This window comes from Pholis gunnellus (assembly GCF_910591455.1).
Source record: "Pholis gunnellus genome assembly, chromosome: 3".
NCBI classification, from domain to species: domain Eukaryota; kingdom Metazoa; phylum Chordata; class Actinopteri; order Perciformes; family Pholidae; genus Pholis; species Pholis gunnellus.
Window position 1 is genome coordinate 21,349,337 of NC_136529.1, and position 144,179 is coordinate 21,493,515.

General features: G+C 43.6%; 1 protein-coding gene across 2 annotated transcripts; it reads left to right on the forward strand.

Annotated features, from left to right (window-relative positions):
• Positions 1-15,190: 15,190 nt before the first annotated feature.
• Positions 15,191-109,563, forward strand: tafa1b (TAFA chemokine like family member 1b; the record flags this gene model as incomplete). 2 transcript variants are annotated; one of them, XM_079183834.1, is made up of 4 exons in its annotated part: positions 15,191-15,314; positions 96,391-96,531; positions 105,963-106,087; positions 109,534-109,563. In XM_079183834.1, 4 exons carry the CDS (start codon positions 15,191-15,193, stop codon positions 109,561-109,563), a joined length of 420 nt encoding a protein of 139 aa, XP_079039960.1. The 2 variants fall into 2 exon arrangements, with proteins under 2 accessions (XP_079039960.1, XP_079039961.1); XM_079183835.1 differs by lacking the exon at positions 109,534-109,563 and adding an exon at positions 108,218-108,244.
• Between the last annotated feature and the right edge of the window lie 34,616 nt (positions 109,564-144,179).

Here is a 144,179-nt window from a genome sequence, read left to right on the forward strand (position 1 = left end):
ACACGCGCCGTGCCTCCTCTATCATTATTCTGCTCTGGGTATGCCAGCTGGAGAATGAGTCACAGAGTAGAACTTCAAACCAACCAAAACAATAACGCATATTGTAAAGTGGAACTGGAATTGATGTAGTTGCCAAATATCCCTCCTCTTCTTTTTTTTAACATGAAGCATATGTCTGGATCCAGCGCCGCCGCTTAGTGACTCACAATTTTGTAAGCAGGGCATTGGATTTCACTCATAAATGTTTTAGAATCCAGCAATATTTATGATCATCCACTTTTATGGCTAATCTATAGCAGAACCATTAGGCATGCATTAGTGAGTGAAGTATATTTGACCTAATCCTGGTCCTCATTGAGAAGTCAATAGCCTGCATTAAGCCTGCCTAAATAAAAACTATGGCCTGGCACTGTCTTTGAACCAGTCACTTGAGTACCACTCTCAAGACCCTCTCCCTCCAACTCCTCCTAATTGGGACATCCGTCACTCGAACATGATCCCTCTGTGATTATTTTAAACCTCAGGGACACGGGGAGAGGCAGGAGAGGGGGAACGAGAGACAGTCGGAGAGAGAGAGAGAGAGAGAGAGAGAGAGAGAGAGAGAGAGACAAGGAAGAGAGTTAAAAACAGACAGACACATTAGGAACAGATGTATTGCTACGTGTACAGTAAAAAGGAAAAGTCACTTTGCCCCTATGGCCAGTCCCCTCCAAAGTAGTCCCCAGGGTACCATGTAATTACCTCTCCTTCAAATGACCTCGGATGTTTATGAGTTTGAATATTATTTGAGCTTCAGCTGCATTCTTAAAATGCTCTGAATGGGCTTATCAAATGTGTGCTTTGATAATTACATCAAAGCAAGGAGCAAATGTATAAAGAAATAGATTAGTGGCGCCATGGCAGCTTCTATGAAAACGGACTAATAGGCAATTTGGCGTCCAACTGAGACGCCGCTCCGTAGGTACAGACTAAAATATGAATTTAACTGTTGTCAAATGTCACAGTGTTCCTCTTTTGCTACTTAGTTACTGAGTCACGCACAACCGGCGAGTATAACAAAAGGTCCATCAAAAAAAAAGGTTGAAATCTTTTCTACTAACTCCTGATGTTCACTCTTGAGATGAACCGAGAAGTCTGTCGGCGTGGTTCCACCTACTCCGCTTTGACAGCCGGCTGGTACAAACTAAGGCTGTGCTGCAGTGCCGTAGCTTTGGGCGTGTGTGCTGTGTTTTTGAGATAAATGGCGACATGTGGAAGACTCTCCGCAGCGCACTCCACCTCCTTTGTCACCTAGTCAAACTCCCAGGCTCCTCCGGATCAGCTGTCTGGCTGAGGTGAGCGGAGACAAGAGGGGTGGGGCGGCTGTCAGGAACTGTTCCCGGCAGCCCTCGGCCACTGCGGCTTATCACACCCCCAAGTGTGTTGTATCTCCGCTGCTCTCATCACGCCCAGGGATCTACTGAGAAGTACAAAGAGAAACCTTCTGCAAAACGATTGCCTCAGCTCAACCGAGATCTTTCACGTGGCCGTGTCCCAAGAAAGTGCTCCAGATAGGTTTCAGTTATGGCAACACTGTCAAGGCAGGCTAATGAGAAGAGACGCGACAAACTGATTAACATGCAAAGGACCTTTGCATTCCCCCCCCCCCCCCCCCCCCCCACAGTGCTTTTAAGTGATTTGAGAAGTTACATGTCTGCAATTTGAATCCAATTTCTAAACATATTGACCCATGAAAATCACAAGCAAATGGGATCAGCCGCACCCAGGTTAAGTGAGCGATCTTGGCGGCGGGTATGGACTCCACGGCTCACAAATAGCGAACGGATGGCTGCACGAGTCCCTCTTTCTCTCCCTCTTCTTCCTCAATAACTCAGCCCTGGCATGAATATAAATGGAGACCGCCGAAGAGCAGGGACCGGGTGCCGGTGAATGGCTTTCTGCTCGGCCTCCGACAGCAGCGCTCCCCTAATGGGTTCAGCCTGACTGGATTCAATCATGTCCCCTGATACCCTCTGAAGAGGATGCAAATTGTCAATCAGACCGCTCTCTCCCTCCCCGCATGCTGCCACATCTTTTGCCGCTGTCTTCACCTCGTTCCCTGTGATCATCTCGCCATCATTCACCTCGCTCTTACTTCCCATTTCCTCTCCTTACATCCTTTTATATATTAGCCCCACCTCCCGCTTCCCTGTCAGACCCGTCTCGATCCGTTCGGAAGATATCGACATGAACTTCGTCCAGGTTGAATAAAATAACGAGCGCAGAGAAGGTCGTGTGCATGCTAAATTCATCAAGTCATAGTAAAGCGAGCTATTAAGAAAACATGGACTTGTCCTGGATGCATTTTTGAGTGTTTGTGCTGCACGCAGAGTCTGGCATTTCAGATAATAAAGCATCCTCCCTCTCTAATAATAATGAGATAAACTGAATATTTTACATGTGCATTTCTATTATTTCCATTCAAGTAGCAGGAGAAGCAGGTACACTGGCTCAATAAACAACGGACAGCGCAGTCAAAATGAAAGGATGAGGATAATTATGTTTTTGTTTAATCCAACCATTTTTAGGGAAACGGCAACAGCTAGGAGGAGATGACATGTTTTGATTTGTAAAGGTTAATGTATTTATTGGATTGCCTCATAATGCAATCATATTTAATTAGCTTCATGTAAAAGCAATCAGACTGGGAAAGCTCTTGCTGAGGGGCAGAAACAATGAGGAGAAAATTAAACATATTTCCACACCGGGTGAAAACTTAATCTGCCCTGTGGGGTACAGGTGCACCCAGCCTCCCTTCCAAATAGAGGGACTTCGTCATGAGGCTCATTAGTTTTTTGCCACACGGTACTCAGGACAGAAGACACAATGAATATGCATGCTGGGCCGTCTTAGACAAATACCATGAGACTGAAACTCTGTTGGATTCCAGCTACCTTTGTTTCCAACAAGTCATCACTCTGTACCGAAAGGGTTTTCTGATCTGACGGTGGTTAAGGTTGCGATAAGTTCAGGCAATTTAAGCTATTTGGATGAGGTTGCTGAAAGATCATGGCCTCCTCCCTGAAGGTGTGTTCTGGCAAAAAGCGAAAAAACAGATTTTAGGTATGACACAATTGCATATAAAAGTCGGTGAAGCGAGACGGGTAGGAGCGAACACACTGCAAATTCACTCCAGGCGGCGCAAAACTGAGGTGAAACATGTTCATGCTAATTGGACGCGCTTCGCTTTTGGTGTGAAGAAGTTGAGGTGATCGCGAGGCATTCTTTTTCTACTCCATTTTTAGGAGCAAACGTGGGGCAAATTCGGGAGTCGATAAGAGATGAGATCAAGGCGAGACCTGTGCACTCGAGGAGCAGTTTATTTTAAGAAGAAAACAATGTTTGTACACTTGTTCATCCTTTCTTTTAAAACCCTCTTTGTGAGCGTGTGCATGTGCGTGTGCGCACGCTGGTGTAACGTTTGGCTCTAGCTAAATGCTACCTCACATGGTGGAGATATGTGCCCGTGTGTGGTTCTTGTCTTGACTAAATATTAACAGGAATGTTTCCGTGTCGGTTTCGAGATCCCGAGAGATGTGTGCTCGTTTGCGAGTGTGTGTGTTAGATATAGTGATACTACCATACATTAACAAACAGATGCCAGATGATAAACACAGACTGCAGAATAAAATATAAATATAAAACTCATGTCCACGCTGCGTGACAACTGAATTTATCCTGTGGGTTACTGGTGCGCTCAGATTCCTTATGATTTTCAAAGAGTTCTTCACAAGCCTACAGCGCTACATAATACAGAAGACACAAGACACAAAGCTTTACCTCATGACATGCAGGGGTGTTTTCTGTCCTTTGGCAAACACTACTCAGCACTCTTTCTACCAGTTCACAGCTCACACTGTCAGAAACATTCACTGCTCCCCCCCCCCCCCCCCCCCCCCGCCATCTACAACAAAGTTGAAAAAGAACAAGATGGTGCTGCTATGATCGATGACGAGGGCGATGCGCTGCAATTAGCTGTGATGAATTGCAAGACTCTTTAGATGCTCTGTAAATAATTGATTTTAAAAAAAGAAACATCAGATGTAGGCATTCCAAAACTACAAGCATCAGTGTCGGGAGGGGTGATGTATGGAAACCCAGGTAAGAGCCCATTTCCCTCCCATTCCACCGGGAGCGGAGAGAGGCCGCAGTAAATAACCAATACATCGCTAGAGGGGAGAAAGGGAGCGAGTGTGGAGAGGAGGGGGTAAAAAAATAAATAAATCGCCTGTAGTCTCCCCACCTTTCTTTCTCTCTCTCTGCTTCCCACCTACGCTACTTCATGCATTCATTTTTGCCTACACCCCCCCCCGCACCGCATCGCCCCTCTGTATGTCTCAATCTTCTTTGCTTTCTTGCCCTCTCAATCCTGCTCCTTTCATTCCTGCGTGCCTGGCGGACGATTGCTGAAAGGAAGGTGGAATTGGATGCCTCCTTCACAGAGCTTTCCTTTGAGACTTGCAGGAGATTTTGTTTTGCTGGAGTGAGTTGTTACAGCTCACTGGCTCGCCGTCATCCAAAACATCCACTGTCTGTCACGGCCAGCTGGGGCCCTTAAGAGTTCAAAACATTCAGGACAACAACCCTGCTCCTATCACAGCAAAATGCACTTGTGATGGAACACACAATGATTCATCTATCACACACGATGCTAGAGATGTTTTTTCATTCATGATTTATATTTCCTGTTGGGATTTGAAAGGATGAGAGAACATGTTGCATGCTCTTCTGGTCCTGTCCTGGATTCAATTGCACTTGTTATCATCTAGATTTGGTGAGTCACTAACAGATGTGTGCTCTATAAGGCTGAGTCATCCCTCGCACCTCTCAATGAAGAGCTATAAGTCCCTCTCCAACTCCAGTAAATCGTATTGGAAAATGTAATCCTTTGTGGGTGGAACTCTCAGTTGTTTGGCATTCGGCTGAATTTTTCCTCAGGGCTTCGCCACCACATCTGACAAATCATGACTGTCAGCAAAGGGAAAATGCTGAACACCCTTGTCTCATGGCTGACGTAGAAGGTCACTTCAGTTCCTCCATATTACCGTGACCCGCTGAGCCACCGGTGCATATGGCGGCTGGTGGCTGACAACTCCCCGTCTCTCCACAGCAAAGGAACAGAGGGTTTAATCCCTTCCCACAGGTTGAACCCATCTCCTCTCTTATCTACCCTCTCTTTCTGCTTCTCTTTGAGTGATGGACAGGCGGCTTGAGCCGTTATGGAAGGCTGCCAGACAGGTCAAAGGTGAGCAAGCGGAATAATCCCTTCATGAAACCCTCCTCCCCCACTGAAGTAAAGCTGGTGTGAGGAAGGTCAGCGTGTAGAATCGGTCCCTCCTCAGCATCGGCCAAAGATTGTACTGCTCTATTCACTCTCTTACCTTGAGAAGCATACCGCTGGCTTATCGCCCCGGAATTGGCTGTGCAGCATGAATGCAGCAGAAGAGAGAAGCCATATGAATGTTTGAATGGGGATAGAGAGTGAATGCCTTACCTGTTCCACCTTATCTGCCTCCAGCTTCTCTCTATCCTCCATCTCTAACTCTCTCTCTTACTTTTACCTTCATCTATTCCGCCGCACATTCTATAACTGTTTGTGCAGGGAATTGAATCCGTCTTTTAAGATGACCTGAGTGAAGAGTGAGTCTGGCTCAAAGGGATCATGCCCTTTTGTACAGGTCACCCTGGGATCAAACCTGTTCTACTGCACTGCTTCCAGATGTATGCAGTAAGAGTCGGTTGAGAAAACATCCCAGTGACTGTAAACTCATCACCTGTCATGTCTGTTTTTCTTTCGCTTCTCCAATTCCAAATGCAGGTCCCAATAAAAATGGCAGACAGAAATAAAGACACAGGGAGTCATTCCCTCACTCACTACTCCCTACTTACTATCCAGGGAGTTCTATGTAGAGAACGCAATTGCTGTTGCACAATTAAAATGTGGAAGATTAATGTAATTCAGTAGAACATCCATAATAAATACAGACATGCATTTTTTGTGATAATATTGGAAGCTTTGTTGTTGAGTTGCCTCTTCGCGAAATGCTCTGAATGAATTTATGTTCCCGCTGGTCAGCAGTGATGCAGCGTATATGTGTCAAGGTCTTTTATTCTAGGTACAGGTAAGCATAGGTAAAGCAGTATGGCTTACCGTTGTGAATGTGGGGACAGTAAGTGTTGTTTCCTATTTAAATAAATACAAAGTGCTTTGTGGCTGTTTGCGTTGTGATGCGCTGCTCTGCTACTCACAGAAATATTATTCTTTGTCTGAATCGCGCGTACATTATTGACCAATGTACACTACTTTTCACAATGCATTGTGGGATACATGGAGTTCACGATATAGGATGTAAAAATGATCTACACTAAAAAAATAGCCAACTCACTAAATAGTCAACAATGTAATGTGTAGTGAGTGTTTTCAAACACAGGCACAGTGACAAATTGTGTTGCTTTAAAGCTGCACTGATCATTATTCTTATAACAATAATGGAATGTCTGTCGGTCTGTCTGAGTGTCCTTTGCATAGCTTGAGAACCGTTCATCCACTTTACTTCACACTTGGTGGGTATGTTGCTGGGGACCCAATGGAGTGCTGTGTCAAATTTGGTGTAATTTGGAGATGGGACTCTTCATTAGTAATGAATAAAACGAAACAAACAGGCCGCGGCTCATTGACTGCAGTTGACTTTTGCTGCTGGATGCCGTACATAGTCATGTTACAATCAAACTCTTCTTCACTTCCCTTGAGTCAACAAGCGTTGAGGGCGTTGCCGCCAAGCAAATCAGCTCACTCCAAACCAATGGGTCCTGCACTAGTATTAACAATGTAATGAATTACTATGTATAAAAGGGCAACTTTAAGTGATAGAGCCACAGATAATCAGCACACAACTTTGTAGATCCCCTCGGCTCTACAAAGGTTTAGGTAATTGCTAAATAAGAAAGCTTGAATGTTCACTTTCACGCCTCTCATCAGCATCATTTCCAGACACAGCGGGCCACTGAATTCATTGGAAAAGCTCTGGTAAACCCACTGTATACCTGACCAGCACCACACATCAGACAGACAGTGTACAGTATATGGCAACAACGTACAGAGAATTCTCCAAAGAGGCTCACAGACTCAGCGTCCAACTGAAATTGACAGGTGTCATTCGGAAGAAGCCTTGAGTAGTTACATATGTGATACTTTTCCAATTTGAAAAATGAAAAGCATCAGGTGTAGTTTTTATTTTTTGTCACGTTGTTCTCATCAGCGTTACTCTCTTTATCACCGTTTTTCTCTCTCAGTGAGTCCCCTGTCTCATCAGTTTAATAGTAGTGTATTGAGCAAAGCATTTCCACAGGTGGTCTCCCTGGGCCAGAACCCAACCCCACTGTCCCCGGTCCAATTACAGTAAGAAGGAGAACATTTTTATTGGTCTGTGAGGGGAAATTTCCATGGCAGCCATCATCTCCAGCAGTAGAGTCGTCTAGCGCTCAATTACTCCTCCATCCTGAACTGACAAGGGAGAGGAAACGTCCCCCGCTGAGACCCGGTGAGTCCCAGCGCATTACCAGTACAGAATTTCTGACCTACTTCAAACACAAAAAAAGCCACAACTTATTTTCACTGCCACCTAGAGTATATAATTGAATATGTGACGAGTAATATTTTGTTGGATTTTTGGGAGAGAGACACCAACAACTCTTTTATAACGTCATTTTCCATACAAAACATTTTACATTTAAAGAAATTCCAATACCAATTGAGTGCAAAGAGGCTAGAATAATTAAATGATGTAAAAGGTCAAAGCCAATTTAGTAACAATAATTTATATAATCTGTAAAGCACTTTATACAATGACATAGGCCTACAATGTGCTTTATGTTCAAACACACAAAATGAATGAGTTCAAACCAGACTGGAATTCTTTTGTTTGCAAATGATTTGGTTGTGTTTTGTCCCTGTAGTCCTGGTTCCTCACAGTATGTTCCTCAACACATTCTCACTCCCAACTTGTAAAATACCGCTGCGAACTATGATGCTCTAGGTACTCCTCTAGCATCAGATTTGGACGTGTCAGGGACGGTGTGTCGGTTTTCACACGTTACATGCATAACACATGCGTGTCTTTTCAAAATAAACCTCTGTGTTCCCAGGAAACATACACTTTCTGCTCCTAACATGCATACAGTCTCTTTTCAAAATAAACTTCCAACGTAGATTTACTTAGTTGTTACTGTTATTTACGCAACAAAACTACATGGTAAGGCTGAGGCTACAGAACTACTTGATTAGTCTTAGGAAAAGTTTGTGGTTTGGGTTTCCGAGCCAAATTAGAGCCGATCGCTGCGCACCGCCGCAGAGACTGACCCGTTGAGTTTTAAGAGATGCTCGGTTCATTATGAAACTGTGGTTGTACAAAATAGACTTTTGCGGGCCGCCACAGTTAGGTAATTTATGGGAAACACAGATTGACATCACTGAGGCCTGAAGCATTCATACTGTTGGAATTTCCAAAACAGGGGTTCATGTTTAAGCTGACACTTAAACAGCTGATCACAGAGCTAGAAACGAAAAAAAAGAAGAGTCAAGAGACAAGAGCACCCATGGTAAAAAATAGTCCTTACCTTGTTGAGAGGCAGGCTCATGGTTGGCAGCGGGAAGGCTGTCAGGACAAGCAAACAAATCGAAAGGGCTATAACAAGCAAGCAGGTCATAACAACAGGCAGAGGCAAAACATGACTACGGCTCCAATGCCAAGACAACATACAGAATCTGTCAGACTAGGACCACACACACACACACACACACACACACACACACACACACTAATGGGATGATAAGACGCAGCTGTGTAGAAGTGATTTACCACAGACGCACACATAGTTTGCCAAAACATCGAACCCAACCTCATCCTTAAGACTTTATGGAGTGGTGTAATGTCACGATACTTCTACTTTTGCTTCTGATTATAAACATCAACACCAGTGAAATAAAAATGGCCCAATTAAAGAAGAGTGAAGTGTGTCAGTGACTAACCGACTTGAATTTGCCTCTTGATGAAAATGAGAAAGTAATTAGGAAGGCGACAGCAAAAAATCATTTAGATTTATGGCTATGAAATAACAATTTCCGTCTGTGTTTTCCTCATAGAGTTCGCACTGACATGTAGTATTCTCTCAGGATCTGCTGACAGTAGGCTGAAGGTAAAGCCTAAAAGGTTTCTGTGTGGAGAACTGTACATCCACTAACCCTACCTCTCACACTTAACATTACAAATCGACAATATCCTCAAAGCCGGGTCCCCTCAGTAATGAACACCTGTGAGCAAAAGCAGGAAAAAGAATGCTCTGATAAATGTGAAATAAATTATTTCTACATATCAGGCTCCTTAGTTTCATTAATCATCGTCTTCTCTTTACCATCCACCACTGAGCAAGAGTTGCCGCTGCATACTTCATCCAAATGAATTTTCTCTCCCTGCCTTAATCTTTCTCTCTTTCTCACTATTTCCACCCCCCCCCCCCCCCCCCCCCTCCCCACCTCCCCTTTCTGCCTCCCTGTGTCACTCTACCTTCTTTCTCTGATAGAATGTTTTATGCAGCGAGTGTCTATGGAGAGTAGGTTTACTAACACAACAATTCCCCTCATCAGATGAAGAAATGCTTGGTTCACTCCAGTGAGAAACGTTGAGACATATGTCGGAATAATAGTGGACAAGGGCTCATTTTTTAAAAGGAAAGCAGAGAGCAGCTGGGGGAGTGGATTTTAAATGGTATTTTGGTACTGCTAGCAGGTGCATATTGATGCTCGTTGGCCACACTGGAAGGAAGAATTGTATTAGCCAGAGGGAGAAAGGGAAAGAAAGAGAACGATAGAATGGGAAAGAAAGACGGAGAGCGAAAAAGCGATATTGGCAAACCCTGCTGTTTAACAGGGCTGCCCAGATCCAAACACAGAGTTGGCCAGTGATTGGTCGGTCGTGGTTATGTCTTGGCATGGGCCGCAGCGACAGCTGTTTGGAAATGATGGAAGCCCCTGAGAAGGGAGACAGGAAAGAGCGGGACCACAAACAACAATCCAGAATTACTGTGAAATTGTGTTGTCCCAATCCATCCTCCCAACACAGCTCACACTGTGTCAGAATGAAAAACAGGAGACCTCAACAAATCAACAAACGGACAAAATTAAGATACAAATGGGAGACTTGTGTTGGTGCTGCACGTTGCTGAAAGGAACAATTAGTAATTGGATGCCTTCAATTGTAAGTTCTCCTCCGAGGCATTTGTGCGAGGCCTGTTTCATTTCAAACCTTCATCTCAGTCCAATGGGACAGATCTTAGAGACATTAAGCTCTGAAGACAAAATGAAATTCAAGCGTGAATGTATTAATGCTCCTTACAAAAGGAAACATCAACAACTATGCACAAACACAAATAACCCTATTTGTTGGTAATCAAGGCATTCTGTGCCAATATAGCTTGACAGCGTTGACGCACTAATCAATGCGGTAATTACTCTGCAGTTCCCGCTTAATGTGAATCTGGTCACTTAACGTGTGGCGTGCTTTAACCCAACAGACATCCAGATGGCAGCTTCGCTATTCGAAACAGCATTCGCAATAGATTATTACAGAACTATGTGAGCACAAAGGACGCAGTCCAAAGGCAAAGACAAATCAACACATGGTTTAAAAGGGGAATAACAACCGCTCTTATTCGTAAACCATGTTTTCTACATCTCCTCCTCCGTCGTCACTGTGTTTCTCTACATTCAGCCTCTTTCTCCCCCGCAGATTGTAACTCTGTGGGTCCGTGCACATCTGGCTGTCAAATCCTATGGCGCATAAAGAACGAGCACAGGTGATAGCATCAGCAGCATGTGGCGTCTGCACAGTGACACAGCAATTAAGGGCTTATTAACCATCTCAAAAACTCTGCCTACTGTAGATAACTGCATGCCAGCAACCAGGAAGCTGATAATGTTGCACTGTGGCTCTCTGAGTCGCACGTGGACGATACACAAACCACAGCATGCAACGAAATCAGGGCGCAGCTACAGCTCTGAGACAAAGTTTTCACAGATATTCATCATCAGGTTCATCTGTCTGTACTCCCCCACAGCACCAACACTATCCTCACTGTCTGCCAGCTTATTGAGCCCCTCAGCTGTGTATTGCCATGAGTAGCATAAGGTTCATTTTCTGTGAAATGTCAGACTGTGAGTGAGTCAGCCGTGGCAGGTGCGTGGGATTGGCATATACTGTAAATCTCTGGTTAACAGTATAATGACTTAAAGAGGAGCTCCTCTAAATGGAAGGTAATGTGTTGGAGGAAAACATACTCCACACAGGCAAAGACCGGTCGCTTTCACCTGCCTGCATGGCTCAGGCACGGTGGAAACACACACTGGCGTACACCCACACAGAAGACAATGAAACACACACACGTGCGTGCACCCACACGAGAAGACAATGGATGCCGCTCGGGTTCAGTTTGCGAGCATGTGACGGAAAGATGCTCACATGCTCCATCAGGCTGTCGCTGCCAATGCAACTTTGTTTTCGGTGATGGGGAAAGCATCCAAAAGAAGGGCAGGCTGCAAAAAAAAAAGATGAAAAATCCTTGCTCATCACCACAACAACAGGTAAGAAGAGCCAGCTCGTAATAGTTAATATGGTGATCGTGGCGCTCTGATGAGGCACTCTGCCTTCTATTAAAAGTGCTGCGCTTGGAGCATGTTTCACTCTCAGCACTCAAACGCTGGCGGGCGATGTCTAAAAGAGGCACATTCAGTCACCCTCCCTGCACACTCTCTCCAACTCGCACACATACATGCGCAGATGGATACGCTCAGACACATTCACAAGCGAGCTGAAGGCTATACTCGCGTGTCTCCTGACGTTGTGGGGTAAAATAAAAGGCTGGGATGTAAAGAGGGGTGGGTTAATAAAGCATTCTTCAATTGCTGATGAAGTCTTGATGCAGAAGTGGGCAGTCTTGCTTTAAGACATGTGATCTGACTCTCTCTCTCTCTCTCTCTCTCTCTCTCTCTCTCTCTCTCTCTCTCTCTCTCTCTTTCTAGCTGGGCTACATTGTAATACACACACACACGCTCACTCACACACTCGCTCTGCCTCCCTGACACAGACTCTCTACTTAGTGCGTTGGAGAGAGGACTGAGGCTCACACTATCAGCACAGCTTCTCAATGGGGGGAGGCAGCCAAGAGCGGACAGAGCAGTCATTCCACTGGAGCCTTCCACTGCACGCGTGAGAAGGAGCTGACAAGTGAAAGGAGGTAAATTAGCCCCCTGTCATCACAACAAAAGGAGTTTCTACAGACGCAGAAGAGACACGGACTGGAGGAAGGAGAGGACAGGAGATTTTGCGCGCATGTGGCCGATACAGCAGTGACCTGATCAGCCTCCCATCGCCTCAAATCCTGGGCAGTTTGTGACACAGACCCCCGGGTGTTTTTTGCTGTTGGTGACTGTGTTGCCAAGGATTTCAAAAGGAACTGAGCAGCGGGGGTCTACAGGAGAGAATACTGAGAGAGAGAGAGAGAGTTAGGGGGGGTGGGGTGGAGAAACAGAATATTTGCCCCTTTTGCGCCGCTGTTCCGCTTCTCTGGTGCTGGAATTTCAGGAGGGAATCCCTGGCTTCACAATATGGATGGATTTAAGACAGAGGAGTGAGTCTGCTGGGCAGGCAGGCAGTGATTCTGACTGAGCTCCTTTCCTTCTGAACATACTGCTCAGGTAAGGGTGTGGGACTTTCGAGGAATACCTCCGGTGTTTTGGGGCCGGGGCGGGTGGGGTGGGGTTGCTGAAAACTATCTTAGAGAGACAGAGAAATGTGTCCGAGTTGAGTGAGGATGATACGACTTGATTGGGAGACTGTGTGCGTCTAGAAAAACAGGAAAAACAGCTTTCACCACAAAACACCCTGTATGTCATTAAACAGCGTTGTGTTTGACGTTTCACAAGGTTTAAATCTATTTGAAACAAACGCCGTGGCAACACTGAAACGTGCTGAAAGACATACTATGGGTGCATTGCATTTTATAGGCTCGCAAAAAAAAAAGTTCAGCTATAAGATGGCAACCATGAGTAATGTTGTGACACCTCGATCATCCTGAGTGGTCGCCTCCTGCTGCATGACGATCAGACACATGCGTTTCTGGGAGTCAGCACTGAAGTTGTGAGTGAAGTGTGAGCTGCAAGAGACAAAAACAGGTCTAATTTTATTAAATCAATGTTTCACGCAGGTGCATCCGTGGGTTGGCGCCTGCAGGTGTGTGTCTGCTGTTTGTACTCCTTGACCGCATTCTCTATCTCGCGCTGGGTTTAACACATGCATACAGAGGAGCTGTCCTCCCTTGGTTTTTTTTGTTGTTCTTTTTACGCGACACTACTAAATTGCGAGCAAAGGAAAACAAGACGGCTGTTTATTTAAACGCTCTCGTGCTCTGTGGAAACGAGGCTGCAGCAGCGATTAGAGAAGAGTCGGGTTCTGTTTTCTCCACAGCTGCTTTCTCTCCCTCTGAAGTTGCTTTAAAATGATGCCCATGCTTGTTCCTTGTTCCTTGTCATTTAAAGTCTGAAAGTCGCTGCTGGTAAGAACCACGTTTTTATTTTCAGCAAGAATGCCTTCCGATAACCGGGGGTGAAGCTCGGAGTCTCTATGCGATATGCAGCTAACCATGCAGCCGCAACGACGCTTATGAATATGAAGCCAGCTCGGTGAACAGAAATACTGTGTGGTTAAAAAAAAAAAAGAAGAAGAGGAAAATACTTCCATGGGAGCTGTTCACATTTCCACAAAACCGCGGATTATGGTGGATTTAGGGCAGGGGTGGGGATTTACAATGTGCTGTTCATAATTATATGCTTAATTTTCACGAAATATTAAGCAGTCTCAATGACACTGAGGGCACAGAGCGTTTTAGTAGCCTAATGGCTTTAATCTCTGATGCACATCAAAACACAAAGTGGTCTAGTTGGAGCAAAGCAAGCAAGCAAGCGTGTGGCTTTGGTGCTTTTGTGGAAACAACGTAGCGGATCAGGCCCGCTTTCATTCTTCAGACATTTGAAACACGTCTGTCTATACAGAGTCCTTATTGAAATGTGAAATTTCCATGGTTTGAAGTTCATATTGAAGAGACTCCCTGGGGCTCAGAGTCTGCTTTATATTCTCCCGTGTATTGAGATATGGCAGAATCAAGCATTAAAGGAGTGTCAGATTCACACTGTCACATTAGAGCATCTGATTCACTCAGAAAGTCACCACCTCAGTGAAAAAGGACACATACAGCCAGTGCCTGTGATATCTCGGTGATACAGCGAGTGACTTGGGTGAAATATAGTCAAATCAAGACTGACTGATCAGTCCAGGGATTACTCAACACACAAAGCCACATTTTGGTTTCTACGAGGTGGAATGACGCTTTTCAATTTCCCACTGCGGGGTTCTAAATGGAGATGAGCGCATGTATACCAGCATTCAACACCTGGAAAGGAGGAGAGCCTCGTTATTCAATGAGGGCTAAGGCGTGTCTCCATATGCTGGACCTCACCAGCCATCAGGCAGTCGCTGAACATGTCTGCATAAGGGGCTGTTTGTGCTTGGAAATGCAATCTTTTATGAACCTTAAGGATATTTAAGGCTTTAATGTTGCTCTTGCTGTTGTTGTTGCTGTTAATGGAACTGTATTGTTAAAGGAGTGACATAGATCATTATACACCTATTATAGTCTGACAAAAGCTCTTTCCCTTCTTCTGCATTTCATCATATATCTTTTGTGTGGTATACTGACAGATATTGACAAGATTAACTTACTTTTTTTCCGCAGGTTTTCTTTAATTTTTTGTAAAGCCTCTGCCTTCTCTTTTTCTTTTCATTTATAGTGTTATTGTAAGAAAACACCTTTGCACATCCCTTTAAATAAATCTTACCAGTATTGATATTTGTTTAAACATAACAAACAGGTTGTATCAGAAGATTTATCAGCATACTATATTGTTTCTTTTGTTTGGCACATTAAAGTAAACATGATGTGTGTGTGCCTTGTAAATATGCATGTATGGAGACACGCTGTAATACCGTTTTTTTTCCTGTTGTTTCTCTCCCGCCGTGTGCCGCCATGCAGACTCGGCCTCACCATGTCCTGGTTGTTGGCCATGTGGATTAGCCTCGGCTTGCTGCTGTTGTGCCAGGCCACACTCTACCAGACCATCCAGCAGCACCATGTGGCCCGGCCCGGTCGCACCGACATTCTCACCCTGGGTACGTGCACCTCTTTGTCAGATTTCGGCTTCAGAGCACAGCGCTACAGTGCGAGACGTTGCCCTCTCGATGGGACAGCGTTTCTCCGCTTTGGCTGTTTTAAAAGCAAAGAGACTGCTGCAGTATGTCAGAAGGATTTGCCACCGTACTGTACTGTATCATGAGGATTCACCCCCATGATTCTCCACTAAGTGTGCTTGTAATTGCATGTTACATACATGTATTTAGTCACACTCTACCGATCGACTCGTACACACTTGATCCATTTAAGGAAGAAATATGTAGATTGTCAAGACTTGGGTTGTGAGGCTGAGCTGCACATTTCTGTTTTAATCTGAACGTGGAAACCCTCTAAGACAAAGAGCATCTTCAGACATGCTCAGACAGTTTGTCGGTAGGGAGGTGATTTGTGTTGGCAGCGAAGAATTCTCGACTACTACACCCTGAATCTTGCAGGCAGACTGTTACGAGTAGGACAAGCTATGAGCAAAAATCCCTATTACTGTGCTGGTAGTCAGGGGAGCTTTGATCACTGTGGCTTAGATGGAAATGACAATTATGTTTCCCTCTCTTGCACTAGAAGCGTTTGGCAATTAAGCCTGACGCCTTCTGCACCGTAGGGGCAAAATCGGAGGGTAGACGCCAAGGCGGATCTAATTCTCTTATTATGGAAAAGCTTACCAGCATTGCTTATGGTGTTGGAGTGTTACGGAGAAGGCAAAGGTTTTCTTGAGCAAAGCATAGGCTTTCTTTAAGCTTCTAACAATGAGTGTGACTCCCAAGCTGAACCGTCGTTCAGAGTGGGGATCTCTCCAGAAGCCAAGCGGCTGTTAAACATTGATGCTATCTTCTGCTTGCATCCCTTTTGTGTGTGTGTGTGTGTGTGTGTGTGTCGCATTGACAAGCAAAAAAGACTGTAATTTTGAAGCACAGCAAGAGAAAAAAAAAACTGTGTTGAACATTGGTGACTTTAAGCAGCATGTCGGAGAATTGGCTTACTTTTGCTTCGGAACCGCTGACACAGTAAAATCCCGGCTATGATAGATAGAAAGTTCTCAAAGTATCCCGGTTCCGATAATTGGAACAAGAGGGTGAGGGATGAGCGACAGAGAGCTCCCGATGAATTTTTAAAGGCTGGCTTCCAGTTTTTCAGTTGTTTTTTTGGACTGGTTGGCAAGTCGAGCTTGGTGCCAAAGATGTACAAGGAAGTGCAAGGTTCAGTAAGTGTCTTTTGAATAATGCAGAGTTCCCAAAGGGAAAGAGAGGGGGGAAAAAATAAGACCCACCACCCCCGACGCAGATCTAGGAGAGTCATCCAGGCCAAAGATAGTTATGGCTGAGGGTTCTCTGGAAGGAGTCCTATCAGACAAATCAACTCACACACGTTCAACTCACAACGGTCATACACATGCTCACACCATTTTCTCACTGGAGCCGTTATGGTGCGTTGTTTTCATGGGCCCTCCGGGGATGCTGGAGCTGTGTTCAGGACACATCATGTCTGAGAAGATGCACGCTGCAGATGGTTGATAAACACACACACTGTTGATTTGATCTTTCAAAGTCTCAGATTTCCTTTACGTTGTTAGCCAACAATAATGTCCCCAAGATCTAATCAAAAGACAGATGTAATAAAGTATACCAGCATTCCAGCTGAAGGGCCTTTCATACATGCGCACTGAACCCAGGGGCGAGCGCAGCGCAAATTCTGTGTGCTGCACCAATCAGATTGAACTTTGGGCCCACGCTTTGCTCGACGTAACGAAATGCCGTCGCGGCACCGTGCAAGCAATTGGAAATAACGGTTTTCAGAGCGCAGTGGCACCGTTGCCGGTTTCCGTGTGAAAGGCCCCGTGAGACAGAAGGTCTGTTAAAGGTGTTATTTTAAGACGAGTACTCTCCAGAAAACTTATAAAACGATACAAACTGTGATGGATGACAGCCATAATTGGTGCTGGCAATCAAAAGCTGAGGATATGTTAACATATTTTACTGTCCTAATCAGCAGGCTTCCCAGGGATAATGGTCTATCACAACTGGGCGCTCGAAGAGAACACTGTTTATTTTTTTCTCTCTCTCTCTCTCTCTGCTGCTCAGTAACTGTACAATTCACAGTATATCATGTTTTTTTTAAGAGGATTAAGTTGACATCAATCTTACTCAGCCGTGGAGTGGCGTTAACCGATCTAACCAGAACTGCTCTCTCAGAATTGAAATGCTATGATGAATATTTGAATTAGAATTGATTTTATAATTTGAGAAGCTCTCTGGTTTCATTGAGGCCAGAACCCTCAGATATAAATAGATATGGCTATGTAGGACGTAGCGGGGGAAAAAAGAAAAGAAATCTTGGCTTTCATGCTTTGCTGTTTTTTCGTAATCAAATAATGTTTCTGTGTTTCTAAAGGATGATGAAAAGATGTGTGATATACTCTCTGACATACAGAAAATCAAGTTGTAAAATGGTTTTATTAATGAAGCATGAGAAATACAAGATTCAAAATGTCTGTGCAGATAAACAGATTAATAGAAATAGCGTTTTATCTTAGATTCGCACATGCCTTCCATTTGCTGAGATTATTGATTCATTATCTTTTTTATTGCTTGATGACAAGATAGGCAAAGCTGTTTTTCTGCTTTGCAACTGCATTGTCTTCTGAGCAGTCTTCATCCAAGTTTTTAAGTGAAATAGGGGGGTCGGTATTCTTTGTAAGAAAACATATATTTTTGCTGAAATTGGCATGAAGCCCTGCTGACAGTCTGAGCGACTGAGTGGTACCAATACTCACCAACCATCCCACATAGACGGAGATACACAGAGAAGGGGCTGTGCTGATATCTGAGGAGGAGGTGAAGGTCATGTTGAGCTAGTTACAGATGTAATCCTCCAGCATGTTTGACAAATCTGCTCAAATCGGCCTTCTGCAACAGTGAGCTGGCGGTGCATACCAAAAAAAAGGAGAAAAAAAAGCGACTGCTGAGTTATAGTTTCAAGATCGCATTTATTTATTTTTTGCAAACGTTTCCGTGACAAATCGCCATAGTCACCGCCGAGGCGGAGATTGAGTAACGAGTTGCCTGACTGCTTCGTCACCTGCCGAGGAAGCACCGCCTCTCTCCTTCCCATGAGCCTCGGCGTCACACAGCCTCCCCTGCGTCCTGCTGGTGCGGCTGAAGATTGATGGCGGCCTGATTCCGGGCAGCCAATTCTGGTCTCTCAAGAAATAATCCACTACATTGACAGATGAGCTGAATGTGACATTACACACACACACACACACACACACACACACACACACACACACACACACACACACACACACAATCACACACACACACACACACACACAAGCCCGGTTCTGCACTCTCTCCACCTGCCAACACAGCGAGCAGAAGTGCTCACTGCCAAGACTGCCGCTGCACAAACCAGGCCACTGTTGACAGCACATTGTATTGGACTCCATCACCAGTCAGTGAAAGTGTAACCGATTTACATTGTCAGTGCATTGCCGAAGTTGCTGTAGATTTGGTGTTGAAATTGAAAGCGCTCCCTAATGTGTTGACTATACTCAGTGTAGCACAGTGTTGACACACTCAGCAGGTACTGTATTTTGTCTACCCTTGCTCAGCTGCATATAGCCATGTTTATAATGTATCAATACCCTGGAGGGGCAGTCTGAATATAACAACACTTTAGCTGCTGCTTTGTTTCATTATGACTCTGACAGGGTAGTTTAAGAGAGTCTCAGATCTAATGGAAGAACATGATTTCTGTTGCAGGTGCAGCTGTAAAACTAACACTCTCTAAACTCCACTCTCTAACGTTACTCTTTGATAGCAGTCTGTTGCTGACGTTTTGTTTGACCTTTTCTTTTTGGCAGCCATGATGACAAGGCAGTACAGTGTATATGTGCACTATAATCACAGAACTGTACTTCGCATACTCTTAAATCCCTTATTAAGTAAAGCATTCACTGTTCATTTAAACATATATATATATATCATAATCAAATAAACAAAGGCTGAAATTAAATGATTCAACTGTGAGTGGCAGCCACTGGTTTTTGCATGTACATGGAGAGTCATGGAAAAGGCTAAGAGCGAGCGCAGCGGCAGTGCTGCTGCTATATTTTCAGCCACTGATTTGAAATGACTTGTGTAATTTCATCCCAAATGATAAGAAGGGATTTTAATGAGCTCATTGTTCAATGTGCCATAATGCTCCCTCGTTGTAAAAGAAATAAACGCTTTGAGGAGGAAGAAAACTAGTATTGTAATTACTTTGATTAGCCAAGATGCATCATACGGTCAAACGAGAGCTCATCAGCGAGGATGTGTTTGGTAATGAAATGCATCTTCCACTTTATAAGGAAAACAACCTGTCGAAATACTGTAGTCCTCAACTTCAGCTTTATGTGTCTATTTATTTAGATTTTTGAACTTCAGATCTAAGGGTCAAGGTTCTTTAGAAACAGGAAAATCTGCCAAGATACAGGGTGTTGAAATAAACATTGAGCCTGATTTAGGTTGGCTGTCTTTCGGTAAATGAGGATGAGGTAGAAATCTGGATGCCATACATACACACAGTATAAATTGATTTCTTTCCCCTTATTTCCATTGCCGAACGGATGGCTGCTTCAGAAGATTGGTGATTTTTCTGGCAGTGTTTGGGAATGTGAAGAAATTAGCTTCCCGGGCTCACAAACTGAATGCACACAGCGTTTTCAACTCGGAACTCATTTCCATACAGTTCTCCGACTCCTCATAACAAATAGCTCAGCGTTGAAACGCAAAAGTGAACATGCACATCTTTTTACGCAGTCATCTTCAAAGTGCTAATCTCGCTGCTTCGCCTCTTCTGTGGAGGTGTAAGAGCTTTAATGAACGACACATCCATCCATACTACACTGTGGAACAGCTATAGGCTTTCTGTGTTTTTGTTTTGCCATTAAATCAGCTTTATTTACACCCCCATTACACTGTGGAGACTAATTACTGTGAGAATTGATGGTAAAAGAAAATGTAATTAAATTACAGTCACTTGAATGGATGATGACTTAATCAGTTTTGTTTTAACACATCCGAATCATTACAGTCCAGGATTGTGGAATAGCCTTTTATGTGGTTGCACTAGGCGTGTTTTCATCTTTGCTATTTCCTTTGATTAAATATTCACTTGTGTGTATATATCATGTAAAACACCTCTTTAAGAGCCTTATCAAACTACTGTGTGATTGAAATCAAAAATTCTATACGACAGAGATTTAATTAGAAACATTAATTTCTTGAACATGGACATCTGCAAATCCTGCAAACAAAGGAAGTAAAATCCTATAATCTATCTCCACATGGGATTATAATTGCTTTGAAAACTGTGGGTTTAGGTAGAGAGCCATGTGATCTCACTTTCTATCACACAGCGTGCCCTTCGAGGTAATGAAAGCAACCTTTCTGAAAAACTCGGCAATAACTGCCTGATCATTCAGGTGCCGAACAGCTCTTTCTCCTTTCTCCGTGCCTGCCCCCCCCCAGCCCAACCCTCCATCGTCTTGCCCCCTCCCCCCCAGCCTCTCCCTCCCTCCATCTCCTCCACTCTATCGGCCCCTCAGACGATTTGTCATGGATCAGATGAGACAATTTGTCATGGATTAGTGCACTTAAATGTCTGTGTGATAGTGGAAGCAGTCACTGGAAAAGCTTAGGAATCCTATTACATTGCGTTTTATGGCCGGCAAAAGGGGAGGTAGGAGTGGAGGTTGAATTCGCACTTTCTATGGCCTGCGTGCCGTTTCCTGACTTTTTCCTCCACACATAATCAGATATTCACTTAGAGGTGAGCTCCATTGATGTGTCCTGAACTGGGAAAGTAGAACAGAAGTTAAATATTCCTTCCTGAGTCACCAATTGCTCAATATCTTGCCATTTAATTGACTGTTCGCTAAACCCCGCTAAGCCTGTCAAGCCTTCCGTTCTCGCACAGCACATAAGCAGTTTACGGTGATAACAGCGATGAATCACTCAAAATTCCTGGTGACTTTTGAAGCTATGGGTTCTTTATTTCAAACAGAAGTGAACAAAAGTAGGCTAAATATCTAACTATGTTGGATTTTGTCAGCTGAATTGTCGCTAGCTAATTCGATCTAGCTAGTAAGCTAATGCTAAAGAACCAGAGCTGGTTAAAACTCTATCCTAAGCTGACTGTGTCCAGATGATTAAAACAAGAACCCTCTTAAGGGTTTATACATATGCTGTTGTTACTCTTAACACTGATATACTAGCAGTTCACCATAGATACGCCCCTAGCCTTTGGAAAGCAATGCTAGGTTACTGATTAGCTAGTAAGCCAGGTATGCTAACATTTGCAGCTCACATCAGAGCTCACAAACGCACAATTAAATCAATTCCTTATTAGTTTGCTCTTCGCACTGTCCAAACTGTTTGGATACAGAGTATGCCTCTCATTAGAGGCTCATGCACACAGCCTCTCCATGTGGAGAAATATGCCTCGGCAGGCCTGTCCTGCCTTGTGACGGTTGCTAAGCTGTGAGGTTTAGCGAACCGTGAATAAGGCAAGCGGCCTGAAAAATGAAGTCAATGTGGAAGTGCCACAAACAGTTCCTCAAATGGCCACTTGTTGTGGCCAACTACTCCACAAAGTGCCTTAAAAAAAGTAAAACTATTGTTATATATTTCATTAAACATCACAGAGCCCGAGCAAATAGAATGCAGTAATCATTCACAGAATAACTAGTATTTGTCAAGTATACAGGGATACGAAGAAGCTGTTTTTTCTGTGCTCTCACATAAACATCATATCCAGATTATGATCATAACCGGGATAATCCTAATGAACGCGTTATTGATATCCATGTAAACAGTCACTGTTTCATATTCTGTCTTGGCAAACACATTGCGTTTCGCATGTGGCAACATTGTATCAATATCATTAGTATTTATTTACTCAGTGGCCTTATTCATCTCAAGCCTTTTACTGCGTGTGCTCTGGTGCATTGTCTGCCTCCTCGAGTGAAATTTGATTGTAGCAGATTAGATCCTATTCTTCTCTAATGTGAGCTAATTGTATCAGACAGAGCGCACAGGTGCTGTTTAACACAGGTGGCTCGTTCTCCCAAATATTTACAATAAAAGGAAGAACAGGAAAATAGACGAACCATCAAGCCATCTGTCTAGCAATACCTTGTGACACACGTCAAAAGTACAAAAGTACACATGGAGGACTAATTAAAACAGAATGAAAATAGACTACCTGTGTGTCACAGGTAGTCTATTTTCATTCTGTTTTAATTAGTCCTCCATGTGTACTTTTGTTTCGTCTGATTTTTTTTTTCATTCCAGCCTCGTGCTTCGCATCTATTTAATTCATACTAAACAAAGCAGCAGAAAGTTACTGCATCATACATTATTACGTATCTTTATTCATACAATATCTTATGCAGCTTCTCTATCACCTCTAGGCCCCTCTAGCAGCGTCTCACTTAAGTGGAATGGCTTGCTCATGTTAATGGAGCAAAGAGACACACTGCCAGGTAATTGAGATGCAGCAGAGCTACTTTGTGGCATCATTTAGAACCACTGCAGGGGACAAATGTTACTCATTGAGTGTTTTGTTTGCAGAGGACTCACTTTGCTCCAGCAACTCATTTACCCAGTGGCAGTCAAATTAGGTTGTCTTAACCATACTCCTAATTTACTTTCTAAATCACTTCACTTTGCTGCGTTGCACGCTTTTCTTTAATCAAGAACACTTCCATGTATATTTTATAAATAAAACTCATTACTTTTATCACAGCGTTTTTAGTGTGCGTATTTTAGTTACAATTGAGGAAACATGAACAAACTCGCTGGTTATTAGAGTGCCATGTTTTTCTCTTCGCCGACTTCACTTCTGACGTGTTGATACGGATAAATTATTGATTCTGAATTTGAGCTCATGACTCTCTAGATTGATCAAATGCTTGTTCATTGACATTTTAGTCTCTGAAATATGTATGATTAAATATTTCTTCTTCACAGCTGCTGTAATAAATATCTAAATATGAATAGTGGATCTCGTGACTGCTTGTATGTGAATGGGGTTACTCAGTGACAAACCGACAGACAATTATCACTCGACATTGGAAGTTTATCAGGTGAACAGATACATGACTCCAAATGAAGGCTAATCTGCTGGATGTAAATAGTCCCAACAATTACCCCATGTCAACTTATGATATGGTCAAGTTATTAAATGTCAGTGTTGTGTTTACAGCCCGGTTTTTGCAAAATCCCTTCATGCAGGTTTGAAGTTTACATCTTTTACTTTCCACCATCATGTCAACCCTCTAAACTTCCACCCACCTTGCTTACATGCGCTCCCAAAATGTGGGTAAACCACTTCATCTTTGCACCGTCTGTGTTTTTAGAATAGTTTTCACATGCATAATAACATGATATTTGAGCAGCATATTTTCAATTTGTTGCCAAGGTGACTTGCCTTCTCAGTCTGGCCCAGTGAATCATTCATTCCAGCCCTGACAGGGGACAAAAATGGATTATGGGGTTTGGAATTATAGAAACAGAAATCCTCTTGCTTGAATATGTCCCCACTTGTCAAACGAATGATTGAAAGCCCGTCTAAATTTTCCAACCGGGGGTGCTCTGTCAGCATTAGCTGAGGTCTATTTGTCTTGTCTGATGTGTCTGGATGAATCTATGCGGCTGCTGTGCCGAGGCACCACCGTATTGTCTTATCACAGCTTTATCTGACAGCAGACGCTCTAATAATGGAACTCAGGTTGAGATGTCACAGTTAACTGCTCATCACTGCTATACGTGAGATGGACACGACCCAAAACCTGAATAAATGGACAGGATATCTTATTCTAATCTGCATTAGCCACCATGTTGTGGTTTCCACACTATTGTGTATCTTGTATTGGATGTGCCAGTCACTTGTACTGTAAAAGGCGAGAACGGTGACAGACTGGTGGGAATGTAGGAAGACAATTAGAAGCCACTGTCCCTGCGATGTATCTTCATTTGCAACAGTATCTTCAGCTCATGTCAGGTTCACTGAACATGGCTCAATGCCTTCATACCTTCCTGCTCGGCGCCTGTTGGCCGGGACAGTGCGAGAATGAAGGATGAGGTGGCACTTGCATGTGTCTGCCTGTAGCTTAGCCTAATGACCCAGAGGAGCTCTCTCTTTCTCTCACTCACCCACACTCCGTCTCTCTCTTCACTTTCATGCTCTTTGTCCTCGTCGTTGTCTGAGCGCCACGTCTGCCCATTAGCTCCGCAGCTCATCTGCCTCAAGTCTTATCCCAATCTTATTTTTTTTACTCCCAAACTCCTCTAGCTGCCTCTGTGGACTTGCCAAAGAAAGACACGTTTAACTTCAATTATTATCTTGGGAAACTGAGCAAAGTTGGCAGTGTGTGTTTGCAAGGAAACATAATTCAGAACCTCAGGCAGCCAAACAAGCTATGTAGGGATTTTTCTTCTCACGTCCCAGAGGTTCAAGTGAGCTTTTCCAACAAAAGGACCTTTTGACCTGCTCTCTGTACGTTTTTTGAGTTGAGTTTAAATGAGGATTAATGCCTGCACTAAGGAACTTGTTCAACCTTTCCCCTGAAGGCATCAGCCGAAGTATGAGGATGGCATACGTGTGTACAAAATAGGAGTGTAATTGGTACTGCGCTGATAGGGCTGAATACCTTTCCACATGCCGCCTTTGATCTTAAAATCTTTTCCTCTTCCTCGTGGATTTAAGCCCTCTCCAAGGCATAAACTGCGAGGCAAACTAGCATGCTAAATAAAGAGTGGAACTGTACTGATCCCTCACCTCATCTTTTATCATAATATCTTTTTTCTCTCTGTCCTTGTGGAGTTGAATTCGCTTCAAGGCCTGTGAGCTTAAGCTCCTTCATGGAATACCAACAAAAGAACATCAGTTCTTATAATCTTACCGCTGAGCTTTGACATTTGTAGGATATCCCAGCTAAGTCAGGGTGCAAAAAATTATTTTATCCCTGGCATCCACAAAGGGGAAGCATGGGGAGCTGCAATAGCATGTCCTGTCCCAACATTGGGCCTAAAACTGTGCAGGTTAATGCATATATTCTTTGCCACAACAAATGTTAAAGCAGTCAAATCAATGCAGTGGACATTCATGTTTCATGCTGTAAAATGTGTTACCTAGACGAGCTAAATGCTGCTTTGCGACACTGTTCTTGTTCCTAGTGACGACGTACGTTCCTGTGAGTGTGTGTGTGTGTCTGTGTGTGTATGTGTATAGGTGTGTGTGTGTGTGTGTGTGTGTGTGTGTGTGACTTGGTGTAAGCGTGTAATGAAAATGTCTGCTCAGAGCTGAGCCAGTCTGCTCCGCTCTCGTCAGGATCAAGGGCTTTAGTTTTGCTCTCAGCAGATGCAAAGAAGCACAGTAAGGGTGTGATGTTTCGCTGAAGAGAGAAGAAGTACCTCTGGCTCACTTACTGTATATTAGCTTTTCGTATTACATTCCACCTCTTCCCCTGTTTTGCTGAGTGCAAGTAGAACAGTGCTCACATCTCGACACGGCTCCCCCCCTCTTCTCTTAGGTGCAATCAAAGCGCAAGCCTTTGATTTAACCATGAATAAAATACAGAAATGTTTTGTGATACATTCAGTGGAATGAGCAGCACCTCTGTCTAGTTTAAATTGACATAATTTCTCTCTTCCTCTCTTTTTTACAGAATTCATGTCAGACAGTCAGCTGGTAGAAAGAGAAGCTGGCTCTGTCTCAGTCACAGACACTAGTGTTATCTATTCACTATCTTAGCCACTTTTGTCACATTTCCACACCTGCATCACATGTCCGATCGTAGGTTGGATATGCTCGTATGCTGTTGGCGTGATAATAATTGTCTATACATGACAGAGCATCACTTTAACATGAAACATGGCCTTTGCAGGAGTTGCTGCTTCTCCCAGTTTGTTGGATTACGGAGGCGGTGCGCGCTTCCTGTCAGGGCAGTCACACCACACCGGGCCTCGGTGCAGCGGCATGTTGCTGTAGTGATGTTATTGCAGTTTTGGATGATTCACATGAGAGGGCAGGCAGGCAGACAGCATCACTTTTCTTTTTTGCCTCGGCTCTTCAGTAAATGAGAAATATCACCCACAGCTGCAGCCGGGGTGACAACGACAACTTGTTCCACTGGTGTAATGTAGTTGGAGGTATACACAGGAGGGTAGAGCAATAAGAAGGGTGGACGATTAGGAATGCTTTAGGAGGGCAGAGTGGTGAAGAAGGTGGAAACCCCTGAACAAGGCTCATTAAGGTATTTATATGAAGAAATGATCTGTTTCTGGCGGCCTGCTCTCTGCTGTGACATTGTGACATCCAACCTACCAAAACGTGTGTCGTGTATGTGCATATTGCTGCTTGTGTGTCACAACATTATATCTTGGGTTGAGATGTGCAAATAGAAAAGGTTGAGTTCCACTCAAGCACCCACTGAGGTGCAATAGTGTAATAGATTGCGCCTTAGCCTTTTGATAACTGATTCCAGTCCACAAAATACTGTCAGACATCCTTACTTTTGTTGACTTTTCCGCCAGTAGTATAGCAGCATCACTTCTGTTTGTGTCTATTACCGAAATAACGTTGCGGTGAATGCCGCATTCTTATTGAACGCCGTGCCATTTATTTGCTTATCTTAAGTTGCTTTTACAGGACAAACTTTACAATGTCAAATAAATCTAAAAATGAACTGCTGTTCTGGCTCACAAAGACGCGTCAAATAAAGATAAAGGGATGTGGGAATAAAGTTTATGGCAGCATGTTAGAGAAGGGTTATTGCTTGTGGAGGCCGGGTCCTACTATGAGAGACTGAAAACACACAATCACCAAAGATGTCAGCAATCACTGTTTGGTGTATAGTTAGGCCAGGATATAGTTTTGTCTCGACCAGTTTTGTCTTGATCATTTTGTTCCTTATGTGACTTACTTACTCACAATAGTAACAAGTTTGACATTGTTATAAAAGCGTAATTTTCTTCAAGCTTCAAGTCATTAAATGCTACAGTGGGTTCGGGTCTGGTTAAAACTAAATCTATTCGTTTTAAATTTGATCAAAAATCGACCTGAAATATTATCTGGTACAATTTGGTCGGCTGATGCATAAACTGATAAGAAATCACATTAAAAACAAACAAACAACCAAATCAAATTAAGGGTTTGTATTTCATCAGAATTGTTTAATTGTTTCAATCGTTTTTCAAGCAAAACTGCTTCTGATGGTTCCAGTTTCTCAAGTGTGAGGATTTGGTGCTTTTTCTTTGTCATATATGATCGTAAACTGATTATCTTTGGGTTTTGGACTGATGGTCTGATAAATCAGCAAATTTGAAGATGTCACCTTGGGCTCTGGGGACTTTATGAGAATAGTGTTCACTGACATTTTAAATCAATAAAATCAGGAAAATAATCAGCAGATTAATTAATAATGAAAGTAATTATTGGTTGGAGACCACTGCTTTAGCCGTTGTAAGTCTAAAGAATTTCAATCAAAACACATTATCCAAGCATATGACACACTAACCTACTGAGCAAGACGTTTAATTATGTCTTTGTTCCTAAATGGTGGGAATCATTCCCTCAGTATCACCGCCGGAATAAGATGAAGACGACTGGAATTAACTTGAGTACCACTTCAGCGCTGAATCAATGAGGGGAGATTCTGTGGGAGATAAAAGTTGTGCCTATAACAGCTGTTATCCATCACTAGCACTGGAGATGAATGGACCTCTTTTAGCCAGAGGAGCGGTCTGCTAATGTTAGTAATATTGGTGATATTGGAAGGTGAATACGAGCCCCTCGTAAAGGTCTTACAGGCTCTTGTGAACGCGCCATGTCATCCTGAGGTGAATTGGATGAGGAGCGAGTACAGATCTCCTAAGTCTCCTTCTAGGAGTCACGGCTCTCTCTGCAAGGACACTTGTAATAGGTGTCTTACACATGGGACCGCAGCCATAAAACAGCCTCATATTCCTTTTCATTGCATAGTCTTAAATGAGGAATGTGGCTCTCATACTGTACACGTGAAGGATACAAATCACCACCAGAGGCATAAACTTTAGGGTTAACATTGATGTATAACGTTTCAAAAACATATAATGAATTGCTAATCTTGCCAATCTCTTCTTGTTAGCCAGGCAGAATGCCTGTGCCCATGCTTTGTGTGAATAAAGACAATTAGATCCATGTTTTCTGTGGATGTGATCCTGTTCGAGCCTTGCTGCTGTTTGAACAGTGAGAGAATTCGGCTGATCAATCTTAAGTCTCCTGTCCAAGGACTAGACTGCCATCGATCATCATCCACACATTAAATCTCCTTCCCAGCAAGTTGCCATCTCTTAACATTTTCATCCGAAAATTTGCATGTCTGGGTGGGTGGGTGCGTGGGAGGGCCTAATGTGTATACACAAGAATGAGAAAGGATGTGTCAATCTGAGCGAGCCAATCAGCTGATCCATTTGATCAGGGACATGCAGTAACAGTGGTCCAGGAGCGGCTAAGAGAGGCCGTTATTGGGTCTTCATGAGCAGGCACTACTTCCAGCCTGCCAGGCAATAACAACTTTAACCTTTTTTAAAGCTTGCCTTCTTTTCCCCTACTGCTCCACTGATTTGTTGGCAGATGAGCCCATCTCAGAGCTCACAGTGTGAATATTCATCAGTGTTTCCATGTGGACATGCCTGCGTATCTGTCTGCACTTCATAGGTAATGAATGCTATTTCACCTTTATAATATCCTGCACTCTATGAAACCAAAATCAACGATAAATTAAAAAGGACGTTAGTCTATGTGGAAACCTGATGTAAGTTATGGCTCTGTGCCACAACATATATCGTCACAGCGGCTCTGTGAAGCTGCGCTCAGGCACAGCGGTGCTTTGAGCTAAACGTTAGCATCAGAATGCTAACATGCTCACAATGAGTTGCTAACATTCTATAAATGTGTGTAGGCTTCCAAATGTAAATGTCATTCCATTAAATATTTCACTATAAGCAAAAATGTCAACCTTATGGTTGCGCTAGATGCAAAGTTAAAGGATGACTTAAAGTGTTCATCTTCTGCAGACCATGAATGTCTGTACAGATTTGAACGGTAATCCATCCGATATTTTTTGAGATATTTCTGCCCTGACCGAAGTGGTGGATGGACAGACAGACTGACTGTGCCATCCCTAAAGTCACGCTAAAAAGTATTAAAAGTGCACACATAATAGCTGTGATCGGTTGATCACTGCAAGGATGATGACCAGTGTATAATATTGCAAAACTTCTCTGTGACTGCATTTGCGATTTCTGGAGAGTAGCTCCATGTCGGCCGGATATTATTTACCTGCTCAAAAACCTGGTTTTATGCTTTATTGTGCTGAAAAGAATAAACTGTTCTCAGGTGATAATGGAGTTGTTTGGCATGGGCGTGGTTTGGTTTGGTTTGTTTTTTTCCATTGAATTTGTCGACAATAATAAAAATAAAACGCCAGCCTATGCTTTCAATGTGGGAATCTACTACTGTAATATATGTGATACAATAGGGAGCTTGTGCTTGATTCCCAACCTATTTATATGATTGGTAAACACTTTTAAATAGAACAATTCATTTTCCTGTAAAAGTGAGATACTAGTGTTGTTGGTATTGGCTTAACGGGAATGGCTTTGTGCGCTGTCAAAACATATTTAATTTTACTTCAACACAGAACGTATGCTAAGTACACAAAGTATTAATTTTCCTTGAACACACATTTAATAGGAGATGAAAGGCATCACAGTAAGCACAGTGTGTTAAACTGGACTATGAACGCTGTGATTGTCTCCCCTTCTTTTGCTCCCTGTTTCTTGTCAGAGACATTTTCGCGATCACATTCGGCCCTTATCTCGTCACACTTGCAAATCCATTTTTAAAAGGTTAGACATTAATGGCAAGAATCCCCTCCTTCCTCCTCCTCCTCCTCCTCCTCCTCCTCCTCCTCCTCCTCCTCCTCCTCCTCCTCCTCCTCCTCCTCCTCCTCTCCCTCCCACTTCTCAGATACGAGATTACACATTTCACCCTGAGCAACAGACAGAAACTAATCCCCGGTCCATGAGAGATATTAGGCCTATGCCCGCCGTGTGGCTGACAGCTCTGCTGGGCCAAGTTTTGATATTGGGCATTTAACAGGCCACTGTAAAATAAAATCCAGCTCCAGTTATAGGCGCTAAGCCACACACATGCGCAAGCACACACACTCCCACATATTTGCTTTTGCACCGACCGTGTGCTTAAATGAAGACAGAAAAATACAAAACACATGTTTGCACTTCCACACACACACAGACCCGAAGCAGATGTTTCATCCTAGTGTGGATACAAAACTATGCAGCGTGATTCTGGAGTAGAGCAAATGTTAAATAGCAGGACAAGCATTGGGCCTATCAGGGTAAGTGTGATAAGTATCACATTAAGTGCCCAATGGCTTCCACTTTCTCTCTGAATCAGTGGATGATGAGTGGAGGAATGAATATTTAATGCCTCGGGTAGAGTGCTCCAGACACTTTCTGGGTGATTGCATCAAACTCAGTTTGCAGTAGGTTTGACAGTATCAAACCAATCTCTTGACTCGCCTTTTACAGCAATTGTCTTATTTAAAAAAAATAAAAATCCTTAGTGCTGCCCTCATTTGACATTCATCACAGTTTATTTTGGTTTGCGCACACATGTCTGCATATATTTACCCGCAGTACGTATAGTATTCACTCTTTACTCTTCGTTATTGAAGTGAGAGGCATGGTGTCACGCTTTCGTTTGGGCTTCGTTGAAACAAACGCTTAAGTGCTGGCTATTAATGGCGCTACAATCACACGAGTAAAGGAAAGGGTCTGTAAGGAAATGTTACCAGTGAACCAGAGCACAACTATTAAAGCAGGAAGTCATTCTAGTTGTCTTTAATTAAGACCTATTCATCAGACTGTGGGCAGTTTTCCCATTAGCTGCATACACTAATAATGACAGCAGTGGCCAACAGTGTTTACATATGAGTAACTAGTGCTCTGTTTCTGTTAAATGAGAGACGGACCGGACTGCAGTTTTAGGAGCCAGGGGGAGTTTTACTCAGTATTCATCATGCATGTCCATTAGCATCTAACGCTTTAAAAGGGTATCCCACATTTCAGATCTGAAGTGTAACATCAAGACCTCAGCCACCACGTAATGTAGATAAGTCTGAACCAAAATGTCTGTGGTTTAAATAAATCAATGCAGGGTGTTAAAACATAGCACGTCTTCACGTTGGCTCAGGACACGAGCAGTTGCATGTGGATGTGTGGTTGTTGTGGTAAACCACCCAGCAGGGAGTGGCGTACACATTTTTCAGCAATGTTTTTCGTTTGAGAAGAAAATGAGGCTTGTTGAAGTAACTCAGGTCTCAAAACAGAAACAGAATAAACCGTGAAATGGAAGCAAGCACCTATTTGTTCCTCTCACTATCTATTCCTTATTGTACGTTGTGCTAAAACTTGCATTTCCAAAGCAGCCACGCTGTTCCTCATTCCTGACCTTCGATTAAAAGCTGTTCACTAGATGTACAAGAACATAATACAGTCCAGCGACATGACTCGTGTTTTGTCGTCTGCGGACGTGTCTCTTTGAGACCCTGTCATTCAGTATCACATTGATGAGATTAAAGTGTCTCATGTCTCTTCAAAGTACAGCACGCTCCCTGCTCAGCCCTGTGTGCAGCATATAGATGCCAGTTGATAAATAGCCAATTTCCTATTGTGGCCCTGTTGTAAATACAGCCATGAGCTCTGGACCACGTTAATTAGTTAGCCTACTGTAACCCGAGCCAAAGCCGAGCCGACACTATTCACCGAGTTGAAAAAGCCTGTAGGGAGTGGGGGCTGTCCGCTTGTGTGCTTAGACCCTCCATTCACACCAGTTGGCTGGTCTAAATCCAATTCATCAGCCCTTAATGGACTGCTCAAATTGTCTCTCTAGGATCTTAACTCGAGGAGTGGACAGACAAGGCAGGAATGGAGTGGGCGTATATGGCGCATAATGTTGTGCACAGCATACAGGCAAGGGCTGCAGAAATAGTCATTAAAGTGTAACAACTTCAAAGTTTTTGTACCTATAAATTCATGATTGTTTTCTTTCTTTTTTTTTGTTCTAAAAGAACCGATTTCCAGGCAATCTCAGAGAAGAATTATTGGCTTAAAATTCATTCAAACATTCACTCTGGAGAAAGTCTTTCATTCACACTGCGCAGCAAAGCTAAACGTAACAGCAGCAAAACCCCTTGAAGCAAATCTGTGGTATCAGGCTGTATAAATAAAATTGACAATAAGCGTTAATTCCCAACCTGAGATTTTTTTGTCTCCATTGTGCTGCACATTTGGACCCCTGCAATTGTCTCGCGCTCCATTTCAATCGCAGTTTGGAAGAGCGGAACGAATATGTGCGTCACGGCGGTTTGTGTGGCTGAATGTCACTGCTCCCATTTCCAGTGAACATGCACCTGCAACTAAAATTACAGTTGGGCGCGTTTCAGTAGCAATGAGCATCTGTTTGCAGAGCAATGCTCAGTGGCCGGTGGATTCCGCTGTGAGCGGTGCGGTGGAGATCTGAGCGCTATCCTTTTCTCCTCAAACCCATTTGCTCCCTCCATTTCCCTGCATTTGAACATGATCACACAGCTCACAGGGCTCAGCAGCAGCAGCAGCAGCAGCAGCAACAACACTAGCAAATTGTCACTCATTTACTCGGGGGCAGCAACACTTACCGGGCACTCTGTCCAACTCCAACAGGCCTTTGATCCCTTTTGTGAATGGCACGGGTTGATGTATGGGTGTATGAGGTCGTGGAAGGCAACCGCTTTGTTTATGTTTTTTTTCTTTTTTCAATCCTTTGCACATATTTATCAGTATGCTACAAACGTGCATAAAGTGCTGAGCAACAACAGTGGGAGAAATAAAAAAACACATACAAGGGGTCTGTCCTTCCTCCTAAGGTGCTTCAGCCCTCTCTTCATCCAGAGCAAGTCCTCTACACATTGTGTCGACCTTTTTATTTCTGCTGATATTCCGTATCATATCAACGTGAAAGCCCAATGTACTACAAACCAGCAAATGTGTTGTATTTCTCAGAAAGAGTCCAGGATTCTCCTGTAAAGGTGCGTGATATCAGAGCGTTCAAACAGGAGCCTTTACTGTCGTAGCTCCATTGCAAACACACCTTTAACTCATTTGCCCCCACAGAGTTTCTCAGCTTGGTTTGTCTGCCCTCTCTCCATCTGTCAAATTACCACCCTCCTGACTTGTTTCACTACAATTGATTACTTAGTACAATTTGGGAAGAAGAGAAACACAGGTGGTACACTGTCTCTCTTTATCTCTTTTACTCCCCTCTCTGTGTTTTAAATGGAAAAGGAGAGTGGGAGAGAATGAACCTACCTGCACCAAAATGACTCATCAGTCCTATTTTTCCAAGGTTGGTAACACCCCGAACGATGTTGGCGCGCAAACAGTCCCCCCAAGCCACTGCTGCTACAACATCACCGGTCATCAGCAAAAACATGCCGCAAAATCCAGGCGACACCTGTCAACACATGAGCTCAGCAAGGAAGCTTTTTTTCTTTGTTGAGAAAACCTCTCAGCTAATATTGGAAAATGTGAAGTTGAACTTTTCGGACGATCTATTATTTTGACCCTATCATTAGCCCTCATCACAATTGTATGGTGGTGTGAACTTCTTCCAGCTGCTGCGTTATGAGAATCAGTCTCGGGTAAGTGAGTTTTTATTTATTTATTATTGTCTTAAAGTGGTGGAGCTTTCCCTTCTTTCCCTTCTTTGAATGAGGGACTCACCTCTCCTCTTCTCTGCACTCTTGCATGGGGGCACTTCTGACCTTACTACACGCTCTGCTTGGTAGGAACACTTAAAAAGACTTCTCTCCATCCATCGCTCTCTCTCTCCCACACCTCCGCTCTCCCCGGCCCCCTGGCATAACGGAGGGGATCCACTCCTCATGATTTTTTTATGTCGCCCACATCTTGGGACTCCGTTGCCGAGGTGAGCAGTGTTTCGTGTGAGCGGTGTTTCTCAGACTCTACATCTTGTTCTAATCAGGATATCTTCTCCCCACTGGGGTGTGATGAGAGAAGCGCACCCTGTCCTTTTAACTTTTACTCTGTCACCTTTTGTCTTGCACTTCTTTCCCTGAGGTGTGAGCATGTTATTTAAGTCTCACCTGTGAGAGGACTGGTAAAGGGTAGAGAAGGTGTACGGTGTGAAAAGAGGGAGAGGTTTCGACTCGGGGCTCAGTTACGTCATGCAGAGTGGAGGGTAAGGCCGGGGATGATGCACAGTGATCCGGCTTTACGGAAGTATAAATCTTCTTTTCAACCCTGCGAATTAATTTGTCACTCCATTACCAACACTGAAGCAGACTTTGACACCCGTGAACAAAGGCATAGAGATGAATGCTGAAGTAAAAGATGTGTGAGATTTGAGTTCATGTTCCCACTCTGTTGCTATAACACCTCATATAGAGGTGCAAGGCTGTTGTCATATTAGCTCTGCGCCCAGCAATTCAGAGGCAAACTTCGTTCCAAGTCATATCATAAGGAATGGTGTCGCAGTTAAAACTTCGTCTCCTCTTTACTGCAGTACTAGCTGAGACTTTTAGGGGATAATATTGTCATTTTAGGGATCAAAGTGGAAATTTGTGTACAGTGCATTCTATCAGAGGCTTTTTACCTCTCCGGGTCTCGGGGCGCTCCGGCGTGGGTTGGATCAAAAGCGCCCATCAGATCAGAGGGATGCCAGAGCAGGCCTGAACCCGCACCGCAAAGGTCACGGTTCGCTCCATTATTCATCAGGCTCCCATGCTAAAGCCGGGGAGTGTTAAGAAAGAAAAGAGAAGAAGTGAGAGAGAGAGAGAAAGATCGAGAGATTGATTTAGAGAGGCACCCCTCTCTCTATACCTGTCCTCCCACAGAGACCCCTGCCAAAAGTCCTCTTTAGTTATTCCAAAAGCCCCAGCTCTCCTGTGGATAAGGAACAAAGGATGGAGGGGAAATGACTGAGGGAGAGCATTAGAAAGAGAGAAAGAGAGAGAGAGAGCGAGAGTGAGAGAGAGAGAGAGAGAGAGAGGCAGAAGAGGGAGAGCGCCTCCCTCTTGTGTGGCCTGACCGGCTACCTCAAACACCCCTGCTCTTGATTTAGCCATCTCTCCTTTCTCTCCCACCACCACCCCTCTGAGGTCGGGGGGGGGCCTAAAACAGAAAGACTTCCCTTCATCTTCTCAAATATGACACCCACAATGCCACCTTGATGTCCGCGGCTCCAGAGTTGCCAGGAACAGAGGAAATATTCATTTGGTAGGCTCCCCTGAGATTACCGGCACCACCGGCAGCAGCAGCACCCAAAAATCACCTCGTCATCTGGCCCCTTTCTCAACCTGACAAATGTCCTCTAAAGGATGGAGAAAAAAAAGCTGAGAACACAAACCCCGAGCTGAGGTGAAAGAAAAACACACTCACACTTTCCCTGTGAAATCTAAATAAGTCTGGGGCCCTTGTTGTACATTCTGTTCGGCTACTCTATTCCCCGCGGAGCAAATATATGCTGTAGCAGTTCGGGGTTGTTTTATTCCATCCCTTTATGCGGTGGCATGGGCTTAGCATTGGCCGTCAGCAAAGCTCTCTCTAAACAGTGACCCGCACTGTGCAGCCCCTTAAGAAATCCCACCGTCCTCTCTACCCGGGGGGGGGGGGGAATGTTTTAGGAAAAGAAGCACAAGACGTGAGATCTAAAACTGAACACGTATCACTTTCCTATCTCCCCTATCCCGCCAACACACACCCATTCACCTCCGCAGAACAATGGGAGGATTCTGTGATCCCCTGTTGTGCAAAAAAAAAAAAAAAACTCCCCCACTCAACTTTTTTTTTTCTTTTTTTTTTAATAGCAGCATACAGTATCAGCAGAATTACTTCGGCTGGGCTCCGAAGCTGCGGCAGCCTTTGCTAGAGTGTGTCAAGCCCAGAGGGGTTTATGGCTTTGATCTAACGCACAATACACAGTGTGTGAGCTGGAAACGTGTGCGCACATCCACACGCAAATGAACGCGCGGCTCACCCGCAAAATGCTCGAACAAACACACACACACACACTGGCATTCGCGCGCACGCACACACACACACACACGCACACACACACACACACACACACACACACACACACACACACACACACACAGCCACATCCCCTTTGATATAGTTCCAGGCTTTTAGTGGGTGATTAGGAGAGGCGACCCAGCTAAGGTCTAGAGTGATAGAAGGAAGCAGGAGCCTGCTGCTCTTTAGTTAGAGGAAACCAATACTCTGTCTGTAGATAGAGGAGTAATTATGCCCAAGGGTTGAGGGGAGAACATTTTGGAGTACAAGCCAATGAGGGGAGGAGGATTAGGGTGAGGGCGAGGAAGACTGTGGTGGGGGGTTGATTTAAGATTTCCCACTGTGTCACCCCTACAGACAGCAATTAAAATTCCTCCAGAGGGATTTGAGTGTGTATTTAATGTGTGTGTATGACAGAGGCTAAGCGTATGTGATTTTACATTATGGTGCAGGGTGCGGTTGTGTATGAATCCATCCAGTGCTGCATAAATGCAGTAGAGGCTGCCACTGCTGCGCACGCACAGATGTGTGTGAGAGTGCACAGCACGCCTGTTTACTGAATCCACTCCAACAGTTGTTGGTGGTCTAAGGGTTATGAAATATTAATGCGCCCTCTCTCTTAATGATTCATAAATTGTATTCCGATACTCGCCATTCTGCTGTTCCTCGCTACTTCCCACTCCCTATAATTGGACCATTGGCTTGGTTAAAAGACGAAAAAGTGTGGAGTGTGGAGCATGAGATGGAAATCCAGTTTTCCTCCACCCTCATGTATTTCAGCATGCCACATGCAAGTGCTGAGGGATCATAATGTCAGTAAATAGTATTCATGAACAAATACTCTCCCAGCGAATGTGTTTTTAGCATTCACACCAGCACTGAACCGAGCTGTGTATTTGGCCGGTAAAAGTGTTGCAGACTGCCAGTGACACCTTACAAAATATCAGCTCCAGCACAGAGGGGGGAGAAAAAAAAGAGTGAATGCTTTATTTACTGGAATAAACCCTCCATTATCAGGAGAAAGTTCTGATATTGTTTTTCTCTCTCTCCTCACATTTAGATGTGGCGAGGTCTCACTCTAATGTGTGCTAATCTAAAAGAAACACATTCACATTACGTTTGCTTTATTTATTTATTACCCGGCATCGATCGGAGCCACAGAATCACCGCTCAGGACCAAATGAAAAGAGAATAAGCCTCTCACTCTCCAGCTTCTTTATCTGCTGTTTCTCTCCGTCCCCCAGCCCTCACCTTGCTCTCTTTGTGATTCAATAACACTTTATAAGATGGCAACATTAATATTTGGACAGGAGGAAATCTCCAGTGGGATGAGATTGGCTGCTTCCGATGCTCTTTCTCACCACCTTACTCGGTCTTTAACTCTGTCATACACACACCTGAACACACACACACACACACACACAGGCTCATCTGCAAGACCAGCTGGGTGTCTGCTCACAATAATGGTGAAGCAATAAACCACAGAGCTCTACTTATTTGCCTGTCTCGGTGTAACTCATTGAGCTGATTGGCTTGAGATGGTGACATGTCTACACTCAGTGAGAGCATATATTTGTGCTTTACACAAGCTTTAACCTAATCTCCCTTATTACACACACACACACACACACATGTAATTAGGGATAAGCTGCTAAGGCTTTTGTAGCAGGTGGGTTGCCATTCTCTCAAAAGTGAAGGAATCAAACAAACATAAATTCAGGCTGAAAGGACAGACGACTGTACCACGTGTGAGTTTGGTCACGCACACCTTCGTTCAAGGGTTCATCAGGAATCATCAGCGCTGCTGTAATTCTCTCCTATATCGCTCTCATGGATAGCACTGAGTGTTGCTGATCATCAAGCACTTACACACTAGAGTGATCCTATGATATAGAGTACACTTCAGAACGGGGTTGCAAGTAATTGCTATTTTAAGAAGGAGCGAGCAACTAAAACAATCAGCACAAAGATTTAGCAAGAAGCAGACATTAAACCAGGACCGAGTGGCTCCTCATTCACGGCGCAAGCCCTACTGACTAGATAATACTGCAAAGGTCAGTTCCTCTGAGAATCTATAGAAACGACCGGCCCCGGATGTCTTTGCTAGTGACAGGAGCCTCTTTTCTTTCCTCCGCCTGAACCCACACTGACCAATGACCAATGAAGACTGGTCCTGGATCCTTAAATCCTGCCAGTGCTGTTGCGCAGGCAGAGAGACAAAATGACAAAGTCAGAGGCAAGGTGGGAAAAAAGCGAAGAAAGAACAGAAAAGAAGGGAGCTGCACGGTTGCTGATTCACTCCCTTTTTCCCTCCGTGTGCTGCTGCAGATGTTTTCCTTGGGATAGCGTGGAGCTACGTGCGTAAGAGGCCACTGTGGCAATGTGTGACGTACGAACGTGATAGTATTTGCTGTAGGGTAAGTCGAAAAATAGATAAACAGCAAGGCAATATTGGCATGTGGATCGGGCATTTCCACACGTGACGTCTTTCATCACACTGAACACGTGTCGTTGCCTCCCACTTGCTCAGTGTTTTGATGATAATGTCACCCACGCACAAGCGAGATAAGTTAGCGTGACTGCCAAGGAAAAGGCAGGAGTGTCCACTGTCGGCGGGATTTAGCATAAGACGCAATTATTCTCTCGGTGCATTTACCACACAGCGGAATAGGGTAGTTAAGATTCTCTCCGGGTCGGTGGACACAAGCATGCGTTCACGAAGCCATCTACTTCATTGTCACAGTATTGTCTTTTTTTTTATTCATTTCATTGAAATTATTTTTAATGAGGCGAACAGAACAGAGTCTGGCAACAAGAGAAAATAGATAGCTAGGAGCAAGAGCTTTTTTTTTTGTCGTTGGGACAAAAGTAAAGGTTGGCCGGCCACCAGCGTGATGCAACGCGCTGACATCTTCATCATCCGTCCTTACGTAAGCTGTTCCTCAGTACAGTAGGTACAGTGCTCTTATTTCATTGAGACTCACCACACTCTCACTTTACTTCACAACTCTCATAATTTTCTTCCATTTTTTTTTTTTCTTCTTACACTGCCGCACAGAGAAACACACCCGCGTCGGCGCAATCAAGCGCACAACACACAAGTCATTAACTGCCCCCACATTTCCTCTCAAAAGGAGACACAATACGTTCTGAGGCATGCAACCATCTCCCTTTCTATTCCGTCTAAGTGATCGTATTCAAGCCAGCAGCGAACACCCCCGTTCATCGTTCCACCCACTCTGGGCTTGGGGAGGGGGAGAGATGATATGATGGGTGGGGATATGACTCTCAAGGCACCCCCAGGCCCTTCCACATCTGGAGCCTGCCACTACCGCTCTGTTCCAGCAGGCTCGTGAGCCGCAGCAATGACCACCACAGGCCAGCCTTCATCCCGTGTCCCTGTCGCTGCCATCTCCTCTGGGTGGGTGGGTTGGTTCGGGAGTTTCTGGGGTGGTGCACCTCTGCCAGCACGACACGGATGTCGTCCATGTTGTTGTATGTGTTGAATCCAATAATGTTCAGTTCATTTATGTGCCAGGGTAGACTGCCAACAAAGGGCATCGGCTGAGCATTGTCTGTTTATTCACTCGCTTCGGGGGTGTTCCAGCACAAGCTACGGCACAGACTGTAAATGCCTTCCCCACAGGTCGCGTCGCCGCCGCCGCCTCCGCCTCCCACCTGCACCCACGTCAATGTGTCATATTTATAGTGTGCGTTGCACAGCATAACAGCAAGTGGTAGCTTTTGATTAGGTTGATGTCTCACGGTAATGCAATTTGGTGCCATGTGTAAAGAGGGAATCGAAAAAGACCAGTCTTCCAAGAATGTTGGAAGATAGCATGTTTAAGATAGCAGAGGACAGGGGGAGGGGGGGGGGGGGCAGGAGTGGGAGGGAGAGGCCAGGAGCAGAGAGGAGTGGAAACCTAATAGTGAGGGATGGTTCCGTGACGCGGCCCTACAGAGAGAGAGATAGCCCTCCATCTCACTTATCTCCTGTTTGCTCAATTTCCTCTGTGTACGACAGTGCACCTGGGGTCCGGCTGTAGCTTCCCAACGCTCCTCAGTGGCAGCACCCGCAAGATAATAGCCAATCCTGCTCTCCCCACTCCCAAATCATACGGGGCCAAAAGACCTTGTGCTTTGTTTAAGATTTCCAATGAACAAACCCATGTTGTGTGCGGCAAGCCATTACAAAAGCAGACAGACTTATATCAGAGTCTCTTTTTTCGCTCCGCTAACAGCACAAAGAGCAAAAAAATAAAAGAAACCTCTTTGGTCTCAGACAGGTCATGTCAGCTAAAAGGGGCTATTTGGCTATTGTGTGCCACTGGATGATTACTACATGGATGATAAAAAAGTATTCCACTATGATTACCTTCAAGTCAATAACCCACAGAGTCACCTCAAATCACAGCATTACTTAGAGTATGATTGGCTGTTAATGGGCGCGGATTGTGTGAGGGGACACGACGTGCCGATTAGAGCGATGGCAAAGCACTCTGTGTACAAAGTTACAGAGCTGCCACTAATGCTCTGATGTCTGCTACCATTATCCTCCTACCTTGTCTTTGTGTTTTATTGAAAGAGTCAGGTGCAATTATCGGACGGCTCACGTGGCTGTGTCACTCAGTCCCCCTGTCTCCCAGACACCTAACTTCTCCATTGACTTGGATGATATACCTGCCAATATCAAAACACATCAGCTACCTTTTATGAAAGGTACTCACATTTCCCTCAAATTGATGGGACTTCATGAGGCCTCTAAGTTTGCAAAAGACCTAAAAAATAGCTGGTAATTGGATATTTCTTTGGCAGCATTTACGCATATCCAGAAACCGTTGTGAACAACACACAGGCATGAATTCAGAATTTCCTTTCATGTTCAGCAGCCAGTTTTCATCTGAATTTGAATCAAAACCGCTGGTAGATGTAAAACACTGATGTCCATTTTGCCATTTGGTCGCCCTGTGGAGAACCAGGCTGATACGTTGGGTGGACATTTCTGTTTCCGTATTTTACGGTGTGCGGTAGAGTCTCGGCCTCACTGCAACAGAGATAGGCCAAACAAATGTAGCATAAGGTAACATCCCAAGGGTACACTCTTTCTGGTCAAAGCGGGAAAGAACCGCGGTTGAATCGTTAGGAAATCCAAACCCTCAAAAACCCAAGCGCAAATCAATGAGCAAAGCTGCCCGTGAGGAGCGCGCAAACCAAACAGGGCTTCGACTTCCAGATTGTCGCCCTATCAACATTTCATGTTGATGTGACGGGTTCAGCGGCACGCTGGGAAAACCACTTGGGCCCTGTCCATCATGGCGGAGACACACGAGCTGCTAAGGCCGCTTACAAGATGAAGACGCATATGTTACCTACACACACACACACACACACACACCCTGGCACCCAAGCACTCGGCCCCATATACAGTCACGCTCCTTCAGGCACATTATGAGCAACAGAGCTATCAGCGCTTGAAAGCTGCAAATCCATTTGATATGAGAAATCCGAACAGAACAACAGAACAATCAGCAACACCCTGATACGCGGCTCCTCTTTCACCGCTACAATACTTCAACCCCTCCCATTCGCCCCTCAGTCTGCAATAAGCCTCGCTCTGAAGGAATCCAATCGTAATATGTAGCATACTAGTGAGCTTTTAATGTCTCCTGTTCCTGCACTCTAAAATGCCAAATCATTGCTAACCTACTTAACCCGGCACCTCCGGAAAGGGTGAGAGATTACAGAAGCCTTGTATCCCTCTAGTAAAAACCACACTTGCCAGGGAGAAGGATCGGGCGGGGTGGTTCTTTTCTTAACAGGCCACTCTTTAACTAAGGCTCTTAAATGATAGATTAAACAGGGAGACTGTTGGTGGTACAGAGGGGCTGGTGGGGAGATCCAAGACATCCGTGAGTGAAATCCGAAATTCGAGACACGTGACGAGGGAGAGGGAGGGAGACAGCAGCAGGAGTGGGAAATGCAGACTGCTAGAGTCTCAAAACAGTCAAGTCATTCAACGCACAAGTTCTAAATAATGCAGGTGTAGAAGGCACAACCCCCTCACAATGTTAACTAAGACACTTTTCTACATGTGGCCCTTTTTACTAATCAATTACCACTTATGGGATGAACCGACAAGCCAGGTTGGGTATAATTGGAGGCAGTTTAAGCCTTTTTATAGTCTTCCGTGGTTTATGGTGTCGGTGGATTTAGTTCTTTAAAAGTAAGGCCTTAGTTTCAGAGTCGTCCCTGGAGAGCTCCCATTAAAGAGCAAGCGAGAGGAGGTAGTAAGTAAGACACAATCGAACCAGGGATCATAAAGAAACAGATGTTGCTAGGCTGCCTGTTTACACCACTAGTCTTAACTGCTGGGAGATTAAAACCCCCCCACACTGCTATGCTCACAATCGCTCACATTCGCGTGACTCAGACTTGAATTGTGTCAACAATGTCAAGAGAAAGTCAAGACACCCTCGCTCGTTAATGGAATGTCTGGCGCCATTAAAAAATGCAGCAACGTATCATTGAACGTGTTCGTGTTTCCTGCCATTGCTCAGACTCAGCAGCACAGACTCAGCTCAGAGATGCTGCAGTCACTAGTCTAGTCTTTTACGACAGCCAGGAGGTGTAAGTTAACTTGTCCTGTCGAAAACAGCCACTTAACATTGATGTGTGCCGGCTGACATATTTGCTAGTTCATTAATTTGCGAAGAGGACATGCTGTGCTCTCTCTGTAGTGCGATGCTGCTATAATTATGCTAAATGTTGTACGTTTCTGCATATTGATGCTTGCGTCCTTTGGAACATTTCAGTACGGTACTCTGGCTGCAAACACTTCTCCCAACCCCCTCAAGCTTGCCCTCATTCGGTCGGCGATAGTCTGTTTGTCTGCACCTCCCAGCTCATTAAACCTGCCAGTCTTTTGCCTCACAATTTATTTAAAGCATGCACAAACACACACATAATGACTCCTCCACATGTAATTATATCAGATTATTGACGCATTACAGCCTCTTTATCATATGTAATCTATATCCATAAGTGTCCTACTGTCTTTGCTTCTGGCATGGTGTTACAGACAATTAAAAATAATTGGCAAAGTTCCATAAAGACCTTCTCCAGAGTAGCCGGATGATTGCTTCTTGAGATACATATCCCTTTTAACAATCATACACTACGCCTGTAATGTCACAAATTATTAGTCCAGTAGTCACACTGGCAAGCCTCAAACTCACAAATGCACAACTAACTCGTCATTACCCAGAGAGGATACTGTGAATTCTCTGATTCCATTATGTTGAGGGGAGTCCTGTCAGAGATAAGAGAAGCACTTGTGTTATTTGCGTCTCATGACATGGGCGAATTGTATGAGTGAGATATGATTGGAGAGACCGGAGTGTGTAGTCTATAAATGTTTCAGAACAACTGCAACTGGTATTGATCAAATATTTTCGTATGTCAGATCAAAGTCTGCACTGGATCGGAGTTGAAACATGAATCATATTACTTCTCACGGGCCACATTTTCAACATCAACACTATAAACCAACGACATCTAAACTTAACTTGTATATAAAAGTATCAACATGTCACCTTTTATACGTCCTCAAAAAAAGGTGTAAATATACCCTGACTTTGCTCTGCTTGCTTTGTGTCGTCGAGCTCAGTTAAAAATAATACTTTGGCAAACAAGTGTGTTAATCCCTACTATGGTTTTTAAAAAAGGACATGTGTGCCTCAGAGGGCAGACTGCAGCTCTTGTGATAGTTAAAAACTGAAATCTATTAGACAGCCAGGCCTTGGAAGTGCAATTAGGCAGCTACCTGGCAAAATTCTCTCTGATGCCAAAGTTTTCAAAGCCCACCTTGCTTCAAAGCAAAGGACCCCTGAAGAAAGGAATCAATTAATTCATTATTTATTATTTACTGACTATACACAATCTTTTTTAAGCACCTAATGCAAGCTCGGCTCCTCAGAGAAAAAACAGTGGCTGGTTTTAGCCCACCATTTCTGCATCCAGTCTTCCTCTCCATTGTTGTTTGCTGCTCGCTGCACTCTTTAAGACAGTGACGGTACAAACATGTGTGCTGACGATATGACTTATTCATAAGAATATGGATGGAAAGCATACAAGAGGTGGTAACAAATGGCAGCTCTGACTCACCTTTGGATGAGGGCCTTGGTCGACACCAGGTGATGCAAACGTAGTGCGACGCAGCAGCACCATTGGCTAATGAGAGGTAAACAGAGCGTCCCATTCAGACTCTCGTTGGCCAGACTGTAAGCTAAATATTGCCACTCACTCTCTGCCACACAAGTATGTGTTATTTCATAAAGAAGGCGTTCTCATTTCAGCGGGACATGCAGTGTAACACACCACAGCTTGGCAACAAATTAGGTTTTACCGTCTTAATATTCCTAAACTTACTGTCACTACTTTCTATGTGCAAATAATGAGGTTGTTTCATGTGATTATTGAGGTGTCAACGTGGTAAATGTGTTTTTGTTTAGAGTCTGGAAATATTAGATGTTCTACTGGCCATCTTACATGGTTGTGCTTTTGGAAGGTAACATAATAGAATATAACAAAATGGGAAATAACAAGACAAGTGTAAACCTCAAAACGAAGCAGCAGCAGAGCACCGAGCCGGTCGGTGTCTATCGAGGTGAAGCGGGCTTCGCCTTCTGACTTTGCAATGAGTCAAGTCAAGTGAGGTCTTCACTCAATCGGGCCTTTCTCCGCACGCATTTCTAAGTCTGTTTGAAGATTCAGCTGATGTAAGTCGCAGCGAGCAAATATGTCCAAGATTAAAGTTACGCGCGCACATCGCTCAGCTTTCACCGATCACCTCACGTTCAGACAAGATACGGATACACAGGAGATTAGCACGTATGACGTCAGTGGGGATCTCCTTTCCCAAAGGATTAATGACTTCACAAAAGATTTAACTTTGGTCGTCAAATAAAATTCTTTATCGAGTCTTTTATCTAAGAATGATGTCAGCAGAACACCTTTGAGCCACAGAAGCGAGCCCGGACGTATTGTTCTGATAACTGAAGCCGACTTGTAACATTTAATCTAGTTTGAAAGGCCAGCTTACATTGTGTACATGTTCCCAATAACACATTCGTAATGTGATTCATCAAACGTTAACCTCTTCAACATGGTGGGTTTGTCTATTTTAAATAATATAAGGTGATGTGGAAATGGCAGTAAAAATGGTTCGGGAACGTTAATGGATTTTTAAAAAAAGAGTGCCCAGAAAAAGAAAATAATAATTGTGAGACACTGCTACAGAGAGTATCAACATGCCTTCACAAACGAATGTTCTAAAGCCAGCTGGATTTGACAAGATTGCTATCAGCTCTCGCTGTGGAAGAGCCGCAGCAGCAGACACTGAGGAGTAAATCATTCTGGCGCAGACGATCCACAGATGATAGATTAAGTGTTCAACATCTCAGGGAGAGTGCTGTTATTGTAAATAATGACCCTATCAACCTCCCGCGTTATGCACAAAACCTGTTCTTCAAACATTACAGCACGACGGATGTTGTTGCTCAACATCGGCCGCGCTGTCACACAAGCAAAGCTTCCTCTGACAGCAGCGCCCTCATTGCCCAACGCTTTATTAGCTGGCATCGTTGGTCTGCCATCTGATTCCGGCAGCTATTGAGCCATGAATATTTTTCAGAAGAGCTTCAGAAGGGCTTGAGCAAACGGGGCCCCCGTTACCCCCAAAGGAAGTCCTCGCCCGATGAATTGCCAAGCTAGAAACAGAGCAAGGTCCAAAGAAACACGTTAAATACAAAACACGTGAGATTAACAATGTATTCATTTGACCCTGTCCTTCAAATTGCCATTGCTCCATCATGAGTTGTTAAGGAAGTGTGTGTTATAATAGTCGCCCTTAGATACTGAGAACCATGCAATGGTAAGCAGTGCTGCAGATTCTATGCACAAAGGTTGAGGGTTGCCATGGAGACAGATATCTGGACTACCTAAGTTATGATTTATAAAAACACCCTCAGGTGTGTAGCCGAGATACTTGATGCTCCCAAGAGGGAGAAACTCACAAAGCGTCTGGTCAGCCAGGAATGGACTGTGAATCCGTCAGGAACATAATGGCGTTTTTTTTAAGAGTCGACCTTTGAGACGGGCGATGGAAACGAAGGCGACGTCCTTACGGTTGTCGAACTACGCAACTTGCCACGTCGGTCGTTTATATTCCGCTAACCTGGCAGAAAGTTATACCAACAGTGGAAAGTAAGAGCCAGTGGATAATAACGGGAGCAAAATCATTCACGACTTGTTTTGGAGTATTGACTCGGGGGGGCTGTAACCCAAGTGAACTGGAATCATTACGGCCTCCTGGACCCGGCCCCGCGGAAATAAAGCTCCGTGCTCGGAGCTGAGGAAATGGCGGGTCAGGGGGCCAAATGGTGGCTGGGGAATGGGTCAGTGATTACAGTAAGAGGCCCGGTCGCTCATCGATCCCTCGGCTCAGGCTAGAGCGGGTGAACGAGTGGAGCTCTCACAGACACTCAGAGACAAAAAAAAATGGAGCTGATGCAAGGAAAGGGGAAGAGATGGGGGGGGGGGGGGGGGGGGGGGCCAAGGAGAGGCCAGGGACACTGAGAAGCAGAGGCACGCACTATGAAGTCTTTCCAAATGGGAAGAGGAAGGGCCGTGTCAGCGAGTGGAGTTTGCAGACAACACGAAATGTGTGAAGTGAACCTGAACTGAGCACCCCTGGAGAAATGCGCTGTTCTTGGTCTAGTGGTAGACTACCAAAAAAGATTCAGTCCATTCAACTTTATTCTTGGAGCATTTGTGTACAGACAAACTCAAAATATAAGCTCTACCTTGACGCTACTTTTGAGCGCGGCAAAACTTTAATTACTTTCAAACGTGGCGGTGATTATCTCGCTTGCAACCATTTCTTATTGAGAATCACAGACTAATTTAGCCCAGTAATCACAGTGAGTAGGGCTTATTGAAAAGCTAATTGCCTATTAGGCTCAACTTGTTGCCTTGAATTTTCCTAGCCCGGTTATGAGGCTGAGGACTAAAGGGCTTGAGGAAAATACGAGGCGATGCTTTCAAACTTCAGAGAGAAGCTGTCAAGCTGTAATGGAAAATGTCAAGTTCTGCAATGATGGTCTTACACAACCGGAGCAACAGAAAATATTTATAAAGTTCGAGTCACTCCATCATGCTCTGCCCGTGCTTACACTAACACATCACCATTGCATAATATGAATTTGAACTTAAATATATGGTGATATATGCTGACGGCTGAGAAGAAACTGTTGTATTTTAGTTATTCTTTGCTTTCAAAGGCCTTTCTCCTATTGGCTCATTCGGCAAGACAAACAGGTTGTTTACCATCTATACGCACTAGAACAAAATAAGTACAGTTCAACTCAGACACACACGCATACACACACACACACACAAAGTGGATGCTCTCGTCAAATTGTCCGTCCACTCCCCCAGCACAGCCCCACTTCTTCTCTGCACTATTATTTTCCCATCCGAGCCCTCTTCATCACAGTCCCCATGCAGCCCTCACAGTCGTTTTACCCCCACTGAGTTAATCAGAGGTGGAGGCTCCAGCCGTATGCCTGCAGAGTATACACTACTCTCTGCCTAAACACACAGATGCCGCACAAACACACACACATACATACGCTGCACCTGTACTCGTGCAGGTTGCAATCAGGCTGCTTGGCTCTTTGTGAGTAGAAGAGAGGGCTGCATCGGGCAAAGCGATGGGAGACTATGTTGCATTGATAATGGCTATCAGCAGCACACTCAGCCCACTCAGGCCTCGGCTCCCGGCCCCCCACATCCCCACTGTCGGACACGTATTATACCCCCCGACCACATCCATCATAAAAATGCAAATTGATGTATTTTGTGCCTCATACACCTCCTTTTTTTTTTTCATTTGACACCCTGAGATATCTGTTTGATTCGGTGCCAGGTAAAGACAAGGAAGCGATTCCTGAAATTGCAGATTACCATGCCTGTCGAAAGCTGGTGTTTAAAAACAGCCACTACCAATGTTTCATCCCGGTGCTCAAAGAAAGCAACACGAGTTTGAGCCAGAGCCACCCCCAACCGAATGCTCGTGGGTATGCTAAATATAGAAACCATTTTCCATATTTCTTTTCATCAACACTGGGGCCAATGCCCAGCATATCATTTTCTCATCATGTAAATTGGCAGAAAACGGTATCATTTGCGTTGTTCATCTATTTGGCAGAGACAGACTGTTCACTATGTTGAGCAATGTCACAAAACTAACTGGTGGTTTCTGCTTGTTTATTTGACTTCAATATATTGCACTGTGGTGGAAATGGAAATATATAAAAGACTGAAGGAAGTTTGATCTGCTGATGCATATTTATGAACGTCATGGGGCAATGACATGTGTAAGAGAATACCGCTTCTTGAGTCAAAATTATAAATGGAAATAATTTGTACTGCTGGGTAAAAACTGTCTTTTTGATGAAAATATGAACAGAAATGCAAAAGATCCAACTTGAACACTTATTATAAACCAGTCTGCTGCCCCTCGTTGTGTCTGGACGGGGGATACTCGAACTTGTGTAAATAATTCATGCTTCAGCTTCAACAATGAATCCAAAATACTTATATATTCATTTTAGGGAAAAATAAAGACAAACTCCAACCAAACTGCCCGAGGCAGTAAAAAGTGTTTGCATTGTCTGGCTGCTGATGGGAAAATATAAATAAATAAATAAAAACATATAAATAAAGAAGTAGCTGATGAAAATAGTGCAATAGGGATGAAAATACAACAAAAGGAGGAGAGTGTGTGTAGGAAGGATCTGACAGGTCGAGGAGCCATAGTTTCCCAATGTGTTGCAGGACATTTGTAAGAAAATGCATGGAAAAAATATATTTTTTGTATGACATCATATGAAGCATAATATGAGGATATTTCGAGTGACAGCACTAAAGAATCTCTGTTTCGGTGCTCAATTAAAGCTGCTATGAGTCAATGCTGTGCAGGGCACAGCGTGGTTACCAGTCCTCGTTTTCATTCAATACAAAGTTTAGCTTTGTTGATATTGAACATGCAGCTGTGGAAGAAGTATTGAGAACGCTTTCCAATAGTATGACATTATTTTTTACTACACAAATGAAACTCCACTAACTGATGTCTGTGATGCATTGTAAATCAGATTTTGTCCCCAAAGCTAAATGTCTGGCAACTTGCTGCTAGTTTATTCACAGAAGGACCAAGATGTTTATATGATGATTAGTTATGTCTTTAGTTTGTTGATAGGCTGAAGCAGCAGGATGTGGTGAATATTAGATTTAATAACTGTGAATATGTATATCAGGTGTGTCGTAAGTCAATGACATATTTCAGCACTGTCATCAAGAGGTAAATGTCTTCTTGATTCCCTTTCAACATGAAATCTTAAATCATAAGTAAGCATGGACGTCACTTCTTTGAACCGATTATTGTATTGATTTCAGATATTTCACTACTTTTTCAGTAGCGTACCCTACGCAGCATCTTTTTAATATCTAAAGATGTTAACATCATACGCAGTAAAAGCCCTTTGACCAAGAACTCAATTTGATTCTGACTCACGTCTTGGACTATATTGCTATTCACCACTGCAGAACAGACTTTTTTTATTTTTTTATATATATATAAATGCATGTCTCAAAAAAATGTTGGATCAAAATCTTAAGTTGGATTTCTTTTTCCCCTGTAAGTACTTTTTTTTTTTTTGACATGGGTAAAGTTGGCACAAACATCCAGACTTTCAGTGCTAGAGATTCCAGCGCAGAAAAGAACTGTGTGCTCAAGGGGGAGAAGAAATGTCTCCAAGCATATTTTTGCGAGTTGAATGATAAAACGATGCACACAGGAAACGATATAGTTGAATAGCGAGCCGGAATTAGGCTTAGATTCAACCAAAGTTGTGTTTTTCTTCCTGCGGTGAGTCCTCGCCGCTCGTCTGACACTTAATCCACAGTGATAGGTGTGTCTTTGAACATATTTCCACGCCTGACAAAGACTTGTGGGTATTGTTTTGCTACGCGACCATAAAGGAGCGCGGCCCTTCCTTCTGCCATGTCTTCACTCTTAATTACATGTAATCGCTCATCTCGTTTCTAAAAGCATCTATTCACAGCACCACAGCTTGACACAGACAACAACAGAGATGATGCTCTTACTGCAGGGATGGAGGAGAGAGAGGGAAGAGGAGGAGCAGGAGGAGCGTGTGTGTGTGTGTGTGTGTGTGTGCGGTATGTCAAGTCAAATTGTTTTTACATTTCATCTCGTTGGCTCCTTATCTATTCAACTGTTTATCTGCATCTCTACTGGGGTATGTGCAGGCTCCTGGCGTGTGTCTCCGTGCGTGTTTGTGTGCAGCTATACCGCCAAAGTAAGGAGGCAGGCAGCTCGCTGTGGCAAGGGCTGTAGGGGGAATGTTCAAACCCCAGTCAGCGGGGGGGGAGGGGTGGGTCTATGTGTGAGATACAGATGTTAGAAAGTGCTCCACTGTTTTGCTATTGTTATCACTGCTCTTCGGCTACAAGAGGAGCAGTCTTGGGTTTTGACTTGACAAGGGAGAAACAGAATGATAAATTGTCCCACCAGCTTTAATCCAACCAACCCGCCCCCACGCTTTACCACCGCACCGCCCTGCCGTATAGACATTAAAAAAAAACAAAAAAAAACATAAAAAACAAGAGATTACAAAGTTATACACAGACAGCTACACAATGAGCAGAGGAGATAGGAGTCCCCACCCTCTTGTCTCACCAGCTGCCACACAGAAAAACAGGGCATCCATTAATAAGGCAAAAAGCGAGGGTAACAACAGTTTTCTTTTTTGTTAAATGAGTGACTTCAGGGGGCTGGATGGGCACCGACAGTTAGAGACAAAGAAATGTAAGCACTGTTGTGTTTATATTGCTAGTAACGTACATGGGTCGTGATGAAATTGAGACATTCGGGGTGTGCAGAGTGGAGCGCCGTGGGTAAAATAATCATGCATTCAGAGATCCATGCTCCTGATGATAATGATTTTTACAACGCTTATTTTCCACGAGTGTGTATGCTAATTAGCCCGAAGAACAAAGAAGTCATCTCTCTGATCTCTCCCGCTGAATGCTGACGATGGGCAGTTTTTTTCCTGCAGAGGTAATTAGGCGAAAGACCAGCATGTGAGTTGCTCAACGAAGTAACATGTATTCTCCGGGTTTTTTTTCAAAAGAAAGGCAAAGCTAGACACAACACAAATTAAGGTTTCAGAAGCTTCTTTGGCAGACGCATCGCCGTTGGAACCGTTTGCGTGGCTTGACACTACATAAAGGAGGATAACAAAACAACAATGTTTGACAGTAAAAATAGCGGAGAGCAGAAGTCCTCGCGGCTAATTAAAGACCCGGTACACAACGAGAACAGTTAGGTGCTAGTCTGAAGGTGGGGATGTCTACGCACTAATTAATCCGCAGAGACCATCAACATGGCCGTGGCCATGAACATTGCTAATGAATCTATGCATTTTTAGGGAAGTTGACATTAGCATATGAAAAAAAAAAGCTCTTATTGTGTTGTCATACTTTGAGTGAAAAATAGAGGTCCACGTGCCATTAACCCTCTCATGTTGAACAGTGCACGCCGCGATCCTAACCACCGTCCTCCCACACACGTGGATGCATAACCGTCGACCTTCTACCTCCCCACAGGAAAAGTAAAATATCTAAATCCCTCCACCCTGAGCTACAGGAGCACTCCGGCTGATGTGCAACATTAATTTCTCATGATGTCAGTCAGCTTCCATCAGCGTTAAACTTTAGTGTACCCACAAGATGACCGTAGACATGCAGACACCGGAGGGCTATGTGAGACGATGACTGTCCCCTGTGCTCCGGTCGTGGCATTCCCCCAACCCACTCTGAGCTGCTGTCGCAAACAATTAATAAATAAAAGACCAAAAAAAAATGGTGAAACTTATACATTTTAATATCTTCTGCCTGGGTGCTTTCCCCTAGCTATGTGGTCATGTGTCCCAGAATGCATTCACTGGCTTTCCAATTACAGTCGAGAGCAAAACAGGAGATGGGAACAAAAAGTGTGTATTAGTGACACACACTGCCTGGGTGTGTGTGAGGGTGAATGAGTTGGTGTAGGTGTGTGTCTGGGCTGCGTGGTTGGTTCTATAAAGGGTTCTTTCGCTGGTGAGCATGTGCAGCATTTGGATACAGTATTATATAAAACTGTAATGTAAAGCCTTATGTAAATCCTAACAGTGATAGAAGAATATGCTCTTCTTTTAAGACATGATCATCTTACAACATATCGCATGAACAAATGAGAAAGATGGTTGTAAAAAACGTACATTTTGTCTCTGCCCAGGAGGTTTTTTGGTGTAAAGTTAATCAGGTTTCTGTGAGCGCATCGGGGCTTTTTCCCGCTGCTTCTCACTGTGTGCAAGACACTATACGTCTGAATATTCAACAGATGTTCAGTGAGTGCGATGAAGCAAGCTGCCATTATGTGGTGAGAGCGCGGTACATTTTTTTATTTTATTTTTTTCCCGGGCGCAGATTAAAGAGATTAACGGCGACACAGTTTGACCGTGAACCATGTAGGTAGCCGAAAGCTCCCGCAGGAACGGAGCAGAACGGCGTTAATTGGCGGCGATGTGGTAGATGGAACTTAAGATGCTGGCTAAGCGGCTTCCTCCCCTCGCAGTGTTCAGCATTTGTGGGCGGAGCCGTGTTTCCTTCAATCACGCATCACCTCTCCGTGACATATAACTTCCACAGCCCGGCTAGCTTTACATTATGTATTGTGAGCCAAGTGGTCTTATGCAGGCTTGTTGCCACTAAAAGAACAGCCAGCGCCTCTCTTACTGAAAGGATTTCTTTTCTTTTTGTCTCACTTTGCCCTTTTTGCATTTCTATGAATAGGAAGAGGCTTTTAATGTAGCACATGTTGGCGCTACGCAAAAAAAGACCTTGACTTTTCTACTTTATCATTGGTTCAACTAATCCAATTGGCCATGGCTAGACAGGAGCAGAAACACGTCTCTGTGTTATCTTGCAGCACTTTGAGCTCTGAACTTCAATGATTTTTTTCTTTTTGGGGTTGTGTGAGGTAGTGCGCTTTCATCTACCACACTGATAGTATTAGTTTATTAAGAGCCTTGGATAATCCTTAAAAAAACATTCACATATGTCCTGTCCCCCCAAAAAATGGGTATAAAAAAAAAGAAAGAAGTAAAAAATTGCTATTTTTCACAGTCGGAATACCATAAATGAGCAATTCATAGTGGGGAAAGAAAAACTCTGTTTATTTCAGGCTGCTGTCAAAGAAAGCCTTTGCTGTGGCACAGAGGAAAAGAATCTCACCTCACACAGTTTCAATGAATGACTCAGTAAAACGTGGTTCACCACAAGCTGAATAAATATTCAGTCAGCGTGCACTCCCCATAGGGATCTATGTGGACTATCAATATGATGGATTAGTCTTTGCCTACTGGAGAAAAAGAAATAATTACTCAAAGCAATAATTACACCAGCCCCGTGCTGAACGCCCAGTCAGTAGATTTCTTTGTCTAAGTGCTGCAGTGAATAACTTGAAGGACAAGCAAAGATCAACACACTTCAAAGGTTATCTGTGCAGATAGTATTTTTCTGCCTCTTTTTATTTAGCAACACAAGACAGCCCGATGCAGCTTAATTCAATATGATAATTTATCATCTTTAATGGAATCGTATAGTGATTAAATCATATATCGTCATACACAATCTAAATTGATAATAACAAGGGCACACTAACTCAAATTTATCCCCAAATTAGTCTGATAACTGTATGTGTGTGCATGTATCAGTGTACTGTCAGTGTAAAGCTGGAAATACTACATTTTTCTCCATAATTTCGCTTGAAACTGTTTGTCTTATCTAATTAAATGAGAAAAATGCTTTTTATTTGTCAAGTATTTAATTCACACAGGAGTAAAGAAAAATAGGTATGTGGTTATTTCATGAAGACTATTTATTTATTGAATATATGTCATTATCGAGATATGAAAAGACTTATATCGTGATAGAAGATTTTGGCCAGATCGCCCAGCCTTAACTGATTCCACCTAAAACATCGGTTTTCAGCTCCAAGCGAATCCCAAGACGACTCAGAGTCACACTCAGCCTATAGCTTCTGGTTCCTCCATCTCCTTGTTGAAATGGATGGTGTTTTCTTGCCTGGGCATGGCCGAATGTTACGAGCAGAGATCATCCATCCAGCAATTGCAGCTGGATCTTTATGGCAACACTTGATTTGATCAAAAAGTGAGTGATTTCTAAATCATTCCAACCTCTTGCGGTACATTCCTCCAATGAACTGTCGTGCATATCAACCTCACATGTGTTTTTATACACAAACACACACTCAGCTTTCTGTACGTTCAAATGACTGAAGTCAACAAACAACAACGGCAGATTGAGCCGTTAAATAAACCCTTTAATGGTAGAGAAAGTGGTTTGATTATGACTTTCCATCTGGGGTTGTGGTGCTATGGACCTCTGTATGAGACTGTGTTTTCATACAAGTTCATCATATGGTGGAGATAAGCCTGTAGCTAGTGATTGAAACAAGCAAAGCTCCAGTAATTAATTCATCACTGAGTGACAGTTAAGCTGTGGGGCAGAAGGCCGCCTGTTGTTGATAAACAGATAGGACTTAATTTAAGTAGAAGTCCAGGGCATGTGCGCTTATCTTTGTGTGTTTCTCTGTCTGCTAGTTGTGTTGTTCATTGTGGCAGACGGGCGTGTGTGTTTGTACATAATGCAGCCGCTGCAGCTGCCACCTCTAGCTACGCTTTTATTTGGGTCTTGGAATCTTCTTAAAGTTGTTCCGTAGCGACTAGATCCATCAAGCAGGAAAGAACCACAGAGGAGCAGAGGTCAATTGAGAGCGCCGTGCACATCAGAGGGAAACAATGGTTGCTGAATTATTGAGTCCTTCCTGTCCCATCAGCCATTTGTCCCAGGCTTAATGGGTTTCTTCTCTAAAAGCCAGTGTGAGAGAGAAGGGAAGGGAGTTTACGTCACTCTTTTTTTCTGAGGTAAAAAAGAAAAAGGAAAAAAAAAACACAAACAAACTGGGCTTTCCTTTAAGACGGGAGCCTTCTGCCTCTGCTTGTTCAAAAATGCTGCATTCAAAATAAACTCTTTCACTTTCTCTTTGCTTCAAACGGACTGCGTTACTTATTCACAGAGTCAGAGCCTGAACTGGTTTGAAACATTGAGATCACACCACCGCGGTGCATGAGGGATGGGGGAAAGGAGGGAGAGGGCAGTATTTGTAATACGCGCTCACATACACACAGATAGGTATTGGAAAAAGAGGCATTGACTGACCAGCTGTCTGCAGCTGTCTGCCAGCTTCTTCGATTAATCCACACTTCCCCTGGCTGCTTAGCTTTAACTCCCATCATGCTGCCTTCAGTCAATATGAGCTCAGCGCACACAAACACACACACACACACACACCTTTCACACCTTTCAGGAGCATGTGCGCTGCTGTGGGTTTTATTGGGTGGGCCGCCATCCAGCCATGAGTTCAGGAATCTGGTCTGTCAGCTGGCAGTCAGGACTCGGCAGGTGTCTCCTCAGCACAAAAGCGAAGTCAAGGGCCAATAAACAACCACAGCAGGAGAACCCAGGGACAAGTCAATAGCGAGGCCGTGTGTTCCCCCGTCACCAGCAGCAAGATCGTCCTTAATCACGTGAAAACTCGCCTGCTCATCCTCGCTCACGGCGGCACATTCGCAACGCACCTCCGCCTCAGCGACATGGAAGTGACATGCCGTGGGCTGCAAGTGTCTTCTTTGGAAGCCGCGGCATCAGTCGGTATATGCTCCCCATCCAAAAAACTGCAGCTGTTGTCCCCTTAGTGTCTGTTTGGGCGTGATTGCTGTCAGGTCATTCAAATCAACACATAGAAACAGCAGCCCTTTTATATTTTCCTACGCCCCCCCTCCCCAGTATTAGCTGTTCATCTAGTTCGCTGAACCGGTAATATTTTATCTGGTTTCATGCAATGTTCTCAAATGGAAAGTGAGCGTTTACGCCGTGCGGGTTGAATGTCGACTTGCAACATCTGCAATTCTTCCGTGGCTGGAAAATGAGTGGAAGAGATGCATGCAAATATGTTGGGGAGTCAGTTGGCTGGATGAAGTTTGTTTGACTGAGCTTTGAGTGACTCACAGTAAACTCGGATGCACTCGGGCATGTGGTTACTATGCTGATGTTGTTGAAAATAACTCTGCACGTTAACTCTGCTCTCTTGTGGAATATCAAGGTCGGTTAGACCCGTAGGAGAATGAACCGAGCACCTATGAGGGCAAGATACCAAATAAATCATACAGTCACAATAGCTTTAAAAAGGGCATTGGAATTGTTACATAACCTCTATTATAGTCGTCGTGCAATTAGGAGGCCAAGGAAGGTTTAGTGTGGTTAGAAATGCACAGTGAGAATCAGGGTGTAAAATGTGGATCCAGCTTACAGGGCTACTGACTGATGTCTACTCCATTTTTCATGGTCTATTTTTACAGAACCTCAAAGACCTGATTTGTTTAATAAAATAAACATTGCATGAATTCATTATGCTCGCTCTTAACTTAATAGCCAGGATATAACGGCACAATACAATTAGCCTCTTCCTCCGGTCGTTGTTGCACCTTGGAAAAATAATTTTACAGCTCTTATTAAGCTCATCTCGCTCCCCACAGCTCTTATATCTCCCACATTAGTTCGTTTTTACAGTGGCTGGAAATGTTCTTCCCCTGCCCTCTTTATTCCCTCTCAAGAGGCGCATATTTTGGTACGGTACGAATGTACACAAACACCCTCAGACTTGAAAGACGCGCGCTGTCAGCAGCAATCAGCAGACAAGAGGACGTTAACCAAGCATAGATGGCTCCCCTGTAGAGTCCAGTGAAAAGATCTCGCTGTCGCTGATTGGTGTTACCTCAACCTCCTCAGCAGCTAGCAGTCGGCAGTCACACCCAACACAGTGACTGTTAATGTATTTACAGAATTACTGAGAATTACATAGGCGTATGTTTTTAGAATATAAATTGAAGCAACAGCGTGTGCCGCCTTGTGTTTTGATCATTTTGATTGATTCTCCTACGCCAATAACATTGTCTTGAGAATGGAATGAAAAAAAGGCTGAATTAAACCACGTGTAATTACTAATGATAAGTTTTGCAAGAGGAAGATTACAAATGTTCTCGGGTATCAAAAGACTTGGGCCCGTACAGCGTTGTAGATTACAATGCGCCTCACAAGTTTTATCCAAATACCATATTATAGCAACGATTGCATATTTGCTGATATCAAGTCTGCCACGATACGATTTGATTTGTTTCAAGGGCCTGCGATGGATATGAGATGGTATCATTTGCCCATTTAACACAATCAGATACATCTATATAGTATTCACAACAAGCAACTAAAATATGATTTGACTTTTCTATTTAGTGGTCTTTGTAGGAAGGAGTTGGGCTTGGACTGCAATTGGTGACGAAGAAAGCCCATGGGAATTTCAAAATAAAGGCGTATCTTAAAGATGGTGATACGTATCGATGTTTTTGCGTCGACAGAATTGGATCGTTGATCACGATATCGATATATCGATCCAGATCCAGCCCTACCTGGTACTAGCAACGATGCAGGGTGTTCTACACTGCTAGGGACATAATGCTAGCACATTTCTTCTCCTTACTTCAGAACACATTTAAGTGGTGGACATATAGCGTCCCATTGGTCAAATCTGTAGTGAGTCTACCAGAAGAATATCGCAAATTAGTAACATAATCCACTTCATTTACACTTCAGTACCCCTTGAATGAAAACACAGTTTTGATTCCACAGCTTTAGTCAAGAGTAGATTAGAGTTATGTAAAACACATTCCTTTCATTCATCTGAAGCAGGCCATATCATATTGAGAGAATATATCAATTAAATCTGTAGTCTTGCAGTGCAGCGCATCAAATACACATGTAGGAGTCTTTTTCCCAGATGAGTGTTATCACAAGCTGCTGTAATTATGTTCTCAATTCTATTAATGGATGAAATGACGTCTGCTTTTGGGAACAATCCTAAAACAGTTTTGAATATAAATAGATTTTTCGAATTAAATAAAAGTGGTATAAAAAAGACGTGCCGAAAACATAAAGATCTGTGTTTCCACTGCACATGTAAAATAATATATTCCAAATGAAAAGTGCTGGAAAAAACTGGCCCATGGTTTGACCTGACATAAGTTAGTCTACGTCAGGGGTCAACGGTCAGGTCCAACCCTGGGCCACCACTGGCTGCTGTAGTAAATTATACCTTCATTTCCTTATCCTAATTTTCATGGCACATTCTTCCTATTTTGCAGTAAACTTTATTTAAGTATATACAAAATAAAAAGCTGCTTACTCACTCCTCTCTGCTTTTTTTTTTCTGGTCGATGAGACAGAGACCTTAATCAAGACAGTCTGCTTAACTCCCACTCATGTTTCATATCTCAGTTCAGTGAACATCAGCACACCGTGCGCTGGAGTAAGAGACTAAAAATAATGCTCCCTTTTCTATCCATTGAATGGAAAATCCATTTTGAATCAAGAATGCTAAATCAAATCCTGACACCAAGAAAGAGAATCATATTGTGAGATTCTCAAAGATTTCTGTCCCTACTGATTAACCAACGTCCCGATTACCTGAACTCTCAAAGCAAAGAGACTTACTTGTGACTTGCTATACTGCTAAATATTGTATAGTTATTGTTAAAGGCTTGTGCTCAGCTCACTCAGTGGGCCGATGAACATTTAACGTATAGTTGCGTTTTGTATTTAATACTAGAAATATAGCTGAACGTCTATTTTTCAACCTCCAGAAAACGGATATTTTACCGTTCAGTTTTAAGCAATGGGCAACTTGTAACATTGGAATTTTCTTTACTGTAATGCTTCATAATTTCATTGTAACAGAATACATTTTACCCACCTTGTTATATTTAATAAATAATCACCACTACTGTCCAATATTATTCATCATTTTAGTCTCTGCGTCAGAGTCTGACACCCCCTGATTAAATTCTCCCCTTAAACATTAGGACCGCTTGTTAAAAACTGCTAGCTTTGCACATACCACCACAGAGAGCTTTAGTTTCTGGATTTAAAGCTATGCAGAATATATATATATATATATATATATATATTTCATATGCAATATGGAATATTTATGGGTAAGAAAACGCTTTATGGATATGAGCCAAGAACTGAGATAAGAAGATGGTTCTTCTTAGGACAGAGAGGGAACATCCCCGGTGTGAGAAATGTTACACACACCATTTAACTGAGAAATTGTGTTTCCTTTTCAACACATCTCCGCAGCCATTAGCCCCCGCTTGCAAGAAGTTCTGGTAGTCTGGCAGTACAGCCACATGGCTAACAGCCTTTATCACGACTCGGGATCCACCAGGGCCCGAACAATTACAAAAGCCTGTGTTCTTGTGAATATGTGTCACATTAAATTTGCTCTGACAGGAAGGAAGGAGGGAAGGAGGGAAGTGAGGACAGAAATGCTGCAGGGATTAATGTTGAGCTCGGAAGCCCATTTCTTCAAGGCATTAGCTGCCTGGTGGAGCGCTGAGGGCCTGACAGGGAACTATGACACGGCGCGTTGAGCCATTTGGGAGTGTTACAACTGAGCACACATACACACGCACACACGTTTTATCTTGAAAGCCAAGTGTGTGTGAGTGTAGGCTGCCACACAGATCGCACACCCAACACTTGAGAGAACAGGTACAGTAGCTCCGAAGTACTCTGCTGTGTGTCCATAGACGGGGCCGTTTCCAGTGGCAATAGGATGTAGGACGCACTTTCAAAAGTGTAATGTTTTTAATCTGAATAAATGTGTGGCAAGTTCATAACCATTATAGAGTACGCAATTTGAATAAATGGGAGAGGACACATTGTCAAACTCAACCCCGAGCCGGCAAACATAGACGAAAAATAGGTTGATAAATGATGCAGAGACGCATACATAGACCCGCACCCGTCTGTGTTGTATGCAAATAAGTTTAGCCTACAGGTTTGGTCTATTTGAAGGGACGTAGCTCTAAAAAAACAGTCCAGAGGATTTCAGATTGGTGTTTTAACGCTGTGACCTTTGAGTGAGTCGAACACATGCAGACAGCGGCGTGGAGCCTGATGAATAGCTCGGGTCTTTTCCCAGCTGGGAGAGCAGATGCTGAGAGGAGAAACAGAACATGTTTTTCCTATCCTCCTGCACTCTCTTTTTCTCCCTGCTTCTAATCTTATATTAGAGATGAGGGGAAGGGACGGGTGGTTGAGTGGAGGGGTATCGGGGGGGGGGGAGAGCTCAGGAGATGACACACTATTAACTCTCCTGGCGTTAATCTTAATGCCTCATGCTAGACGACTATACACAATCCATTTTAATGCAATTAGCTCTTGCCAGGAAGGATGAGTTATTCAATGGGAGCATAATTGCATCCTCAAGTTTTTACACTGGTTCATTCCAGGGATGTGATTACTTTCATACGTGGTTTAGCACACGGCGCCACTGACACGTACGTTATGTACACACTCCGAAGCCACTCATGCAGACATACGCAGTCGTATGAAATTAGGTTGACGCGCAATACACCACGCAATTTTACCTGATTATTCTAAGTAGAAAAGTAGAATTGGCCCGCATCAGGTTCCATCAGCGTTGGCGTTCACATAGAATTCCCAAGCAGCGGGGCCCAGACGCACTGGGTCTGGAGATTGATGGGCTGGCTGCGGATGTGTCACCCTGAGGGGGGACAACTGTGTCTTCCTGCCGCTGTCCTACAAAGCTAGCTGCTTTGTATTAAAATCAGGATGACACAAGCTCCAAACATAACCCTTTGATATTCCAGAGGAAGATAAAGTAGGATGCACAAAACACGTGCTGGCAATTCGTCTTCTTACAACGCTATGTCTTCAACACGTTCCCCTACTCCCCACCCGGCCCTGCTTCAGTTGTCTGTATGTCTGCATAAAAGTTTGTCACAGTTCATTGATTCGGCTTTTGTTTATGATATCTAGACACACCAAAGACAAAGTTGCTTTTTTTTTTTCCAGAGTTGATTCCTCTCTCCCTTGAGGATAATGGACTTTGAAAACATGAGGACGTTGCAAGATGATGACACCTAGTTGAGAGCTATTGCAAGGATCCAAAGCACAAAGATTTTATTTTCTCAAGACTTGATAAATTGTCTTGCTGCTCATGGTGAATAGCTTAAGCACTAAGTCCCAGTTCGCTTTCCCTCATATTGTAGTATATTACACAGACGGCAAAGACGGAGGGCTTACAGCATTGTCCCTGTGAGGCCAGTGCTTAACCACTGATGTCTGAGTAAATAAAGGTTCTGTGTAACGGGGAGGAGAGGGACAGGGGGGGGGGGGGGACGCAGACGACATAAGCCCAATGAGCTGCCGCAAGGGAGAGTGTTCCTCTGCTCTAAGTCTATTAATAATGGAGATGAAAGGGAACTAGGCCTTGAAATGATGTGGAGTGGCCCTGGGCAAGCCCATGGGCCTCTGTCAGAGCCAGGGGGGAAGCAGGCCCTCTGTCCACCTACAACTCCAGTCCCATGCCTCCAGTTAAACTTGGCAAGACAGCAATGCTCTGCCATTTGCAATGAGGGGGTGATCAATTGTTATGCAACTGTTTCACTTCTCCTACCACACAGTTTTGGAAAGAGACCAGAATACCTCACTGCCATTTTAAAAAGCTTAATGCATTTTTTTTATTTTTTTTGGCATCCAGGAACCACATTTGTCCTAAAATGTTAACAATTATGCATGAGGTAATTAAATCTTGATACTAGCACTTAAGAAAAATGTTGTTGAAGTTACTCAGACAGCCTTGAAATGGTCATTTCTCTCTCAGATTCTGGAAAAAGGATGTTTGCACTCAAACCCCAATTCTCTGACATGTGGCTGTCAGAAGGTCGGGCCCTCGGTGCTCCTGGGCTGAGACGTGTGACCTTCACGGTGCCTCCCTCACATGCCCCCCTTTTGCGTTCAGCGGCAGCAGCAGCAGCACGTCCAGATGCATCGACCCCTGCTCTGTGTAGCAAAATCGCTGACAAGCCGCTTTTTCAGGCAAACTCAACGCATTGCGCGGTGTTGCTTGAGACCCTTAAGAAAGGCTTAGAGGACCCAACCCCTGCAGCAAACGTGACCTTGACTGCAGCAAAGCTCTCTGGATATACAGATAGATGTCAGAGTTGTCGCGGCAGAACTGCGGCCGGAGGTCACCTATGATGGGGTACGCACACCAAATCCCTGAAGCATGTGAGGCACGGTATGAATGACACCTGCACACCTTTACAGGTAGCTGGATCTGTCATCCCACACGCAGACTTGACCCCTCTCCTGCCGTGAAACCACACACACATTTCATCTGGGTGAGCTTTAATGTCTCGGCAATGGAGCATTGGGTGTCTGCTGTTGGGTTCGGACTACAACCCTCAACGGACCACACATACAGTATATTTTTTGGTGTTAATCCCACACTCCAGTAAGCCAATGCCAGTCATTATACCGACCTGCTCTCACAGCCTTGCTTCTTGTTTCTCCACTTACTGCCAGGATTATTTCGATGTGTTTCACCTCTAAGCTGAATGGATGCCGTGCGAGCGCATGCACACGCAGGAAGTGCGAGACTGATATGGGTCTGAGCACAGAAACGTCTTTCCTGCCTATTATTTCTTCGGCTGCCGCAGCATTTCACACTGAAAATTGGCACGGAGGTCCGGCGCGAGGAGAAACATTTCCTTGTCTGCTAGTGTGATTCTACATAATAACCCTCACCGTAACCCACTTCACTAGAGAAAAAGTGACGCCCAGCCAGAGCTAGTTTGTCTATTATCGTGCTCTCACCATGCTCGGGCACGTCTCGTGATGCAGACATCCCGCCAACTCATTTATAAATGATCTAAGAGTATGATACAGCCTTAGGAAAAAAACTGGAAAACGTGTAACTGTCCGAGTGAATTTCACTGACATGGTGCTTTATATAGAGCAGACTTCAGAGCAGAGGGAGCGAGAGAGTGAATTCCGTTTGGTGTTGAACTTCACTGTTGTACCTTTAGGCTACAGTCTTGGACACACGTCCCACTGTGACATTCATTTCCTTGACTTGGTGCTGCAGTATTTACCATTCTATTCCAGCTCACTGTGTAAAACACACCTTTTTCCAGTTAATGTCTCCGTCGCTAAGCGTCCGACACACAAAGCATTTTCTGAAGAGCATTGTTGGGAGCTAACTTTCCCCATTTCCCCGTTAAATCTTTCATTCTAGTAGCTGTGTTAATTTACAGCAGCACGTGTCTGCATAATGATGACGATGTAAGCGCCAGCCCTCTCTGGAGGAACGATCGAGAAGTGGAACGCTCCACTTGTGTTTATCTCTGCATTTCCCAGGGAGGCATGTGGGGACTGTGACAGTGGCATCTCTTGTAAAACTGCTAACCCAGAGCTCCAGCTTTGGCAATAGTATAAATAAACAAGCCGATACACACATTAGCAGATCGACAGTACCAGAATAGAATAGAATGACAAAACGATGAGCATGGGAGACAATGCAAGCTCCGAGTCTCTGATTGAAAATATTTCGATGCACCAATGCTGGTTCCAAATACTTTTTTACGTAATCATTACAAGGAACTAGCATTACTGCTTTTTAATGTTTTAAACTCTTCATCTTCTATCCATCTCAACAACTCTCCAGTTCTTAAATCTTTTACGATTGAGTTCTCAATCCTGAACTCTACATGGGAACCTGCTCTCTTGAGATAATCTCTGGTGAACACTTTCAATTTGTCAATGGCACAATTAGTTCTCGCATCCTCTCAATTAGAGCTAAGTGATAACTGGTCCCTTCCGTCTATCCTGCAAACACGCAGTTGTCCAGCCCCTCCTTAAAACAACGGCGCACAGTGACTGTAATGAAATCGTCAGAAACCACAACCGGCCAATATGCTCTGTTGTCTGGACCGCAGTGACAGGAAATAAAACCTGAAGGTCCAGCGGCTGCAGTGCTATTGACCACCTATCAGAAGCAGCAGTTTGGACCTGCGAATAAGACTTAATACTAATGATCGACTTGATCTTTGTTCTGTGTGTGCCATGCAATGCTCTCATATAATTCTATGACGACAAAAACAGCTCCCTTTACCTTTACAAATGTTGATGTTTCGGACGTTTTTGTGCCCAAGCCTGACCTTGTCAGATCATAAAAACGATTTATTTTTCATCTATGTTTTTGTCGGAGTAGAACGACTCGACCATGAAATTATCTACATAGGCATGTTTCAGTGCATGCGTGTCAGCAAAGAAGAGGGAACATGCCCTAACAGCAAAGCCCATTTGAGCCATTTACAAGTAATCAACCATCCGTAAAACAAGCATTTACAAAAGCACAGCACAGGTCGTAATTAAGGTCATTCTAAATTTGAAAAACCTCTCCGCAACCTGTAAGCTCTGAGTCTCAATCATGCTGTCCTGTGTTCATTTTTGACAACGCAATGCACCCCAGGGTAAAGACAAGCACATTAACCTTGCCCATCCTCCTGCAGCATCTGCTGCAGGGCACGCTCTATCAAGGCTGCCCTTCCACCAGGAGGAGTGACAGGTCCTCGGTCGCACCTCTGCCTCAACACTCGGTGCTGAAGACGGTTAGGTGTGGGCCACGGTGAACCACAGTGGGTTCTCTGTCATGGTGCTGCTAGCTGCCAGACCACCAGCTGACGGGGCCGGAGCTGACAGTTGGATTAGGCATGAGAGAGAGCCGCCAGCACTCTTTTGGAACGAGGACCACAAGCCTCACGGCAATTACTCAGCAGGTCTGATTCTGTGTCAAATGAAACCCACCTACAACATCTAACTACAGTGTTAAGAGTTACTTTAAATACCCAAGGTGACTGCAAGGTGGTACCCCACTGCCTACTGTTGTCTGCAGGGTAATGAGCTAGCGTGATTGATCAGAGGCTGTCAAGGGACATCAGCCGGAGTCCGGCCAGTAATGCTCACAAGTCAGCGTGGGACCACCGTCAGAGGGCAGCTGTGCTCGGACACAAGCTGCAGGGATGTCCTGCACCACACCGCTCGCTACATCAGACCTCCAGAGCAAGAGGATTGAAGAAATCCCACATACTGTTTGTCTTTCTTGTTTAAGGGCCGGCTGTGCTGTGTTCATAAACGTATGTGTTGGTGTCTATGTTGTGGCAGACGGCAGTGTGTTGTGGTGTTGTGTTTTCCATTTTCCTGAGTAACCATATGACGTGGTAATTGCATGGAGCCACAGATAATAATAGCTGTGGAGAATGTTAAGAGGACAAACACATTTTTCGTTGTTTTCTTTTTGTGCCGTTTAGTCTTTTTTTTTTCCCCTGTTGTTTTCACACTTTTATTGTGAGCGTGTGTCTCTCAGGAGCCTGTGTTTATAGGCACAGTAAGATTACCTTTAAACGGACTGCCAGTCTCTCTTGGTAGGAGATAGAATTGCCATTATTCAGGCCCTGGCTTCCTACCAGCCTGCCTGGTCAACCATCCCCAGCCGAGTGACAATGGTTCTGGGGCAGCAGCAGAGGAGGCGAATATGACAAGGAGCAGGCGGCTGTGAATATGGATGGAGGTGCTGCTGGGGCAGTGTAGGTGGTGTGGTAGAAGAGGAGGAGGGAAACCAGAGAAGCTGCAGATCCAGGGACCACAGCCCACCTGTCAGCGAGGTGGCAGAGCGGACAGACGGCCTCTGTGCTGAGCGCTCCTCGCTTAAGAGCCCGGTAAAGCTTAAATACCAGGAAACATCCAAAAATGTTACTGTTGAGTGACTGCTCAGCTCAGGATGACACAACCGATACGCAACTTGGCCCAATGGTGCAGCACAGTGAAGTGTAACTAATACAAGAGATTATAAATATATGTGGCCTCCATCTGTTCTCAAGACAGTGGTTGCCTTTTGTCAGGATTCTGTGATAAAAAAAAAATTACTGATCCGTCGTTTACAGTTACTGCTATGGCCCATTGTAATAATTCATATTCCTTTTGAAAATTGATAAACCCCGTCCTTGGATCCAGTCACATTGATGAAAAAGATTAATGGCCGATGATGTAGGCTTTAACAATGACAGCTGAATTACAATTCATGTCTCACCGGCCCTGTTTCGTTTGCAATCTTTGTGGATATTGTGGGAAACTCGTTGTGGCTGTTATTAAAGCGTTGTCTGTGTTGGGCAAATTGAGGATATATCTGAGATCTGCAGTTGATCTGAGCTCCCAAGAATCCAACTGGAAACCCTGCAATTATTGCCACAGTGATGTACACCCTTTGAGGGAAACTCGGTGACTGGGCTCAACTCACAAGGAATTGATACTGTGTAGTGTGTGTGTGTGTGTGTGTGTGTGGGTGTGTGTGTGTGTGTGTGTGTGTGTGTGTGTGCGTGTGTGTGGGTGTGAGTGCATCCATGGGTTCATAGAACGGTGTCTTTGCTTTTTTATTTTTTTATATATATGACGCTTTTCTTTTTCAAAGTTAATTGAATCCGTTGACCCGTTGATCCGTTGAAAATACTTTTCTTTTTTCCATTCAGGAACAAAAACATTACTTTTACTTCAAGCAAAGAGCAAAAACAGACAAACTCAAAGCAATATAACAACATTTACTACCAAGTGGCATTTAGCCTTCAGAAGTTAGTAAAATAAGGTATCAATTCGTATCAATATCATTTTTTCATTTATTTTGTATTATACACCAAGTTATCCTACTTTCTAATCCTATACTGTGTGGCACAAAAAAACAAATCTCCACCGGTAACTGTGTGTGCTACAGGTAGGAACATTTCTACGGGAACATTGTGTTTCTCTGAATTATTCTCCACTTCGCTACCATCGATCAGCACCTCTGTGTGACGGCAGGAAATCACATCGTATTACTAGCCCTTCGCTAATGTCATTAGCGGATATTGTTCTGAGGCGAAGTGTGGACTTGCCCAATGTGATTACGCCCTATGATGAATTTGCCCTGTTGTTTGGAGACCGTTAACTGACTAGAAAGATTGACCTGAACCAGGAGCCTTCTGGGCATTTATTGATGTTCCCCGAGTGTTATTCCTTTAATGACTGCACTCTGATCATTGCCAGCTTCATGGCTTGAGGGAAGCCAAGTTGAGTTAGCAAAGTTAGACTAAATGGAGTTTTAGCAGTTCATGGTCACAGAGCAGGGTTAGCGTGCACACGCGTGGTTTGGCAGCGTGTTTATCCCCTGGACTGCTGTGTTTCGGTGACTGTTTGCGACGACTGTGTAAGGGCTTTCAGATAGGTAAAGGAGAGCCAAACGCCTGGAGGGCTCAGTTTCTGTACATCTGAGGATGTTTGGCCTCTCCTGGGGTGAGGCCTGGCAGTTTTAGCTAAAGCAGCCTGGTCATGGTACTCCATGAGTCCTCTCGGTTTATTTTCAGCAGCCTCCAGAGGGCAGAGGTCAGAGGGTTGGGAATTACCCAACCCAAATAGTTTCACAGACTTTTTGCCAGCAACTGCATTTTGTCCTTACCTCTTTCTACAGTATATATCTTCCAGTATAGAACGTGTTTGTGTATGTGTGTACATGTGTGTGTACACACACAAACACTTGCAATAGCCTATGCCCTACATAGGTTATATGTCTGTCATTCAGTGGGTTATCTGTGCACTCAAGCAATCCCAAGAGTCAGACCCTTACCTGTTAAATTGACTCCTCCTGGCTATTTTGGCAGAGAGCTGGGGAATGGGAGGAAACATACAGCAGAACCATAACAACCCTGCCGAACAGAAGATGGGTAGCAAGTGTATCACGCAATCCCCTGCTCACCTGAGTATAGTCTGCACAGCCAAGGACGGAGCAACAACATGGCAAAATGAAAGGTTTAACTGGGAAGAAAAAACATGATGCTATTCAGTTACCTATTTGTTGCAAGTCGTACCCACTCTCCCCTCATTTTCTGTTATTTGGCTTCTGTCGTCTCCCCAATACAGTAAAGGCATAAAATACCCAGAAAAACGCTTCTGCGCTACAGTAACATTAAATGTTCCTGTCGCCGGTTTTGTCAGGCTTTGAAGGGAGACACAGGGAGCTGCTTAAAGCTATTGTTGTGTTTTTACCGACAACTGCAGTCCACTGGTATTTGAGAGCCAGAGACGAACTGTTCCGTCTTCCGTGTTCTTCAGATAATCCAATCCTTGTGCCATATGCGCTCACACGGTGCGTGATAGAGGCCTCAAATTAATTGTCGTCAAAAGCGAGAGCGACACCATCGCGGTGATAAAGCGCCTATTTTTCAGGGTGCGACAGCTGCGCCTCGAGATAAAAATAATCACATTTTTTTAACAATGCATCACACATCGCATGTCATGTGACCAATCACTGCTCGCAAAAAAACGTTTATTTTTTTCCATAAAAATCAGTCTACAGTTCATTTATGGTTAATCATCAAGTTCATAATTGTAGTGCAAGGCTACCCAGAGCTGTCCCCATGGACTAGTTTGATTGCTTCACCCGTTCCGCCCCCGCGACGTCACAACATCCGGTTGAAAAGTCACTAAAAGTGACACCGATAAATAGAGTAGTAAACTGTGAGGGATATACGGTGCCGGTTTTTTGTTTACTCAGTGAGGCTCAGTGCTAAGTTACCACAACTTCATCATCATAGCCATCGCAGTGCAAACACTTTACACAAAAGGATGAAAGCTTGTGTTTGTTTGTGACGGCACCTAACACTGCAGTTTCAGTTTGTATAACACTATCAAAACAGAATCTATCTTGTAAAATGAATGCTTGGATGACTCACAGCTTCAGTTATATGGTGTGTTTATTTATGTTTAATATTGTCAGATGAGAATTTGTATGAATTGATTTTTTCATCTACGCATTAAACTCAAGTTTTATCCATTCAGTTCGATGATGCAAACTGGAAAAACTGAGAAATGCTGCCAGTGATTTATTGCCTAAAATATACAAATGATCTCTTTACTGCCATACATATTTGTGCATTACACAAACTCTATAAACAGTGTGCGTGGTTGATAACAGCCCTCATGTATCAAGCCTTTGCAGTCTATATACTCCTTTGTGTGAGAACATTGCTCACATGCTCACGAGAGTGCGTCCAGCCCATTGGTTGCATGTAAGCCGGCCTATCATTGTCCGTGTGGTGGTGCTGACCTCCGAACCCTCCACCCGCAAGCGCGCGCACCCTGTACATGACCCACGTTGCCCACCAGCAGGGAAGGGAGGAGGCTCATCGTGCTGCATGTTGATTTGAAAACAGCCTCTCGGCGACTGCCCACACAGAACAATAAGCACCTGCCTACAAGTACACGCACACATTTCAGATGGCACATTGTTCTGGTGAACTGGGGAAAGGAACTGTACATTCGTGCTTCAAACTTTGTTATTGTTAGGCTTTATATTATAGGCATCATGTAGTGTTGTGTAAGCAATACCAGTGAACAACCAACTGCATTGGTGAGCTGTGGTGACGGCCTGCAGCCTTTAGATTAAGACTTGAGCCCAACAAGAGGGCGGAATGAGAGGATTGAATGCAAACCATCAAAGCGCATGGGGATCATTATTTATCGCTTGGATTTTGTGCATAATGAGCATTAGTGAACACTGTCCGACTCAATACACAGGCTTTTGTTGCAAAAATCATCAAGTGTGACATGTGTTGTTAATTCGGGAACATATTACACAAACAACGAATGCATGTATGCCTAATGATGTCATTTGATTACGCTGTATCACAGATGCTGTCATTTAACTTGCATCACATGTTCCGTAAAATCTACATGTTGGAGTTACATGCGGAGTGTTTTTGCATTTTGCTCTGTCGCTTTCAATTGTTGCACACACAGCGGGAACATTATGGCTATTCTAACAATGTCGGGATGGAGAAATCCATGAATACTTAATAAGTGTCGGGTAAAAAAAAAAACCAAAAAAGAGAAAACGATGTAATGGTGATGTAAGCCACTGAAAGACATTAATCAGTACAGTTAAATCTGAACCTTGTTTTCTGCTTTCATTCACCTCTTGCATGCTTTATCAGTCCTCTTTGTGCTTCAATGGTGTCTGTTCATACAACATGGCGAGAGTGTGGTTTAATGTGTGCTTGTCTGTGTTTGTGTCAGGAATACTTAAGTAAATGAATGCAGACAGTTTGCTCATTCGATATGATGGTCCAGGACGAGGGCATTTGGTATTCACGTTGAACGTCTGCAGCCTTTCAACTGTGTGAATAAAAACGCCGTAGATCCCTCGCACAGCAGCCCTGAGCTCTGCCATACGTTCGCATACTAGGATCTGAGCCTTAGTGGGGCTGACAATATCACTTCATGACTAACTGTACGCACAGTGGCAATCCTTTGATCCCCATCCCTTTGAGTTTTGGATGTGAGATGCACACACAGAGACAATGGGAGGCGTTTGGCCCCCACCACGGGGGACGCTGATGTACCGAAAAAGAAGTGGTTGAAAGTAACTATTTCCATTTTCTGCTGCTTTTTAGTTCTACTCCACTACAGGTCATATTGCACTTTTTTACTGCACTGCATGTATTGGATCACTTTAGTTGTCGTTTTGCAGATTTAGATTTGTAATAGAGAATGTACCAAACAAATATATGATCGTGTATTATCGTGTAAGAAAGGAGTTATTAGTGGGGGGAGAAATTCCCAAGCTACGCAGCAGTATGTAAAATAGTTTAAATTAGTCCAACTTTACCAGCTGCAACATGAAAGTCATGTACTCATGAATACATCAATGAATATATTCCAATACAATAATATATATTTTTGAATTCTGCATAATGAGCACTTTTACCTTTGGTACTTTGTGGTTGCATCAACAAGGTTAACTTTAATCTAATCAGAGTTCAGCAAAACTAGGTTTAAAACGAGTAAATCCAGATTTAGAATTTAGCAGAGCTCAGTTGCACAACGTAAAACTATACTTTGCTCAGTAAATCCATGTTTTATCAATATGATGTTTGCTTAGCCAAATTGAAATAAATAAATGTTCATGCTGTCAGAACCTAATAAGTAGGCTATAAAAAAAGGCAGACACCTTTCAGATGGTCTGCATTCCTTAATTAAACCCACATTGTTAGCTATACATCTAGTTTAAGAGTCAGCCAGAGAAGGTCCGATCTCTCTCCCTGTGACAAAAACTAGCTGGACGAATTAATGGAGCAATATGGCCAAATAATAGAAGATAAAAAAGGACAACAAAACCTTTTTTTCCCCTGAAGAAAAAAAAAAGACTGTTGGTCTAATCTTCCTTTCCAGCCCTATAACAGATTCCTTGCTGAACGGGCATCTTGAGAGAAATTCATCAGCAGCGTCATAAAACTGAATGAGGTTGAGTCTGTCCCTTAAGTTTCTTGAAGGCACTTGATGATTTTGCTCATTCCATCTTAAAGCAGCCATTGTAATAGTTAAACCTCCTCAAGTGTACATTTTGAGTTGTACAGTTTACATTTAAATTGGAGTTTAAAGTTTTGAAAGTTTAGATAAAAAACTAAAATGATACTGAAAAGAGAGGTTTACATTGAATCAGTATTCATTTTAAGCAAGTTGCTTAAAGTTTGGTGCACCATGATATAAATGGGGTTAAAAAATGAATAGCTGTTAGTATACGACCCATCCTAAGTGTATTTCGATGCTTTGAATGCAGGACTTTTACTCGCAACAGAGTATTTCCACACTGTGGTATTTCTACTTTTCCTTCAGCAAAAGATCTGAGTACTTTTTTTCCATCACTGCTCTGCAATTAGCGCTGGAAGCATTTAGTGATTCATGCAACATTTGACACATTTCTCTCTCTCTCTCTCTCTCTCTCTCTCTCTCTCTCTCTCTCTCTCTCTCTCTCTCTCTCTGTCTCTCTCTCTCTCTCTCTCTCTCTCTCTCTCTTGCCCCCTTTCTTTCAATCAGTCTCTGTGTATGCGCATGTCTCTTACAGGCAGATGAGAATGAGACTCCTCCATCCTGTTCAACTCCATTAAGCAGCTAGTGTGCCTCAGTTCACCACAAATCATAATCTGCTCATGGTGAGAGGAAGTATTCAGCATGAATGGGACTTGACACCAGAGAGTCACTTTGAGTGTGAGGGAGTGTGTGTGTGTGTGTGTGTGTGTGTAAGTGAGAGAGAAAGAGAGAGTCAAACTAAATTATTTGCATGTCACTCCTAACACACTTCATACCTACACCAGTGTACCAAACATGTATCACTATCTCGCTGCTGATGTGACATTTCTACGGATGACTGCTTTTTCAATCTCCTCCACTCCTGACTCCTTACTCCTAGTGGGCCGGGGCTTACTTCTCACCTCAGCATGAGATTGTGTGTGTGTGTGTGTGTGTGTGTGTGTGTGTGTGTGTGTGTGTGTGTGGGGGGGGGGGGGGGGTCATATAAAGACCTCCTCCTGTGCAGACCTCGCAATGGGATACAGGAGGACTTGTCAGCCACCACTGCAGCACATGTTATATTGATAAATCTCACCCGAATTCAGATATGACAGGCCGGCGTGTCACTGCAGCAAAACACTATTCCCCACATCTCCCAAGTCAGCAAGACGGATCTATTGCTGTGCCGCTTTAGTCAAAGGTGTTCATGTTATTTCTCTGTTTTTGGGAAGCTTGCCGCAGAATTTCTGATGCTGGTAACAAGAATTGAGCGTGACTGGCGGAAAGGGTAGAAATACACAGAAGAAAGAGAAATTCAGAAGCTAAAAGAATTGACAATATTGTCACTGCCTGTTTGCTCTGTCTCGCTGTCTTGCCCTCTTTCCCCGCTCTCTAAGGCCATTATTAGCGTGCGTGAGTCTTCCGTTTCCCAGTGCTCTTGGGGGAGGCTCTCACCGGTCCGGTTCATATTTAGTCTCCTGAATGAAACATTCATAGCTCAGGTATGTGGTCTTAAAAACAACGAGTGCCGCTGCTTTCAGAAAGGCCTGCATCAATCACACGCCTGAAGAAGCCAAGCATGAGATAAAACAAGCGACCTTGTCAATGCGGTCGGTTGGGGCTCAAGTCGGGGGGTAGCCGCGGGGGTCACAGTTACACGGGTTCCGCAGTGGGATCCACAGGAACTATCAACATCATTTGAATATTTCCAGGACCACCCATGTCTCAGCGGGATTATTATTTTTGCCTTTCAGCTGGTTTATCTCTTAAATACACAGCCAATACAGTAGTGCAGCCTCATGTTAGCTCTGCCTGGTTTATTTTCAGACTTCAGCTTCCCTCGGTTGTGTAGCCCACCTCTCAGCCCCCACTATTTTTCAGAAACACATTAGTGGTGAATTATGCGTATGCATCATGTAATTATTAAAGAAATGCCCAGAGAGAAGGCTCCCCCAAGAGACGCAACTGTTGTTATTGTTGTTATTATTATCATCGTCAGTGCTATCAGCTTGTCTGCAGAATAAATAGCCCGGCTCTGAATTGTAGGACAACTGCTGATTAATCAAGTACAAACAAGGCCTTAGAATGTCTGCCTCAAGAACGAGCACAAACAGTTCCTCTGCTCAGTAACTCCGTCTTTCTCGTACCACATCGCGCCTTCTCTGCACCGTCCTCTGCAGGGCTGTTGAATCTCTAATTAAACCACGAACATGAGTAAAAAGGAAGCACCCTGGGATGCTGTGACCACCCGGCGATAAACCTCAATGGAGAACTAACAAGAACCCACCCACCCACCCCCTTCTCCATTTTCTTCCCTGCTTCTATCACTTGGTAGTACAACCTTTTGCTTATTAAATAGTGCACTTCAGTTTGCAGTCCAACTGACCCTGTCAGACCGCCTACCTCTTTAAATTTCACCCCCCTGCGTGTTTCCTTGCATGAGTAGACAAACACAGGAAAAACACAGTTTGGGTGTTTTAGTGTGCGTAGAATCCTCAGGGGCTACATGCAGCTATCGACGCTTCCAGTAAGAGGTGAGCAGTAGCCTACAACTCCCCGCATGCCTTTCCTCTCATCATTGCTCCCTTTCTTTCAGTTTACAAATATCAGAGACAGCTGCCATACAATTTAGCATGCGATCCAGGTGCTGTTTGTTTGTCTCAAGGCTCCTTCGTGCAATGTGAGGTCACAGAAATACGTGAAATCACCGCAACTTCTTAATTGCAAGGAGGCGGCACGTAATGCCTTAAAATTACTTTCCGCCACCACGGACACAATTTAGGTAAGGCCAACAAGAAAGAAAAGATCACGGCCGTTTAATATGTCAACATTTTCGGTTTCACTCTGGACGCGAACAGCGGTGTCCCGATCAGTCATGTTTTTGTCTGTCTACTCCAATCTGCTCCCTACACAGACTTTGATTAAAACGTATTTCTGTTGAACGTGGAAATGTGTGTGTCCGCCACGTCAAAGCATCCCAATTGACTTTCCTTTTCTATTTCTGTGAGATCAGGCTGCCCTGGGAGAAGGCACAGCCTCACGGTCTCCTCGGCCAAAGAAGAGGGGGAACAGGTGAAAACAGGAAAAGGAAATTAGTAACAGTGTGCTCAGTCACACACACACACGCATTGGCAATAGCCGTTTCCCAGAAGAACACACACATTCTGCAAATTGTTTTGGCTTAAAAACACAAAACACAATTTTGAACGGGGGTTATATCGTACATACTTGAAAGTGTTTGGTAAAGTGCCAGCTGGTGTATCCAGCAGAGCTCGTCTTCCAATAAATATGTGTTCCAAATGAGAGCTGGTGCACAGCTTCAATCAGAACCGAGGGTGAGGACGATGTATTAATAGTGTTGGCAGATAGAAAAATTCACTGATATGTGCTTTGGATATTTTTCCAAGTCCGTCTTCGTGCCAAATGTACTATATGTTGAAGTTGTTATTGGTTATCATGCATCCTGTATCCGAAAATCCTTGCTAGGGGCATATTTACGGCGTAGTTGCGCAAGGAAGGGGTCACTCCATGACCAGTGCGGAGGAGGAATGATTACAGCAACCAGAACGTTTTCAACGCACATATTTCAACAGGAGAGAATTGTATTCAGACTTTAAAATATCCAAACCTGTCTTTTAAGGCTGATGAATAACAAAGGGAGTGCCATGTGTTTTTTTTCCTCCCAACAGCATCATTAATATGCATGTTTGAATACATACTGCATATGTCATGAATAAATACACCCACCCTGTGTTGGTCGGCTATTTTCAGAGCCTGAATATACAAAATCTTAGTCAGCATCGTTGACCGTTGCTATTTTCCTGTTTCCGCGCAGGCTGCCTTCATGATGCAGGCGGATGTCACCTTAGAAAGCACGTAGGTGTACAAGCGTAGGTGTTTTTGAAAGAGGAGAGAGAGAGAGAGAGAGAGAGAGAGAGAGAGAGAGAGAGAGAGAGAGAGAGAGAGAGAGAGAGAGAGAGAGAGAGAGAGATGCACACTGGGTCCAGCTGTGACAAAAGTGAGTCAGCCAATGGAAACAGGGTTGGTTGCTGCCTTCCTACCTCCTCATCCTAACTCTGTGGGGATTTAGTTATTGTGTACTTTCTCTGTTGTTTGGCAGGTAGTCTTGCCTGATAAATGAGCAGCATTTGAATAGAACAAACAGCAGAGGAAATTGCATTCAACAGTAAAAAAAAGAAAAAAAGAAGAAAGTTTCCTCGTCCTTTTCTTCTGTCCTTCCTCACTCATTTCCCTTTTTTTTTGTTGCTTCTCCTTCTTTGTTGGTAACAGCTGAGCAGCATAATTGCCAGTGTATGTTTATGCTACTAGAACTGGAAAAACAGTGTAGGGGGGCATCGTTATGTCTGGCAAAATGGAAATGTTGAGAACTGGCACTCGCATACTGTACCTCTTCTCAGTAGCAGAAAGCTGTAGAGGGCCCAGTCCCCACCGATGCCAGAAACAGGCTCATTTTCTCATTGAAATAAAGCAAAAAAAGAACCTTTCAACCTGCATCCGCTCCTCTATGCTGAGAACAAGGGAAGCTTTCAGTTGAAGTGAAGTATTCTGGCAAAGGAGCGAGCGAGAGAGAAACAGACAGGGAGGAAGAGGGAAAGTGAACGAGGCAGTGAGGTTGGTTTCGGGAGCCATTTCATCACTCATTGTGTTGTGAGACTGTCCCACTGTTTGGCTCAGTGATGCCAACTGCTCGCAGGAAAGCCTCCCGCTGAGTGCTGTCTATTGGCTGCCACTCTGAGAAGATTTGAGGCAACATAAAATGGGCAATTTTGCATAATGCTAATTCTATGCCACAGGAGACATTTTATAAACTTCTCGGCGCTATATTGAAGTCAAAACCCTCGTGAAAAACGACCACATTCGGCCTCTGGACATTAACGTTTCTGCTAACGTGGTCCAGCGCCTAATCTGAGCTACAGTTACAGGCACATCGTCAAACTGAGCGTTTCAATTCCAGCCACTTTATTTCACTTCAATTAAAACACGGGACAACTGCAGGTGACCTCCCGTGGTGAAACTGTGTCGTGGCCCTGTTTCTTTTAAACTGTGTTGCCATTCCCGGCTCCACCTTTGGTTTTCTTTCGCTCACGACTCAAGTTTTCTGAAGGGAGGAGTAACATATGACTTAGTCTCGCTTAAAAACAGGTATTAGTGTTTCTCTAAAAAGCGTGCTTGTGTTCGAACAAGCATTTGTCTGCAACTGTGTGTATGTGTGTGTGTGTGTGTGCTAATTGCCGCGGTTAAAGACAGATTTCTCTGCAGCCAGGAGCTCATCCCTTCAAAATGACCCCCAAGTCAGAACTAAAAAGGGTCACCCAACAAGAGACCTTCATTATACCACAGCCCAATGTGTTTCAAAAAAATAAAAACCCATTTTTGAAAAGGTTAAAGGGGCCCCGTCCGCCCGTCTGCGAGTCGTCCTTTTCCAAGGTGAGCTCCCCAGCGCCATCATAATTGAAAATTAAGTATTTGCGGCGGTATAATTAAATGGTGACTTTTGAACTCAAACGAGACCTCAGACGCATATTAAGAGATTAGGGGGTTCGGATCTCTTCACACACACATGCTCATACACATCCATGACAGCTTTTAATTATCACCATGCCTAAGTCGTTAAAGCACAGTCTCCTACCTCACCTTTCGATTTCTGCAGCCCATAAATTAATGGAAGATCTCATTTATTTTTAATTAATTATCAGATCGCACCATAAAGGTGCTGGTAATGTCAAAGTAGATGGCTTAGACGGCCCTTCGCGGCCTAATTTGGAGGGAATTAGCCCTGAAACTTTGAGTTTAGGGGTGAGGTGGAATCAAAAGCGATATCTATTTAAAACTCTCTTTTTGGTGTTAAAACTACACCACGGATTTTTTCTCAAGCTTGTATCTTGTTGACATGAGTAGAACAGGTAATAAGGGTCCCTGCTTCGCAGCTTAATTGAAACAGAGTAGTCAGAGTAAGGCTTCTGCGCCTTCTTTTGAAAGTGCTCACCGAGTAATATTATTTTCATTTACTGACCACTTGTTTCCCTAATGTCTCAGTTGCAATTACCTCACTCTGCAGATAACTGTGAAATACTATTATTACTTTCACTATTATAGAATCCTAATGACTCATAAATTAAAGTGGAGGATATTTTGATATGTGGATCAGAGAGAAAAATGCAGAGAGCGTTCTCCCATTTCAACAAATGGAATCATCGATGGAGTTTGGTTCATCTTTTAGTGATGTTCATATAAATATGATTAACGATTATGGATGTAGCCGTTTTTATTATCCATTAGTCTGATAGGTCTCACTTAAATTCACTATGCTTCCCTTCTATTCCTTTTCATATCTTGATTGCAAAGTGTTGCAAAGATCCCTTCAATGTATACAAAATCAATACTCAAGTAAAGTAAGTATCAGATGACAGGGTGAGGATACCAAATCGTCTATGAAGTGAAAATTATACTCACTGCTGTGTACCATTTGCTCTGCTATTTATGTATTATTTCAAGTGTTGTCGGTCAAAAGGAAGAAGAACTTGAGTCTAGTAATAGCATCCCTTAAGCGGGATCAGCACAATACCACAACACTTGCATCAAGCCCTTTACACAAACTGGGAGGGGATTGGTATGCGTGATGCTTTGAGCTCGGCAGCGGTTTAAATTGATTAGCATGCAGTGTCTCCTACTTAGCCAGAGAGGAGGCCTGCATTTAAACAAATCACAACCGCTCTTAATCTTGGCCCCCGAACGAGGGCAGAGCAAAGGCAATCAATAGCGTTAGAATGTAGTTATACTCCCACTTATCTTGGTCTCATTCTGTAATATAAGGAGTCGGGAGAACAGGAGTCCTAAAAAGGGCTCAGTGCATAATTCAAGCCGAGCAAGCTATACGGTGATGTCAGGATATATGGTTTGGCCCGCAGCAGCTCAGAGGGCGCTTAGCGCAGCACTAGACCAGCCGCTCAAGCGAGTATCCCAATCGGCTGCTTCAGCGATTGAGTTAAATCTTTTGCTACCGAGTGGATTTTGGACTTGTGTTTTTCCTGCGGCTCAACCTTATTCACTGACTCTATGGGAAATATTTCAATGACATATTACACTTCATTTTGTATCTCTCGCCTCTGTCCGCCGCTGTGTATAACTGCCTGCGCAACAGGGATAAATCACTTCCCAGCCAGCTTATTACATGAAATGAAGGAATTCATCATGGTGACAGTCGGCCGTTGCGAGGCGTTCACTGTGATTTATCTGGAAGAAATTGATTGATTCATTAAAACTGAGTGAACAGTGCTTTGCTGTGGGGGGGGGGCGCAGCGCGGCGCACCTTTGCCGCACCTTTGCCGCACGCCACTGAACGTGTTGATGAAAGACGTCTCCAGAGTGGAGGTCCAAGCTGGGGCGTCCCCTGTAGCAGCAACGCAGGGGCTCCTATGTGTTCAGCTCAGCTCATCACCTGGCCAGTCCAGCCAATGGCCCAGAGCTGGGAGCCGGGAGCCGGCACTTTGTGGCAAAGAACAGAGTGTTCCCAATTAGCTCATCCATATAACTTCCAACATAATGGAGAATAACTTACAATACGACAAGGCGTTCTGATTGAACTGAGCTTTTGCTCAGAGACGCTGCAAGGTAAAGTGCACAGGGCTGAACTAGTAGAATGGCTGACGCAAAGGCCTACACTGAGTCAGATACGTCAGTTATGAACAGCGCAGAATATGCAACGATCAATAGTTTGAAGCTTTGCTTGAGTGAGTTGAGAAATCCCTATGTGTTCATCTTTCTATATGCGTGCACTTTCACGGGAAAACCTGTGTGTCATTTCCAAGGCTGCCGTGTTCTTAAATGCGTGACAGGAATGATGTGTTTAACAGGGCTTAAGGGGAGATTTGACAGCTGATTTTATGATGGCTAAAGTTAAGAGTTAATCGGGCCTCCCTGTTGTCTCTCTCTTCCTCTTTAAATGTCTGTTGTGCCAATATTGCCTCAAGGCCCTCCGTCTGTTTAATTGCATTAGCGAGAAAAATCTAATGGTTTTGATCTGAGGCAGTGCTTTTAAATGAAGAGTTTTTTCAGCGGGGCGTCTTCGCAGCCAGATTGTGCATCAATAGTTTTGTGATTGAAAGTCTTCAGGTATTCCAGAAGGGCTGACCCGTATTCGCCGTCCTGTTTCTCTCCCGAAACAGGAGCACAAAAATGCAATGGGAAAGTTTTGTTGTGTACTTGAATAAAAGTTTTAGTTGTGACAAGGTCAGTGAGAGACCTTGTCTTGATGAAGAAAGGAGAAAAACAGGGATGTGCCTTGTGATGATGAAATATACAAGGAGACAACATTATGGCAAGCTTGCTGGCTGGCAACCTGTTCCATCTGTCTTTTTATCCGACTTCCTGTTCCTCCGTCTCTTTTCATCCTTTTCATCTGCAGCTCTCATAGGGCTGCAATAGAGGATTACTTTCATCTGTTGATTATTTTTAGGATGAACTAATAGGCCACTTAATTGATTAAATGTTAAGTAAAGATGCCAGAATACAAAATAATATTCTGAAATTCCCTCAACCTCAGCCGTACTTTGTTGGTAGTGCTAATTAGCGTGGACCGTGTGGGCATCTCCGAGCCCGTTTTGGTTTATGTGTGTGCAAAGTGCATAAGGGCGGGGTGAACCGGAGGGTGTGATGATTCATAAATACACTCTTTGTGCTTTGTCTCGTAGTGGCGCTACACATAACCGCTTTTAATTATCACCACAGTCTCTGAACATGAGACATACTGGTTTTGAAGTGCCCACTGGATGAATGAACATGTAAGAGTCTGTCCTTTAAAGGCTCTGGCTTCGCTGTCCACATTTCTCTTTTTGGAGAACGCCATGTGAAATAACTTCTCTGACTTACGTACTTATCCGACTATTCGGTGTCTCCTCATCTCTCCCTTGTGTGCGTGTGTGTGTGTGTGTGTGTGTGTGTGTGTGTGTGTGTGTGTGTGTGTGTGTGTGTGTGTGTGTGTGTGTGTGTGTGTGTGTGTGTGTGTGTGTGTGTGTGTGTGTGTGTGTGTGTGTATCTACTGGAGTTGGTTTACCAATTTGATTGGCTGAGTAGCATCAGGTGATATGATTTACAACGCATGCAATTGGTCGGTGTGTTTCCTGGACCGCTGAACGAGTGTGCTTCGTGCATTTTTATAATTCTCAATGTTATGATGCACCGATGATACAGGAATTATGAGCTGCTGAAATTTGACGTCTCCAGCAGAAGCAACCGAATACCAAGTTTTAATGCACCGGTCTGATGTGTATGGGTGCTTACTTTGTAGCAGCCTGGTGTCATTTGCATGTGATCTGTCAACGTCGGAACATTTCTATTGGCTATGGCGGCAGTGCATTGACCACAACAAATGCCAAGATATGAGAACACAGCGGCATCATTACAACAAAGTAAGACAGGGACAGAAACACAATAGAAATAAAAAACTACTACAAATACGACTCAGGTCTAATTTAAGGTTATTTAAACCAGAGTAAGTGATTCATATTGATATTTGTCAGCTTGTTCCGTTCTGCTATTGGTTCCAAAGTAAAATATGCTGCTGCGCTGCTATGCATTGAGAGTAGAAAGTCTTCATTCTGAGAGAGAGACTCTCGGTTTCCTCAGGTATCAAACTAAAAACCAAGAATATACCACAATCTGTGTCTCACCCTCTCCCGCCGTCTTATCGGAGCCTACAGAGAATATACCAGAGAGGACGTGTCCGGCTCTATTCCTGATGTCAACACAAACCTGCACCATTCTCAGAAGGCCACATGCCAAATTTGAAGGTGATTAATTAGATTCCAAAGAAAACAGGCGGTTCCGAAGACATTTCTATTTTGAATGGCACTGGCATCTGCCTCGACCACAGCAACTCTGATAATGAAAGATAGGACTCACATTTAAACACGCTGCCATTGTGTGCAGCCGAATGAGTCTGCCTGGATTTAGAAGACACAGCAGTTTGCCGTTACAAAATGCCATCAGCTGTGAAAATGGATAAATAATGGGGCTCTTCCAGAGGGGTGTGTGGAGATAAACATAGGAGTGACACAGTACAGTAACTACTGGGCATTTTCTCTCCCCTTGTTGTGATCAACCATCTGTTGCAGAGTCTTGAGAGCGGCACTCTAATTTGATTTGTGCGCGAGAAACAGCTGGCAAATATCGTTATTGCATTTTCCCCCGTTTAGAGTGCATATAGGTGTTGACAGATCAGAGCAATAATGTGAAAATGAATGTACAAATTACCCCACGATGAAATTAATCAAAAGCATACTTCTTTGCTGCAGTGTGAAGCAAATGACTTCCAGTGCAATTCCATTAGTTTCTATTTAGGAACATTTACGTGCGCCGTGCTGAATGCCTCCTTTGTATGACAGACTTAATTGCAATAATTGTATATAATCCATAACAATAACAATAATTATGTTTGGTCCCCTCTCTGCCTGTGCTCCTTTTTGCCATGCATGCCTCACCTGTGTATTATTTTTAGTGCAAAAGTGCATTTTCATTGCAACAGCTGCCGGCCACTGAGGGCCACTAACCTCTGGTCAGTGAGCTGGGGTAATGAGAGCCCTTGCATGGTGCGATCTGCCCTTTTGAACATGTCACAGTTCAATCCGGTCAGATGCCGTACCTCCCTGCACTGTTGGAGATGTCTCTAATGAGGGAGACATGAGACATGAGAAGGGAAGGCAGGCAGTGAGAAAATGGAGACATTCTAAGACAAGTAATAGAGTGAAAGATAGCATTGCAGTTTGTGTGCGTGAGTGTGAGTGTGTGTGAGTGTGTGTGTGTGTGTGTGAGTGTGCGTGCAAGTGTGGGTTAGACACAGAGAGGAGTTGATGAGTCTCTAACAAGCGGCTTCATCAGAGTGAGGAATGAGCTGCCAAGCGGGATCTTTCTTTTGACCTACCTTGGAGAGCAATGGATAGATGGACGGACAGAGGGGTGGATGAATGGATGGAGGGAGACGTAACGGAGAGAAATAGCGTGAGCATCTCCCGAAGCGCTGTGCAGAGGCTCCTTTCTTCATTGCCTGTCAAGGCAGCTCTTCTGTCTGCCAGGAGACAATCACTTATCTCCTAGCTCTGATCCCGCAGTCACGACTTGGAGCACCACCAGTACACAGGCAATGACCAGGGAAATGATGCGGCGGATATGATGGATAAAGAGGATACACACGGCGACTGCCGCTTTTGGCAGCGTACCAGTCATATGTCTTCCCGGGTTGATGTGTTAAAGGAGGGGCAGGGGCATTTTTGAAAGTACAATTTATGGATGAAAGGTAGATACCATCATGGAAAAGTAGTTAAGCCCTTTTATGTACCAGAAAATTGTGTTTAACCTTATTTTTCCCCTGGATGAAATATTTACTAAATGTCAACACTATTCAGTTTTTCCAATATATTTATTTTTCTTTGAAGGGAGATTTTCTGTGGTTCTTGCTCTCTCCCTCTCTTCCTCTTCGTCTCTCTCTGTCTCTCCATCACAGAGCTCAGTGCACGCATTGCTCTGGCATTAGTATGCGCACTGAGTCCAGTCACACTTTGATGTGCAGCCACATGATTTCACAGTCCATCCTGGTGGCACAGATACAATTTACAGGTATGTAGCGGGAAGACCGATGACGGGATTCAGGCTTTCATTTTATCTCAACTCACTGGTTTCACAGTTACCAGACGATATAATGCCAGACGTACACGCATTGTTCGTGAATATCGCTCATACAAGACTCCATAACTTCTCCTTCTCCTCTCCTGGGGCCAACGGGGAAATTATTTTAAAAAAATGCAACGTTTCTTTTTACAAGCAAGTCCTCTTCTTAGAGAGAAAGACCTTGAGAATCAGCGTGGGCACAAGTTCAAAACAAAGTCACGATTCTAATCTTGATAATTAATGGGTACAAGAGCCGGTGTCATTCATTACGACTGATATTTAATCTCGCAGATAGAGGGATAGTTTCTGTGACTCCATCATGGCATATTTCAATCCATGATTGATTCCTTTCTGCAGAGGATTGCTATGGAAGATGAAGTAATCACTCTCAGTCAAAGAAGACAAGAGTGAAAGTTGGGGCTTTTTCTTTTCTTTTCACAGAGCTCCAGCATTCAGCAAGTCTATTCAGCGTGTTCCCAATGTTACAAAGTCTGATAAGGAGCCACAGGGAGCCTTAAAAGGTTTGATTTAAATATTTTCTCTTCACACAGGGAAAACATGCAATTTGTATGAAAACACTCCCGATAAAGACTTCCAGAATATAAAAGTATCGGTTCAAAGAGATGTCAGGAGTGGGGAAAGTTTGTAGTTGTCTTCATCTCTGCAGGGATGTGAGATAGAGGCCTGTTTATGAGAAACTCGTCAATCACCTTCGTAATGAATCATCTCACTCAGTGCTCTGTCAAGCGGTTCATTTTTGTCTGTTGTGGCCCTCAACAATAGAAACAGATGAGACTGAGACTCTTCTCCCACTTGTGTTAGCACATCAAGATGTTATCTCCAGCTTAAAAGCTTATCAAGCCGACAGTAATGATATTGAGTGACTGAATTGTGTGTTTTGATGGATATCGCTGTGAGTAATCTGATGCCAAATTGTGTTCCAGTTCTCATATTGTTCCGATTTTGGATTCTGCAAATAACTGCACTCCCCTTCGCCTCTCATTTTGCCCCCCCCGCCCCCCCCCCCGCCCCCCTCATCGCCTCTCGTCTCGCTTATAGTCATTTGTCATAGCTGTGAATTTCTTTCCCACAGGTAGATAAATAGGTTGAAAACCCATTTTAGTGCTCTGTGACAAAAATAGATTATCATTGTCCGCTGTCTATTTGGCCCCAAGTTAATCTGTTGCACATTGTGTACTGTGCTGGATTTTCAATGGTCTCCATTCTGCTCTTTGATAGGATTGAGAACCGGTCTCTAAAGGTATCTGTAATGCTTTATGAGGAGGATAATTAGCTTCTACGGTAAAGAAACATCACTGAGGACGGTGAGAATTAACAGTGAAGACTCCTCTCGTCAAATCATTGTCCACACAATCGCTGGTTACGAGTACATTTAATCATGTGTTGGGAATGTATGAAAGGGATCCCTTCTTTGTGATGCCTCTACTTAAGGCCGGGTTGTGCTGGAAAAATAAGTTTGTACGACGTGCGGTCCGACCACTTTGAAAGGCAAAAATGTATTTTATACTTTCCAAATGTTCCAAATGGCCACACTTGAAGATGGGAAGACCTGACACTACTTTCTCCCAGACCCAGACTTGTCAGCCAATCAAATACGTGTATTCCTGACTGGAGGAAAAAGAACAATGAGTAGGAGAATTACGTGAGTCAGAGGAGTTATTTCACAAGGCATTCTCCCAAAAGAGAAAAGTGGTCAGAGAGACCACAGAGACCAAAGTCTTTAACCAAGAATGAACAAACTCTGAAATGTTCAGTCTTCACATGGGCAGTTCATAACCAGTATATCTCATATGTTCAGAGACCGTGGAATAATAAAAAGCGGTCATGTGAAACGCCACTCGGAGAAAAAGCACGAATCTTTTTAGCAAACGTACTCACTGAAATCCAAAATGAAGTCACAGATAATAAACAATCTAACAGCCCAATATGATCAGAATCCTAACACATTAATTCGCTGTCCAACAATGATGTTAACAGAGGGGAATAGAGCTGAAACAAGTGGTTTTAATAACCACAGATACAATCCCTGCACACAAATTTCTCTTATTAGAAGATGATAATAATATAATATCATGTTTTCTTGGTTGGCATCAATTCACCCCTGAATTAACTAATTATGTATTAGTTATAATTCATTCAGTTCAATTTGAAATCTGACAGTAAATACAAGTTATTAATACAACTGTTGGCTAATTCAATATACATGGGACTAAATCATAGCGCAAGGTAGACATTATTGTGTTGTTCTGGACCTTTGCATGGGGAAATTATTTCTAAATGGACCTCGCTGATCTTTAATTGAATACCGCTGGTATAGCAAAAGAGCTACAGATTTCTATTCAGAATAGTGTCCACCAATGAAATTAGCGGAAGCTAATTACAAATGGTGGTTACCTTAGTGAAATAACCCTTGTCCCCTTGACTTGATCCATGGATTAATCTAATGATGAAAAAAAAAGTGATTCAAGTGATTTTCTTTAGTGTATGACATACCATCTAATAGGCAGGAATAAAAACATGGCTGTTACATGATGAAATTAAATAAAATGTCTTCAGTCATGATGATCTATAGCTCTCTATGACAGCTTCGTGCTCCTTTCTTGTCCACAACACACTCTTGTCCTTGTCGCTACCGAGAGCAAGGTTGGCCGCTTAATGCCACATCTGACATCGTTATTCTGCGTTGTCAAACCGGAGCTGAGTGCTTAGCACATTGATTTCCCTCCCTTTTGCTCTCGCTTAGATTGATCATCGCGTGGAAGTCGGTCTTTGGGAAAGTGATCAATGCTCTGCCGTACAATTATCATCTCGCGCATGCATCATTTAAAAGCAAATATCCGTTTCAATACGGTGCTTAGTGGGGAAACTCTTTGTCATGCACACATCAGGAACATGACGCTGGACGTATAAGTAGACTGCAGGCAGTGAATCATAGAACATGTGCAAGAGCTGTAAGCTTTCGGCAATAAATCGCCAAGGTTTGGCACACGTGTGGAATACGTAGTTAGCTAGACGTGGCACAGTGTACATGCTTGAGACCAGACTGCGTTGGCTCAGACGGGCCTCAACCAGCTGCTGCTTGGCAAAGCGGAGTCACTTCTCACAGCTTTCTAGCCACAGTTGCACAAACAGCCTAGAGTTATGCGTTTGTACAGCGCGCCCCTGCTAGCGCTTAAGATGCTGTTTGTTCCTGCAAGTGTTTACAATGATATAAATAAATAAACTAATAAATAACAAAGAACATTAACAGACAGAGAGTGAGCTGTAGCCGACTGCCTTCATGCTAAAAGGCAGCATTAATTAAAACCATGAGCTTGTTAACATTTATTGTATATGGGGCTTATGCAAAAATATGCAACTCCCTGATTGCCTTGCTTTGCAGAAAGTGGGCAGATTATTTGCACCGGAAAGTGCCCTTTCTCTACATACACTACTCTAGGTATTTTTGCACGCATCCATAATTTGATGTTAAGTGCCTGCTGATGCATTATGCATATTAGATAATGCATTGTGTGTAATCCAGGCAGACCTCGGCTGAACCCAGCGCGACATATCGTTCCAGACCCCAGATGCTGAAGCCCCGGTATAGGGCGTGATCGCTGGCTGAGACAGCCGCCATGTTCTCTGCATCACAGCTCCTCCACTGTGTCGTTCTGTGTCACACAATATTCAGAAAGGACCTTCGACCAGACAGAAGCTCTGACGTATCGTACTCAATGACCCTTCTAAGCGGTTTATAACGTTATTACTGGCCATTTTCAGAACTTGTTCCTTTCTTTTTCTCTTTTTAGAAGAGGTGAACTGAAACTCATGGTCTGCATTCAAGCCATTTTCCAGGGCTCACAGCATCCAATTGTTTCCTACCAGGGAATGTCCCCTTTTGAAGGCTGCTCTATGGTGCCGTTCAAAAAGTCAGTTTGGAGACTTTGAATGGACAATTTAGTTTCTCATTTCACCATCCGACTCTCATTTATAGAGAGCAGTGACCTGTGTCATACGGACATTGGATGGAGGTCAGGCACCGCCAACTGTACTGCAGGGTGCAGTAAAACACAAAGAGTTGCAGCCACACCTGCCGGCCTAGATCCGATGGTTTGTGTTCAGACACACGCCAGCAGAGAGGAATAAAGTAAGAAACGAGACGTGATAAATAGGAGTTTGCTGACTTTGTCTAATATGCCTCTTTATGTGACTGTGACAGCGCATAGTAAATTCTGCACAATAGTGTTACTGGCACAGCACAACACTATTTCTGGCTTCACCCACCTGTCATGGAAATATGATAAGGGGGATGTAAGAGCAGGGACACAAGCCGCCCCCCCCTTACTGCAGGTTTTTATTTTGATACCACATTTAAAATGCAACGAAGCCCATCTCCATACAAAATCTGCCATGCTTATGACAGAGTATCCAACAAAGTTATCCTTACACCTAAAAGAGCACAGAAATAGGTTACATCCTGCATATATTTACCATAATCACCCAGTTTTTCCCCCTTCATCTTTCAGGTAACTTCTTAGAACTTTTAATGCGTTTTTCTCCAAAGCAGTGCTTTCTTTTTTTTTGTTTTTGAACCTGCCAGCTATTAGTTTTCATTGCTCTTCTGAACAACCACGTGGGTAATAAAAGCTTGAATTGACATTTAAGCTATAACGGCTGTCAGCAGCCCCTGTGGTGCCCCCCCCCCCCCCACTGGGCTTGAGCTTGGCAGTGGGTCTTCTCGCGGCGGGCTGAGTCCATGACACGGCGAGTTATATATGCCAGGGCATTACAGAGCCCTTCTTAATCCGGTTTGTCACGCTGCTCCCTCTGGACTGGGGTAATTTCATGGTGCTGAACTGGTATTGATAGAGCCTTGGTAAATGAGGCACGCAGCAATCGTTAACTTTAATAACCATAAAGATGTGAGCATTGGAGTCATACAGGCCCACGAGAGGAAACCCATACAGGTGATTAAGAATCGACCAGGGCCGAGGCCAGCAGCACCTCGCATCCCTTATTTGCACTAATGGAATTACCTGTTAAAGATGTCAAGAGTATTACCACCAATGGTGCAATTGCTGCACTATACTTTTCCTATTCAGTAAACTGGAGCCTATTTCGATGTCTCCATGCATGAGGAATACCTGTTAAAAGCAGGCTAAATACTAAGATTTTCCTTTTTTTTGTGTGTGTGTGTTTTTTCTGGCTCTCTCCTCAGGTTTGAAACCCATTCACGGTAGGTTTCTGTAAGTTGGAGCCACTGTAGTAGTATTTAGTATTCTGTAACACCATAGCTAGATTCAGAGGTGAGCCATACCGGCAGAGAGAAAAAAAATAACAACAACATTGATTCGTGTGACTTCGGTATAGCTGGGTCAGTGGTTCCCGTCAGTCAGCTTGAGCTCTGGAGCTTCTTCCTCCCCTCTCCCCCTCCCTCCCTTAGGTTTGTGGTAGCTCCAAGCGCTGCTATAGCTGCTATAGCTGCTATGTCCACTTGTTTGTCTACTCCCATTACTGTGGGTGATGCTACCTCAGGAGTCACGTGAAATCCAGGCCACCGAGGGATCAGTGCGAAACCATCCTGAAGCCGTCACACTGGCTGAGGTTAGAGAAACCATACGGATCACTGCAACAGGGTGCGGATGGGCACTTGATGAATGGTGAATCCACTCCGGCTCCTGATGCATCGGTGACACGATGGAGACAAACGTTTTTTAGTTTGGACAAACAACGGTTAACAAGGCCTGAGATTAATTTGTTTGTTACTTTGGGAGACAGTCTGCACAGCAAAACCTCCCACAGCTGGCTTTCCTCCCATTCCGTCCTCAGATGTGTTTTGGCGGTGAATTGTGCAAGCTCCTCCGGTAGCCTTCCTCCTTGAGGCTATCTTTTATTATTCATCGGTGGAAGTCAGCCCTCTGGGAAAGAGGCTTCAGAGCGAGAACAAGTGGCTGGGGCTCAAGCCTTAGTGGACGATTTACTCTCAAAGGCCAGGAGAACTTCAAAACTACTCCCATGTCCAAACCATAAGAGTAATGTTGTCTCTTCATGTTTTCCCTAACAAAGGACTCTTTCTTATGTGGGACACACTCAGTCTGCGTCTCTGGAAACACCTCCTGTCAGTGACACGCAAACCGCACAGCTCTAATGTGGTACACGCACAGAAAGACCTATGCAGCAGTCTCTCTCCGCCTTTCTCTTATTCTTGCGACTTCACACATCTCCTCCGTGCTCCGCGAGGTGTGATTCAGAGAGCATTAGCACCACGGACGTGATGTACTCCATCATGAAAATGTGGCAGTGAGGTCTAATTCTGCACCTCCCAGGGATTTCTCTTCGCACACTATTCATTTGAACTCATCCTGCTACAGAAGCAGAGGAATCTGAGCAGTGAATGACGGTCGGGTAATTTTTGATAAAATATATAAAACTGTATCAGTTGCCAAGAGGAAGGACATGAAAAGTTGTTCCCTGGCACTGCCTCTAAGACCTCCATTTGGAACCCACTCAACGGCACTTTGTAGCGTGTTTAAACATTATCCTAAGTAATCAGGGGGAGTGTTCATGAAGTTCTAACTTGATGTTTAAGTAATGAAATGCTAAACTCTGATGAGCATCATTAAACATATATGCAGTGGGAGAGCTGCCCAACAGCCACTTTGATGCCTTTGCTTCTTGAAACAGATCATTAATATTCTGCTTTTTTGTTTTTTCCTCCCTCAAATCTGGAAAACTAATCGAGACAAACGGAATAGAGCTTTTTTTCATTGTGGACATATCTGACAACTTTTCAATCAGACGCATTTCATTATGTGGAAAACTCAGCATCACAAGTCATAAAAAAGGGTCATTCTCCATTATGCATGATTTCACAGAGAGAAAAGTTGACTCAATAAACAATCTGCTGCTTAATAAAACTTTACAGAGATTTGAATGGACTTTTCTGGCGCACAATACAAAGTAACTTTGCTCACTTGGTAGAATGGCTTTTGGCGACCGTGAGAGTCTCAATTTGTCTTTCAAATGCGCATCATTTTCAGCAATGATTTGATTCACACTATTCTTCTCGAATAACAACTCTTGTCGAATTTACATTTGTTGGCTCGACACGTCTATATGTATTTACTGACAACGGAAGCCATAATTTATGTTGCCACCTGAGATGTAAATTGGCAATTAGAAGTACTACTGTAGCACAAGAGCACAACAACAACAAGCCCACGGAGAAGGAAGAATCATGAAGAAAGATGGACTGTGGTTGATGTAGCAGCGGCGTGTATGGCAAAACATAACAGGCACTTCAGCATGCAGGCGTAAACGGCTAATTTTCACCTGAGTGTGCACTGATTAAGTTGTTACGACGAGTTGTTGAGAGGCTTAAGTTTTCCCGGCTGCTGTGTTCCTTCCCTCGGCCATATGTCATTACTTAATAACTGTAGCAGTGAGAGAGAGAGAGAGCTGAAGAGAGAGAGAGAGAGAGAGAGGAGGAGGTGTCAGAAAGTGATTACTGCTCTTGGCCACTCTGCATAGATTATAGTTGTTGACGCTGAAGCTGAGCCATGATGTAGTGGGAAAAAATGTTGTTTGTTTTGGGGGAAGGGGGGGGGGGGGGGGTGTCACAAGCACCTGCATTCATCTCTGTGCTTAAAAATTGCCGGTTGCAGTGAGATCAGAAGGCAGTAGAGTGTGTTATTTGTCGCTCAAAAGGATAAAAAAAGCAAAACTGTCACTTTTTATTTCTGAGAGCGTGGAGTCTTTGTGTGAATAAACCGTCACGGGTTTGTTACTGTGACCTTGAGTTTATGCGCAGAATGTAGCCCATTGTGGGCGGTGCATTGTGGCTGTTGATGGTAATCGGCATGGGTGTCAAGCATCTAAGGTTTATCATACTGGCCCAAATAAGACAACACTGATTATGAGACACCTGGTTTTTCTTTCCTCCAAAGATCAATCATTGGAAAAACTCTTCTTGATGTTACAACACACTATTTCTGTGGGAAATGTTTCCTTGCGGTGCTATTAATCCAAGGAGAATAGGGTCATCATCCTTGAAAGCTTTTCTCTAGTAAATGTGAAACATGAAATAATACTTCTGAAGCGTGAATTTGTGTAACCAAGTCTATCCGCCCACATACTGCAGACTTTCTCTCCTGTCTGGCTCTTGGAAGCGGTCAAAATACATTTTTTTCGGTAGATTTTTTTTTCTTTTTGAGCTCCTCATCGGCTGTGACTGCTCTAATTCTCAGCTGCCTGACAAATGATTTGGGCCATGGTCCGTTTCTGCAGTAAAGACGCCTGGAGACGCTTTGAACTCGTTTTTTTAGAAGACGATCGATCCGCTGCCGATAGAACCCGGACAGTTTTCAGCAGATGGGCCATGGGCCGTGACCAGCTGGTTCAGCATGAGTGAAGAAAACACAAAGCCCACAATTTGGTCCAACTGCAAGTCCAAAATCAACCACGGAAGAACAACCTTAAAAACATCAGACACTTCTTATACTGTAGTTTAATAATAATCGCAGTGACCAGCTGATCTGCCGACAGCACAGGGTCTCTCTCCAGCACTGTCCTTACCATGGAGCTAACAGCTTAGATCAACGGAGGTTATGATGTGATCAAGCTTTACTCAGTAAAAATTGGTATTAAGCTGCACAAGGTAAACTGCACAAGGTCAATTATGAAGCTATCATGATGTGTTCAAGTGTAATCTAGTAAAATGTAGTTATTTGCGAAAAAATTGAATAACAGTACTCTCTTTATTCAAAAAGAATAGCTGATGATATGACGTATCACGTGTCATCTCATATTCGGGTCATTAAGGTACATTTATGTGTAAAAAATGTATATGTGCATTTTTGTTGTTTGTAAATTGTCCCAGTCTACAAATCTCAATCTGTCCATGCTCTGCAGGAAATAATAAGTATGGCTTTTTATTCTGAGTTCCCATTCCTTCTCCCGCAATGTATCTCCACATTTTACAACCATATCTCATTAACAGCTCTTAATTGGCCGTTGGGCTAAGCTGGAAACAATGAAGCATTGATTTCCCTCAACATAATCACCTCATCCAGTCATTTAATGGCTGCTGTCACTGTGGGCCGCCAAGAGAAAAATTACCAGTTAGTGGTCCCATCGATGCCCTTCACCTCCCCTCACCAAAGGGTAGAGTGCACAGCTACCCACTCCATCTTAGCAGGTTGGTTTAACCCCTTTAGCTGCCTGACAGGCTCCAAGCACTGCATCCATCACAACCTGCAGTCGTGTCTCAAGTTGTTGTGATCCCGTATTGCAACATAATGCACACACAGCTACTATTGTTCACTTGAGCGTGTCAGCAGAGGATATACATTATGGAATGCCACAAACTATCGTATGCGTAAATACACATGCAAACAAACACAGACGCGCACACACACACACACACACACACAGTTAGCCACGGATAATGGATGGTAATTTGCCTCAACCCGAGCTCACAGCTACTAAAATGAAATTATGTCTCGTCCAAGTGGCCATTTGTCGTCAAAGTGGCTCTGGTGACTGGCCCGGTAGAGTCATTGTGGAGCCATTTACACTGCTTCCTCTTCCACGTACCAGATGGTTCGTAGCGACCGCGCCTAATGTCCACCTGGTTGATGGCTGGACCTCGACTCATGGCTGATACCCACGCAAGCATTTGCGTATGCAAGTGTGAGTGTGCATTAGGGACACTGATCTGATGGCAATAATTATAATAATCATCATAATGATCATAGTTCTGTCCAAATGACTTGTATTCAGTCAATGTCCAAAGGTAAAATCACTTTTGCCATTTTTATAAGCTTAACCCCCATAAACCTTGTATACTCTATAATTTTTGCAAATTGTAGTACATTTGTGTAGAGTAGATTGTTGAATGTGCCCGAAGACCAACCATCAGTTTTGATTTCTTTCAGTAAACGTTGAAAATCAACAAGTACATCAAGCAACTCAATACTTGCTGGTGGTTATCATTGATCTGTTTTTTTTGCTTCGAGTTATTATTATAATTGCAGGAGAAAAACTTTTTTCTAATTCTGTGTGGAAAAATGTGTACCTCATGCTGAATCCTCCCACCTTCCCTTTGTGGTGGGCTTCCTTAAAAACTACAGCAAGTCTATAACCATGAACCTGACTTGTGATTCATTTAATCCCCAGTCTTGTCCGCAAATGTTTTACATTACTTCCTGTGCAACCTTTGGAATGGAGCAAAGCTGTCGTGCAGCAGAGGAAGTTGCATTCAAATCAGTTGAATGACTAATTTGTTTGTGTGTCATTGGTTCATTGGCCCTCCGTCTGTTCTGCTATCAGCTGTCTAGTGACATCCAATCTTATTCATACAAGTTTACCTTCATAAATTGTCAGTTCCCATTAGAACTCGTATAATATCATCAGTTTCTTTGAGAGCTCTCTCAAAAAGAAGTGCCTTGTTGGCCAAATCTTACTGTGTAATAAATGGTTTGTGGACTGAAGTGCCTCTGACTAAAATGGTGAAGACACACAACTTTGAAGGTACACTAACTTGGTTCTGTAGCTTAAGTCCCTTTTGAAGAAACTAATCCAAAAGTCACCCAACAGGACACATTACATCATTAGTGATACTAATGATCTGTATGAAAGGGGTTTCCCTTTGCTGTCCCTTGTTGGTTAAACCTCTGTTGTCCAAAATCAGGCGTTGAAGTATAGCTGAGGGGATTCAACCCAATTTAGTATTCTGTGTTGCAATGTAAAGTCCTCACTTATTCAGAGGTCTGCTGTGACTTGAAAGCAAGTCCGCAGGTCAGGAAGCTGTCGGTGAAATATTCAACAAGCCAACACATTGTGGGGTTTGGGGTTTTAGGTTTTAGCACACTCAGGGGATTTTTCTCCTAACATTTCTAGTATGTGTTCTGCCTCCTCCTGCCCAGAAATATCTGACAACAAGCGCTGAGAGAGTGACATTAATACTGCACGACGGCACGGTCCAGCAGGACTGCAAATGTTTGCCTTTTAATCCAGGACTCGGCGGCCTTTGGTCTGGCCACAGCGGACATTGATGGGAATGGGAGAAGAAAACTGTTGCCAAACTTGTCTCGGCTACTGGGAGCTCAGCTCCGTAATGCATGACCCGAGCCACTTCAAACATTTGCACAACCACCCCAGCTAGAGAAACACACACCGGTTGTCGTCGTGCCAGTGGAAGCAAATGCATCTTCTCGCCGCAGAAGGATGTCCTCTTTAAAACTTGCTATGGCCGATTGAAATGAGGCACAAACAAGATGGATAATGGCATTTGGTTGTCTCCCCCCTTCTTCTTGCACTATATCCCCTATATATTCTGTAGATTGGAGAGGTTGAATTCAACCCTCCTCCCCTCCTCTCATCTCCTCTTCTGTGTCCGGGGATGAGCTCCAGTTTAATTGTTGGACGCTGGTGTCTGTTGCGGTAGCTGTCAGGGGAAGATAAAGAGTTTTTCCTGGGGCACAAGAAAAAGGGGAGAGCGGTGATGGAGGGCCTCTCTCCTGCAGCTCCGCTGGCTGCATTAGCCCCACGCTTTATAATTGTGTGAAGGGGGCACTTCCAGTGGCTCCCTCATTACTCACTGGCATGGCCAGTCCCTGGCAGCCAGACACACCTTGTCCTCTGGCTCTCTCTCTCTCTCTCTCTCTCTCTCTCTCTCTCTCTCTCTCTCTCTCTCTCTCTCTCTCTCTCTCTCTCTCTCTCTCTCTCTCTCTCTCTCTCTCTCTCTCTCTCTCTCTCTCTCTCTCTCTCTCTCTCTCTCTCTCTCTCTCTCTCTCTCTCTCTCTCTCTCTCTCTCTCTCTCTCTCTCTCTCTCTCCCCCCCCTGTCTCGCTCATTTCAAGATGTCCCTCCACTCCATCACCCCCTCCCTCTCATGGGCAATCCTCCCTATTGTTATTTTGACCCAGTACCGCCAACGGCGCCTTTCCCCTTCTCTTTTCACAGAATTTTTTTGACATCTCCCTTTGTCACACTGGGACCTATTGTACAGCATTTGCTCCGACTGATGTCACCCATGCTTTGGAGTTAATGCTTTAGTGTAGTATAGCCTAAGACTGCATTGCCTCTGTCATGGCACTTAAAGGTGTCAGCCGTCTAAGTCAATGACTGAGGCCTATGACTGCCAGGTCTTCCCTGGCGAAGCGTAGACAAAAGTTTCATCCTTTTTCCAATCATACTGACGACATATGGAATATATCAAGGGTGCAAAGGCAGCCATATTAATACATAGCAAGTGCATGAGGTGATCTTCGTCGTAGGCTGATTGGTATGGAGTGAGAACAGCCAGCACTGAATGAGAGGCAATTAGATGACATAATTGAGATGCCTCGAGGGCCAATTTGTTATACATACTTACAGCAAAAGAGCCCAATGATTGTACTGCAGCATTCCTTATGATGTGATGTGAGGCAGTCGAGTTCCTCTAAGCCCATGCTTCATTCATACTATTGTTGCTTATTTGGATTTTTGCTGTACAGTCCATTAATGACAAGCTGCAGGAACATTGTGGCTGCATCAGTTCCTTTTCAGGGACATGTTTAGTCTCGCATTCATCTCTCACATGTACTGACCGTGTACCACTGTGTCTGTCTATCTGTCCACAGAGGGAGGTACGTGTGAGGTGATCGCCGCCCACCGATGCTGTAACAAGAATCGTATTGAGGAGCGCTCTCAGACAGTCAAGTGCTCCTGTTTACCGGGGAAAGTGGCCGGGACGACACGGAACAAACCCTCCTGTGTGGATGGTGAGGAAGTCTTGTTTGTTTTAACATTGTACCCAGTATGCTTCGGAATGATGTACACATTAAAACCATTAGCCGATTAGGCGATTAGCCCATTTGACCCTGATGCAAGAGGCCAGAGTTTACCTGTAGTCAGGATTCACATTTCTATTTACTGTAACCATCACCTGATTATTTGCCAGTACTACAGTATTTCTCTAACCCTAACCGTACCTTGGCTACCATGCATAGCTATAGTAGGAATTTTAAAGATATTGGCACTAGTTGTAAAAAGAAAAGTGTAGTTTATAGGGAAGGGTCACCCTACAAACAATACATATTTAACTCGTACCTGTAGTGCCATTTATCAATCTAGATTGTTTTGCCGTGAGTTGCCGAGTGTTGAAGATATCAGCAGAAGAGATGTCTTCTTCTGTAGAAAATAAAGGGACTATATGGCACTTGGATTGTGGCGTTTAAAGTACAAAAAAATACATTTCAAAAACTCAACACAATGTTTCCTTCGAGAAATCATGACCCTGATTCTCAAGATAGTCCCATATTTACGAGAAGGCAGACTCTCTACAGTCGATATCTCCAAAACTAGGCCACTCACACAAATACAATCTATATTGATAAATAGCACTACAGGTAAGAGGAAAAATATGTATTATTAATTTTAGGGTGAGCGGTAAAGGTAATTCAGAGTATTGCAGGATCATTCAATATTAAAGGTTGTTTTTTCAGATTTATCGAGTAGTTAGTAACTCTACAGTGCATATATTTCTTTATAAGAACACAAAAAAAAATAGTATTCATGTGAAATGAATACTTGCAATGAATTACTGAAAACAATAAATAGGACACTGTTATGAACTCAAATTAGGTTATTACTTAATTGGTGTTAAAGTTTTATTGAAAAGAAGACCATCTAAATAATTGTTATCTAATGTGTAGTTAAATAAAGATGAAAATATAGTAAGAAATCCTTGACTTCTACATGAGACTAAGGAAAAGTTTCCATGTAAGCAAACTGGAGTTCACTGTATATACTATATATATAGTTTCATTATAGTATTACTATGATTGTCAATGCATTATTGAACTATTACATTGAAGATTTCTCATTCTGACAAACTGCAGCCGTCTACATGACATGTGCGGATATATAGATGTATGTTACATGTCAGACACAGAAGAAGACTCCAAGGTGAGAATAGCATCAGGTTTGAATTAATTATGCCTGAATTAACACCTCAGACGAAGACCTACAGCATATTCCAAAGTACCTTCCTTTGCCGTCTCAGTGATTTTTCGAATAAAAAATACATTCAACCTTTAAGAACCCAGTGCTGTGCTGCTGGGCATTATGGGAGTTTAAGGATGATCCAGTTGGGCTGTTGAACACCTGAGCAGGGAACACGTTGCAGATCACATCGCCTAAGGCAGCTCAGGCTGATGGAAATGAATAACTAATAAACACAAGTCAGGGAAGCTTCAGGCTAGTGCACCTGAATTACTTCAGCTGAGAAAAACAATCAGGCAGAGGCGTCTCCATGGGAGGAAAAAAAAGCCAATAGGAAGTCACAAATCTACTGAGACAGAACTGCGATGCCCCCTTCACACCAGGAAGCTCATTTATTGCTCCTCAGTCTCGATCTTTACACCACCACCTTCAGCAGAGATCAAAGTCATCTCTCCGACTGCCCTCTCGCCATGAAGTGACACTAAAATATCTTCATTAGGGGGGATGTTACATGAATGGCCAGACAGGTCTGCTCAGTGGGCTTCACAGGGTTGGTTAGCCACAGCTGACACTCAAGAAAATCCTAGAATATAAATTGGATATGCGCAGAGGGTGACACACACACACACGAAAAAAAAATACATTCTTCCTGTTTGATGAAAAATAACCGTAAACCCTACAAAACGTCAGCGGTGAACATCAACATTTTTAGTCTTTGAGACATTTTGTACGAAAAAGAAATGTGTTTGCCCTGTGGTTGGACACATGAATGAAACATTTACAAAGCTCTGACCTTGAGATGCAGATATTTTAGCAGACTGTGTTGTCCTTGTGCAACCAGACACTCTTCCACAGCACCTTACAGACAAAGGACTTTTAAAGCATTCATATTCGCTCAGATTGTGTCTATTTCAGTAACCATTGCTGAAGACAAACCCTGAAAACCTTCCCATCAAATTGAGACATTTTCTTGCCCACAACTAGAAATTGCACCTCAGCCATTAAAGGAATACTTCACCCTCTCGAAGGCGCACTAGTTATCCATGCAAGTACCGTTTATGGAGATGTGTTTTGAATAGTACGATTTTAGCAAAAATGCATGTATTCGGAAAGTAGTGAGGATAATGCAAGAGTTGTGTGAAAGCTTATAAATGGATGTTTTTATATAGTTCACTTTTTTTCGGCCACCAGAAAGGCATGGAAGAATTCAAGGTGAGACGGGGTAAGTAATACATATACTAATGATAATTTTAGGGCTGAGGTATTCCTTTAAGATAAAAAGCATCAGTAAAAGTTACCAGTATAAGTAGGACAAAGATATAGAAAAACACCATTGGAGGAATGGAGGTGGAGAAGTACGTGGTTTTAACACTTCATGCCTCTATGCTTCAGGCCCCCGCAGTGAGAGAGTCCTTGCTGTGTATTGATTAACAAGCACTTATAGAGGGAACGGTGATACAAATGGAAATGACAAGTCACTGAGCAGCAAGCTACAGTATTGAGCACAATTACGCCACACTGAAAGAGCTAAGAGGACCTGACCTCTTCATGATTTGATTTCCTTTAGTTGGAGGCTTCGCCTCCTCTCTTGGACAATTTTCACCTGCTTGGAAGTGAATCAGGCTGTTATTTATTTAACGATGAAACCACCACGGGATAAGGGCTGAAGGGCAGACGGCATAATTATGTTATTATTCATAAGAGCTCATCTGTAGTCGGAGGTGTCGCGCTTTGCAAACATGCCATTTAATTAAAAGATCTTTTTTTAGCAAGTGTGGAAATAAATGGACACAGGAGGAGGGGACCACTCTGTTGGAGAGGTTTTGATTGTCTAGGAAAGGGGCACCAGAAAGTTGGACGTGTTTATCAACTGGGCACCGCGGGCCGCCGTCGCACCATGTGACGGATTATAGACTTGTGGAGTCAGTGGTCTGTCCCCTCAGCAGCACACCGGCCTGGCCCAGATGGAGCTTTCTCCCCAGGTCCCGGCGTTATTAATGTACCGGCCAGATGAGGAACGATGCTGCAGACCAGCTCATCTCGCCGCACCCCTGGGGGACACCTGTCGCCCCCTGTACCATACACAGGTTATGTTCCCACAAACAAACACAAAACAAAAAAAAAAGATTTGCCAGTACTCCGATATGAAAAGCGTATCTTCAGAGGTCATTTGATTTGGACACACATACAGAGCCTGGAGGAATGAACACTCCTTTATCTTTGGCCAAATTTGTAGAAACAGGCAGTCTCCCTGATGTGCCGTATTATCGTTCATTAGCATCAAACTGCAACATCAAAGCACACAGCGAGGATCGAGCCCATTGTTGAGTGTTTACTACCTCGACATTACGGCCTCGTGGGGTTGTTGCAGTTGCTATTGGTAACTGTTTGGGTTGTTATTAATACATGGGGATGTGACGACAGCTTTGCGTTGGGCGGTGGGGGTCTGCTGTCAGATTATCCCTCTGGTGGGAATTGATTATTAGCTTTGACAAGGAGAACTATGTCCCAGATATGTCAGGGCCAACGAGGCTCTTAGTGAAGAACATCCCTTTTAACAAGTCAAACGCTCATATCTCTCCAGCCTCGCCGGGCCGATCACATGCACTTGGATTAGGCGCTCGTCACTGCACCACTGCCTTTATCCCAGTGTACGAGACATGTAAGCCCTCCGCCGCAGTGTGGGCCCACACACACAAAGACACACACGAAGCACACACGAACACGCACACATTTACCCAACACACGCTTGCAGATGCCCTAATACACGCACATGCTACCACTTTGTGTTGTCATGTAGCTGCTGTAGCAGTAAACTCTTTCGACAAGAGATGCATGCAAATGCCCGCTCGCTGCTGATCAGTGATGGGGAATGAACCCTTCTGTTTGGCTGCGGGCACGTATAGCCAAGCATGACAGGTTGTCATGGTACATTTGAGATACGTCCGAAGGGGGGGGGGGGGGGGACACACATGGACGCCACTTGAGGGGAGAGACCAGAGGTGCTGCGGTTCTTCCACATACATTACTGGTCAAACAGATGTTGTCGGAATATCATAAGCATGCAAGAGTTAATGTGCACAGACTGATACGGTCTTTAAAACATGTTTTGTTTACATTACAAGGCCACCGTTATTATTAGGGGGGAATAGTTCATCAAATGAAACCTTGTTGCTACTTGTGTTCTGTGCATAAATACATATCTGATCTGCAAGAGTTTATTCATCACTGTACGTGCTCGCATGGACAGCCGAGTCTAAACTGATGGCACCCAAGCACAGTCAAGCAAACATCTCATCCTCCTGTTATAAAAACCCTGCCCCCCCCCACAGTTTGCCTTTCATATTGGTCTACAGTCCCCCTGCTGCTATATGTGGCTGGCAAAACCTTCTGCAGGTACTGCCTGAGGGGATGGACAGAAAGAGCACATTATAATGTACAAAAGAAAACAATCGCTTGTTTCTCTTACAGACAAACACATGCAGGCATAAGGAGAGACTGAAAGAGAGTGAAATCCTCCTGGGTCATAAAAGATGTTTGTGACTTTGGAGAAGTCCGAGATAATGATTGTGAAGCAGGTTTTCTCCATTTTTTTTTCACGTCCCACTGAACTCTCACAGACAATGTGATTAGACTCTCAACCTTTGACCTGCCAGGGGAAGATCTGACCCTCAGCTGGAGTCAAAGGTCTCCTTAATGTTGTATTTTTTCTCTCCTCCACGTCTACAGTTGTGCTGAGAGAGAAGTAAAGGAACACAAGGCGGATCTATATCAGCTGTGTGGGAGATACACTTTCATAAATGGCTTTTGTACCCACATAAAGGAAAGGAAATAACCCAACAAAAGGACTCATTGTCCATTAATAGGCACGCACCTACACGCCAACATCCACAGGCACAGAGTCACACTCACTCATGGCTGCTCAACATGCTCACAGACACTGAGACACACTCGTAAAGGCATCATTGGATATTTTTGATACTTTTCAATACAACAATATTAATAGCAAACACCACATGTACCACATGCTGTCTTTGCCTCACGACTGACAGTATTTTATCTGTTTGTATGTGTAACTGTACATCCCAGATTAACCTAAATGAGGACATTTCCAAGACTTCATTTGAATTAACAAACAAAAAACATGCTGAAAAAAATCAAATGATTCTTAGAGTCTGCAGGTGTCCATTACATATTCAGAAAAGCAGTGTGATTAGAAAGCCAAACGGTAATTCCTGAACAGCTAATCAAACCTCTGGTGTCTTGGTCTCTGAGAGGGGCGAGGATTAATGCAGAATAATGACTCTCTGAAGCTGACCTCGGGTTCAGCGGTTCGAGTCTCAGTACCACTCTAATTACACACTTGCGCCATTTGCTTCACGCTCCTGTGACCCTTTCAATACTTCACCGTTGTTGCACAATGCTTGCACTCATACCTCTGTCTCATTAGGATGGAATTGTGTGTTCTATCCTAATCAAGCGGTTCACTGTAACTCCTCTTGCCTACTTGCTTGAGTATGTGAATGATTGATGGGCTTTGTTTGGTTAATAATTGGGTGATACATCGGCGCACTGATGCAGAGCGATCAGGTAAAGGGTAGAGAGACAAAGCACTTTCTGGTAGTAGAGACAGATGACCTGAATGAGTCAGTGGATGAGAAGAAGTGAAGCTGGTTGTTAAATGTGATCTTCTGACCGTGCAAACTTTAAATTTAACCAAACAAAATGGCATGAGAATTCAGAGTCCCATTGCTTTCTGCTCCAGATCTTAGCTGACTTAAGTGACTCGCCATAAGATAGACACTAAGGCTGACGTCATTGGAATGCCATCATTTCACTATGATTAATTTAAGTCCAGCGAGCACAGTGTAGGCCGCTCCAAGTTAAAAAGCATTAACTATTCATTCAGTCCACAGATTCACAATTTTGACACAGAGAGAAATGAATTCACCTCCTCATCAGTCAAGGTGTTCAAACAATCTGCTACCTGGCAGCGACGTGTCAGCGAGTTCAATCCATCACAGTGCGCGCTCACCTGTGATCTGACAGATGCACTTGTAAAAAGGTCCATCGCTTCATGTTTTTCAATCAATTCAAGTCCCACTCTCGGGTTGTTTGTCCATCAAAGCCCAAGTCTCCAGCCTGTTACATGGCTAACATCTTGAATAAAACACCCTCTCCGTCCTTGTTTTCAGATTATTTCGATGCCCATCTGTCATCTTTGACAGAATACAGCAGCTACTCTATGGCAGCGCGTGAGGGGTCGTGTTAATTGGTGTGGGTGCTTTAAATCACACCAAAGGCTTTCAGCTTGTAAACAGATCGATCTGAAAATGAATAGTCGATCCAACGGGGTTAGTTGGGACAATTGTGTGTGCCCCCCCCCCCCCCCCCCCCCCCCCCCCCCCCCCCCCCATGCACTCACCAGCAGACACAAAGCAGGAGTCAAGTTTGCTGATGTTGGAACAAAGGTTGCACCCTGTGTGCTGACGGTTGCACTGGGAGTAGTTAAAGCAAAATGACTGTTGGAGGTCAGTGGTCACCAGAGAGTGATACATGGATCTCGGCCCGGAAATGGCTCATCTCCAGTGGTCAAGGTCAGAGCCAGATGTCCTGGCCCGGGTACAGCCACGGACATGAAGCATGTGTGTTCACATTAGGCTCTTCTCCTTGATTCAAAACTATCGAAAAAGAATTTAATATCGGCCATCAAAGAAATAAATAATGAACATAAGAAATAACACTATGAGAACCTATCCAGGCCCATGTAATGCAGACGTTTCCTAGACTCTCCTTGTATAAATGATCTATGCTTCATGCGTACACATTACAGGGCACACAGTGTGAGAGCTGAATTCACTTCTGTGAAGTAAATATCATTCAACATTCATGCAAAGCGGCTCTCGTGTTTCCGCAACTCCTGTGAGGCACCTCCTGCTTTTGCTTCCTCTTCTTCTCCCTTTTCCCTGCTTTCTCTCTGGCTCCATTTGAAGGGATTGATTTTTTGCTTTGCAGGTATCACTTTACCAATTTCAATTTCAAGTGGATTCTGCATTCACATTGTTGAATATTAAGCCTCCTCAGTGGGTGATATAATGAAAAACATCTTTTCCACCCCCCTCCTGCTCTGGAAGCGAGAGGAAGGCGCGTGACAGAGCGGCGGTGTCGCCGCACGGCATCCTCACTTGGTAGAACTGAGAATTAAACACTGGGGCTGTCCTCGACCAAAGAAATTCTTAGTCGACTTAAACTACAACTTTCTCCACAAAGAATCACACAACAGTGCTATGTTAAATCGTGTGTTTACCAAAGATGTTCTCATAAGTTTCTTGGAAAAAAGCACAAAAGAAAAAAAAGACTTATCGACGAAAGAAATCTTAGTCGCCTGAGACCAAAACAGCTGGTTGGTTGACTAATCGACTAAAAGAGGGAAACCCTATTAAGCACATCTCCTCAAGCCTAATCAGAATTTTCCACCATGGACTTCCTGCATGATTATGGTGTTGCACCTAAACCTGTAAACATGATTAACGGTGTGAAATGCATATTTAGCCAATGAATGAAGACAGAGGGGGGAAAAAAAGCAAGAAAGAGGGAGCACAGTGGAGGATGGACCAACGTGTGGTAATTAGTGGATAAGGTAAACAGCCGTGGGGGGAGCCAAAGGGCGGGTTCGCAGCTTTTTAGTGGATATTCTCATTGTGGCGCTGAGTATCCTCGGGCTCATGGAGGGAAAAGCGAGGGAGGAAATCAGGAAACGCATCAAGTTCACTGAGCAGCAGTGGGGTGTTGTTCTGTGTCTGGTATACGTCTGTGTGTGTGTGTGTCTGTGTGTCTGTTCACACTGAACCGCAGCATTCTCTGTGCTGTGAGGGACTGCACTTTAACAGCCTTCTTTCATCAGTTGGAGACGGCATGTCGCTCGTACTCACAATTGATTGGTGGTTGGCCTGTAACCTAGGCAACACAGGCTGGAGGGGAAATGATAGTTTTCGAGTTGGTTCAAAAAAATGGGTTTGGAAAATGAAATGACACTGCTTTAAGTAATTGCATTTACCCATTCATTTCACCTACATATCCTCCTTATGTTAACAGGAAATGTTCAGAAAATGCCCCATGGGTGGGGGGAAGATGAGCTTTGAACTTTTCTCATTTGCTGTCAGAAACCGCACACGGACGGGCGTGAAAAACAAAAAAGGTTCTCCACACATCATGGTTGAAAAAATGTATCAGAACTTTCCAAAATGGTTTAGATTTGAGCATTATGATATAATTCAAAGAGATGTTCCCACTGCAAGACAGCTGGATTTAACAAAAATAATAAAACATGAAAAAACTACATTAATTAATTTAGAATATACATCACGCATGTGGAAGAACAGGGAAGCACTTTTCCTCATTGATGAGGTGAACATATGGACTTGCGTATCCTGAAAGGTGTTTAACTATAATCTAACATCTGTAACATATTTCCAGATTATTTTAGAAACACACACACACACACATACATACTACACCCAGAGACATAAGTGGAGAAAGAAGAGAGGAGGGAGATCTTGATGAGAACATATTTGTTTTTGTCGGATAGCTGGAGGAAGAATTCAGTTGAAGTTAATGAGAGGCAATTAGTTTTGATTAAAAATGAGATTGCTCCCCTACATGCAATGTAGCTATATCAAAACAAAATAATGATTCATTTCTGTTGGTATAAGACATTATTGTCGACAGCAAAAGTACCCATGCAGCAACGATACAATTGCTCTGAGGGCGAAGAAGAAGGAAAAGATCCATTTAGAGACTCGTGATATAGTGAGTGGGTGTTTGTATATGTGTGCACATATACAAGTGTGTCTGTGTAAAATATGTAGGATAACAATTTTGAGTTTGCGTGGGAGGTTTCTGCATGTGTTCAACTTTTTGTGATGATTCTTTAAACTCTGGTTACTGTGTTTTCAATTGTACGTTATTATCACGGTTTATTTTACTTTTAATGCTTATTTAAGGTTCTTTTGTAGTTATGCCCCTTAACTTAGCTTTTTCTACCAAATTCACCACCTTTCTTCTTCCACTCTTTTTTTTCCTTTTGTATGTTATATTATAGTATTATCATTATTTATATCTGTGTGTGCATACATACAGGAATGTGTTCGCACACGTGTGTCTGTGTGATAAACTAACCTGCTTTGTTGTCTGTGCTCACCTCCCACAGCGTCCATCGTAATTGGGAAATGGTGGTGTGAGATGGAGCCATGTCTGGAGGGAGAAGAGTGTAAGACTCTGCCCGACAACTCTGGATGGATGTGCTCCTCTGGGAACAAAATCAAGACCACAAGAGTGAGACCTCACACACCCTTACAAATGCATTTAAATGCACGCACAGACATCCACTCCCAATGCACAGATGCACATGTAGATGTGAAATACATGCACATGGCGGTTCTTTATGCACATTTAACCCAGGCACACACTAGGGCTGCAACTAACAACTATTTTGATAATCCAACTAATCTGTCAATTATTACTTTGATTACCCTAGTATAAATCTGATAAAAAAACCTATTCAACAGCTTTTTATTCAAAAACAAAACATATACCTTGTATTCTTATGCAATGCTCTTTTACTACACATTGGAGATGCATCAACCTACCGACAATAAGAGAAATGTATCACATGCATCATATGCATATATATAACTACTCATTATTTCACATATTTTAGCATCTTGCATATGTTAGCATCGAATGCCTTGTTAAGCACTTTCTGCTTTGAAAAGTGCTTTATAAATTAGTATTATTATGTTTATCATTATTATTATATTTGATCAGCTATTGTTCAGTTTCAGTTTCAGTTTTAGACTGTCTCTGACTGACAGTATGAAATATTCCAAATACTCCATAACTTTGTAGACCGCTTCGACAGAATTACTTTGCTCGGTAACAGCTTGGGTCCATGTTTACTTCCTGTCAGCTGATGTCTGACCGGGCAGCTGGATACCTTGATCCATCACAAACAGACGGAAGTTATTTCTGTCCGTTATTTCTGTCCATTACGTTTGTTCTTAAATTAGAACATGTAAATGTGCGTTTGCCTTTTCTCCGTGTTATCAGTCTCTCCTTCCGACTCTTTTCAAATGCTCACTACAGAGACAGAGGAGAGCAGAGGAAGACGGCGTCATGTCCTGTAATTGGCTGGTTTACTGCCCCCATGGAGACGTTGCCACAGCGCACGTCGTGCATCATGACATAGACCCAACGAATCGATGATCAAATCTGTTTGCCAACTTTTTTTTATAATTGAAGCGATTTGTTGTTGCAGCCCTAATGCACACACTTGCACACATGTCCACCTGCGCAGAGCAGCACATATTTTCACACAGTATATGCCCAAATGCCAGAAAGAGTTCCCTTTACTAGTCAACCTCCCTTGAACTGAGGAAATCACTAGAGATAACAAGAGTTGAAATACTTTTATTAAATGCTTTAGCAAAGCTTTTCTGCCAACTGCCTTCTTAATTTTTAATTAAGCTTCTGCCATTTAACAATCAAACATGCACAGGACCAAACGTGTGGGTAAAAAAGAAAAAAGGTGTCACACTGTATAGAGAATACTCAGAGAGTCTGTATAACAAGGTGGACTCTGTTGGGTGTAAGCAACCTATCTAAGGGCCCGTAGTAGTAAAGAACAAACATAAAGCAGGCAGTAAACAAACGGGTGGGCTCCGCCTCAGGCCACACTCCTCTCAGAGATAAAGTTAACTGCCACTCTGCTTCTCCACTGCCTTCCGGCTCTGTAAACTGACTCCGAATGCGGCATGCAAAAATAATGAAGGGAGTTAAGTCCTCGAAGGAAGCAGTCCAGCACTCTGTGACAGGTTGATCACCCGATTTGTATTCATATAATTGATCCCACCACCACCCACCTGCTCGCGATCAGCAAACCCCCGTCTTCTCTTAGTGCTTGGTGACAATGACTGAGAATAGAAGCAGAGGCTTAAGTGATGGTCGGGAACGGGTAAACACCCAGTGAAGGTTAGACCACACGGGGCGTCCCAAGGCTGTTCTGCAGATTTATATGTCCGCAGATAGACATAAAGCTTTCACTGGACCCCTTCACAGCCACCACAGGCCCAAAATGTTCAGAGAGAAGTTGATCGAAAGGGCCCTTGCCATCCTGTCAAGGTAAGGCGCGTAGTACTTGGTTAACTCTAAAGAATGCATCTCTAATTCTCAAGTCAGTCCTTTGCACAATTTGAAATAAGTAAACTGGAAATAATGATTGCCTTTTACGAAACAGATTACTATACATTAACCAAGGTTGTACATTTTTGCACACGAATGGAGGAGGAGCATTACTGCATATCTAAGAGTAAAATGGCTTTGTTAAGAGGGAGAAAAAGGTCAGGCCGGAAGCTGCTTTTCTACCCAATACACACGTGTCCTTTTTTCTTGACCCTCTCTTTGCAGAATACCCAGCCATACTCCCCTTTTTAGCTTCCGGAAGCAAAATGCAGAGGATGGGTCAACAGAAATTGAGCTGCATTCTTGCTTCTGTACAGGTTAGTCTTTTTCTCAAGCTATTCTTTGTTTTTATTTTTTTTTCCCGTCTCTCTCACATCACTTGTACTGCACTTGAGTGTCGTGGCGGCAGGAGTGGGACCAGCTCATGTTCAATGACTTCTCATTAACCCAAATACTAAGCGCGAAATAATCAAGTGTGTGTTTACATGCTGTGCATGATTAGGCAGGCGTGACACAAATACTGAACGCACCGCCGCCCACTGTAAATATTTATCATCCGGCACAAGCGGCGCGCGCATAAATAAAAAAGGAAGTTGCTGCATGTTCATACAAAACGGTGGCCCGCTTGATAAAATGCATCAGCCAGTACGCAGACGGGTAAACATGCATGTGCTGCAGCAGCACACTCATGGAGTACTGTAGCAACACACACACACAGAGCCAGGTCCACCCCTCAGCAGAACCCTGCTGTCTGTAAACAGTGTAATGGCAGGATCAGTCGCTCCTCCTTTCATTGCCTCCTTTGTTCCATGTCCTGTTTTCGCTATCAGCCGCTGTGTGGGCTTGATTACAGTGACTTACTCCATTCTGCCAATCCCATTAGGCACTAATCTGTGACATGCTACTTGCTCTTCTCTGTGTGTGTGTGTGTGTGTGTGATTGTACTTGTTTATGAACACATGTGTTTGATATGTCCGTTTGTTTGTTTGCGTGTACGCTCCCACATGTGCGCGACACCCCCGGGCAGGCCCTCTTCCCTTTTTTCACCGTGTGGCTCCTTATCAGAGGCCACTTGAAATCCCGATTCCGATCCTCCGCTGGGGGTCTTGTTGAGGCAGCTATCAGCACTCAGCAAAGCCACCAATGCTACATGAAAAGGCCTTTTATCCTGCACTCTGCTCCCTTTTTTTCTTTTCGTTTTTAAGTCAACATTCCTCATTCACCTGCCTCTCGAGCCAAATTGCCTCATATGTGTTTGTTACGACAAAAGCCAGCAAGCACACAACACAGCATTGTTGATTTTTTAGTTTGTTTTTTGTAATTCTCCGCCATTTCATTTCACTCGCAGGTTTTCATTTTGCTCTAAAAAAGTGTCAGTGAAGCACAATGAGGCGGGCACACACAGACATGTTTAACAGCAAACATATTTCACGACATCTTTAATAAAATACATATTTCTTAAATGGCATGAGAAGTAAGAAGCCAAGCAAAGCCAGTGCCTGACACCCGTGTTTCTTCTTTTCTTTCTCTATGTCTTTCAGAGAGGGAGCCCTTCATTGCCTGTTCTGTAGCAGCAGACAAGGCAGGCCCTTTTGTTTGTGGAAGTCACAGTGAGAGCGAGACTGGGGGAGCAACCTTCCAAAAAAAACAAAAACACTCGCCCACCATAGATCTGCATTACCTGCTCCGCTCGCTAAATAGATCAAACCACTCCTGCTCCCTCCAAACAATTACGCTCCTTAAGAGAGACAGGCAGAAAGAGTGGGCTGGGAATGAAAGCATCTTTTCTGCTTTTCAATGATAGTGAGAAGAGTTATGTCCATGTGATAACCTCACTGTTAAGTGTGCTCGAGTGAATTTGAATTTGTCATCAAGGCGGGGATGTCGTAACACAGCCCACATCAGACGTTAAATGTGGCTTTTCTTTAGTTAATTCACACTGCAACACAACTACAGTAGTTGTTTTAAGCATTTCTACTATGGGATATGTAATTGTTCAGATTAGCGAGTGCAAAGCGTTGGACTCAAGTGGATACTTCCACACTTCACTGTGGGACACATTCAACTAGTCCAACATAATTTACTTGCTGTTCAGAGACCCACGTGTCCCCTATAAAGAAAAGGAGTGCAGGGCACTCTGTTAAGCAGAATAGCCCACTGACAGGATGTAGCCCATCTGTGCGACAGTTTCAGAGCATAAGTGACCCGCCAGCAGACGCATCGCCATCTAATTTGTCAAAATCGGGAGACGACACTCTGCAGTTGATCAAAATGAACTCCAAGCGGCCATGCCACACACCGTTCAACTTCACAGAGAAATCATCTGTTCCATCACTGTGCTTGACAACACCTCTCCTCCTCCTGCAGTCCTGTACAATGTCATCACCATGATAAACATAAAAGCACACACAAATGGTCGACAGCACGTCGTTTGAGATACTTTTTTTTTTTAAATCCGAGCTGCCGAGCTGCCGAGAATGGCCAAATTGACCTACTTTTGACTTTGTGTACAGGTTTAAGGGGAGAAGGAGTGCTACTCATTAATCTGTCGCTATTTCTTTCTCATTGTCAATGTCACATTAAATGGATCTTGATGTATTTTGTTGTCTTGAGTCTTCTGTTTTTTTTAGAGGGGGCTCTTTAGTGCTGTTTTACGAAGGGTTTCTTAGCTGGCATGATTGATTTGTTCAGCACCAAACAAGAAAGGGGGAAAGGGGAGACCGTGTTTGCGCTAAATTATTTTGCTACGGCAGTTGTCCTTGGCTCCTTTTACTAACTGAAGTCTGAGTAAATTGCAATTTAATGCGGCCGGCAAATTAGAATGCAGCCGGCTTAGTTGCCAACAAAGACGGGATCGGCAGCAAATCCTTGAGCAATCCGCCGCTACCTGCTGCACTGTTCATTTGACGAGACAGAGGACAAAAAAAAAAAAAAGAACAGAGGGCGCTTATAGTCGCACACACACACACATGTGGGTTGAAATGACAGCATTTGCCTACAACCCCTCTTCTCCCACGAACAAACCTCTAACCTGTTACTGCTCTTGTTCTGACGGAGGTCATTCTCTGCTCCAACGTTTTGATATGTCGTCCTAAAGTAGATGATACAGATGAGCCCAGGGGATTAATGTGTTTAAGGATCACGGGGGGGGGGGAGAAAGACGCTGGTACGAGAGCTGGAGGTGAAATCCACATGTTCAATCTGAGACTGTGAAGTCATTTAGAACACAGAGGAACAGCTGCACTGCAACTTCCTAAATAGGCAAGACGTAGTCAGCAAGGGAGAATATGTCAGTACTGCTAAGTGTTTCCTTAACGTGGGGCTGTGAGACAGCTCATTTTGACATCCGTCTTAACAAGTCACTTGATCTTCAAAAAAGATTTTTCTGAAAAAAGGAAACCAGTGCCAGTGGTGTTCCACTTATTTCTAGTGATGCTTCCCTTGTTTCCTTTACTGTCTAGCGTCCGTCTCCTCAAACAAGATACACAAAGTACTCGGCACATTCACACCTGTGCAATCCTGTAAATGTGTTAGTTTAGAAACAGAAATCTTTCTAAAACATCAAAATACATATGTAATGGTATATTAGAGGACTCTGGTCAACAGTTGTTGTTTTTAGAATGTGCTTATTAAATACATTTGGATTGGAATTAGAGGACACATTTTTTATTTCAGTATAAGTGCAGAAGTGGATGTGAAAATAGTGAAACATTCCTGGATCTGTGCCAGAAATAATACCTGTACCTTGACCTATGACCTAACTGCACTCCTTTTACAAAGACATACAATGTCTTGGAGGTATTGACTGACGGCCCTGATAAAACATGCTCACCTTCAAGAAGGAGAAAAGGCAGAGCTGAAAATGACACTTCCTTATTGGTTTTCATTCAAAACTGTTGAAACAAGTGCAATCCTTTGGCAAAGAAACAGATGTATGACCTAAATGGCTTGCTTGAATTAAGACTTGTAATGTCTCAAATGATTCTGTCAAATCAAACACAGTCTCCCAACAATACAACAACTGCACTGCATTGTGTTTTCAGACATGCTCGACGCTGATGCTAAATTAAACCCAAATTGAAATGCCATTAAGTCTCCTGCTTTCAAGATTGTTCTCCAAATAGTCTCAAAATAACATACCAAAGACGGTAGGCAAATACAGGTGCACATAATTCTACCCAGACAAAATGGTCGATTTGGCTCCCTTGCCAGCGTGCCCAATATATTGGCGCTCTGAGATTCTTTATGTGCTGCAGCTCACAGAGTCCCGGACCAGACCCCTTCACGACCAAATCCTCACACCTGCCACCTGCCAAGCCTGCAGGAAATGTCACCGCTGTATTTCTTAATTGAACAGGATTATGGGATTTCTAATTGGCCCGACGGTGTTCAGGGAACTTCAGACTTCTTCACTGTCAAATACTAAAGCGGCAACATAACTGGGAAATGTGTTGAAAAGTGAGGCGAAGGAGTAATCTGTAATAGCTTTTGCTGCCGACACGGTCACGAGAGGGCAAGGGACTCCACTGTTGTGGACATTGTGCGCATCATTTTTAGTCAGGTTGATCAGGATGCTGAAAAGCAGGACATTCAATAGTAGTACCAGAGTCACAGAGAAAAAGCTCAGACTCCACAGTGGGAACCCTGATCCCATTTAGCAAAGCCAAAGTCATTTTATTATGTTGGAGGAAATCCTCAGCTATGATTGGCTGGCTCGGTATGAAGGTGCAAATGAGGGTGTGTGTGGAAGGTGGGGGAGAGACAAGCTTAGGGTGGAGGGGATGTGACTAAAATGGTCTGAGATGCAGAAATATGAATTTGTGACTCAGACATACACAGCATGGAAACACACCAGGGTGTTTTTTGTACAAAGAGCTTCCCTGCAACACCCCGGTATACCTATAAATGCCAAACACACCTCCATTGTCTGTGCCGTTCACACGCGTGTAAGCGGTCTGTTTTTAGCGGCAGCATAAACCAGGAGGTGAGACGCGGCTGTACAAAGCCCCCGCGGTTCAAAGGACTCCCCTCGTTTTTTTTTTTTATAAACACGCGAACTGTGCTATTCCTCTGGGTGTAATCCTCGCACTCTTGTATGCCTTTGTTCTATCTAAGTGCATGTGTGTTTTTTCTCTCCTCTTCCCCCTCTGTGCTGCAGATTCATCCCAGGACCTAACAGAGGGCTCCCGTTGCAGGGCTGCGTGCCAGGCTCTTCCCTTCATCTACCCTTTCTCTTCCCACCGAACGGACTAAAACTATTACATCCACGTCTACTGACTGGATTACCTGGGACCACAGAAAGGATATCCACCCAGATAAAACAGCTTTGCTCGCGTGGTGCCAAGGATTTGGAACCAGACTAATCCCCTGTTTGATCAATGAGCCCCATGTTGGTGACTCTCCTCTTCCACACAGCTGTGGCCAGTCTCCGACCCCTCTCTCTCTCTCTCTCTCTCTCTCTCTCTCTCTCTCTCTCTCTCTCCTCTCTCTCTCTCTCTCTCTCTCTCTCTCTCTCTCTCTCTCTCTCTCTCTCTCTCTCTCTCTCTCTCTCTCTCTCTCTCTCTCTCTCTCTCTCTCTCTCTCTCTCTCTCTCTCTCTCTCTCTCTCTCTCTCTCTCTCTCTCTCTCTCTCTCTCTCTCTCTTTCCCCCGCTGAAAAACTGAAACAGCTTAACAGGGGTTATTTAGAGGTTGTTAAAACATTATTTGAAGACATTCGCACTGCCTGAAGGTAAACCAGTTTTAGGAGCTTACATGGACCTGAACATATGGGATCCACAGAACTGAGGGCAAACGGAGGGGGGGGGGGGGATTACCTTGATTTCCTTTTATTTCTGTGTGGAAGGCATTCGTGTTGGACTCGCTGCCTGCAGCTGGACGGCCTTGCTGTGTCGACACTGAGGTTGAAAAACACTGGATTGTCAGTGACAGAGACCACTGGTAGCCTATCACGACTTGATGAAGGATCTTCGAGTGGCTCTGGGGTCCTCGCGGCCTCACCTTCAGCCTTCGCAACGGACGTTTTGACTTTTATTCGTGGGCATGCCCGATGTAAATTCATGAGCACTTCTTTTCTTTGTGTGTAAGATAATTTGTGTATAAAAACATATATAAATACATCACATATAAGATGACAGATCCAAGAAGCTGAAAAATATATTGAAGACTCGCTTGAGCTCCGTGGAGGAGTATTGATCAGCCACTGAATATACTTATCCAGAGGCTGTTGTTGTCCCAATGCGGTGTGTATAGGACTGCTTTGCAGTATACGCTTGCTTTGGAAAAAAAAAGCAGTCATAAAAATAAGTATTGGTCACTTTCGTCAGTCAGCAGATGTCCTTGGTTAATGCCAGAAAATGCTTGTAGTTTCTGTAAAGATGAGGAAAACACTGTATAGAACTGCCTCACAAAAGAAAGCAGCACTAACAACAAGCCCTGAGCTTCCCACTCAGACACAGCAGGGACATAAAACAGCAGCAGAAAAACTTGGGGCGTAATCGGACACTTATTGTCTATTTCGGCTGTGGAAAGTGGTCATGGCCGACTGCTTGACTGTGTTTGTCGTGTCGATCTCCCCTCTCACGCGCCAGAGAGAGAGGATGTATTTTTAAAACGACAGTGAGAAAGTAGAGTCACTATTGAGAAACATACAATTATCCCCCAGTAGATATAAGTACATTACAGGACAGCCTTATGAGAAATAAAAATGGTTTTCTATACTGATATGCTGTCTCTCATTCCTTCATATTGTTACTGATCTTTTGAAAAATACTCCTCTTATGACGATTTGATATGTTGTAATACGCGGGTGGAAGATCTTGTCAGGGTTCCATTTATATGATATGTTAACACGGAGTCTTTGCTTGAGTAAACAAGCAATCAACAACAGCACAAGGCAAGTGTGAAAATGACTTACGGGCAGACAAACACACACACACACGCAGTGAGCACACACACAAATCTGTGATGCGTCATTTATACAATTCCCTTTGTGGCACAGAGGATTTATCAGAACAGCACATTGAATTCATTCATGCAATTAGAATAAAGATTTCCAATATCGTGGCAGGCAAAATTCCAAATGATTTTCAATATCAACCTCCTGTCTCGGCTGATATGAGATTCGTCTCCTCTCCCAGCGGACGCACTAGTGTACATTCATCATTTAGGAATTTGGCTAGTTTCGTGGAGCCCGGCGCCTCGATGAGCAGTCACAGAAGGTATGAAAAAGACAGACACATCAATCTCCCGGCGGTCTTGCCAGAGTCGTGAAGGAATATGCAAAGGGAGAGGGTGCAATGGCGTGTTTTTTTCCCTCCTCAATGAGCCGTTCCCGTCTTTGTTTTCTCATATCTAATAGGATTCACTGTCCTGCAGTCTTATTGAGCTGGTGTGAAAGAAAATGAGTCAGGGAATGAGTTTGTGTGTGTGTGTGCGAAAGTGTCTCCGGGTGCGTTTTTGTCGCTGTAAATGAATGCATGCGAGTGTATGTGTATTTGTCAGTTTTACCATGCTTGTAAATGTATTTTTAGTGTACCCAGAGTCTGCGTACTGTGAAGATTATCCTCAAATTCAGTGCCTGTGTAGAAAATCAAGGGATTTCTCCCTTCCTGCTTATGCAAGTTCTAAGTGGATTTTTGCTTAAAAGGTGCTTGGGGATCAGAAATGGAAGAGATGCTTTTTTTCGTATTCTCTTTAATGCACTCCTTTAGCTCTATCCAGAAATGATGGAGTCGTGCTGTGGAGGGAGGTCCTGCTCCATTTTAGGCAGAGCAGAAAGGAACACAGCGTGAATAGATAACAGGGACCAGGTCCTCCTCCCTCTCAGCGGTGCCGTGCAATCTCAAAAGAGAGACATCCATCAAGTCCTGCCGACCTCCCACCGAGACACAGAGACAGCCGTGTCCACATCACGCCGGACGGCTAATCAACGCCTGACAGCAAGGACAACCTTTTTCACACAGCCAAGACGTGTGCAGGAGATGTCGGGCTGTGCTGTTTAGAAAACTTGCATCTGTAACTTCCAAGGGTATCTCAAGTGAAACACAAACTTTTGCCCTTGCGCATAGAAGTGAAATGCCTGGCTACTTTTTGGGAGCTTTTAGTAAAAGCCTCCGCTTCTCTTTGCCACCACTTCCTCATCTTTGCACTTTATCACATTCATAATCTTTAATCATTTTGAATAGCAAACTAAAATCTGTGCAAAGGGCACACTGCTTACCTGTGGGGGCCGTGCGGTGTATAATTATAGTCATTATGGGCATGAGTCACTGTGAATGTCGCCTTTATAATTAACATCTACTGGAACTGGACAACTGAGAGCAACTCAAAATCATTATGACACTCAAACTTGGTCTCAGAGACAGCTGCTCAGCGAATTCGGGCATCACTGCCAAAGGCTCATTTCCCGTAAAAAAAAAAAAAAGGCTGAGTACATTCTTGATGGATCACTTTAAATCATTGGACGTAAGAAAAGGGAAAATGACATGTCAACAAACACAGTTACAGCTAACAAACCAACTAACTAAGTGATACAGATCAGCCTGATGCTGCACTTTCTCTAAAGTCTGTGACTAAGCAGCACACAACACATAGTGAAACACACCAGTGCCCTGCTGCTACGCGCCGGTGTTTGCAACAAATGAACAGACACACTGATGGGTACACAATACATCAGTGTCACAGGCCCGAGACAGTGCGCCATGACCGGCAACCACCAATACAGTCGTCAGCTGAAAATGACTTGACCGTCTGATTGCAACGGCAATGACAATTTACTTCTCTGCAGCTTTAGTGTTTTCCTCACCTTGCCTCCTCTCACGTTTCTAGCCAAAGTGTGGCAACTGGGCGCCGACCAGCGACACCAATGTCATCACAGACCAGCCTCACTGGGAGATCTCAGACTTAACACCTTCCTGTTGTTTCCACACAGCTGGATTGACGTCAAAACACAGGCTCTCAGTTGTTTGCCACTTGTGGCCGAATGACAGGAGACCTGGATTAAACTTTTTTTTCTTTTTTTAAAAAAGGCATCAGGAAGAGAAAGTAGCTAATATAAAATTGCCATGAGCCTGAGGGGAGTATGCATACTGTGTATATTTTTAGAAGCCACGTAGATTCAGTCTCATTTCAGCCTCCAACTATACGGATCACACATTAAATAAATCTGTAGAAACACGTGCTTTCAGTCATTTGTTTTTGTGACCTTTACATGGTGGCACACGGGGGATGTAGAGTGAGCAGTCTGCTGCCGTCAGAATGGGACCATCACACAAAAGGATGAGGAGACAAGGCACACCTTGCAGGCTTAAAAAGCACTTGCATGAAATGTGAAAACCAAGAAGTGCATGTGGGGTTTTTTCACATGTACTGACCCCAGTGCAATGCAATCCAGTGTGTCCTGGTATAGCATTGCATTACATCATAGTGTTCAATCATTGAGTTTTATTTTTTGGTCACCCTATATCAAGAGTATATATATATATATATGGGTATATACACATCAGTTCGATAATGTTCTTTCAAATTATGTTTGTAATATCCTCTTACTGCATGAATCAGTTTGATTTGGGAAAGGAACTATTTTCTCCTATTAGTATATTAGTACATTTGTTATGTGCACAGGTCTGATAATAATAACCAGGCACAGATTGTACTGGCATCTTTTTTAGTGGAGGTCAGATGAAATTTCATGCTGTCGCTCCAAGTTTTTTTTATGGAGAGTTCACAACAGCTGCCTGGCCTTCAGGCTGCCTGCCAGAGACAAAGACTGTTGCCGTCAGTCCATACCTGCCCACACACAGTATGATGCAGTGAACTTATCGAAAGTTCGGTCCATGGAAAGGAAAACTAGGGCATTTGTCTTGCCTACACGATGATTGAAAAGTTTTTGCCATGCCACTGGGTTCATGCAATATCTCTCTTTCACTCTCTGCCAGGCCTGTGTAACCTGTTTCTTAATCCATAAATATTACTCTGAAATGTGAGCACATTTTTAACCAATAGTGCTTTTTATTAACACCCTCAAGTCATATCACAATATGTTTAACCACAACTTGTTTTTCGCAGTATAGCGAGAGTTTACATTTTTATTTCATGTGACTCACACGTGATTGCCAGTTAAAGCAGTCACGTTCGGTAAAATCTTTGCCAGAGTATAGGAAGTGATCAATCAGCGTGGCACATGGATACGTCTACAATATGCATGCATTGCTAAAATATAGTGTAACAGACAAACAACACAATAAACGCCCCCAGAGACAGAGAGAGCTTTATGTCAGCGCACCAGTAGAAAACAGCGAATACGCAAAATGCCCAAATGCGCACTGTGATTGAGAGCTCTCGTTGTCAGCGCACCAGTAGAGAAGAGCTTATTCACTCCCACAAAATGCACAGAAGTAACCACATACAACGAGCATTTGGTGACGGCCCACCAGGATAAAGACACACAGAAAGAAATATTGGTGTCAATACACACAAAGCCAATACACGGTTTAAAAAAAGGAAATATATATATATATATTGAATTTATTAGGGCTGTACCGAATGTCATGTTTTACATTACAAAATGTTATTGAGGCTTTCGAATAAACCTTAAAATGTCATATTCTATGATGTCATCAGCCTAAACAATGGGATAAATATGAGTTTGTGTTATTGTGGTTGTATAAATGTCTTTGTGTGCAGCAAGCTGGAGAGCACACTGTTTCAAACCACAGTGAATATGTTATCTTTAACGGGCTAAATGCCAACAAATTTTCACAACGAATACTTCAATAAAAACATGGAATTGGAAAATGATTACATCTATCTTTTATAAATAAATGTTGTCTTTTGGACTGAGGAAAATACAGCTCAGTGTGGCTCACTGTGTATGTTTCTCTAGGTTATCATGAATAGTTATATGAATGTCAACGTTATGAAAGAAGCTCAAACTGTTCGGTACAGTCCTATAATATATAAATACATATGTATGTATTTATTTAGATATTGTAAAGGAGGCACTTACTTTATTTGCAGACGAAGGCCATGGGCCTTTGGACAAAGATGTCGCTCACGTTGTTATAGAAGTCCTCTTTGGTAAGTGTAATCCTCATAAGTCTGTCCTTTGCAGTGGAGATATGAGCCAAGGACCAAAGCCTGTTCTGTTTCATTCTGTTGCGGCTGTATGTCTTTATCCATATACGGTATCCGGTCTTTGTGCGCGTTAACACTGAAAAGTGGTGGTAAAAGGCATATTAAGACCAGCTTTAATAGCGTTGTGGCCTCGGACACGGTCCCCTGCACATCATTTGTCCGTAGAGAAAGCGAGTAGCTGTACAGGCATCATTCTTGAACTATTAGAGAACAGTACAGTTGAGGAGATTACCTGTGTGGCTAACTTGTCATCTTTTTTTCTGCCAACACATGCAACAGTTCAACATAATTGTCATGACTGGCAGAGCTGACGTTACTTTAGTCATTTCCCAGAAAAGGCTAGCTCTTGCTTGGCAAGGCAATAGATCACATCGAGGAGGCATTTTAATACTTCCCGTGTTTTCCTTCATCTGCGCTGCTCTCGTCCAGGGCCGTGTCAATGAGACACCTGCCGAAGGTTTTTCAAGGCAATTTAGGAGTGGCAATGGGTTTCATGCTTCAGCAGAGCTTTGGGTAGATTGTTCGTGTCACAGTGTCCCCCTTTGTATCCACACGCTGTCACTGCTGGAGAAGCGTTTGGCATGGAGAACAACAAAAGTTTGCTAGTCTGGCGGCCACAGCCAGGCCAGTTTTACGACTCTGTTTGAGTCCATTTCGTGTTTTGCACTCTCCGTTGGGTGTCACGTGACATGCTGCAGGGTCAGGGAGCAGCAGGTGCAAGGAACCTTCACAATATAAAAGGCTCATTACGTCACTGAACTCACATTTAGTGCCAAGCCGGTGGTATTCTACATGAATTTGATTATAAATAACTAACCAACTGTTGAACTGTTAATGATATTTATCTCTCTCTGTAATTGTCAGGAGGTGACGCTAATCGCCAAATTTGATATGCCTTCATAAATGTGCTTTTATCCCTGTACTTGTTCCTTTGTGCGTTAATGAACTTAATTAGCATTTGCACTTTGTTTGGCTAACATTATCAAGCAATATCTCTGCTGAGGCGTTCCAACATTGATTTGGAGATAAAACCTTTAACGTTGGTAAGACACACTCCTTGTGAAGGTGTAAAAGAAACACAGGGAGCTGTGGAATGTAACTTCCCAGCTTAATCGCTGTCATAACAGCACAAATGTTTATCACTGAGGCAAACTGTAAAGCATAAGCACACTGTCAAGTCTCGGACAGACCCTATCATTAAGTCCAAACAGTTTTAATCATAGCCATTAATAAATTGTTATAATTGCAGTCTGGTCAGCGATAATAGTTTGGTGGTGTATCATGGTGTAAATATCTTGAGTTGAGCTGTATGCAATTGCTGACAGAGCCAGAGGACCAGAGTTTGGGGACCAATAACGAGGAAAACAATCACGCAAATTTAGATAAAAACACCAAAGTCAACATCACACAATGTCATTTTATTTTTTATTTTGTTGAAGCATTTTTAAGTCTGATGTGAATTAACACAGATATGATGTTAGTTAGATATAGTGGGACTTGCAATGTCCGCCCTAGCAGTTTCAATAAAACTAGCAACAAAGTTTAGCACTGATGCAAATTAGCATACTGTCACAGTTTTTCCTTGAGCCGGGTGTGGCGTGAGAACCGACGTCCTTGAACTTCCTGTATTAAGGAAAAGGATTTTAAAGTGCAAAAGAAGCATACTATACTATTCTGACTAGTTTTACTGAAGTACGTGTAATCCTGAGACAAATTATGAATAATGAACAAATACAATTATACAAGAAAATAAACATAATCATAAAAGAATATCATTATGAATTATGATATATACTATGATGTAATCTTAACACTTATTTTTAGCTTTGGTGAGGCATTGTCTAATCTGACCGCACATTCATTTGTCAGGACTCGTTGACCTACTTAAATAAGTAGTAAACTATTAAGCTTACATAATTCCACAAAGGGGGAATTTAATGAATTGAAACTGTCACCTTTTTCACACATATTGATTTGAAAAATGAAATGAGGTGATACCACTTGAGAGGGTTCAGCTACATCAACATTGATCATTTATAAAGTTATCGACATCGTAGTGTTTACTGCCCTTTGTGTGTGTTTTATTTACTCTATCTATGTATAAATTCAATTATTGGCATATTACAACACTGATGCAATAGAGTTGGAAAAAGCTCTCTGCAGAGTGTTTGGTCAGGGTTAATGGGAAAGGTGATTGTCTAATGGTTGCAGGATGGAACCGCTTCTCCCAATTCCATCCTCAGCCAATGAGCTGCTCTGTTCTCTGGTATGCAAATGAGAGGCACAAGGGCAAGCAAGCATGGCTAGTGAAGGACAAACTCTTTGGACCAGGAGGACACAGAGCTACCCTGTAGGGCCAAGCATGCCTCATTAAGATTCAACACGATCATTTCACTTAGGCAGGTGAAATCTGAGTGCCATGCATGCAGTCCATACAGTGCCAAGAACACAAGCAGGCGTTTGCTTGCATAAAGCAATAGAGACAATTGTGTGTGACCTGTAGTTGTTTTGCAATACAGTTGAGGCTATCAAACCAGGATTTAATGTGAATTACCATAATTTCCTATCCAGGCCCTAACTGCATATAACTCACAGCAGCAAATCACTGTTTAGCGAATCACCATAACCCAGCAACAAGCATACAGACACACAAGCACGCAAAAAGGGCAGCGCTCCTTCCTGTAAGTAGCCAGTATAGAAAACCTTGCCGCTGGAATGGAATGTTAACATGAGCATTGTGAAGAAATCAATTTCGATGTTATTCCCACGACAGTGTCTGGGTATGACCGTCCAGGGTATTTCTATTTTGTATTACCTTCCCCATCTTGTTTTCCCCCAAGCTATCATCCCAAATAGAATGGTGTCTGTGTCTCAAGACGATGGCCATTGATCCACATCGGAAGTGAGATACTACTGCCCGAGCCGTCAGCACAATGCATTTTGTTCGTCGTGCCACATTGATGAGTGCAACCAGACAGACGGACCATATAAAAAGGCCTGCTGGCTTTTTAAAAAACCAACTGCTGTGCATCACAATGCTGTCCTAAGGATAGCAAATACCCATGTCATTGAATTATATTGCAGCAGCTCTATACATAACCTGTTCCTTCTTACTATACGTTTACACATATATGGATTCAATTAGAATGGTAAGAAGCCCCAGTAGTCGTATTTGTAAGCACATGGATGCATAAGAATCAATGTGAAACACACAGAATGCTAAACAAAGAGGGCCTTGTTCACTCTTTGTCCCTCATGGATCTATTAGGGAGGAATGGTTGACAGCCCTCTGGATGGATGCAGTCCAGTAGGAGGTCTCATCATTATCTCATAAAGTTTCATATTCCAAGTATACTAGTAGCACTTTCACAGTCACAACTTGTTACACTCGCCCACATGCAAGAGAATATCCAATGTCCCTGCAGTCCTTTACATCAGACCTGCCAAGAACAACTTCTTCAAATATACTCTGCAAAGCTAACATGAGAGGTTGAAAAGTGTCCGACTTTGACAACCAGGTGACTTATGAAGCATTTCAGTACTAGCACTTCTGTCGGCTGTCACAATGTTAACTATCCTTTCACCAAACTCACAAACTCAATAGAGGCACTGAAATATAAAGCTGAGTTATCTTTAACACTGGTTCATCAAGAGGCACTCGACTTCCCCTGTCTCCACTCATCCTAAGCAATGCCCGCTTGACCAGTGTTGCGTTACGCTTCGAAACTTCTGTGACTAATGTACAGGCAGTGTGAAATAAGACATAACATTTTGTTCGCAATTATTTCACGTAATGGTCCAATGTTAATTTAAGAATGCTCCAAAATAGGATGATACATCAAAAGTAGAAGCGATTGCTCTTTGTGTTTAGTCTTGTGTTCAACGTCTTGTGTTCAACAATGATGCTCCAGGTGTTGAATATATTTGTTTCATCTCCAAAGCCTCACACATCCATGACGTACTGCTGAGTCAAAGACCGTTTTATACACTTCTGAAATTTCCCCTAATGCCCCATGTCATTGAGATCCAGTGATGGCCACTGTGGTGCACCTTTCAACTGACCACCTTGATATTGAGCTGCTCCATGAAACCTACTGATTGCCTATTAGACTGTGCATCATGGTAATCTAAAATGCACTTACAGCAGCAACAACTGTGCTTCGATGAAGCCATCGAGCACATATGACAGCAGTCCTGTGTGCTGAAGTAATTTCCAATATAGCGAAGCTTTAATATGAAAGGTTCAGCTGGAGTGGAACTGTGATCTCCAGATACAGTGGGCTACGCTGCAGGCCGGTACGGGGATGTCCCCCGCCACCGCTCTCATTTCATATAACACTGGCAGTGCATTCTCTCGAGCTGCTCAGAGCGAAAACTATTTAAACTCACTCCCCAAATGAACAACTTAGTAAATGAATGCCTGGACTGTGTCATCGATTAAACAGCAGAGTCTTTCTGCTATGATTCATAGGCAGGGTGTGTGCACTCGGCCACATAATCTCTCTTTTACATTTCAGTGCCTCCAGAATTGCCTTCTAAACACAAATAATGACAGTGGCAGCAAAGCCCTGCGAGCCTATCCACGAGCTCATATGAAATGTGTTGATCATTTGGCTGATTCATAATTTTTCTCTACCCAGAAGCACAGGCCTGTGCCGTTGCGGTCAGATATTTGTTTTACCGCATTCTAAATAGCAATATAATGTTATTAGCCAGTGTACACGTGAGAAACAATGCAATTACATCCTTTAAGGATGCCGTGGTACTTTTAAGAGCATGATATTTTGTCACTGTGTGGGGACACTAACACATAACATAAAGTCTAAAGCAGATCATCTTTGCCTTTTTTTTTTAATATCCAGCAAATCAACCTATTGTTCAAATATTAAAGACACTACAAAGGTTAAGGTTACAATCATCAATTCCCAGCACTGACTCAAACATGCCTATTTCAGCCATGGTGTGTAACATGGAGTGTATTTTCCAGACCTATCCCAGACTTTCTGCTGCAAATGAAACAACTGAAAACCTTCCGCCTGATCCGACCCCCTCTTTATTACATTAATCACACTCACCTATAAATGAAATCCATTTAAATACCCCTAGTTGCAAAAATAATTTGTGTAGCCAGGTTGAAAGAGTTGGGAGTCAAAGGCGGCATAATTAGACGGGACGATTCTGAAACCTAATACAAGATGTAATTAAGGAAATTAATAAGGTGCCAGCCCCCTTTCACTGGGTGCTCCGCCTGATGATTAATCACAGCCTGGGCTAATTTGATTTGTGACAAGGAAAGGGATGACTTGGTGAGTCAGTTAGGAGAGCCCAGTTCGACAGCATATGACATTAATAAAACATGAAAAGTGGGCGCTCAGAGAGGAACGAGAATCCTCTCCCGATCCACATGAAGCGATCAGATTAAAGAGGACTTTGGATAGATAGCCTTGTGACAAAGTCACTGACAGGGGATTGACTGGAGGTTAATCAATGTCTCTAATGTCACATTATTGTTATCACTGAGTAATTGGACTCAACACCTTCATAAATAAAAAAGTGTTGCCCACAGTATTCTCTTATTGAGGTGAAGACGGGGTAAAACAAGCATGGGGATCAAGGTGTATGACGGAAGGGTTGGCCCTGTGTATTGCTGTGCTGTCGTCGTAATATGACACGGTTCACCTCCTGCTCTGAATAAAAAAACAAAGTGGAAGCAAACAAAATTCAAATGTATTTAACTTATATCTGGGCAGTTGCATATGTTTGTTATTGTGTTCACAGCTCTAGAGGGTAGACATAGTAACAGGAACACCTGTGTGATAAGACGCAATCCTGATTCCTTGTATTAAATTATGTCTTTGAGGAGCACATGATGTTTGATTTTGAGCTTCAAACCATCATGTCTTAGAGATGTTGGATCATTATTATCTCTCTATCACAGGTGATTTTGACAAATAGAGATCGTACAGTACGTGGTGGTGCTTCTGTGCAGATGTTCCTGTTATTGCATTGCCTGTATATGCTCTAGGCAATGCATGCAGCAGCAGCTACATTTACATGCAATGCAATATTAAATGTAGGCGTATACACACACACACTTATAAACCCCAAACAATACACACACACACACTTATAAACCCCAAACACATGATTACACTCTCTCCCAGGAGCCAGAATATTCCCATTGTTGCCAAACCACTAGTCCCCCTCCTGTTTAATCTCCCAGGTGGGTAGGCTTGACAGTGTCATGGCCTGACCAGCTATAGTGTGCACGTGGGGGAATCAACCCTCTGAGGACTGCAGTGAGACCAGCCGCAGAATGAGAACTAGTCAACAGCCATTAGAACCGAGTCCCTGTAGACTCTTGTGACTTGGGGAGTTTGTCATACACACTTACTGCAGTGATCCAAAGCAGATGCTGCTAATTAAGATGTCATAAGTAGAGAGCATTATGCGCGGCAACGCCAGCTCCTTATCCATTTCATATATCGGATGTCATGTATGTGCTGAGACATGCCTACGGTGGGTTGTAGATGCATATTCATGGGTGTTTATAGAAGGGACACTTATCAAGGTTGAATCAAATCCTTCTCTGATCAAGAGAAGAAGTGTGTCAATTGAATTATAGATAAAGAACTCTTTTACAAAACAAATAAAAAATCTTTTAAAAAAAGGAAATAATACAAAAATGTTACCATAAGTAGGAATGTTGTGTAGTCGCTTAAACAGACCATCTTATGAACTCAGTTTGCTCATAACCTAATAACCCATAACCTAACCTAAGACTTGAGTTTGGAAAACATCCATAGTGGTTGATTCAGCCGAGTCAGATATCTACTTCATCATTCAGCAAACTGTTGGGAGTGTTTAGATAGTGACAAACTTCACTGCCTTTGGATCTCTACAGCTTCAGTTACATCTAGTGAAAGTTTTGTAGAATTAAACCTGATTCTGCAACTGCATAGCCCGTTTCCTGTCCCAGTGTATTCATAAACTGAGTCTGGTGGCCATGTAGTGATTAGACAGTGATGCTAGAGCCCCAAAGCATGTGTTTACAGTTTAACATTAGATGCAAAGACCAATGAAAGCCTATTTCACCCCAAACACATGTAGGAATGATTCGCACAGATGCGCGTGTAAAAGCGGAAAGTATCGTTCATGTGTTATACAACCCATTTCAAATTATATCTGTCTTGAGCTGATTTGTCTCTGGCCTTGGCAGACCTCAGTGACAGAGGCAGAAGTGTGGGCTGGCTTTGACAAGGCCAGAAAGACTGGCAGGAACTGTGGAAAATAAGGGTGACGTGCTGAGACAATGATGGACACAATTAACTGTATAGACCAGGCCTGATGATACATACTGTAAGTCTGTACACATATTTTCTCCAAGAAATGGATGAAACTGGAGGTGGAACAGGTCTAGCTGTCAGAAAATACAGCATGTAGGAAGTGAGTGGGTGTAGATAGCAGTCAGGCTATCTGGCTGAGATGTGTCGTGCCCTGCCAGTTGTAATAGAGATGTGAATGTCCCGCTGACAGTACCTGGCCAGGGTTGCTGATGGGGGGAATATTTACTTTAGTTTTGAGGGAGATAGAAAGCATAGTCATAGCTGTAACATTTATCCTGTGCAAACGGCGAGACATGTCCTGCGAATGAAAGTCAATATACCCGTCTGATAGACAGACGGAGTGGCTCACACACAGCCGGATCTAGCAATGACTCAGTCCGCTGCCTCCAACGGCTTCCTGCTGTGATGCACGACATGTGCTGTGAGAAACTAAAAGGTCAATACAAGTAATGACTTCCACTCATTTCAGTGCAGGGACGAGCACCGGTGCTTTAAATAAGGATGTAAGGAAGTGAAAATGAACTCAACGTAAGGCTCAGCCTGCTTCACCTCAGACTCCCTCTGCAGCAGAGAGGCCTCGTGATTACAGGGGGCCATAATTCAAAAAGGCAGCACCAGTTTGAGCCCCTCTGACAGTAAGCCGCTGTTGTATTTCTACATTCACTGACTATCTGTAGTCTGTGAGTGTGTACAGGGCTGAATGCCTCTGCCTGTGCCGTCTACACCCCCCCTCTCCCAGATGTCGGACGCCAGGGCTGCCGCTTGGCAGTGGATGCAGATGCTGCCATTGACTCTTTGGTCACCGCCGCCAGCTGAAGCCCTTCACCAGCACAGTGATCTTCCTGGCAGCGGTTGCAGGTGTTGCCCTTACTGACGCTTACAAAAGTTCTTTCTCCTGCCAGCCTGTGCATCATTACACTGGTGTTGTTGTTTCGGAGAATGTTGTGCTGTGACCTCGTCAGAGACTCTTACTATTTATTTTTGTTCTTCTCCGTTACTGTTCATTTTATGACCTGCTGCACTGTCATTTCGTATCATTCTTTTGCTATTTTGTTATATTCTTCACTCTTTTTCTAAATGTAGAATGGTTTCCCTTATTTTGTTTTCATGCCCGAGGGGACTTCACGTTATTTTGGATGTTTTTCTTGCCCTCGTGAAGAGGTTGAGAGGATGTTTCCATGTCGAATGCCTGCCTGTAAAATCCTCTGAGACAGTAACTGTGATGGAAACAAACTTGAAAACTGATTGAAATACTGAATCCAGCTATGTGCACAGCCAGGACCGAAGGAGAAAGGCCCTCCTACACAGAAACTGCATATGTCTTAAGAATTTATATGATGACCTGCATTCAGCTCAGTAAATCCATGTTCCATACATTTACATAATTTGTCTTTTTATTACCACAACGTTGTTTTTCTGACTGTCAGGTTTTGAGTGAAGCCTCTAAGCATCTTGAACTGTCTTTGCGTAAAACCATTATACACAGTAATGTTGCATTCTTCATTCCTTATGTGTTGTTGCGACAGCTGTGGAAAAAATCGTTTGAAAATATGTGAACAACAACGTGTTTGGCATTTCTTGAAAGCAATGGGTAGTAAATTTAGTTTGACATTTGTGTCTAATAAAAAAGATTAGTTATATATTTAGACTTACATATAGTAAACAACCAGTCAGGTCTATGCGACTAACAACATCTCGAGCTGGGTTGGAAATGGTCTATTTGTGATGTTTATACAGTTACCACATACTGCAGCATATATATGTGCAAATAAAAAATTGAAATCTTTGAAATCTAGTCTCTAAATCTCACATAATAGTATTGACTTAACCTCTATAACTGTGACCCTTGTTGTTGGGAATGTTAATGCTTTTTTTCATTCTTGTTATATGTGCTGGTTTGTTTTAGACATTGATGTGTGTTCCTCTTGAATGTTAAATGTGAAACTACACCACCATTGACAAGTAAACATGTCAAGTTTCTTGAATAAAGCCTCAAACTCTCTCAAGGACGCTTCCTTTCCAACAGCTTACATCATAGGTTGCCACATATCCCCCAGCCCGCTGGAGGTTTACCCAAGGACAATCGTTCACATGGTGACATCTGTCAAGGCGGCAGAGAACAGGGCAGACAGTCTGATCTCGTGGGCTTTTCGCGCATTTAGGGCTGCTACCGACTACACCGTTTCACACAAGCAAAGGTGTGTCGAGGTAATGATGAGGAGATGGTTTATGGCTTTCCCCGTGTACGTATTGCTATTACGATATCTAATGAGCAGTTATTGTTCCCTTGATCATGGCCCAGGGTTTCTTGTGCATTACATGCCAGGTATACAGCAATCCATTAAAAAGGACCCTTCTCTCATGGGTTTCAATTACCAGCAAGACGGATACTGCAGAGTGGAATGCTAGGGTTCATAAAATGGCAAAAATGACAATGATAATTTGTGGTGTCTATTGTACAATTTATCTTTGCCACTTCAAATAGAGACATCAAGAAGGCTTCTGGTCATGCTGTTATGTTGGCTTTAAAGTCGTCTCTGGGATAGCTGGTTAAAGAGATTATAGATTCCTGAACGAATGCACATGGACTTGGCATTAAATCCACAGATGAACCTTTATTCCAAAAATATTACTGTTTTTTATATAATAAAACTACTTAACTTGAAACAAAAGTAGGCAGAACTGAAAACTGTTTGCTGCACTGGCATTTGGTCTGCTCACCTGATAGACTGTTACTTTACTTGCCAATTAAGCTGAACAGCGGGACTCTGACCATTTTCTAGACTATTCAGATCACACGCTTCATAGCTCTTACATTTATACAATGAATACAAAAATGAACTGATGGGCCGATTCAGTCTGAAAAGAGAAGTTACATAATACCCCAGTATCAAGGTACAATCATTATTCTAAGTAATGATCTCAGAATCTTTTGGGGTTTATTTATTTCATCTTATTTCAATGCATACACATATTACAATAAATATTTTTAAGGCACAACCTGTAAACCAATGTAAACATAACCTCATCAACCACCAATTCAAAATAAAGGAGTGCAGCCTACTCACTCCACACAATACTCGTTGTATTTGCCATTGTTTCCATCCTCTTTTGTTCTCCACAAGCTCTCTCTCTTTACTGTGCTGCAGTCCACTGAAATGTGCATGTACAAGTTTGGCCAATCAGGACAAACCCACCACAGCCCCACCCAGTACCAGCTGTGTAAACATCTGTGCACCTACAGATGGGATCAACATCTTTTTCAGATGAAAAAGCAACACAACAGCTAAGATGACTTACCGGCAGTGACCTTGTCTCCTGCCCAAGTCTTGCATGACATCCACTTTGCCGGCGCTGTGGCGCCTCCAGAGTGTTGAACTGATAAGCGCTTCCCTCGGTTCGGCTGGGACCTGCCTGACAAGGTTCTCCGATGGGTGTGTACAATCATTGATGCTCTCGTTCCAGAATTTACCGGCCCCACTGTTCCCATCATGTCCTCGTCTATAATCAGTGGACAGAATTGTGAAGGTATAGAACTTTTTAAAATTATTTTAAAAGTTTAATTTCATGGGAACACATCTCCTGCACCAAAAGAACATTAACGGGAAAAAGAATTCCTATAAGAGCATTTTTTTATCCTTACATGATAATACTTAACTTATCCTTATGTCAGTCACTCACTACTACTAACCCTGCAGAGAATGTGACAAGCATCCCCAATTGTTTTTTTTTGCTATAGCAAAAAAGCTATGTTGTATAGTTAAGAAAACAACCTTAATTATTTTAATGGAAACAATTGTTTTATCATAAAAGCCATTGTGTAAAAGCCCGGACAAGAAAAACACTAAAAGTCTTCTCACCTCAATGTCAAGTGTCTTACTTGACCGTGTACTTGACCTCTGACCCCAATTCTGAAAATATCAAGACCAACAAAAGTGCCCTCTAGAAAGCAAGACTCTTGATGTTAGACATCTGTAACAACAGGCCCTATCCTTCCCTGCTCACGTTTTCTAGCTCTGTTGTCTCTCATTACAAAATTGCTGATGGTATCAACTCAGTAATAAGCTATTAGCTGATGATTGTGTTCTCCACACTCCTTTTGTTACAATCAGTGTATTAATTATTGCAGATGTAATTATCAGCCCATTGTTCCTCTATAATTAGGCTGTCACTAATTCATTTTAAGAACCTCGCCCCATCAAAAGCTAATTGATTCCTCTGACTCTCACGAACCTCTTTAACTGGAAACAAAAACGTTGCCATTGCCGTGGCCATAAACAGTCTCCCCTCCCCATCCGTTCCGCGGCTCCTGCAGTGACAACAGCCTCCATTTTGCTATGAGCTCAGCTCTCACTTTCAGTGACCCAGAAATATTTCCAGGCAGCTCAGCAGCCTGATAGGCAGCTTTGTTTAAGCTGGCCTTGCACCATCATCACCACAGAGGTTAATGAAGGATGTTAGTACTCATTGGAAGCACACGTCAGCAGCAATGTCTGGATCATCGGTCGCTTTGATGTCACGAAGGGTCCCTTCAAATGAACGTCATTGGTTGTCACTAATCTGCTGCCGTAGTGTGATTTCTCTATGAGATTCTCATTCTCGTTCTGTGACTCTGCAAATGGAGGTGAGCTGTGATGCAGACTTTATAGTCTGCTATGTGTTTTACTTAACTGGCAGTGTGCACGTTTCTATGAGGACGATAGCTTCGATGGAGCCTCTCTGTATGAGCATAGTTCTTGTTAATGAGTCTGGCTATGGCCAGTTAGGGAAATGAAGCAGATGCTTAATTTTCTCTTTCTCCTCTCCTCAGTGGATTGGCTGACTTTGGGATATTACACCCAAATTAGCGCTGTGAAGTGACAGTTTTTTTTCTCTCATTAGCACAGTGTCAAGTGTGAATCAAAGCCTCTACAAAATCCCCTCTCACTTTTACTCAGATACACCCATCCTTACACACGGTCTCCTTAATCCAAAAGTCATTTGACCTTTGGCAGGAGGTGTGATTTATTCTGGAGCTACTTAATGCACATTCCTACTACCAAGCTAACCTCTGTGTGTACTGAGCCAGCAGCACTAGCGGTCCTAAAGGGCCGTGGCTCAGATATCCTTGTCATGTAACACCTAAAGACAGTCAAAGGTCAGGTACTGAAGGAACAGAAGGGCCACAGATGGAACTGCACCAACTGGCCCTGCTCTGCCTCTGTGTTGTCACATCACACCTAGCCCCGACCACCCCACCATCTCACTCTCACCCCCCTGGGGGGCCGGACCAGCTTCCTCTCTCACACACACACACACACACACACACACACACACAGGACCATACAAGCACTGTTGGCTACACAGTGGCACATGTACGTAAGTGCACACATTGCCACACACACATGCTGAGAGGATTAATGAGGGGGAACATGCTTTTCAGTCAGATTCTGAGGAGTTTAAGTGGAGGTCTGCTGAGGGTGTCCACAATGACCCCCAGACAGGATGGAGGGCAAGGAGGTAGAGCAGGTGGTCAGAGGTCTGGATAGCATTATAGCATGGCATCTCTCTCTCTCTCTCTCTCTCTCTCTCTCTCTCTCTCTCTCTCTCTCTTTCTCTCTGTGCCTACTCTCTCATACATAGGGATATAAATTTCCCTCTTTCCTAATGTCAAGCCCATGGCTCTCTGCCAATATGAAATGCGGTCCATTAGTACACTTGTCTCGAGGACATTTATGTGAGACCAAGGGAAAAATATTATTTATTACAATTTAAACCAACAAGCTTTTGCTTCCACACTGGACAAGCACTGTTCACAGAGTAAAAACATTTTATCTGTAGCAAACATAACAAAAAAGCAACAGCTGTGAAACACTCATTATAGCTGGATCATTTAGAACAGATCCCTCACTAAGTTTTAGGTTTTCTGCAGTTTGCATAATTCCATAGTGATTAGTCAGCTGTCCAAACTGTGGTCAGTCCAAAACATTTCTGAGGACACGGGTCTCTGTGCACGAGGTCCCGGATGTAAATCAATGATAGATTACCGCTGGCTGACTAACTGACATGGAGCTTGTCCCACACTCTCTTTTTGAAGTGTAGTCTGGACTACATGTGTCAAGTGCATTTATCATTAGCAGAGGGCTTAAGCTATAAACAGGCAACATCATTACCAAGTCTAATTACATTTGGGTTCAAGGTCTCACTGCAGACAGACACAGGCACTCACACAAGGGCACCCTAACAAACACATACACACAGTTGAAAGAAACCTTGACTACACTAAGACAATGGACAACAAGGTACACTTTTAAACTGGCTGTTGGAGAATTGCAAACTGCAGATGAATCTAAAGTATTGCTACAAATATGAACTTGTCTTCTTCTAAGAGTGCTGATCACAACCGTATATAGCGAGCAAGTAGAACTATAATTTTCTGACATCATTTGAAGTCAACTGTTGCAGACGGGAGTCACCATGTGTATCAAGGTGATTGGAGTAAATTGGTAGGAAGTAGGAAGTCAGTCAGTGTAACTGCGGAGCACCTCAGTGTGATGCTCTCACATCCCAGCAGCAGCGCCGACTGACCCCCTTGGCAGGAAGTACGATTTACAGCTATAGCAGGTGACACCGACAGAACCGGCGGCATGGTTTGACAGGGACACCACTCTGTATTACACCTCGGACTTCATCAGAGCGGAAGGTCTGGATAATGATCTGATGCACACCGATCAGGATCAGCGGCTCCGTGATTAGCACTGACAGCCTGATGACAAGAGTGCTGTGGAGGCAAAAGCTGTGTTGAGAGACTCTGTGAGAGAGAGACAGAGGGTGAGTTAGGCAGACACAGAGAGAGAGAGAGAGAGAGTGAAGAGAAAGGAGAGGATAAAGTTTGGAACAAGAATAGCTCCCATAACAAAGTCTGACATGGAAACATCTTAATCAATGAGAAAAAGTTAGACAAAGGGTGATTGGGAGAGATGTAACGTGGCAAACACAAACGTCCATTACAGCAGAACACATAATCAATATGCCCTTTATAGCGCCAGCTTGCAAACAGTGAGACATTCCCTGGTGCTTGATAATGCCACCAAAATTATTTTCCCCCTCCATCTCCCTTGTTTTTTTTTTATCTCCAGTCCCTCTCCTGCTTTTCCCATCTCATACACCCTTGCCATGACAATATGTCATGCAATGGATATAATTGCAATAATGCAATTTGGTTCGGAGGCGGATTGAGAGAATAATTGGACTCAACCCCAACGAAGTGACAGGCTAATGATTTAGCATGGCCGCTGGCTATTGTGAGAAGCGAGCGCTTTCAACGCTACTGAGCTAATTTCCTCTGATGATGGTCTTAGCGCGATGCCTTTGTGTCGGCACAGAGGAGCGCATGGCCATGAGGCGGACAGCTAGATGATGTAACCCACCCACCCAGTGCCAAACAAACACATGTCTCTTGTCTGGGAGAAGCCACCCACTATGCTCAGTTACTTCATGCAAAAAACGGGCCTCATTTGAACTAAAGATAAAGCAAATCCCGGAACAAGACAAAGTCCAGAAAAAGGCCCTCATCTCCATTCATTTTCCACAGACACACGAGCTCTGTAGGAAACCAAAGAGAGTTGCCAAGAGGAGGGAAATCATTAGCATAGCCATCATAGATAATAAGTCTCACGGTAAGGCAAAACTAGGACTTCAAATTACTGCTGCAACTGCACTTAGTTGGGTATGTAGAAATATGTGAATGTGTATGACTTTGAAGTAGAAATTATTCTGATGTCGTACTGTACAATATGCAAGTGGAATGTTTATTTTTTGATTTATTCTGATAAAAAAACAAAAGAAATAGGCAATATACGGTGAAAGCACCTCACGGTGTAGCTGTATGCCTTTGTTCAAAGAGACATTTGCATCTGAGCGTCACTTACGCAGCACTAACAAGGCAGCAGCATTTGCAGTGACCAGTGTCGAGACGTGTCACATCTTGATACCTCTTCTGTTTGATGAGACCAGAATAAGAATTCAAGACATTTTCTCCTGCTTCTGCAAAGTACAACTCAATTGAAACAACCACGAGATAATCTTGTTTCTCAGTTTGCGGACATGACGCGAATGCAAAGTGGGCAAAGTCAAAAGAGGCTGCGAAACAGTGCGTGCTTGTGTGCATTGTGTGTATCTGCACGTTTGTGTCGTGCATGCGTGTTTGTTGGCAAACTAAGGCTTGAAACCAGGCTGGTGAATTTATTTATATTAGCTCGTTTTATGAGCCCTGCAGCTGGTGAGATGAAAGGGTTACCACAGCATAGGCAACGTGTGTGCATAGTATGTGTGTGTGTGTGTGTGAGGGCGGATTATTAATGACTTTAATCCAGAGAAATTGGGGAAATCTCACACACTTAAATTAGTTGTTTTCAGACATTCTGTGCCAGGGGCAGATAGAATGAAATGTTTTGCTATGACAGTGTTCTTCTCTCTACCCTTTCACCGGCACACTATCTCTCGCTATCCCCTTTCCTGTTTGTTTCCCTCTCCTTTTTGTTGAGTGGTTTCTCCTTCATCTCTCCCATTCTATCATTTTTGTCACTTTTATTTCTCTCTCTTGCTCTTTGCGGCCATCTGCTCTTTTGTTCCTCCCTGGCTATGTTGTTGGCATGATGGCTTACCCACCATTTCACACAGAAAAACATAACAAAGCGAGAGCGTAGAGAGAGGCTGAAAAGGAACGGAGGCAGATAGGAGAAACTATACCTGGCACGCATAGAATCACCGCGGCTGGGCGAGGTGAGGGCTCAAGAAAAAGAGAGAAGCATTTATAAAGGTTAGCACCAGGAAAGCCTTTCTCTCTCCCCTCCGCTCACTCCGCCTCAGCCAGAATCAATGCTCCAAAATCCCCCAAAGCCAGATCCTCTTACATCCTATCAATTATTCAACCTGCCTCTTTTGTACAACCACTCCTGTTTACAAGGACTGCCTGGCCAATTGTAAATGTTTGCGTGCCCACTGAGCCCCCATCACCTCCCAACCACACACGTTGATTACACAGTGATTTAGCTCTATCCTGCCACCCCCCCACCCCCCCCAGCCAACCCCCCACAGCCCTCACATCTGCTATGACGGGGCATCTGTCAGGCTGGCACAGAGGCAGCCGTAGAGGCGGATAGCCCTCAGCTTCTGAGGGCGAACAGGGTAGAGCGGGATGCGAGACGCCGGTCACCGCCTGCGTAGCTTGTCGTCTGGGCTGAGGTCTGGCTAAGGGCACGGCATCTGGCTGCCAGTCCCGGCAGGTGTGCAGCCACGCTCTGAAAATATGTGTCTGAATGTCAGCCTGATCGATAGCACCAGCGGGGTAGCTGGCGGACAGAAACTACAAGTGTAATTTCTCGATGCATGCCTTTCGATATGTAAGGAGACGTGGTTCCAGTCCCCTGGAATCTTTCTCATCAGTCTTTCTGAAAAGTTTAAACATGTTCCTCAGGTTTTTCTAAATGGGTATCTACTGGATAGTTAACTTCGAGCAGCCATTTTAATCCAACGCTTGCCTATTCTTTTGTTTGCAACATATTCCAATAAACTGGTGGCACACCGCAGAAACCTCAAAGAGGGCTTAAGTCTTGCTGTCATATCCAGCTGTTGTTCCACTAGCCTCTGTAATGGCTGTGTAATGCAATCTCTTATTGGGGGTTTCTTTCATCTTTTTTCTAAGTGAGTAGTTTTTGAACAAAAACAACAATTTATTTGTCAGTATAATAAGCTATAGGTCCCTTGTCCTATTATATCTACACTCACCCGCAGGTCATCTTTCAGCTGTATCGCTGTAATTTATACTCTCTGACAGACACCAGCCCTGTCCGCCATTTAAACAATAGCTGGCAGACCAACCAGTTCTCCGATACTAAATACTATTTAGTTTTGATAATTGTGATCATTTTAACCCAACCTAAGGAAAATGCACCGAGCCATGTGAAACACATGAACAGGATTTTGACAAAGGGCCCCTCTACAAGACAGGGCCACAACATCAGCTAATAATACAGGATGTCATTAGTTTGTACCAAACCGTTTACCATTCTTTTTGAGACAAATGTGTGAAACACATCACGTAGTGTTGAGTACGTTACGATCCAGTACTGATTGTAACTTGCATTATTACAGAGTCAGCATTTTCTTTCTTCTGGAATACATCCCAGAAGTTCCTGTTTTCTTTTTGAATAATGTGTGCCTCCCATTAGAATTATGTTCCCCCCCACTGCACTGATGTTTGGGCTTAGGTTAGTTTATGGTCAGGAAAAGCAAAGATAAACAACCGGGGTTTGGGATAGGGTGTAAATTAAGGGCGACAGGGAAGCCGACTTCCACACAAAGAGAGGTTTGACTTTGGCTCTCTGTTGGAGCTGTAGTTGTTGAAAGCTAACTACAAGAGGAGGAAAAGCATTAACATAACCACCGCAGCATGACAATCACAACATGTTTCTGATTTAAAAATGACAAGGCACTCAAGTTTCACGACAGCAGCAGATGTCCATTTAGCTGAGAATGTGGATGGAGAACCACAGGAACATATTTCAGCTTTGCAGAAACATGAATGAAAGAAAAAACATGCTGGTGGGAACAGAAGCTAGCTCGTCAAGGGGACAGGAGTATGGCTCTCAATACTACAACCATATTTTAAAACTTGCAAGGTCTCTGCTTTTAATGATTTTAAATATGAAGCAGCCGGCCCAATGGAGACAATGGAACTAATGGCTTCTGTGTGTTAGATCCTCCCTTGTTGTGTCTCATCACTCTCTCCATACCTCACCTAACAGGAACATGTATCAGGGTGTCTTCACCCAACGCACCAGACAGGAGACATCTCTCAGGAAAACAAACCATTAACTTGGTGAATAAGGAAGGAGCAGCACATAATAATTAACTATGAATCATGCATGCACACTTAGCTGTTGTTGTCATTGAGGCACACCCTTGTTTGTCTGACAGTAAAATTCATAGTACGTCTCATATTCATGTGAATTCTCTCTGTTGCATGTGTTCTCACATGTCAGGGAGCTCGCTATACATGTTTGACAGTCATACAGTGTGACGGTAAAGTAAAGTAAATATCTTCAAATTAGAAACAGGCTTTAAATAGCACTGTTATCATACAATATTCACCAGTACCACAGGCCACGCACTACACTATGGTGTCTATAGTCCTATCAATGGCAGCATGCAATGCTTTTTTTGTCTGAAACTCATCATGTTGTCATGTGTATATGTCTGTAATCTTACAGCTTCAGTGGGCAAAATTACATCTGTCACTTCTGTCGGCGTGTGCAGCACATACCTTATAATACAATGGAGAGATTGTGTATTGAAATGTATGTTGCTGGTGTCTGCAGTCTACATTATCAGTGTTACTGTACATTCCAGTTCTTGATTTTTTTTTGCATGTTGTGGCATAAAGGTCGACAAAATTTCCCAGATATGATTTGCTGACATCGGCCATTTAGTTATTCACACCCTGTTCTGCGAACAGTACTACAGCAAACACACACATACTGTATCACACACAAATACATAAAGAGTATATTTACTGCAAGTGCTCAATACAAACGACACAATGGTCGCTGACAGTTAATATTCATGTATGTAGCGCCTGCACTGTTCCAAACACATGCACGTGCACACCGCGGGGCTCCTCTGTTATCAGGGCTGCTCACATTGGCAGAGACACATGCATTGCCAAGACTGCCAGGCTACAGCCATGGTAATGCAGCCCGTTAGTCTAACAAAGGCTCAGGTCAATGGAGCCTCCAGTGGCTAATTGCTTCAGAGAGATAAGTGAGTTTGACGACGCAGCAAGGAACGGCTCAGCGAGAGGAAAAAGTGAGGGAGGAGGAGATGTTAATGAATCACTCCACCGTCAATATCGGCCCGTCGCAGGCCTGCCGCAAAATGAATATTAAACACAGTTTTGATTGTTTGCTGTTGTTTTTTTTGTGTTTGTTTGCTTGATTTCATTGAATTTAAATGGGCTGTGTTGTGGTGTTTTTGTCACATATGCTATGCTGGGTAAGAGAGTGGAGCTAATGCAATTAATCCCCACACCATCACCTGACGGCTAACCAGCTATGGTAGCCAATAAATACACGTGACCGCTTTGCACTAATCTAACGCGCTGCACCAGAATACTGAGTGAAGGGGACTGACTGCATGATAACAGGCCGTAATGCTTAGATGGAGGTTTGAGAATGTATTTTTTTTTTTTTTTGCTTTTAGAGCTTTTGTGCACACATTTGAGTAATTACATGTCACGGGTACCGCGCTAAAAACATTTGATCTATTGAAGGAAACATTTTGGCTTGAGTTGATTTGTTCTCTCAGAAGTGACAGTGACAACACCAGTGACATGCCATCCGGCACTGATTACACTGATCTTCCTCATCAGCTAATCTGCCTCTGACTTATTTTAAATCAATGTCAGTTTCAGACAGCAGGAGGTGGTGCCCGTTTCCCCTACAATGGCAAAAAGCTCTCTTTTCCTAGAGCTGACTCAAGTTGTCACACATCTCCCTACCTCTGACTGACTCACTTTATCTGAAGATTACCATTCTCACTCAACATGAATTCTGAACCCATATTTCCTGGATATGGCTGGAGGCTAATACAAATTGGACTTGACAAAAGATGATGCATAAGCCAAGACAACGGTGTTTCATCCCTTTTATTTCTCCCTCTCTAGATACCGATTGTGTGAATTGCCGACAAGTGTGATGATGGACTATTGGAGGCGTTTGGTTTGACGATGCAAGTGGCCTCTTGGGAGCCACCCAGGCTTAGCGCATAAACAAAGACGTACATAAAATACTCTTCACACGCCCCCCCCCCCCCCCCCCCCCCCCCTCTCAAACACCACGGCTATACCTCTCTATCTCTGTTTTTTTCTTTAAGGCAGCTCATCGTTCCTCTGTTTTCCATTCTCTCTCAAACTGTCTATCATCTCTCATTAGCATTTTCTTCTGCAGGCATGTCCTCCATGTTGTTTGTTTGTCTCTGTAGATCTTGCCCTCTGGGTCCCACCAGTTGCTAACCCGTGGAGATGAACGCAACCAGTCTCCATGGGTTGTTTGGGAGGTTAGACTCCCAGTGACACATTACAGTCACATCCCACATCAAGATTTATTTTTTTTAACACCAGAGAATGTGTCTCTAAGCACAAGTCACACGGTGAATAGACTTATTCTATTATATTTGAAGGCAGCTGGTAACAAGGATGTTAGAAGTGTTTTGGGTTTTTTTTTTACACAAAGAACAGACAATGTATAGACCTGTGGATATGCACTGATGCTTGCTAAATCTGCATGCTATGTAACATCTCATTAAAGGTGAATATGGTAATACGAAATCCCTCCAAGATACCTCGAGGCCTCTCAGCAAGTTCAGCCGTCTTCTCATAAATTGGCAAAGGCGGAGGAGTGTGTGTCTGCTTTGCTGCAGGGCTGGCCAGCCCGCACAGCACTCGTATATACACGTACGATGGTGCACTTTGCAGATTTTCTTGTTAAATAGCGGTGACCTGAGACGAGCTGTGAATCTGTCCCTGGCAGGAATGGTCTGTCTGTCTAAGACTTGTTGGAACTGAGGGTGGAGCTGCAGCGTCAAACCCCAGCCACCAGGGAGCATCGCAGTGCAAATTGTCCTCAAATATTGATTCTGCTGCAGAGAGCAATGTAGGACGGAGGGAGCAAGGCGCCAGGCTCATCTACAGAACACAAAACCTCTAGGGGAGAGACAGAGAGAGATGGAAAGAGAGGGAAGAACGAGGGGAGGAGAGAGGGGCAGGAAAGCAAACAAAGCCCTTACATTCACATTCTCTGCTGATTCCTGTCGTCCCACATTAGTATGTTTGTGGGTGGGAGGGTTGTGACGTTTTTTGTTTGAATATAGGTGTATTTGCTTGTGTGCGCATGCGGCTGCAGAACGTCATCGTATCCCCGCTCTAAATGGACCATTGTTGCTGAGACGCTGCTGAAGGAAAGAGGGCATTGTGGTGTGACTGGCCTAACTGCAGTGCTGCACCGTAGGCCTAAAAATATTCCATGTCAGTGGTCCCGAGAGAAGCCCAGTGCTATCCAGGCCTCTCAGTAATGAGAGAGTGGAGCTGCCTGCCACTGGTAGCCCTGCTGTCCCCGAGCTCCCTCTGGCTCAGAGCTCAGCACTGGTGCTGGAGAGGCAGCAGCTCAGCTCCCACAGATTTATCATAGCTCACAAAGCAGCATGTCTGAAAGCAGAGGCTCTCATTCGCAGAGGAGCAGCCCCCGGCGGGCTAACCCCTGGGCACACTGACCCAACACATTCACATATCAGAGAGGCAGACAGATGCAGTTCGAGAAAGACTTGCACTTCGATCTGTGTCTACAAGAGGAAAAAATGGATTTGGGTAGCATGAGAGCAAAAAGGCAGCACATTGGTACAAACGGCTGAGAGATAAAGATAATGTGGTGTGTGAAAACTACTTTAACTGTGCCATCTATTGTATTGTATGCGATGTGGCAGAAAAGGAAGAGATGGACACAAGAGAGGGACAGAAAGGTTCAAAGAAGAGGCGAGTGTGAGAGGGAGAACGGACAGAGATAATTGAGAGATTTAAGGTGGTTGTTTGGGGCGCTACACTATTGTACTCAGCGCAGTAATGATCGAGGAAAAAAACATGTTTGCAAAGGGAAGGTTGAACTGCCATTATCGATGGCAATTATTTCAGTATATCTCACTGAAGCATTGATGTGGAGGGGAGGTTCTGGAGGCAATCAATGGGCAATGCGCGCACAAAAACATACTGCATCTCTTAACAAAGGTAGCTAAAAAGAACCCTATTCATAGAATTCTTTTGTGTTGACAGTGCCTTTGAAAATTACGAACCTGAAAATGAAGAGAGAGAAAGCGGAGAGTATTCCCAATAAAGCGAAGTAACAACATAAAGACAACTAGTCCTTCTTGTTTGAACATTTTATGGGCCTCCTTTTAACAGTTAACATAAGAGATTGAATATAATAGATCAAAGATATATAACTTTGAAGGCTGAGCTTGAAAATGTTTCTGGGCAAAAATGAGACAAATGAATCACACTTTGCTAGTTCATATTGTGCCAAGCTGAGGCTCAATAGTCGGAGCCATTTTTAATTAATTACTACTCAGGAATAATGGGGCGTGATATATATTTATATATATTCATCTACTTCAAGTGTTTGACATTTTACAAAATGCTCACCTCCAATTTCATGTGACATCCACGGCAAAAGATGGGAGATATCTAGAAAAACAAAAACATTCCCAAACGGTTTCAACTAGTGCAAATATCTTACATGAATTTTTAATATGTTGTTATGATCCTACACTGCAATTCCTAATTAGAACTGCAAAATGACTCCCGCAAAACAGTCTTGATGATAGTGACTTGACCCACAAGAGCAATTTGATGCTAATTTGCTATTTGCTAGTTATGAGCTGCTATCGCTTTAATTTCTCCCAAATCATCTCCACTGTCTCCAGCACAAGCTCTACATATTGACAACCGGTCTTGACTGTGTCCAGAAGCATTCAAAGCACAGCTTTTAGTTCACATCTCACACTCATCCGCGAATGCTTTGTTGAAATATATACTTTGAAATGCGTAATCACTCTTTGAAATCAACCGTTACTTTTCATCAGTCCACATTTTGTCCATTATCGGAAAACAAGAGTCCATTTGTGTCCAGAGTTACCCTGGGTTTCCATGATTGTAGTCCATTGGTCTCAACAACCAGCATACTGTGTATGCTGTATGTGGGGCTCCATGTAGCCAAGTGTACGTAGTTTGTGAAGAGTACATTTTGTCCCATTGTTTTGTGATGGATGGCCTGACAGTGGTCCTTTCCTTGATAATTCCCCCCATCGTACAGTAAATATGCGTGAGTCATCCATCCTTTCCACATGGAGAGTTTCAGGTTTCCTCGTGGCTCAGTGTCTCTCTTGCTATCGTGTGACCTAAAAAAGAAACAATATCACAGATAAGACAAGAGGATCAGTGTCACAGAGACATGTAATTACACAGAGTGTCCCGCTTCACTGTCGCTGAATGAATGTTCCCATTTGAAAGAGTCAATCAGAGGTCAGGGGAGAATATTCCAAATCAAGCCATTTCCTCTCTATTTCAGACTCCGATTGAAAATGTTTGTTTGCAGTCTGGCCGGCTGACTGTTTGCAGGGACCAACAGTGTCTCGACTGCTAAAGCTGGATTTCACATGTCTCGGAGCTGTAATGGTTTGTTTACACTTAGTGTGGAAAGGAATATAATTGGAGATGCACTGTACAGAGGTTGTTTTCCATCAACAAACCCCGTCCAATGTGCATTTATAAAAAGGAGATGTGCTCATACATTGCACAAATCCTGTTTCAGTCCTGAGAACCCCTTAACCCACAAAGATATGAAATGGGACTTGTGAGGATACATGTGTCAGATGGTGCGATGTCTTTGCTGTTCCTTGTTTTACAGTGTTCTGGTTCCTCTGTCAGGCATCTTTCTACAGCACACCTACGCTGTGTGGGAGTTAAAGAGATGGACAGATAGAGATCATCATGGTGAATGGGATGCTGAGAAGGTGAAAGGAGGTCATGGGTAGAAAGAGAGACGCAGGATAAAGAAGAGAGACTCAGAGGGGGCAGGAGAGCAGGGCCGTGCGTGCAGTTGCCAGGGAATCGTTGTCTCATTGCAACCATCTTCAGCGACATCTGCCACCAAGTCTCCAAGTAACTGCTCCCCGGTCCCAAAGCACCTTGCAAATGCGCAATTAATGTCCACTGATGCAGTCAGCCATTGGCTCCTCATTCCTCTCTCAGCTGAGCGGCTAGTCAGAAAGAGTGGGAGACAAAACAAGGGAGAGGAAAAGAAGAAGAAGAAGAAGAAGAAGAAGAAGAAGAAGAAGAAGAAGAAGAAGAAGAAGAAGAAGAAGAAGAAGAAGAAGAAGAGAGATGGCACCATGCAACAGAATGAGGATAATTGCACCTACCAGTCCCAGAGTTGGTGTTAGGCCCAGGGTCATTAATTCCACTGCCTGCGATTGAGCCCAGCAGTGCCTCTGTTCCTCAGTCTATCCCACTCACCAATTTAATTATGACTCTTAATTGTAAATCCTCTGTGGAAGGCACCAGCCATAATGCATTCTAATGAATGCGACAGATGTTGTGCTGTTATGCCACCTCCCGAGCAATTACTCTTATGGCGCCTGCGCCCCTTCCCTCACAAATGTTTCTTTTTTTTAATATTTCACCTGTAAATAAACTGCACCTGCTCCATCCCACGACACGCACTCTGGCACGTACATGCACACACCCCAGCAGTCAGTCCCGCAAATTAACTTTCACACTTCAACAGCTTACAAAGGGCCATGAAGGACTCTCATTTAAATCAATTTATCTCATCTGAATAGCGTCAGTTTACATGGCATCACACAGTGGTTGTCTGGGGTACAGAGTGTAAACAGGTCCTGTGTTTTCTCCATCAGTTTATTGTCACCCTCGCCAGAGGAGATACAGTTACAGCAGATTAGCAAATAAGGCCCACTGGGGGGCTTGCTTGTTGATTAGCTCTGTATCTGTTTTTTCGTAATTTCTTATTGATGTGTGAAATTAGTGCTTAGATTGGATTACACTCATTTGTGGGCATCTTGAAGATCAAAACAACCATTGTTTATAAGAGTATCTCTAATT